Genomic DNA, 130,383 nt, shown 5'->3' with positions numbered 1-130,383 from the left:
GAAGCATTAATAGTTTTAATATTTTAAAATTTTGACAAGGAACTTTCCAGTTTAACGAATAGTTAAAGTTCAAGTTTATGAAACAGGATTATGAAACAGGATTATGCAAATAGAAAGAAAAAACCTGTATGGGTTATAATCCTACGAGCTCATAATTCCTTCCTAGTTATAGACTTCTAGCACTGCTCATGCAAATCTGTCACAGCAGATTTCATGCTTTTAATGAATGAACAGAGCCTCACAACACCTTCTGGTTGTTATGGGTGAGAATTGTTGGAACCAGTAACTAAAACGAACAAGATTAAGAAATTTATTCATGGACATAATGCATATCCAAATTTACATATTATGTTCACATGTTCCCATATGAATTCCTACACTAACAACACAAATCACAGAACATCAGAGAGATAATACATATATAAAAATTAGGTAATGTGCAATTGTGGATGTATTTATAACTTTGGGATGCTGTCCTCATGACCAGAACACTGATTCATTGACCTCTTCACTTCTTGACTCATGACTTACCTAATCAGAACCTTAGCTACACAGGAAATTACTTTTTATCATCATAAGAATTATTTTTATTATTTTTACTTGTCTAAGTTTTTTTTTTTACAAATTCCTACTGATTTTTATTAATTCTAGTTAATTTCTTACAAATTCTTATTAATTCTGTGTTACATCACAAACACAAACATGAAGCTTTCACGCATTTCCACTGGTTTCAGATGGCTTTCTAATTCACTTCTGGTGCATTAAAGCAACATCATTTCTGTCCTTTACCTACTTTATCCCCATGGGATACAGTCCCTCAATTCCTTTAGAAATTTTTCCTATGAATTTACTTATCTTCTTGCAATCCAAATCAATGAGCAAATTTCAGCTAAAAAGAGTTAAGTTGAAGACACTCAGAAAGGTGGGCATTTGACTAAGAGGAAGCAAATGCTTCCAGAACACTTTGAGGGCAACCATAAAGTCCCTCTGAAATTTATTCTATCCAGGCTGATTGATTGTGACACCAAATGCTTATTTACTTCTAACAATGCTACAATGAAACCTAAGTGATTACTTCTGATTTAAATGCTCAAACCCTGAACATCTAGCATTCGATGAAATTAATACAACCCAAAATTACTAACTAGGTACAAGTGAGAAGCCCACATAAACACTTTTGTTGGAAAAATATCCATCAGTAGGGAGTAATAAGGGAATTTATTGTTTGTTTGTGAGCATTCAATGTGTGTATGCCATGGTGCATGGCAAAATGGTGTGTGTGCTGTTCCGAGCTCACCGCTGAACCCACCAGCACAGCTGTTGATGCGGGATGTGACAGGTACCTGAAGGCAGCTCAGGGACAAAGAGGAGTGTTCTCAGGAGGAGATGTGCCCCCAGGAAGCTGGGCTTCCTTTGGTAAGGTTGGAGGACTACAAGGCAGAAACATGTAGGAAATGTGGGGTATAACATGACATAACTACAGAGTGACAGGCAGAAATATGTATTTTCCCATCTATGTAAGAGGGAATCATAGGTGTAATGATTTGCCTCTCTTCTAGTAGTATTTTTTAGGCTTCCTGGACTCTAGAATATATCTGAAAGTATTCTTATGTTTCTTATTTTCACTTCTGGTTCCCTGGTGTATATATAAAAATGTCTTTTAAAATGGATTTGTGGGTAGGCAACCTTCCATTCTAAACACAGATGGTACATCTGCATTTATTATTTAGGCATGCTAAGTGGAACAATTTTACAGACTATTGTAACTATACTTTTTTCTCACTGACTTCATACATTTGGATATGACACAGTGACTCTTTAAGAGTGTTTTTGCTCCATTACCTATTTAATAAAATGAATAAACAAACTTTATACCTTTACTGCAGTTGCTGTTCCTGCAGAGATTTTTACCTACTTAGAACGTTGTGTCATTGTCTGGATACTCAAATATGTGATCAGTCTTGGCTTAAACAATGTGATGCACTGCTGAAAAAAATATCTTCCTTCCTATTTCAGCTATATCATATTTGATTGAGTACTTGTTTCACCATGAGTGCTACTCCACTGGAATTTTTGCTGGCCAGAGGACCTATGATTTTCAGTTTGAATGTGCATTTTTCCATCCTGACTTTCTCTTCTTTGAATTTCATCACAACTACTAAATGTTCATTCAGACTTGACTTTACAAGGCAGATATTTGTATTTTATGGGGGGTTTTTGTGAGTGTTTTGACTCAGGATAAAAATCTATGAGTTTTTTATCAATAGTTTGTGAGTTATTTTGGAGTCAACATCCTTTGAAGTACCTCCTCTCTTTTCATAAGAATCGTCCCATATACTTAGAGCCAAGAAACTTCTTTTGAAAAAATATCTAAAAACATGAGTAGTCCCGTAGATATGAATGGGAGATTACCAAGGATAACCGAATTTGTGAGCATGTTGTGTTATCTCTTTAGAAATGTGTCACCCAGAACAACAGCTAGGTAATGTTATTCAGATGTGATCTTTGTGAGCAGTAGAAAACCTGGTCCCTTTTTTATAGAGAAAAGCTCCATACTTGAACAGGCTGCTTTTTACAGCGCTGGTACTTTATCTGTAGTAGATGGATACACTGATGTGATAGAACATTTCAAGCTCTTAGTATCCTTCTACCTCCTTAAAAAGTTTCTTTGAAACCGCCACAGAAGTATCTTTGCTTTAACTGTAATTGCATTTCAGCAGCTCTAGTACCAGCGAAGTCAGGAAAGATGACCATGGACAGGATGGAAGGCAGCATATCTCAGCATGCCACCTAAAATGCCTACTATCTGGTATTGTAGCTGCTAAATTTTGCCCCCAGAGCCATGATGCTCTGTTAACTTTTCTTCTTGTAAACTTCTCTTCTAGTGTTTGTTTCATAGGCCAAATCTTAATTCATAAATCTTAGCCCACATAACTGTATATTTAAACTAGCAAACACAGGAAGTCTGTGAGGTTTAATAAAACGTTTAGAAGAGAGAAAGTAAAAAAGAGAGAAAGAAAGAAAAACAGAAAGGTAGGGAGTAATTTAAAGGGAGATTGTGATGGAGAAAGAGAGAAAAGGAAAAAAGAAAGAGTCAGAAACAGGAAGATGAAGAAGTGAAAGAGGAAAGGAGCATGAATGAGAAAGAAAGAAAAGGAAAAATATTAAATTCCATATACACTGTCAACTACTGTCAGTGAGGCATATAAGTGGTTTACCACAGTAATTAGCACTCAATGTTATTTAAAAATGAGATATACAGCATTCAACGTTTTGGTTAACTATGCCTTCTGTTAAAAACTGGAAAATTATTCCCAGTTACAGAGACAGGTTTCTACACCAGTCCTTTCAATAGGACTATATCAAACAATCTTGTCATAAAATACCGATTAAATGTCAATAGTGTGCTTGCTATTTTAATCTTGGGAAACAAATACCAGATTTCTTTTTCCTTGGAGCAGTTATAAGAAAAATAGTTTAAATGTTCATCTCAAGCTGAGTGACATACCCCTGTATTTCCTGTGGGTGCTCAATGCACATTATCAGTGGTTTATCTGAAGTGTTTCCATAACTGAAGAACATGTGTATAAAATAATCTCTGGCAGAAATAAAGAGTACTGCCATTGCTCTTTAATATATGAATTGAAACCACATTGGTGTTATCTACTGGGAATAAATTAAGAAATACATTGGAATGGCAAAAAAATTGCTAATCAGATATGTGGTATGCAAGTATACATATTTTCTGTATTGATGGTTTTACTTCCTTATTAAAAGTTATTTATTCAAGGGTTTACATGAATTGTTTATTCAAGGGTTCACATGAAAAACAAGTAAAGGACAGAGGGGTTATTAGGGTTTGGTTTGGTTTGGCTTTTTTTCTTCTTAAGAAAAAGTAATAGTATTGCAAATCTGAACATCTATTTTTCCACAGTATGTGAAAAAAGCTGTTTTGCACCAGAACAAAAAAGAAACTCACAAAATTGTATATTTGAAAATCCCTCGATCAGCTGATTTATTTCATATTTTTGCTTTGTTGTTTACATGGGAAACATCTCTGCACAGAGAGAGAAAAAGGTCATAAATCACTGGGAAGATAATTAATTTCATAGCACCAAAAGTTGGATGACCATCAAACGTTGGCAGGTTGGAAAACATTCTAAGGAAATATCACTGAAAACCTTTTCTGGTTTTATTCTTTTCCCTAGACAACCTTTACTGATTACTGTCAGATAAAATTTCTTCTTTATGTGGACTTGTCCCTCCCCCTAATCTGCAGACTCCTAACCTAAACCCCGGTGTTACTGATCTGGAGAGTTAAGAGATAACAGTGAGTATTAATCTGTATATCACTACTGGAAGACTTCAAAAAACTTCCAGTAATAATACAAAGTCAGAAATAGGGCAGAGCACAACTTTTATTCAGCAGAGAAAAAAACAAACAGCTTTTCCATAGTTGTTTCTATGTTGCTATTGCAAATGTATTTTTTTGCTTTATGTTTATATATATCAATCTGTTTTTATTAATAAGAAAATCTTATTTAATAGTATGATAAAAAAACATTGAAATAGGCCATCATACCAGCTTGCTTAGCAGTAGTGTTCCAAATTCAAACTCTTTTTAATTGGTAAATTTAATTTTTGATATAAAGAATGGGATTGAAACTTCAGCAAAGTTCAGCAAAACTGCAGACAGCTTTAGAATTGTAACATCAGCCCACAGACATCCAAATTCTGCTTCAGTCTTATTTTTGCTGCAGAAATTGGTAGCAAAATCCTCAGCAGTGGTAAGGCGAATATACTCTGACATTGTTTAACGTGCAGTGAAGCCTAATCATCCATGCTCAAATTTCACCTATAACAAAAAAGCTTGGCCAACAGTTTATCACTATGGCAAGTGGGTGTTGGGTACTTTGTAAAAATAGATACCGTAGTGTTGAGGTAAAGAACACTAAAAATAACCTGGAAAAGTGAATGTGCTTTATTGGCATAGCAGATGTAGAGCAATCAAGCTGTTATCAGCATCAATTCATGACCAGAACTGCAATACTCTGGTCAAACCTTAGGGGAGAAGGCTGGGCTGATGAAAGGCTTTTCTTTAAGATATAAAGAAATGACACATCAGAGAAATTTAACAGTTTGCCCTCATCTTCGTTTGAGAGTTCTGATTCTGCTGCTGCATTTCCATTTTCCCTACCTGACTATTTTGCAGTAGCTGCATTACAAAGCTCATATCGCAAACAAGGAGACTTTGATTCAAATAAAGTACCCAAAGATTGTTCTTGAAAAGAAGTCAAGCTGAGATTTCTCCTTTGATAACATCTTTTCTGATGCCATGGCAAGCTTTCTGTCTCTGGGGTTACAAACTATAAACCAGGAAAGATCAGTACTTTATGACCATGAATCCTGAGTTCTTTTTTGTTTGTGTTTTTTCTGAGCTGTTAATAATATGTTCTCATGTCTGAGAGACTGCTAGGAAACTGATGAATCCCTGTGAAGGTTTCTTTCTAAAATATTTAACAGCACCCTAGGTAGAAACTCTCCTCTTTGATATGAAATCCTAGAGAATTTATTCTTGACAGCAAGTTCTGGAAGTCTTCAGTCTCTGGAATTCAAAGAGCTAAGGCTTTTGTCTCTGGATTTTTGAATTGCTGAAGTTATTCCATAGCATACAATCCACAGTCGAAGACCAGTTTGATTTTATTCTTTGGTACTCTAAACTTATTGAAAACACTTCTTAAAATTTATACCGGTCCGAGATATATTAATAGTATTTTTAAAGCAATACCTCATTTTTATTAAACCACTGTATGTTACTTTTTTTATTGTATCTGATCTCTCAGCATCAATTTTGGTAGTGTTTTCTCAGCTTATCTGACAATGATTTTTTTTACAGAAGTATCTTATTGGAAGATAAAGATCCTTTGCTTTTTGCCACCATTTTACCTCCTCTTGGGGTAAAATGTATCCTATAGATAATCTGTTGGAAAATTTTCCCAATTTAAAAGCACACATTTAAGTTGAACAAACCAATGCATGGGCCTGCATTAACATCTCTGCAATGCTTTTGTCAAAATTTTCCTGGAATAATTTTGGTTTGTTTGGATGTTTTTATTGTACATTATATATTTTCTTTAATTTCAAAGTAAAAACTATGTCCTGATTTGAAATCCATCAAAAGTTTATTGCATTTTTGAAATAAAAGCAATTACTGAAAATAAAAAATGCCCTAGGAAATGCAAAAATTTTTTTCCAGTTTGGGATCTAACATGTGAAAAGATCTTTGAAAATCTGTTCTAAATTTTATGGTTTAGCCAGTTAAATGAAAAAATATTCAGCCAGGGATGTTCAGTGGTTTTACTTAAGTACACTCTTGGTTTTTACTGACTTCCAAAAATGCAGGAGGAGGGGTGAATTATCTGTACATATAAAATAAAGCATTAATATATTGTCCAAATGACATATATACACACCTTGCCTCAGGCACTAAAATCATTAATTGATTTAAAAGACAGATAATTCTAAAGACAATGTGATTTGGAGATTTTCTTAGTGGTTAAATATTTTTGGTGGATATTTTCAAGCTTTTCAGAAATAAAGTCTAAACGTACTTAAAAGTACAAACACAAATGTAGATTTCCTTGACCATGGTCAAGCTTTGTACCTTACCTAAATATGCAATGGAATGAAGACTTTCTGAACCAAAAAAACACATCCTCAGAGAAATAACTTTAACTATGACATGTAAATTAAGGGCTTCTAGGGCTGTTGCTTCATATCAAACATATTCAGCTTCTGTTTTTTTTTCCAAAGGCCAGTACCACAACTTAATTCTAGTAGACCGAGGTCACAGAGATGTTCATTTTTTCTTACATTCTTGCACAAAAAAAAAATAAATAAAAGCTATTTTAAAGGGTTTGCAGTTCAAATTAGGCCTTGAGTAATACCAAGTACATTAGAATCTATTTACCATTACTACCAATGATGTTTATTCTTTCCAGACTTTCTTGGAACTGGAGAGACTAATAGCAGAGGAAAAAAAATGTATAAACAAAAAGTTTAGCATTCTCCATCAATATACCTAAACTTTGATTACATACAAGGAACAAAATTCTTTTGAGTTGAGTGAGGGATATTTTGTGTTTCAAAATGCACATAACCGTTGTGCAGCACATCCCATAAAACTTCAAATGGGTATTACTGGAAATTTTAATGTAAATAGTATTTTTTCATGCACATCTCCTTGTAGATAGAACACTTATTTGTGGAAATATCTAAATTTTGATCAGATAAAATTTTAACAGGTATTTCCTACTAATAACAATGTTCTGTATATATTCTTGCTTTTTTTTTTTTTTTTTTTTTTCCTCCTCCCAGATATTAGAAAGAGTAATTTGTGATGGGCTGCATTATCATCTGCTGCCCTTGGGTACCATTCCAGAAATTACTTAAATGACTTTCACACTAGAACTTAAATTTTTTTCTGTTATTCATCTTTACTTAGTTAGCATAGAGCATGTAAGTGAAAAGCAATGACCATATGTCCCATGCAGGAAAACCATAAAGGATTTACACTATTAACTGACTGCAGGGATGAATGCTGGATTACCTGGCCGAGTTTAGCAACCAGGCCTGAACACCTGGGACTCTGGGTGCAGGAAGAATTGTAAATTATGTATGTTTGAATATTATGAACACATGTGAATTATGACGGGTGGAACCAAGCCCAACCAAATCACTCTGGAGCTCGTCTTCATTCTTGGGTTTCCCTGGTGGGGAATCAGCAAGAAGCTTCATGTGAGGTGCCACACTGTCCTGCTTCACTGCACGGGGCTCTACACACTTGACTGCTGTGGTGAATCTGCCCTCTGAGATGAGCAGTTCAGATCTGCAACATTTAGTATGATGACATGCAAAGTCCTTTGGACTGCATCTAGAATAGTAGACTATGAAGTTTCTGAGCCTTTGCTTTCAACTAGACATTAATTCCAGTTGGATCTTGTTATCCACTTCTTCCTGCTCCTCCTTCCAGTTTTCACGCCTTATTTCCCTTTTTCTTTCTGCACGAAGAAGGTGTGGTGATTATCTTGGAAAGCACCACTTGTTCCCAGACTTTGGGCTCTGGCTGAGGTGCCTCAGCAAGTACTGACACCTGTCATGAGCTTTAACTCTGCTTAAACTCTGCCTTTCTCAGCAGTGTCAAATCTTGTGGTCCATACCGCAATCTTTTCTGTTCCTAAGCTTAAGATCAAGTTATAAAAAAAGACAGTAAAGCTTAATCCATCTTGAAATGTAAAACAAAATTTCTTGTCTTAAATTACTCAGGCAGCCTGAGACTTTTTCATCAACTTTGTGTTGAACAATAATTACTGCAAGCACTTACTTATTTTATTTGGCTTATTATCCAGTAGGACTTTACCAGAGTGATCCCTATACCAGATAAACCAAGAAGTAAAAATGTTTATTTTGAGCAAAAATGGTGCTTCATATGAGAGATGCTGGTTTATTTACAAAAGTTTTCTTTAAGGATAATTGTAACTCAATATTGTTCTGTAAAGATTCCTGCCCAAACTGTGAATATCTAGCATTTCTGAACAGCAAGTTACATCTGAAAAACAGATTCGACTGTGGTTAAGGTCAGAAAAGAGAATATAAAAATAGCAGTTTCTATGTGTTTGGTCATGTCTGCTTGTTTTTCCAACCAAAATAAAGTTTTCCAAACTTTTTCACTCATGTAGGCAGTCCAGAGCAAATATATCTTTGGTAAAATGTGCAGTATCTCTTTTCTTTTTAGATAACTTGTACAGAAATGTTATGCTACTTTCCTGATACAGAGCTACACTAATTTGAAAGCCAGGTTATCAGAGAAAGTTTGCAAAGCTGCCAAAAAAAATAGAAAAAAAATATAATCAAAAAACCCAACAACCCAAAAATCCCCGCTCTCAGGTAAGCCCCAAAAACAAAGAAATAGAGAAAGAGATTTATAGGTCAAAAAACATGCCCTCAAATTCAGAAAACATAATACTCTTGCATAAAACCTACTACTTTTGAATATTGTATTTTAATTTTTTTTTACTCTATGTGCAGACTGAAACTGAACATGGAATTTTTTCTGCAGCTTTCCTTCATATTGAATATTCATTTCAAGCTAAAATTTGATTGAAATGAACTGAACTTTTATGCTTCAGTTGTAAAATACATGGGGCAAGAAGACAGAGAAAAAGAATCATACTACACTTTCCAGTATATGATGCGGAACCAAAAAGCATTTTCATTTCACAGATCCAGATGCAAATCTTTGTCTTGACTGCCTACAAATAGAACATCAGAATATAGAATCTGTAGGATCTTTCCCTTGCTAATGCACCTTCTAGCCCTGGCTCTCTAGGCTGTGTGCCCTGGTTTCCTCTGAAGAGAGATATATATGGCCTATATAAAAGGCAGAGGTGTCCTCCAGCAACTCCCCAAAACTGGACAAATGGAGAAATAGGACTATGGAGTTGCACCTGCCCAGCACAACATATGCAGCCAAAGAAGGTTATGACGAGCACGCGAGCTCTCCTACAGAACTGAGACACATCATGAATAATCCACAAGATTATGTATTAATAATAAGAATCTATATAGCAAAATATTTCCTCCATTAAGGAGCACCCTAGTCCTCAAGAGACACAACAGCAATCTTCCTAAAATTTAGGGGGAATCTGAAATACAGGCCAAATATTCCACTCAGGGAAGTCAGTGGTAAAAAAATCTACTTGACTTTAATGGCTCATGATTCTGTGCTCTGCAAAAAAGGTCACTCGGCACATGCATGGACAACAAGTTGAATACATCTGGTTAACAGAATGTGGCTATTTTGGGCTCAGCATGGTGATATGATTATTTTCGTTGTTTTTTGTTTATACTTATGTCTATCTTTGGCAGGGAGAAAAGCAGAAAACAAAACCTGAGGTATCCATGTTCTACTGGTTGCAGTGGACAAAGATTCCACACAAGATTGTTGACCAGTGGAATACATGTTTCTCTGTTTCTCAGATTGTACATCTCCAAGAAATTCCTGAAAATTAACTTATATTCTTGGGAGAAAAACAAGCCCTGCAAAAAAAAAAATCAACTGAAACCCCTAGAAATAATGCTCACTCTGCAATAGAAAGCACTTTTTTCACACAAATGTGTTTTTCCTGTAATGCCAAATGCTCAAAATATTTTCTTAACAGGCTCTCTCTCTCAACTTGCTTTTGTCCCTTATCTTTCCTTTAGGAAGGCAGTAATTCCAAAATAGAAATTTTATCTTTTGCCACTGGGCACCAACTGGGTAAAAAATCCCACTCATATATGCTGGGAATACTTGATTAAAAGTCACTTGTGTATTGGGAAACAACCTGTTTTTTAAGAAAAGCTGTTTCACTCAAAGGTGCTAATCATCAATATGGGCAAAGGAGTCTGGGGTGGGAAGGAGACACATTTTTCTAGCTCACACAGCATGGGGCCACTTGTAGGTCTCTGGTTTATTTGTGGAAAATGGACTGAAACAGTTTCCGCTGTTGTCACACACTCCTGCCGTAGATGGTAGGTGGGTGCATGGGAGAATGGAAGAGTTTAAATTAAAGCAAAACTTTTCCTCGAGTGTTTATTTTCGAACACTTGCATGTCACAGAGGCCGGTCTCATGACTTTAAACAAAACCCAATGTCATTGCTTCCATGAGGTTAAAATGAAGTGCAAGAGAAGAATTACAATGACTTTGCCTGCAACAGAAGGAAGATCAGGCATCACTCTGGACTGAAGCTTGTCTCCATGGAGTGATGCCAGCAGCTGATACTTGACCTTTAAATTCCCCAGAGTTGCCACAATTTTGGGGAAGTGGCATTTGTCAGATGAACAAAGAGGGTGATGGAAAGGCCAGGCTGGTGGCTGGGGGCAGCCATGGGCAGGTGGGAGGAAAGGTGTTTCCTTACAGTGAAATTGTCCATAGGGTGGGAGAATTCCAGTGAAATGTCTATGGATGGAGGTGCTGCTTGGGAATGAGGCCAAGGGGCAAGTGCAGACAGTGGGACGTTGTGAAGAGAAATGTCTGCAGGGAAGGAGAGGTCTGTTCTGGCTGCAGGTGAGATGGCATTGGGGGCTGTGGGGGAACCGTGCAGCAAGAGACACCAGCCGGGGGCAAGAGTTGAGGGACCCGGCCCGGCCCGGCTGCTCCTCACGAGCCTCTGAAGGATGGAGGGAGAGAGGCGGGGGGAAAAGGAGGGAGGGAGCGGGTGATGAGGCGGTGGAAGCCCTCTCCCCGGGCTGGTTGAGGGGCGGGAGGGAGGGGAGGCAGCTCCTGAGGAGGGGAGGAGAAGAAGAGGCAGAGAGGGGATGTTGTTAAACAGTTTCTTACCGTAAGAGGGAGTTGGGACCCAGATCTTTCCAGTTAATCACACAACAAACTTAGATCATCGCAATAAAAAGCTCGGCTCACTCTGCCTCCTCGAGTGACCGGCGGTGCACGGGGTCCTTCCGAGGAGCCATCTCCCCTTCTCCTCCCCGCCAGCCGCCGGGGGGGCCGCCAGCACCATGCGGGCCACCCACCTCCTGCCAGCCTTGCTGCTCCACCAGCTGCTGCTGCTGCCCACCGCCATCCCCGCAGCAGGTCAGTTCTTCTATCACTTCGCTAGCGACCCCCGTCCGCCTCGCAGCCGCAGCACGTCCCCCGTCCCCCGCTCCGCCGCGGCAGGGAGGGTGCTAGGGCGGCGCGCCGGGCGCAGCCCGCAGGTCGCAGCCCGCAGGTCGCAGCCCGCAGGTCGCAGCCCGCAGGTGGGGCTGGCAGGGAGCCCCCGCCGCCTGAATCGCCTCGCTCTGCGCGGCCGGGAGCGGGGGCAGCGCCGGTGCCGCCCCGCGCCTCCCGCGCCCGCGGTGCCGAGCGCAGCGCAGCGCGCGGAGGTCGGGACGAGCCGCGCTCCGGCCGCGCAGCCCCGCGGGAGGCGGGTCCCGTCCCGGGGCTGCGGAGGGGCCGCTGCTCCCCGTGCGTGAGTGGGACACGGGGCTCGCTCGGGACGGGCAGACCTGGAGCCCGGGAGAGAGGGGAAGGAAACCGCATCATTGCCAAGAGGTGCTCCCCGGCGTTATCAGGACACGACCGTGTATCCTTATTTTCCAACGGTAGAATAAATGTTAAATAACAGAAGTTGACAAGGAATACCCAAAGCACGGGATAGTGCTGAACGGCAATGTCCTTGCTGAAGTTCAACAGCATGAACGTGCTAATTCCAGACTGAAATACTTGAAATTTCATTAGATGTTCCCGCTGAAATCCGGGAGGTGGAGGGGGGGCAAGGAACAAACAATAAGTAATCAAGTGCTGGATGCTCTTTAGTTGAATTTCTTTCCTGAAGTGTCCCCCCTGGACTGGATATCTGAAGAGCCAGCTCTGTGCTTTCTATTGGCCCTCTGGGAAGACGTTAAAGGAAAAAAGTTTGTAAAGGTTTCTATAAACCTTTCCTTCCTTCCGGCGACATTGTTAGGGTCAGACCTTTGCACAGACAGAAACAAAGGACAGGCACAATTCAGGGAAAGCATCTGCCAGGAGCGGGCAAAGCAAGCACAGGGAACTGTGGCAGCTGGGTTCTGGGGCAATATCTGAGGGCATCAGGCAGTGAGTGCATGGCAAGGAACGCTGATGGCTTCCAAGATGTAACTATGTTTTCTAGTTAAAAAAAATAAAAATTGAAATGGAATTTCAAAGTGGAATATTTTGTGATCTGAGTGGGCAAGTCAAAAACAGACTGGCAGCATCACGTGCAGTAAAACCTGTTGTTTTCCCCTTGCAAGCAAGAGTGTGGTTCTGTAGGATGCTGAACAATCTCATTACAGCTTCTCTGCTCAGTCTGCTCACTGAGGATATTTTTTTCACAGGCATTCTTTAGCAGGTGACACGGAGATACAGCTACTATAATACTATACTTTTTTGAACTCCTTTTCCATGTACATTGGAATTTCCATTTTTTGGACATGCAGCTTCTCAGAAAAGTGATGAATAGAGCTGGTTAGGAATTTTCTGAGAAAATGTTTTGGGTTTCTTTTACTGGAAAATGCTGATACATCGAAACTTTTCACAAAAATAATTCCTGTTAAAGAGAAACTTTCTTTGGTTTGTTTCCTTCAAATCAAATGACAGAGAAATATGCAGCAGGAGACATTGCCAATATCTTGTGGTAACCTGATGTTGAGAAACCTTCACCTGTGACAGAAACTCATCAACTGATGGGTTAGTTAGAAAAGAAAAACCAAAATAAATACTGCAGACACAGCCACACACACACACTTAATTCCATGGGCCAAAGGTACACAAGTGGTCTATAGCCAAGCTCATAAGAAGCTAGGTCATGCTTTGCTCTCCTGGTAAGTCAGGGTGCTTTTCTTGAATGAGAGAAAGTCCTTGTTGTCCCTGGCTGTAGGGTCTTAGTTCTGGTCTGTAGTTTACCAAGTTCAATGATCTATCTAATATTCCAATGGGAGAGACTGAGAGACACTTTCTCAGCTGCCTTTATCAGTGGGCTGATGAATAAGGTTGTCCCCCAACCAATGGACTTTCCAGTTTAGGAGTGAATGGTTCACCTTGATGAGGAGAAAAATTAGATTTATAAAAGAGTTTTTCAGAGCAGAACTTGTTTTCTGACCAGTTCTCATGGTGACAGTTTCTTGACAACCCTGCCTTTCTTAATTTTCCTCCCCCACCTGCCTTAATAATAATTAATCCTGTTGTTTGCCTTATTGGGAAGAAAGATGACTCTTATCACATGCTGCCATTTTGCTCACCTTGTTTTTAAAAATACATGATCTTCAACAAAAAATGCTAGATATTTACACTGTAAGCAAGGTAAAGTTGTGCTACTTCTTTCTGAAAATGTAAATTTCTGGATCATTTCTGAAAATGATTGCTTTCTAAACATACATGTTATCTTTCTATGGGATGTTGAATTCTTTTTACTGGGATGCTTTTAAGAAAGATTAGGATTTGCCTACATATGATTACTTTTAGATATGAAAAGCAAGCTAAATGATGAAAACAGAATTAAAACATAAGTCTTTTGCTAATGCATGTGCATACTTCTAGAGCTGTTCTATCAAATCTGATTTCAAATGGACCTAATGATGAATATAGTTTTTTCTGTGAATGGACATTCTGGGTTTGTAATCCCATGCCCTAAATTCTTGTGCTAAGACAATGTCCTGTGTAACAGAAATTGCTGACTAATACATTTGGGTTATATTAATGGGTAAAGAAAAAGGAGGGTGAAGAAAACACAAGAATTTTAAATGTCAGCAAGCTGTCTATGCTATCAGTTTCTGAGTTTCTTTTTTAATATATAAAAGATAAGACAGTGATTGATGAAAGATAAATGTGCATGGTTCCTATAGACTGCTTGCCTTGTCATTAGCAATATCCTGTAAGTCTCTGTCACTTGCAAAAAGAAATTAATCTGTAGCTAATAACTTTATCAAGGAGTTTTCTTTCTTGTACAGATATTCTTATTATTCAGTATTCTTGGGAAGTATCTCTTTAGTAATGTTCATCTAGTGAAACTAAAAATGATTTTTTAATCAAAGCAACAAGTAGATTGGCATGTTGCAGAAGAGTGAATGTTAAAGATTTATTTAAATTAAAGATACATTTTTCTATGAGAGGACTGCCAGCCAAGTGTGTTTATTTAAATTTATTTAAAGCACTTTCTGTAGCTTGGATGATCTGAAGAAGTTGCTAATGAAGATGTGGGAGTTGCACTGAGTTCCTATATATAATTATCGCTTAAAGAAAAATAAAATCAAATCCCACAGCCATAATCAATTTATGAATGTTGTGTATTCCAGTGGTGTGCATAGCTAAGTATATTTTAAAAAATTAATGTGATTTATACTTTCCCATCCCAGCTGTAGATAATCATTATACTATATACTGTCAACAAAGCGAAATGATACTGTGCCAGTCGGAAGAGTGTATTCCTTCTGTTTAATGGAATCCTTTTGGTGCTCAGTGCCAGGGGCTGCTTGTTTTGCTCTCACATGTAATACAGCACTTACCCTGCTTAGCAGATTTTCTGTTTCTATTAATGCCATTTTCATAAGCAACATAGCAGGAGAATATAGAGTTGAAAGACATGAGATTAAAATGTTGCGTAAAACTCTGGAAAATTGACCACTGAAGTCAAGGAAAGGAAAGCCTCTTATTGGAGGAGCTCATCTGTCATTATTGTAATACTTCAACTGAGGCCAGGGTTGGAAGGGAAATGTGCAGTCTCCCTTAGAGAGCAAAATATCTCCCTTTTGGATCTTTATGCTGAATATTAGTTTGCCACTTAAGCATTTCAAACTTTTCCAAGGAGGTTTGAAACCAGGATAACTGGGCCTCTTTTTTAGTAAAAGTGTGGTGTGGAGAAAAAAACTTTGCCCTAAATGTTGTACTGGATGAGTGTTGGAATTTCACTTTGTCCTCATCAGCATTGAGGTGGGGTGGAATGGCAGACACTGGAAGGAAGCACAGAGGTGAGAATGGATTGCTCATGGAGGTGAGAAAGGACTGATCTCCATGCTTACTTGGGAAACATGGATAGTAGGACAACAGCCATAATGCAAGCAAAATTTGAACCTTGCAGTGAGGAAAGAATGGTAGCTACGAAGAACTGGGAAGGGGTGAGAATATCTTCACTGTTACCCCATCTTTTCCTGTAGTTTCTTGTTGCAGTGTCCTCACAGGGTTGTAAATCTGTTCCAGAATGTGGCTAGTACCTACACACAAAGCAGCACTGAAGCAAAGCAGAGCTGGGAACGTGTTCCAGATTAGTCAAATGTGTTGGCAAAATCTAGCTGTAGTTTTCAGTGGCTTGTGGGCCTCCACCCATGGGCTGTCTGATGAGCCCAGCCATGCCTGGCAGCCCTCGGTGCTGCTGGACCAGCTGGGGACTGGCTGCTCCCTCTGTCCCTCCTCAGCTCCAGCTTTTCCTATGACTCGCTGCCTTGGCCAGCGGCACTATTTTTATGTATACAACATGCAGCAAGGCTCCCACCACTCCTCACATGGGCTGTTTTGCTGCCCTCAGCCATCTGTCATTCTTTGTTTGGCCCAACTCCCTGCCCTGCCTACTTGTACTTTTCTCCTTAGCCCTTGCTCCATGCCCGGAAATCCAGTTGGCTGGGGCACCATCACGAAGGAAGGGCACAACATGCTGGGTGCCTTGAAGGAGACACCAAGTGCTTGTAAAGATTGTGGAATGTAATGGGAAATGATGGGGATTTAGTACTTGTGCACAATGCATAAGAAGACAAATCTTACAAGGGAAAATCCTCTCAGTAATTTAGCCAGAGGTTAGATACAGTAAGTCAGAGTACAAACTGCAGCCCATTTGTTTCTGCCAGTGGGTCTCGGCATCCTGCTGAGCAGATAACCTTTTCTTGGAAGGAAAAGAGCTGTCCATTTGCAGCTACCATCCAATTTTAGAATATACTATCAGTTGTTAGCATTATCCTTAGCTCCTTGAGCTTTCATGCTGACTATAAGAGTGGGTTCCAAAGGCAGGACTTAGCATAAACATGAAGTTGGGTTCCCAGTTACATGGCAGTCTTTGCAGTTGCTAATAACGGGGTGTGGGAGTGTGTGTGTGAGTGGTAATGTGAAGCCAAAAAGAAATATCTTTTTGCATTTCCTGAATCTGCTCAACAACTAGACTGAGAGCCAATGTAGAAATAAGGAAATCATTATCTATTATATATAGATATTATATGGATAGTTATATATATTTCAAACTACTTTCTAAAAATTGTATGTTTTTTCCCCATGAGGCTCTTGTGCCAAGAAAATAAATTTCAGAAGTTAAAATATTCACATCATCCTCCAGGTACTTCTGCGAAACTGTTTAGTTTTCACAAACTAGAGATTCCTCCTTGGACAGCTGGTTTTATTTTGGTGCCTTGCCATCTACACAGCTGACTGCAGATTTTATGGGTATGGTTGGTAAACTTCTTTTACGCCAAATTATTTTCTTACATAAATAACTGCATTAAACTTAATCTGGCATCTTAAGCCTATCCAGTCTACATAGTTGTTTTCTTGGGCACGACTCAGATTGTTCCAGTTTCTCATTATGTTGGCCTGCCTTTCTTCCTTTTTTTTTTCTTCTTTACTCCCCAAACGAGAAGGCATTTGGAAAAGGTGCTCACTTTTTGCATTCTAGCCAGGATTCTGGACATTTCTGATACTGAAACAGGAAGAAGGAAAAGTCAGAGTAAATGAAAGTAAGTTAAAAGTGTTGAGCATTAACTCTTTTTGTCAGAGTGACTCTGTTATGACTTAAGAGCCAAAATTGCCTTGAATGTACTTTTTGAAAACAGTGCTTTCTAATTGTTCACACAGATACCAACACTGTGATGACACTATTAATGATCTTAGTATCAACATTCATCTTTTACATCCTTTCTTTTATTTCTGTGACCACACTGTTAACTTCAGCACGTTGTATCCAAAAGCATTTAGTAACATCTACTTTCACCATCTGGTGAAGATTGGTTTTGGCTGTTTTTTCTTTTTTCTTGATGAAACCAGTATATTTATGCTATCATACCGAGACACACACTAGAATGCAGTTTACCCCTGATGTTTTATATCCTTTAAAAAGCATTGTCTTGGAAATACATTATTGAATATAATTAAAAGTATCCCTTCTATCATATTTTATGATAAACACCTCACTGTATTTCCATACAAGTTTTCAACCCATATATGACGAGAACTGTTGATTTGTTTCAAACCCTACTTATTGTTTTTTTTCTTGTTACACAAGTTTTGCCAAATGCTATTTTATGCATATAAACATACTTTGTTTTTAATTTTCATATTAAATTGTCAATGTTTATACTGAGATAAGCATTCTGCTTTGATATATCTGACACTGTGGTAATACATTGTTTTGCAGATTCTTGCTTTGCCCATTTTTTTCCTATTCAGATACATACATATGAATATAAGTTACCATGCATTTTTTTGTCAAGTATGGTGTCATTTGTTTAATGATAAAATGTTTTATATGCTTATTGTGTTGAACTGTGCTTTCCTACATTTATTTCAGGTGCGTTTAGGGTTGGGGATTTTTTCATTTTTTTCATTTTTTTTCTTTATTTTCTTTTTTTGCTTCTATTTTTTTTTATTGAAGGTCTTTCATATGATGGTAGATTTCTGATTTCCCACCCCCTGCTCCTAGGTTTTAAATCAGATGTAATTCTTCTCTCATAATTTTTTTTTTTTTCCTAGCTTATTGGGAAAACCCAGTTTACTTTAGCTTACAGTGATGATTGTTTGCAAAATTAAATTAATAGCTAATCTCATTTTAGCTTTCTGACCTGGTTATCAATTATAACACAAATAATTCAATCTCTAATTAGTCCATCTGTTAACTGCTCAAAGTCAAGTGACTTAATTTCATTACAAACATGATACAAAATGCTAAAAGAGATACAAAATGCTAGCTGATACTAAAGAAAGAACATATGTCTGTTTTATATTTCTGAAATAATTGTGACACTATATATGACCATTTTTCTTCATTGGAATTTATTTTGAGTCTTCAGCTTCTCTTTGCTTCCTGCACAGCATGCGGACAATTTCCCGCTTTTACATTTTTCTCCTCGTGCCATATTATTTTGTATTTCATTCTTGATTTGGAAGGACTGCAGTTGATTCCTGCAGTTCTATGGCAGCATCTGCTAGCCTAAGGAATTCAGGTATCTTCATTTTCTTGATTTGTTTTATTTTCCCATAGGTTTAGTTTATCCCTGACATCTGACAAACAAAAAACAGTGATTCTGTTACATGAGTGTTCAAATTCTTTTAAAAACTGGAAGTTATAAAAGGTCTTTTTTCCACCCATGCTATGAAGACCTGTATCCAATCTATTTTTATAAGCAGATGTGATAACAAGAAAAATATAAATTCATTACCCCACACAGTTGAAAGTCTAGCTCAACAAAGCAAATAACTACATAGTAAAATACTCAAGTTCTGAAGTCTAAACAAACAGAAAAGGGACATAAAACTCAATCAAAAACCACCAAGTTTTCATTAAGAATCTAAATTTAAACATAAACATTTAATTTAAATGTATTTATCTTCCCATTTGGAAAACCTGGTGTTTTGTTGGTTTTGCTCTGTATAACAAAGTGGGATGCAAAATTAAAAAGAAACAAAAGGAATAAGCTTTCTTCCATTACCAGGAGACTCCAAGATGTGTTTCTTTAAGAAAGTACTAACTTTTGCATATACTAGGGAGAAATTTGGAAACCATGGAAGCTGACATGCTGAACGCATCACAACTGGTATTTAATAAAAGATTTGTAGAATGTGTAACAAGTCCACAGAAGTAGAGATTCTTCTAGGGGAGGCAGCCAGTATGCTCCAATTGTGCTCCATAAGACCATAACTTTGAAGCCTAAAATATACATCTGTATGAGAAACAGCTGGAGTGATGGAGGAAGGAGAAAGGGATTATCAATGAAGTAGATAAAGTCAGGTAATCTCCTTGTAAATTTTTGCTGTAGATAACACAAGTAATGTTTTGTACTCATTAAAATGGACAAAGGTGATCTTTGGGCCTTATGACTCCCTGTATGCTGTTTTGATTACCACAGCAATGGTATTCTATTTGTTGTATTAGGTTTTTTACTACTAAATAGATAATGCACAACCGAATACATTTTGTGATCAGACTAAGACCTGAGGGTGTGAAATGTGACTTGCTTAGGCGTTTGAACTCTAAATAACCTGAAACTAGATTTGTACTGAATTTCTTGACTCTCATATAGCTCAGTATCAGACCAATTGTATTCTGCGAGGTGTAAATTTTAATTTGAGATATGGAACATAATCAGGTAGTTTCAGAACTGAGTGATGTGGTGGTTTGGGAACCCAAAGCCCTTTTTGGTGTGGGACATAGGCCAGAAGAGAAAAAATAAGCTATTTTGCTGTCATTTTTCTATCAGCCCAGTGGTTAGAGAATATCTGGAGAGAAAGAGAGATCAAAATATAAACACCTTTGCTGATTCAAACCTGTTTTTCTTGTTAATCAAAAAAGTGTCTTTCTGTGATATTGCATGCTGTGGCATCTATTGCTTTCAGTTCTCTGTGTTACTAGTTCTGTTTTGTATAAATATAATTAAAATTAATATTAAGTAGGTTCTAGAATACAGGCACTGCAACTTACGGGTGAGTTTTCTTACGAAAATGCTGCACAATGACAATTTATCTCTGGTTATTGAGATCATTTGACATGGACTGGAACTGCTCCAAGGAAAGGTATTTTTGGAGATCTTTTCCTCCTGGTGCGCTATAGTTTGAGCAGTCTCTGTCAGTGATTCTTATCTGAGAAGATTGTACAGAAACTTCATTTGAAAATGCAGTAAGGGAATGGAAAGGTGAGTTCTTGTAGCTCCAAGGTAAATGTCTTTCCCTGTGAGGTACCTTTGTTCTTAAGTAAATATTTAAAGCCTTTTGTGAAAATGAGGAACTCCAGCAGCCAGACTGGAAATCCCAAATGAGGTTATGGAGCACTTGTCCAATGCTGCATCCTACTAGAGCAAATGTGTCAGTGCCCATTTCCTTGGGCATTGACTGAGCTCTTCTGTTTTCTTTTCAACTTCATATTAAGAAATAGAAAAAGGCACCACCCTCACCTTTTTGAGGATTTTTTTTTTTTTTTAAGTTGACTCGAGGAATATTTTTAGTTAGTGGTTGTTTCTGTTGAAGAAAAAATGTTGGTTCATATTTGACTGGATTCCTTTGTGTTTGAATCAGCTACTATTATTTTCAAATTTAAGTGGAATGTCAGACTTCCTTGGTAATATGATATGAAACTACAGGAAACATCAGAGGACATGGCCCACAAAATGGGCAGAAGTCCTGATTAATCAAAGTTTAAAAAATTGAAATGAATGGCAATCACAAATTAGTTGCATTAATTATAGCATACTGCATGCTAACCTTTAATGTGGAGCACGCCTAAGGCTCTATTTGAGTAAATATTGTATTGATAAAGGCACCTAATTTGACACAAAAAGAATATTATTTTTATATATTTTGTTGTGAGAATTATAAAAGTAGTGCTTTGCATTATTCTGATATTTCTAACAGTCACACCACAGATGCACTTGGCCCTTTGCCTTTTGGATTATAGGCAAGACATAGAATGTTGTTGTTTGAAAGCTAAAGTAAATCAGGCTGTTATGAATTGCTAAATACAAGATCAAACCCATAATCCTCTTTGGACAACTGCTAGGAAAAGAAGGAGAAAAAAAAAACAGAACTCTCTACCATATTTTTCAGGCAGAACAGAATTTCTTAATTTTTAAAATCATATTCTTGCATGCTGGCTGGTGAGTTTCAAAACTGTTATCATTGAGAATTAAGAAGTGACACTTATCAGTAGATGGGAAATGCTAGTATCAGGAACGGAAAGAAAATACTTTGATATTTTTGTCCAGATTCTTATTACCACTTGACATAAAAGTCTTGGCTGAGACAATGTAAAACTAACAAGTATGTCTTGGAAGATAATAGATTGAGAAATACACCACAAAAGCTTTATAGAAGATTTGTTTTCCTGTGGTTGAATTAAGGGGTAAATGCAATCCTTTTTGCAGCCCTTTGGCTCTATCACAGGTACAGCAAAAAATAAAGCAGCTTCAGTGTAGACACAACTGTTTCCAGTAACAGTATGCTGATCCTTAAGATGACAATGTCCTCATAACATCTCCCTTAGCAGTGATTCATTTTGGGTGCATGTGCACTGCACAAATAGAAGGCTGGAAATGAAGAGAGCTGATATGAGTTCATAACACAACACCAAAAGTATTAGCATTTGATTTTTTAATCAAAAGCATCTTCATATAAGAATATTATATTTAAAGGTAAATATTTTTTTTTTCTTTAAATGTTTGTGATTGGGATTAAAATTTTGAGCTGTTAGATGCTGAGGAGTAGCACAGCTTACTTTCGTCAGTTCAAAAGAAAGAGAAGAGGATGGGGGAAGATTGTTTTACAGGGATGTTACAGCAGAGATATTTTACTCCTTTATTTTTCTCTTTTTTTTAAATCTGAAGCTTTATGAGATCTAATTTAAATGTCTCTGTTATATTTCTAGATGTCTTAGGGATAACTCACCACTGAGAGGTGTGGTTTAGCTGAATCCAGTGAAAATGTGAACTCAGTGATCAGGATGGAAGTTCTGCAAAGGGAACACCCCTAAGCCCTCTTTGGGTTTTCAGTATGTGGAGCTGTCAGTAACTCCCCCAGAGCCTCGGTTATTGCAATTTAGTTATTCTGAGCTTCTGCAGAGTGCACCAAGCAAAACTTTACTGGCCTGAGTGCACTCTGCACATGCACAAGGATCTATTCAGATAGATCTAAGCTGAGGTTTTATATATTGGAAAAACTCTGGCAAAATTTAACAAATTGAACCTGAGCATTTGTGTTCTATTATTGTTGCAGAGTCTGTAGAGAAAAAGGAAGGACAGCTGTGAATACAGTTACATGGAAATAAGTTATGGAAAATGCTATTATCTTCTGTGTAAACTAAGGAGGAATTTATTCACCTCACCTTACGTGGATAAGCCATCTAATCCAAAAAGATCATCTGGGATCATAGGAGAAATAGATCCACAGGCAATTTATTCTCCCTGTGTTACTCATCTGACAGAATAGGGACAATTACTCTCCAGATGTACAGTATGCCCTCACAGACGATGGAGTAGCCTTCACTGGCAGACTGGTTTTTGTGGAATGCAAAGTAAAAATATAAATAAATATTGGGAAAATTCTGGAATTTTCTTGCAGATATCAAAGACCTTTCCTCTTGAACTTTAGGCAGACATCTCTAGCCAATCTTCTTCACTCCATTTTATATCTCTTCTTCTGGGCTTTTCAATAGGGAACGGAAACCAGATCAATGTGTTCATTTGAGCAGAAAACTTTGCAGAAAACTGCAGACTGTTTCGGTGCTATGGCCTCTGTTCGACCTCATAATCTTTTCTGTGAGTTAACATTTCTAGTACAGTCACATTTAAACTGGACACAGCACTCACACTGAGACTTTATTGGAGCAGCAAGAGGACAAATGATAATTTTGTGTCACTTCTGGAGTCCACTTCTTTTCACAACTTGCCATGAGTTTATCGTTTTAAAAACGAAGTTTTTTTTGCATTCTGCAAGTGGTACTCTTTTTCACTTGAGTTTTCCATGGAAATATTTACAAGATCTCAGATAATTATCAGGCATATTTTGGAGATTCTGAATAAAATTTACGAAGGGTGAGAAACTTTCCTGTTACCCTTTTATGCAAGTCTATTTGAAACTGGTTTTGCTATAATTCCTACTATTTTGGATTCAAAAATGGAAATCACAATCTAAAATAATCAATTCTTCTGCAGTATATACTTATATCATATTTTTGTGAGATTCTCTAAGCTTTAGATACTGAAGATGATATAATTCCTGTGAAATGTTATCCATATCTAATGCCATCTTTAATCTCTGCACTCTTCTTTAAAATGTTTTATTCTTGTTTGTTTTTTGTTCTTTGCTTCTTTTTTTTTAGAGGGTAAAGGGAAAAAGAGAAATCCTCTTCATGACTTCAAAAAAACAGGAGAGTTGATGCTCATTAAAGTAAACAAAACACTGGAAGTAAAAACTAAGCTGTTAAATACCACAGAGCAATGCGCAAAGAGATGCAGCAGGAACAAGGGCCTTTCATTCCCTTGCAAGTAAGTTATATATCTGTTTTGTTTATTTTTTTCCCTAAGGAAACCTGTATAGCAGCCTTTGACCAAAGGTCTCTCTGTAATTGTCATCAGTGGTAGCTTGTATCGAGAAAAAAATAAAGATTGTGATTTTTGATTTCAGGGATCTTGCTCTACCTGTCCAGAGAGTGTCAGTCTTTTCTGAGGCTTTGTCTGAGTTGTGTGTCTTCTTAGCTTGCCCAGTCTGTAATCTTTTCCATAACATAGCTGAAAAAATGTACTCATGTTAAGATGTGGATGACTTGGGCCACAATGTAACGTTCGGTGAACATTTCTGAGATTTTTATGTCTCTTATAAAATGGTTATTGTCACACATCACAGCTGCAGTATTTCAGCACCACTTCAGACCATATTCTGTCTTCATTCCTTGCACATTACTCCCGCTGAAATCAATGAGAACCTCACACATGGAGCACAGATACATGCCCTGCTGAAGTTCACTGGCAAGTGCTGAGAATCCAATACAACGGAATCAAACCTGGGCTGTGGATAGCTATCCTTCAGCATCTGCTGTCTCTTAGAAACACATCATGCAGCTGATTGCTTGTCTGCCTTGTACATATTCTCTACTATTTTTTGAAACAAATCACTATTATTTTTCTGATGTATGAGACTTATATGATCCCCCTGGCCTCTCTTAGTCTAGACCATTAGAAATCAATGAAAGGCCATGAATGCAGAAGAATCTTGGAGAGAGTGGATGACTTCTGTACTGGTGAGTACTGGGCTAAATGTGAGCCTGAACTTGGAAGATAAAAAAGTTTTGACGGTGCAAATGGACTAGACCAAATGTGACAACAAAAGTTCTTCTTTGGCAGAGAAGGTTCTCAACTGTGATTTAATTCTTCTGTAAGCCTTTAATTCCATTGTTGCAAGATCTCATTCATATCATTCTGTGCTCTGACTATTGATATGTGTAAACAATGAGCAGAGTTAACTTCTTTCAGACAGAAAATATTTTCCAGACACTAATATTTTTCACATGGTACAAAGCCACTCCTTTCCCTGTTGGCAGAACTTCCGTTGATGTCATTGCCAAGAGGATCAGGTTGTATTCAATACAGCAAGACATCCTTGAGTTCTGATGAGCAGCAACAAGGAGTATTGCAAAATTAAGTATCACAGTGTAAAATAAATTCTGAATAATGCCAAGCAAACAACAATTCTGTATTCTGGCATCAGATTAGGAAAACTTTCTAAAGCTATTTGTAGTTGCTCTGGATGCTATCTTTTGTGTTCTGAAAATAAAAAGCAAGTTAATATACGTGTCAAAGCCATTTTATAATAAAATTAATATAGAATCTCTCTGAATTTTTCAAGTGTTCTCATGTTTTGTAGAATTTTTTTTCATTTGTTAAGTGATACAGTGTCTGATGGATATCTTAAGGAGCAAATTCTCCCTTAATGAGTCAATACAACACAGAGGAGCCATGAGGGACTTTGAGAACACAGCATGGAAAAGTCCTGCTTACAGATAACAGAATGACAATCTGTCGTGCAATTACTTTGCACTGAATATGGAAAAGGATTGCAAATCTGATTACTTGCTCTCTGAATTCCTTTTTTCCCTGGCAGTCTTTTAGCATGGATGGTGCTAAAAACCTGTTTTAGCAGTAGAGGTCTAGGTGATCATGTCTTGCTTGTGCTACCACTATGCAGCAGAGCACATGAGATTTTCTTTTCTGGGATCTCAGAACATTCTTGTGGTTTCACTTTTGGCCCCATATGAGTCTTGTTGTAGTGTGAACGGTTCTTTGATGCTACTGTAAACACACATTTTACATGTGTTCCCTTTTAAAGGATCCAGTGATTACTAATGTTTCCCTTTTATTCCTAGGATCCCAGTCTTTAACTTCATACCAGCACATGGTTGGTTCTACAAGGTGAAATTTGTTGCCAACTTAAATGAAAATCAATTAGCTTCCTGCCTGCTGTGGGTGCATTCTAAAATAAGAAGCAACACAAAATGACATTTTAAATGCTTAAAATATGAGACATGAAATTTCCTATGTTTATTGACATTTTCATGGCTTGATCCTCATACTCCATATCCATGCAGCAGTTCTCCATCACTTGGGTCACAGCACCAATGTTTTATTTTCTGGATGCAAACTTTATGTAAGAATTAAAAATGGAATTACTTTGTAACATAATTCTGACAATAGCACTGGGAGCAACATCTGGGTCTGTGCCCTGTGAGGTACACAAGTAGGAGCAGGGTTAGGTTTCTTTTTTGCCAGCAAGTGGTAAAGTAGCAGATTTCAGACACTATAGGCTTGTAAAGGTTCAGGCACTCCTTATTTTCTGGGAGGAAAAAAAATTCAGACAACTTTCTTTATTATAAGTTTCTGTATCACCTGCAAGTAAATTTTGAGTTATTTTACTGTTTAATCATTAATCCTTGCTTTAACTCTGGTTTTAACTCTGACACTTTTTTGTTGAAGCTAATGTATGTCACTTTTCAGAACAGATGTTTCCTCTATTCCCTTGCTGTCATGCTTGCACAGATCTTGTTTATTTCCAGCTGAGTTACAAGATTCTTATCTAGACTTGTTTCTTTTTCATAACATTATTCCTAAAATCCTCCATCAAAAAACTCCTTAAATTCACTTACGCTGTGTTTTTGAATTCATAAATCTTTGTTCATCTTTTTCTGCCTTCTCTATCAGTTTTACCAAGCTGCTGCTGCTGCTAAGCTGTTCTATTCCTTTGTTTCACCACCCTTTCAGTCCATTATTCCCACTGTTTTCCTACAGTCATCCTTGCAGTTTTTCCCACTACAATTCCTATGGATGAGAAAAAGGTAATATAGTTACTATTTTATTGGCTATGCAGGTGACTTTTGCAGGTATGTCCCTTCCTCAGCTGCAAAGTTGTCACTGTCTCATCCTCTGTTATCTGCTCGGTGTCTGTATTTACACAGGAAGGGATTTCAGTATAGACAACAGAATTTCAGTACTTGATAAGAAAATCTACAGACTATCTCAGTAACAAGAGAAACAAAAATATTGTTGTGATCGGCAGTATCAGTAGAAGAAAGTCCAAGGATTTGCTCGAACATGTTGACTTTGGAAGTACAAAAACCCTTCAGATTTGGGTCCAAGAAAAGATTGTTAGAAACTTTTATGTGCAGAAGTGGTTGAAGCCAAACTGGAAAGAAACCAAAAGGCAACTGAAAGGCAAAAACTGAAAGAATTGTTTGTAAACAGTGCATTCTGCATTCCCACTTTAGGAGGGAGGAGCGGAAACGAGAATGTAATTGGAAAGGCAGGAAAGGTCAAGGATATTTTTGTGAAGATGGAGTTAGAGGCACTTGGATATGCTCAAATTTGAGAATCAGCCAGAAGAGAACAGAAGGCTGCACAAGGGTAGAGGGATGAAGGTTAGCAGGTTGGAAACATTCGGAGTCAACAGAGTAGAGAGAGCAGTTGGATGAAAAATCTGTTTGGTGATGGAAACGATAATGAAGATGATGTTTGAAAGAGAAGACTTAGGAGATTGGATAGGATCTTGTAGTATTTTTAACTGAAGCCAGCAAGATCTCACATGGAAAGCTTGTATGGCAAAATAAATGAAGATCAAGGAGCTTTTTGTTGAGGGATGCAGTGCCGAGGAATATGGCACAGCCAAAGTATGGATGAAGTGTAAGAAATCTGTGTCTTTTGGGTATTATCAAGTAGTGTTAAAATGCCTTCTCAGATCAGAATAAAATATCTCAGGAGGCATGGGATGAGTGACAGAAATGTAGATTTTGTGGTAGGCTAGAGGAAATAAGTGATCTGTTATTTGATTCAAATGAAAAAATTAAGGAAAAAACACCTGTGGAGCTTTTTTCTTCTTTTTTTAAAAATTTCCTTGTTGGAGTAACCGTTGCCCCCTTCCAAGGCGGTCAACTGTGTTTTTAAAATCCTTAAACAGATTTTCCCTATACTTAGAAACTATCCTTCCAAAACTATTTTGGTGAAAAAGGTCTGCATTTTTCATTTCAAGTATTGAAAGAAAGTGTTTTTACTCTTTGGATTTCTGTTTGTCTTTCTTGCCCTCCCCCATATCCAGTCAATTCAGTACAATGCATTATACTCACTCCTAGAAAGCAGTTAAAAATAAGAGGAAAAAAAAGAAGACAAAACCAAGCAAGGACAAACTCTAGGTACACTATCACAGTTTAGTTTATTCATAAAAATAAGAATAATCTTGTTTTCAAACAGCTCTGTTTTTCTAGGCAAGAAACAGATTCCTTGTGCTTGAATTTTCCTCAAACTATCAATGTGAGATACTCAACTATTTCAGAGGCATATTGTAAACATAGCAAAGATGTTCTAGTCTTTGTGTTTTTTTCCCAGAAAGCAGCATAACTGAGGACACAAATGCTGTCTCAGTCACATTTATCTAAGTTTTAAAATAAAGATCTTTAATGACAAGGGAACTCTTAGATTAGTGTGAACAACCAAACTGGTATTTAATGTAATGACCACATCAATTTAATTTCTTTTTTTCTTTGCTCTTGTCAGCACAGTTGTGGGTTTAAATAGTAATTTGGACTGTTTCTCTGACTTTCCCAGTAAAAATAAATCTGATGTCATTGCATGCTCCTTGGCAGGCCATGTGTCATTATTACAAACCACACAGAGATTTTTTTCTCATCCAGATTTTCTTTGCAGGGCCTTTGCTTATGACAGAGTTACAAAACGGTGCCATTGGTTATCCTTCAACAGCTTGACAAATGGTGTGAGAAAGAAGCAAGACCATGCGTTTGATCTGTATGAAAAGAAGGGTAACTGATTTATTTACTGATTTTGTTTTTCCAGCTATGGAGGGGAAAAAAAGCCCTGAGGTCAGTCAGTGATTTTTTGGCTGTAGGAGCATCCCAGGCATGGATGCTTTTATGCGTTTTGAAAACTGCATCCTACAGTTTTATTTATACGTATCCTGAGTTTGCTGTCATGCAAATTTACATACTTGGTCAGTTTTCCAATCTACATATTTGCCTACCATCATACATACTAGTTTGAATTTTGTATTTCAGTTTAGTACTGAGCAGCTCAGTTGTACGAGTTACCATTTATTATTTAATATTGCTCCTATTTACCGCATTAATAGTACGATACTTAAGTCCTCAGACATGGAGTTTTGTTCAGTCAGATACACTGGAAACATTTTCAGGATTTTTTGGGGGTCAGATGGTGATCAATATTTGGGGAGAAAAAAAGAAAGACAGTCATGTAGGTCAATAATTAAACCATATTTTGAATAATTAAGGGCTAATAAATGATATTATTTTTATTTGAAAATTAATTATGAGCTTTAATTTTTCATACATTAACCAAATCCATAATTTTCTTCTATTTCAATAGACTATGTCAGAAATTGTATCATTGGAAAAGGAGCAGACTATAAGGGAACAATATCTGTTACCAGAAGTGGTATCCAGTGTCAGGCCTGGAATTCAATGATCCCCCATGAGCACAGGTAAGAGTTCAGGAGCAGAGACAATGGGAATAGTGCCCAGACAGCTTCCATAAAGTATATGAATTTATGGGAAAACTAACCTTAGACAACAACATCTCTTAGGTATATTCTTGCCTTTCTCCAAGAGATGCCATTCTCCAGATCCCAGAAAATCCTTATCTTCTTGGACTTTCTCCAAAGAGGTTTCTCCTAATGCCAGCCTGTGTGTCTGTATCCCTTCCTTTCCTGCGTTGGGGTTTTTTTTAGATGTTTATATCCTTTTGATCTTTTAGCTACTGGCAGAAACAAAACATGTGCATTGTTTCAGCCCAGGGTCTGGAAGTGTATCACTGTTTTCTAATTGACTCCCAAGGAGTGAGCAATTTGGAAAACCACATTATTAGGAAGCAGGAGATATTAGACCACCTATTTGCTTAGTATATAATATCGTTAGCATATTTTGCATAGTTACTGTCATTTCTCTATTATTTGTAGAATATGTTAAACTCTATGGAGCACTTAGGCCAGGCAACAAATCCATGGAAAAACTGAAGTGACTATTGAAATCCTTCCCATCAGATCACACAAGCAATAACTAAAGACTGAGGGAGCATGTACAGGACTTAACTTCTCAAATTAGGACCTGGTACAGTGAGAAACTGAGGCCAAACCTACACCTTGAGGGTAAATCTAGTTGAACTCTATTGGCTAAGGAAAAAGAGAAGAAAGTCTGAAGCTAGTAAGAGTAATGGTAAAAACAGATACATCTCCAACAAACGTTCCCAGAAACTAGTAAAAGGACTATGAAGAACTGGTCTACTCTTTAACCACTTCTCTTTCAATGTTTTTGTACTGGCTTTAGCCATGTAGATAATAAAACCTTAAGACACAAACCCAAAGTGTCCTCTCACCCTAAGCTTGCTATCCACATTGCTGCCTTTTGCTCAGGGCTCCCAGTGTCAGCAATTTGTTTAGGAGGAGCCAAACTGGAGATCTCTAGTGAGGAACTGGGCTGTGCACTGCTCAGTCCTGTTCTGACCAAATCAATCCAGTGTGCAAGAGGATATCTTGGAACAACATTAAAAGGCAAAGGATACTTGAGTTCTGTCCTCTTATGATGTGTTACAAAGCTGAGCCTCAGGCTTGGACTTACTGGACTTGACTCTTACAGTATAGACAGCAGTGTCTGCTTTTCTGTTTGGGACCAAACCTGTTCTTAACTGGGAGCATACCATAAGTGCCACCAGACCCCAAAGCAATGACTTATTGAGACTCAACACCTTGAAGTATATACCTTTGTCTTTCAGAAGTGAAAGAATTCTAATTCATTACAACCTAAGCAAAAATGAGAATTTATTCTACATAATATACATGTGACTTTATTTAATTAGAGAAAGGAAAGTGTCTGGATAGCACACATTATCACTAAATTGCATTTTAATATATAACATACACAGTTTTATCGCACACACAGTTTTATCCAATACATTTGGACAGCCACTCTTCTACAATGAATTTTATGAGAATGACTCTTCTCCTGCCTTGTGCAATAAGTTTAATTTTTAAAAGGTCACCGGATAAATGAGATGGCTGCATGCTAATTTTGTTTTTCAACATCAGAAAATATGATTTCATCATCAGAGACATGAGGGAGATGGGAAGAAGCAGACAGTAGTAGTGTGTTTGGAACTTATTAGTACAAAAAGACTTAGTTTTTCTCAACATCTGATTATCACAAAGTGCCATTGGAAAATAAATCCTTTTCTCATATTTAAGGGAGAAACATATTTTAATGATTTTAAAATCATATTTCTAGAAAGAATTGAAATAACTTAAAACTTTAAACTTCTGCTTCAGTCTAGAAAGTCATATTTTTATTTATTTGTATTCCATTAGAACACTGAGACTCCCAGCAAAACCTGGCTTTCTATTATTGTCATCTACATACTAGTACAGATTTTAAGACTCTCAGAGAGTTTTAAATTGATAAATCCCATGTAAAAAGGGCTCAAAGAGAAATGGTCAAAGAGTAGACCAGTACTTAACAGGCTTTTGGATAATTTCCATGGCTTTTGTGTGGTTGAATCTGTTTTTACCATTACTCTTACTGGCTTCAGTTTTTGGCTTTTTTTTCTTTTTTTCCTTACGTAATGTAGATGAACTAAATCATCAATTTTAGGAGTGGCCCTGTCTTCCATTTCTGGGTAAGTCTTTACTGCAATTCATCTTTTCCTCTCTCAAGAATGTTGCTTCAGTACCTGTTGAAGCCATTTGTATATCTGACCCATCTTGTGTTCCCAGTGCTACTCATTTAGACTTTTTCTTTTTTTAATGTTCTTACAGCATATCTGATGTAATTTGAGATGCCTTTTCACTATATTTTCTAATGAGCAGAAAAGTAAATGAAATATTCTAATATGCACTGACATACAATTTTCACACATCTGCAGGTTGGAATGTCCCATCAGAAATGTTTTCCTGGGGCCCTTTAATTAAAAAAAAGTTTAGGATACTTACATTATAAGACTATAGAGGAAAAACAGAAGCAACAATTTTATAGGCAGCAGGAATGACATAAAAATTAATCTCTTCAAGCACCGAAAATAAAAAAAAACACTTTTATGTAATGCTTCCACATTGCACTGACTAGAACCACAATGTGATTAACAGAGGTATTTTTCACTTCAGTTAGTTCAAGTATTTCATTAATGGGAATAAAACTTGAATAAAATGTTACATGTCAAAATTTTTTCTTGTTTGTCTCAAAACACTCAAAATAAAATATTAGGTATTTTCAGAATAAAAGGTGCATTATTTGTGATATTTCCACCACAGCTTATATATTGTTTCAAAAAAATTGAACAAATAGTATAAATCTCAAAAATGAAATAATTAAGTTCAGTTACAAGTTTTATGTGATCTCCTATGTAGTTAGCCCAGTATTTCAATTAACAAAAAAACCTTCATGGACAGATCTCTGAATCTAAGGTGTTTTGTAACTACAGACATTTAGCTGCTGTTTAATGTAACAGGCAGTGAAATGCCGCTGGATTTGTCTGCAATGTGCAGCCTGAATGTGGTCATGAGCTGTTGAAGTGGCATTGAACAGACCAGCTCTGGGGTTGGGTTCCTTACTACGGGGTTAGCTGTTCCTTATTTTGTGGGGGAAATAAGCTAACATTATTTTTATGTGTAGATATTTATATGTCTCTATATGTTGGTGTGCATGTGATGATTTCTCTAGAGTTAAGCACATACTTTTACTGATACCTGAGAAGACAGCACCTTGACCCTGGACATTTTAAGTCATCTGGAGTGCTGTTAAATGTCTGAACATATACAATGCAATTATGAGGGGGTCTGTAAGTAGCAGACCCTAAGGTGGCAATAGTGGGGCTTCTGGCAGAACATGAAGCAACACAGCTAAAATGGCATCTGGGGAAATTTCTTGTGCTGAAATGCAAAGCAGTCCATGGTTTCAGGCACTGAAAGCCTCTCAGCGAGGTGTAGTACACACTCGGTCACACTCACATGCTCCTGATGATCAGTTCTTGCTGCTGCCTGGCAAAGGATGCAGAGAGGTTTCTCTGCTTGTGGGTTTCACATGGTAGCTGCACTCTGAGCCCAGATGGACCTGTTGTATGTGCCAACATGCACAGGAAAGACAGACCTCACATGGCTACAGATCCAATGAACCCCTATGCATCCAGAGCTCCTGTGGGAGAATACAGTGCAAGCTGGCAGGGAGTGTGTGACTGCCTCTGGCTCTGCCATAGATAGTTGGTTCTGGACAGCTGAGGGATGGGAGTAAAACTCTCTAGAGCACGCTATGGGCTAGACAAATTGTCCCAGATTTAGGCCATTTAGGTTGAGTAATCCCAACTGAAGATGTGTATTTGTGTATGGACAGATATTTGGGCGTGTGCATTTGCTTAGGCAGGGTGGAGGGAGAAGGAAGCAGAAATGTGATTGTTTCTAACTATTTGTAAAAGTAGTATGATTAACCCCAAAGTTTGCATGCTCTTATACTGTAATGATTGTCATTTTAAAACTAGCTTTTTGCCTTCGAGCTATCGGGGAAAAGACCTGAGGGAAAACTACTGTCGAAACCCTCGAGGGGAAGAGGGAGGCCCTTGGTGTTTCACCACCAGTCCAGAGACACGCCATGAAGTCTGTGACATCCCCCTCTGCTCAGAAGGTAACCCAGCACAGCTTCTGCAGGAAGCTGCCTTTGCTCTGCTGACAGCAGCTGCACAGAACTTCCAGTAATCACTTGCTCATGGCCTTTAAAGAAAGAGTAGTTGATTTCTCAGCGAGAGTAACTCATATAGCAAGAAAAGAAGTTGTTAGAGGAAGAGGAGATCTTGTTATGTTCCAGTGCTCTGGAAGGTTTCAGACTCAGCAGCTTTTTTCAGGTTATGGAGGAGCTTGAACAATGAAGTTGTGCTGATCACACAAATGTGACCCTTTGTTTTGTCTTGTCTAGCCTATACTGAATCCATTAACAATTTCAGTATTACTATGTGATAAAATCATCTAGTGCCATTCCATAGTAAAATCAGCTTTTCATTTTCTTTTTGATGAAAATATAGATACTGGATTACAAGACGAAAGCTTAAGATAAGCATGCATTTTGTGTTTTGAATAAATACTGTAAATAAGTATAACCCTTTACAAATCCAACCCCATTTGACTTTCAAGGCACAGAGTTTGAAAGACGCTTTATATGTACCATTGCATTTTTTGACTTTTAAGTTCTGTTAACCTCCAAACTAAGATCTTGTATCTTGCTAATCAGCCAATTCAGTTCCAGTCAACCGACCTATTTAAATCTTCAAGATAGGATGCCTTTAATTTTCCTGCTAATGTGTCACATGCAATAGTTATGCTGCCGTTAGGAAAGGAAGAAGATAGGGAGGGAGGGAGGGAGGCAGGGAGGGAGGCAAGGAGGGAGAGAGGAAAAGAAGGAGGAAGAGAATCATTTAGAAAGAGCTTGAGAATTTGTTAAAACACCTCATTTAAAGATAAATTTATGTGAGTTTCAAATGGGATAAGACCTGGAGCTCATTTCAGGATGAGAACTTCGGTAGCTGAAGTTTAGTGATATTTGTAATTCCATAAAATAATATTTTCTAAATGATCCTTCCTTACAATTACTCTAATTAGAGAGTACTTGAGAAGTTTGTCTACAGTTAATTATGGTGAATTTATTTTATATTTTCAGAGCTCTCATTCTAAATTTTTTTCAACAATGCTTTCAAATTCCTTTGGTAACTTTTGCCTACTCTCCCTCCACGCACCCTACCTACTATCCTAAACCCAGACTGAAAATGTATCTTAGCTTAAGCTGCCAAAAATCATTGTTAGCAAAAAAATACAGTATCATTTGTAGCTGAAAGTGCTGAGTATTAAAACAGACATATTGCACTGCACTAAAATTGGGATTTAGCCATTATTCTGCACTTCAACTTGTCCTGTAGTTATACTGACTTAGTGATTTAAAATAATAAATGGTGCTTAATTACATTACACCACCTTTAAAAAATACTTCTTCCTTAGCTATATGTATCTCTCTTACTAACCATAGGTAAGATTAGTAAAAATCTGATAGGAACATGAATGCCTCTACTAGCTCATCCCTACCTGCTTCAAAACTGTAAGTGTCCTATAAAGTGATATACAATTTAAGCATCTGGATTATCTCTAACAGATACGATCATATTCCAAAGGGCATTACACATACCAACCCAACAGAAAGATACAATTTTTTAATACCTCTTTAGGTTGGTTTCAATATATAAAAGCAGGGACATGTTGGGGTTTTTCGTTGGGGTTTTTTTGTGGTATAAGTTATCAGTGTAATAAATGACTAGTGTCTATTTTTTTTTTCCCTAGTTGAATGCATGACCTGCAATGGAGAGAGTTATAGAGGGCCAATGGATCACACCGAGACGGGCAAGGAGTGTCAGCGCTGGGATCTTCAGAGACCACACAAGCACAAATTTCGTCCAGAGAGGTAACCTCTCCTCCTCCCCAAGCAAGACCATGTGGTCATAATTTGAAAATTATACACATTCTGGAACCAGTTGAGCAAAACTAGCATTAGGTCAACTGAAATTTATGGAGTTCACCAGTTTTAGGTGCTTGGGTTCCTGGCCCATGGTGTAGGCTGGCTACTGCCACGATGGAGGTGCAGGACAGGGAGTAGAGGCTGTTTTGTGCAGTTCTGATTACATCCCATGCCTGATTAGTGTAGTGATGTGCGCCTAATACTTTCATTGACCAAAACTTTCTCTGTAGCTTCATTGACAGTAAGTAAATAACCTCGGAATATTTCTCTATATATAGATATGCAGCTGCAGTCAGCTTAAATACCTTAATCATATAGTAAATAATGATTTAAAGTCATAAATTTTTGTTAGTTTTCTTAACACAGTTAATGAATATAAACTTCCAATATTGTCAAGTAACAATATTCTCCTTTTTGCAATATTGAATAGCTTTAAAGCTGTAGGTGATCTTCCATTATAGTCACATTTAAATATCCAATTTGTTTCACCAAAATGTTTGCCCATACATCTGTTTTTTCACCCTGGGAAAGGATTTAATCATTCTGTTTAACACTTTATGGACATGGATTTCTTTCTTAGACTTTTGTGTTTCTATTCTTTTTTTTTGATTTAGGCACAGATTCACAGTGCCAAAAGTTGAGTCAGAAACAGCAAGCAGATTTCATCCCTGTTAGGGTTTGTCCTAGAGGGCCAAATTCACCCAACTACAAAGGGTCATCCATAATACACACTTCTGAAAGTATTGTGGGAGGGAGGGGGTGTGCAGGGGTTAGGCCACACAGGAGGGGGTCTCTGTTCATCTCAAACCAGACTACAGTTTCATTTTAGTTTTATTCTGGATTTTGGCTTAACTCCATTTATATATTGTTTTGAATAAACTTAAACTGCCAGACGAAGAATGCAAGAATCAACAAAACCAGAATGATTAAGACCTTCCACTGAAGTTATCTTTTTATGTGTTAAAGTGTTTCACTAAATAAAGCATTATTTTTATTCTAAGAAATATGGGTACTGGTAGATTTTAGAAAGCCTGATTATTCAGCAAAATATTGAGGATCTGCAGTTTTGGAGTTTATGTGGTATAGTCTTTTTTTTCCTTGGCTTGGATGATCTACTTCATGAATAATAGCAGGCTATCCCATTGTTCTGCCACAATAAATATTTTGTGTTAGCAGAGTGGGATGGAAGATAATCTGTTTCTGAGTCTTGCCATGCACTTACTGTGCATTCTAGAATAAGGCACAGAAACAGTTTTGTTCCTTGGGAGTGAAACATTTATAGAACTCCTGGGTACAAAGAATAATAATTTTACTGTCAGGAGGAAATGTCTTTTTTTCCATTAATTTCTGATTGTTTGCAAAATAACTTTTCAGACTAACCACAGTCTTACGAACAATCATCTTCCTCTTTGAAATAATTCCTTCAGAGAACATCTTCTTGAGAGTTTTCAGACAGTAATAAAGTGGGATTTTTTTTTAAAAAAAGCAACCCATCCAGATTGAACTGATCTGTATTGGCTTTCAGAATAGTAATGTAGTCCAGTGGATTTCTGATACACTGATGTTAATTAACTCTGTTACTACTAAAGGTAGTAACAATAATACTTTGTTTATACAAGATTTTAAAAATGTTATGGGGTTTGGTTTACCGGTCTGGTTTTTTGGGTTTTTTTTCCCATAGTCATGTAAGCTGAAAATAAGAGGTCTGGGACAAATGACCCATTAAAACACAGCAGTCTCTAGAGACACTTACAGTATACCATCCAGGCGTAATGTAAATAACTTTGAAACCAGGAAGGACTATCTGGATAGAATTAAACCTATTTGCATTTATGGCTTCCTCAGTTGCAATGACAAAGAAAAGGAATAAAGATGGTAATCTTTTCAAATTCTCTAGTCTACCTGCTGCTGGACCGTGCTTTTGGCTTAGGGTAAATACAACTCACTTTTCCTTTTTGTCACCTCAGTGATTTGTTCCGAATTTAGTCCCCTCAGAGGTCAGTTACTGAAGATGTTTACTGTCTGCTTAGATGTGATTGAAGCTAGCAGAAGGAATCCCCTCAAACAGCTCCTGCATGGCTCATTTTTAGCTATTTGTGGATGCAGACATATTCTGAAACGCCACTTCTCTTGTGTACTCCTCACGGGCACAGTTATGCCTCAAGATGGAAGGAAGACCACTGAGGATAATGTGTTGGGCATAGAGCAGCATGTGGGGGGAAATTTTTTCACCTTTTCTGCTCAAACTCAAATATCCTGTGAAAATATTTATTACATGGAGGAAAGTAGGGTTGAAGTGTAGCATAGGAGATGAATAACTGCAGATATCCTTTTATTAGTCCCCTGGTTTATGTCTTTTGTATGAAAATTTACTTTATAGAAAATCAAGTTTCCAGTCCTACATGACTTTTAAAACAAAACAAAGGGGAAAAGAAAACTTGGTGAAGAGTTTTAGATATTAGGTTTCATTTTAGTTCCAGGAGAGCTGGAGATCAGCATCTGCCTTTTTAAAAAGAGTAAATGTTATCTCTTTGGCTGATACTCTCCTTTCTTTTTTCTAGAAACTGAGGTAAAGTCTTGATTTTGACACCAGATATGTATCTTGATGCTTCATTTCATTTTTGGCAGTGAAGTACAGCTACTGATGTTTCAAGGGGGGAAAAAAGGAAATATGTAGAGTTCTGAAAGATCTCTGAAACCTCAGGCTCTTTCTTGGGTCTAAGAAAGGGGTCTGTGCCCAAAAGTACTGGGGAAGGAGGAGTGTGCACAACAAAAGGTCTCAGGGAATTCTGCACAGCGTCACTGTTGAATTGTGTGGAACAGTTTGAAGCCCTGTCGTTTATCTTATTGCTATTATTTGTTTCTTAAAGGTGCTAGTTGGCCTTTTTTATAGGAATTGTTGCTTGCTGGGTATGAAGGAAGGAAGAAGCCTCTGTGAATATTGGGGGAAGAACCATTGACTGGGAAGGCTGGTTTTGCTCTAGAAAAGGACAAATAGATCTAGTAGGTGAAAAGATGACTCACTGGCACTACTTCATCCCCCAAAGACACTCAGAGCTTGATCCTAGAAGAACATCTCTCCCTAGGTTTTAGTTAGTAAGTAACACATTTTTGACATACTGTGAGAACATGCCATGTAACATTAGGAAGGATGGAGCATTCAGTGCCAAGACAGACATTCATAGTCTAGAACATGGCTTCTTTACATCCCTAGCTGTTTTGAATGCTTTTTGTGAGCTATGGCTGCAGATACTTTTTCCATTCCTGGACTCACCATGGTTCTTGGGTGGTGACATGCACTTTCCACGCTATTTGACATGGAACATGTTCCACCAGCATCAAAGCTCATCACTGCACTTACTGGGTGGCCAAAACCATCTTGTTTTCTGCTGTATTATTAGCCCATTAACTATTTCCTTGGGGAATCTTTGGACACAACTTGTTCCTTTACAGTTTGTCTTATACCTAGCAGAAAACAGGGTACTGCTGCTAGATCTAAAATTATCACATTATTGACTGCCATTGAATTCTCAGTTTGGTGAGGTTTCTCCTTGGTGGTTTTGTTGTCATTTTGGCGGAGTTTTTTTTGAATTCTACTTAAATCTTATCCTTGTCCCTTGTATAGTTGAAGGAACCTGACTTCTCCTAAGAAATGGGAGATCAAGGTGCAAATGAGCCAAAATTAGCATGATCAATTCACAGAAAAAGCACCCTAGCAAAATCAGACACTTGTAAATCATATTTTCCTCTGCTTGTGTGAAGCACATCTGCTTGCAGTTGTAAATGGATTCAGGTTCCCAGGTAGTTAACTTTATTGTTCTCTTACATACTTTTCATGTTTCCCTCAGGGGCAAATCTACTTTTTGTTTCTTTTGCAAACATATTTCAATAAAACTGGAAAGCCAAGACAATTTGTATTCACTAGTAAAAAAAAAACCCCGATGCATTTATCTCCTTCAAGTTTACAGATGTTAGTAACATGTACTTATACAAAAACCCCCTACTTATCTTGGATATCTGTCTGATCATCAATGATGGTTGCAGGAATGTGGAAACATTTAAATAGCACAATAGTATCTAGTCTTAATGAGATAAAGTGAAGCGGAAGTTATTTCCTTATTTTTCTCCTTCTTTCCCCCAATGCTCGAAATGAGAGCATGACCAAAAATGAGCTCCATTACAAATCATTAGTATCTATCATTAGTTAGAATAGCTACTCAAAATAGCTTCCAGTTTGAACCGAGGGCTGTTGCACTGGAGAACCTGTTTTCTTAATGAGCCTGGCATGGCAGGCTGTATTTAGATAATCCACATTTAATTGGTCTATTTCAAAAAAATGAGTGGCTTAAGTGTCTGGTCATCAGTTGACAGACACAAGAGCAAGAGTTTAGCAATTAGTGGAGTTACCCTATCCGGTACCCTGTGCATTAGCACAGCAGGGAGTCCCCTCAGTGGAGGTCTGATTCTGCTGCATATTTGGAAAGTGTTGATATGTTATTAACTTTCTAACAGCATTAAGAGTATTCACATCCATCCTACAGGATCAGACCCCAGGTTAATAGGAACCGGTTCTTGTTTGCCTCTGCTGAAATCTGTCCTTTAAGTACCTTGTAAAAGGCAGTACCTTGTGCAGCGTTGCCAGGAAGATTTCCCTGACACGTTTCTCATTGTGGTTTACAGATATCCTGACAAGGGCTTTGATGATAATTACTGCCGCAATCCCGATGGCAAGCTGAGACCATGGTGCTACACTCTTGACCCTAACACCCCCTGGGAGTTCTGTGCAATTAAAACGTGTGGTGAGTTCAAGCAAAATTTATTACTTCCTTTTCCTTTCCAAAATCTGGACACAGATATTTCGAGCAGTGCAGGACCACCCCTAGCTCATTCATTGCCCTTCACTAGCTTTTAAAACATAGCTTTCAAAGAGGGTTTCCTTTAAACACTTTATATTTAATCTGGACAGGAAAGAAGAGTTGTGTGTTACTTAACACTGGAATATGTGTATGTCTTACATACTGTAAATTGCATTAAAATGTAGGAAAATCAAGAACTAAAAAAGCGAGGCAACAAAAATCATGAAGATCTCATGTACAGTGTTAGTTTGGCCATGCTGGACATTTGCATTGTCATTTGAGAGTATCAAATATCATTTGGTGCATACACACCCCATCCCTACTCTGTGTCCTCTGCCAACACCTCTTCACTGCTTTGCAGTTCTAGGCCTTGGGTCCTGCACATTATTCACTCTTGTGCTGAAGACAGAATTATTAATTTCCTCATGGGTCTCTCTGTGTTATTCAGCACTCCATATCAAAGCACTCCACAGGCAATTAATTTCTTTTCATCCATCAGCTACAAGATGGTGGCATTTGTTAACCACACTTTAGAGAACAGGAATTGAATCAAAGTGACATTAAGGTGTACAGTATTGGATGCTCACTTTGAGATGCTTTAGTTTAGCATTTTAGACTTCCTGCAGCATGTTCTGTCTTCAAAGCCCAGACCATCTTAACTTTGGTGATAGCTCTGACAGATCTATTTTAACGATAATTAGATGTCTTAAATGAAAAGTAAAGGGACAATGAGGAAGATAAAACACTTGGACATTCCTTGAAAATTTGTGTAAAGCAATTTTTCTAGACTTTCATGGTAATACTGGGGCTAGGGCAGATGGTAGAATCAGTTTTGTTGAGACATGCTTAAAATATTGGGATGGGTGGCAGGGAAGAGGTAATAGCTCTGACATGAAACTTTGTGAGCAGTTGCTGCCTAAAGGGGGATTCTCCACCTTCACTTAGAATTGTTACCAAAGCAATTATGCCATGCATTTTCAGAATAATTCAGGATTTTCTCTCCTTGGATGTTCATAACTTAGGCCAGTCTAATGTCTTGGAGATCCTGTCCGGTCTAATCAAGTTGCCCATTTTTGAAATCCAAGGGTTGAGTAAGAATATTCTGTACCTCCTGATGCAGAGTAATTGAACTTACTCTATCTTACGTCATTGTAATTCCAGTATAAGGTAGTTAAACTATCAAAATTATTCCACTGTAAAAAAGGCAAAGTTATTTTGATACTTTGGGCAATGTCTAATCAGGTTGTCCAGAGACAGAAGAAATTTACCAGGATGGCTGCCTGTTTTGGGTCGGGCATCCATTAAGTCACAGCCATGCTGAAAGTCTTACCTGTGAACTACAGTACTAACTCATGTCATTGTATCGTGACTTACTGATAGTCTTTGGTAAAGAGGAAAGCTCAGTCCTTCCACTTTGTAAACACAGACTGGCTTAGCTATGCAGCTGAATCATCTTTCAATTTTTTAGTTACTCCATTAAGCAAGGAGCTGTTGCTTTGGATTTTTGGCCTGTGTTGGTTTGGGTTTTGTTTTGGTTTGTGGTTTGTTTTTTTTTAAACTAAACTAAACTGTGCTTCCTACTCTTCTCAAATTATTAGATAACATATGAATCATGTGTAGCATTCTAGAACTGTTCTTTTCCTCTGCTAAATATGTTATTATTATGAAAAAAGTATTCCTAAGTTACAGCTGACTGTTTCACAAATGCAGCTTTTATAAAACTTTATCCTTTGGCATTTCCTGAGCTGATGTGTCAGTGTTATGAGGATTCACATCTGGCTTTGTTGGTCACGTAAGCTTACGCCCCATGCAACTTTCAGTATCTACAGTCTGGCCTCAGCTTTATAAAATAGTTGGGTGGGAGATCTCCTGCAAACTACTGGATTATCAACTTTGTCTACCAAATCATAGTAGAGTCCTGAAGAAAAGGTAAAGATTAAAATGAAATAAAAAACTCGCCAGAACACAGTGTAATGATTTTCATATTGTGATGAAAGCCTTTTGTCTCATTTCTAGGCAAAAGTTCACTGAATGAACTAGAAATTTCTTCCTTCAGTTAGAAAATATATTAAAATCTGTGGAAATTTCACATGTAAAACTGTATTTTCACTGCAGAAAACTGTAGCTCTTTTGAAATTAATAAGGCAATCTATATGAGAAAAAATACAGAAGTGGTGGTCTTGAAAGCTTAATCCAGCAGATATTTTCAAAGGGTGTTTCTGACAGGCATATGACATTGCCCTCTATGTAAGATGCAGCGCTGCTCGATGCTCTCCTTTATAACCCAGTGAGGGAGTTTATTGCTGATGCTACTGTTAAATCACCATCTTGATGGCCAGAATACTAACAGAAAATATCAAAACCCTGTTTTCAGTTTTCTGTCTTTCTTAAGGCTCATAAAAAAACTGTTTTCCCACCTCCTAGCAGGGAGCCCAAAACACTTGGCTATTCTGGGTTTCAGTGGCTGCTCTGTGTTTCTGAAGCTGGGGCTGTTTGCAATCTCAAAACACTAAAAAGAGAACATCATGAGTTATAGGCCTTTATAGCTTTGTGGTTTGGATTCTCACACAGGTTTTTAATTCCTATGCTGAGGACTGTTTATTTAATTTACAAGAAATACTAATTAGGAAAAAAGCTTTGCAAATCCAAGTCCTTGGAGCATATACAAAAATGTAGGTGTCCTCTCTTTGGGGAGTGACCACAAGGCAGCATGCTGCCTGTGGCTTTTGCTACATGTTGTGAGTGCTAGTATGCTCTATAGCCAAAATGCTGACAACAGCTCATATACAAAATTTTCAGCAAAAATGTTGGTGGAAGGAAGCATTTAGAAAATAAATATGGTTTTAAGACTGAAGAGAGAGGGCATTGTAATTTTACTTCCAAGCACAGAATGCAGCATAAAACACTGTGGCTTACAGCCAGGGCTGTGAGAAAGAGATGACAGGAGCAATTAGGAATTAGAGATGGCTCAAGCTGCAAAAACTGGATTTGGATTAAGACTTTGGGGACACCAGGACTGGTTTGAAGTTGCTCACATATGTGTCTGTGGTTTTGGCTTGAGACAACTTTTAGTTAGAAGAGAGGATAAAAGGACAACTAACAGCAATGAAGAAGTGTAGGATGAAATGAAGAAATGGAAGCAGTGCCAGCAAACATGAAAAAGGAAAATTACTGTTATTTTGGCATGAGTGAGGACATTGACTACAGGGAAGACAGGAGCAGGGAACTAATATTGCTTTAAAAAAACCCCAAACAGGTAGTGGCTCCTCTATGGATGAGCTATAGGGCAATCAGAGAGGCGCTGAGGCCCATAAAGGAAGCTACTTATATCAGTCATTTGAGAACTGCCCAGCTTTTTGGAATTATTGTGTTAAGAACAGTGTTTCATCGATGCCTATGTGATATCCTACCAACCCAGATGCCTTTAACATGGATTTAGCCTTTGCCACCAGTAACCACTGACAGTAGCCAGGAGTGACCAGATCTTGAAAAGCCTTGAGAAAATTCAATAAAGGCCTCAGTTTGATGGGAAAGAACAAGTAATGAAACACCAAAATTCAGATTCTAGATCTAAAATGAACTGTTGTAGTGTGCCTACAGCCTTTGGGAAGACAAAACCCCACCAATATTAAATTACTTGTTCTTTAGAAACAGAGATTTCAGCTGCCCGTTTGAATGCACAGTTCTGATTAAAGAGTTATTTGTTGAATCATTGTATGTAAACAAATAAAAGTAACACTCATTTAAGCTTAATATTTGCAAAAGATAAAGGTGTTTATAGAAAGGGGGTAGTGAAAAGAGATATTTAGTAGTTGAGAAAGTATTACCTTCCATCTTGCTTCACAAGGAGACAAAAAATAGGTCCTGTGTTCACTGTTTATGCAAAAGCTTAATCCACATTTCCTCAAAAAGGATCCTTCTCAAATCTTTTTCATCATTTCTATGATAGTTTTGAAAGTGAGATTTAAGAACTTTGAACCTGAGGAAATCAATTTTTTTTTAAATTGATTTAAAATAAAAAGTGTTTGAATTTAAAGTCTTCTTGTAGCCATTGGAAGAGCCTGGCAAGGTCTCTCTGTTCTCAAAGACAAATTAACTGTATGTGTGAAAGTTTTAGGTGACAATGAGTTCTTCAGTACTGTGATTCTTGAGCCTGGCTATAATTCATTTCTTCACTTTCTCATATGTTTTTACTGAAAAAAAGGAAAATGCTTGAAATCAGTGGGGTTTTGTCTTCCATTCATGTACTGTGTCATAGTGCATTGAAGAAAATGTGGAAAGGAAGAAACTGCCACTAAACTACTGCCCAGAACTGTGAATGCCATTGCTCAAGGAAGGGATGCCTGAAGGCAGTGTAACTGAGCATGAGCAGCTTCAAAATGTCACTCGGCTTTCTTACTGATATTTGCAGAATTGTATGGATCACGTTTAGAATCAACTTTTTAAATATTTTTTACAAATCAGGGTACATTTTCCTTCTGTTGACTGACACTGCAGAAAAGATATTTCATTAATATAAGCAAGAACAGGTATTTTCCTCATGATGTAGTTCAGGACTCTTTCTTTCCCAACTGTGTCTTTTTCCAAAAATACATAGGTTGTGTTGTCATGAAAGAACATGAATTCTCCAGCAAAACCTCTAACTTCTTTTAAGTCAGTAGGAGTCTCACCATTGACCTAAAATTTGTGCAGGATTTTCTTCTGGGTCATTTGGATTAGAGTCAGAAATAGTATCTAGCTGGTTACTTCAGCTGTCGAATGACTCAAGGCTCCTGCTGATTCCCTCATGCTGGCGTTGCTGTGAGAACCAGGACTGGGAAGACTATCTGTGGCTTTACACATAAGACTCTGGATAATGTTTCATCTTTTTACTTAAGCATCTATGAATGTATGAGCCGGCCCTTATTAATATAGTTATGTATTTTGAAGTATCGGAGTAGGGAGGGTTTTATGGAAGAAAAAGAATATCTTTGCATTATTGCCCTTTGGTTGGGGACTTTAGAGTGAACATGTGAACATTAGTAGTATTTCTACTAATGGGAAATCCCCTCATGTGTCTGTCTGAATTACATGTTTAATCTTAGTCATCTAGAATTTAAAAAAGAAAACAAAAACCCACAAAGTTCAAAAGCAGCAAAATGCTGCTAACAATTACCAAATTCTTTTCTTCATAATGAACTTTCCTACAGGAGTAAGTAGTGACACTTTATCAATAAATTATAAATAGTGGTCTTTCATAAGATGGTATTTTGTGCGATCTTTCTTTAACAGTACTTTTAATCTCAGTTCAGAACTGTAAAAGTTGAACTGAAGCAAAAAACCCTGGAAAACTCCACTATGAAATATTAGTTTAAAAAGTAAGGATTATGCGTTGACTTTAAATTAATCTAATTAAATTCATAGTGTCTTTCTTATTGGAACAAACCCTTAGATTTGCAGATCTTAAGTTATATTTTAGAGGAATTACTGGGATAAGGATGGGAATTCAGATTTTTGTCTTGATCTTGATTTTGCCTTGTAAGAGAACTGGTGAGTGTGTTCTTAGGGCTCTCTCACCAATGCTCTGCACATCTGATGTTCATGCTCAGAGTTATTAAATTTAGTTAATTTGGTATGTGGGCAATGAAAAATTAGCCTCAACAACAAGACCAATACTGAGTGGAGATGACTCTGTAAGTTGTAGGCTTGGACAGCCTGAGCACTTCTTAGTTTGTCAAGTGCTGTATAGTCTGCAGTGTCTGGTGAGGCAAGCACTGCTTCTCAAGCTCTTGCCTGTTCCTGTGCACATCCAGCCCAACTTTCATTAACAGGAACAGGGAGACTGTTCCCATCATGCCTGTTTGTGGAATCACCAGCTGAATGAAGGATTTCTCAAGGATTGGTAAGTTTTGAGGCTTCTGTGAGACTCGAAAGCCAGAATGGGAATTGGTTCTGAGGGCACAAGCCCTCAGAATTTCAGAATTAAGTTCCAGAAATATTTTGGAACCTCATTTTTCATGTTTTAAAATGAGATATTTGTAGTATATGCAGGTGGTACAGCAAGGAGATTTTGGGGAGGGTTCTGTGGACTTTTTGGAACAATGGAATTGCTTTATCAACTAAAATGAGAATATTTTAGCAATCCTTCTCATTACTAGAATTCTTATTGAGAGCTGCCACAAAGTAGTAGCAGATAATCACGTTGTACATTTTGAAATAATTTCTCTCTTAGTCATTATAGTGCAAATCTTTGCAAAAGTGGCTTGGCTGTGCAAGTATTCATGACAATGTGAAAGTTGAGTATTTCTGGTGCCTTTATGTTGTATGTTTTGACATGGCCAAATTGTAAAATCTGATCTACAGATAGAGGTCATGGTCCAGACATGCAGTGTAAAGTTCAACAATGAGCTGTGTATCTGCAGACGTAAAAAGAAGGAATGCACTTCAAAATTACTATGGCCTTGCTTAAATCAATTAATGAATTACTTATTTCATTTCAGGCATGTGATTTTAAAAAAACTCAATCCCACATAATGATGTATAAACACGATACTGATTATTTCTTCTTTAGCATGACTGAGTCCAGAGTAGGTGCACTGTAGAGTTCATTACAGTTGAAGTAGTAACTTATTGTGTATAGATAAGGTCTTTGCGACAGCCTGTATTAGGTTGATTTTTTTGTGCATTATTAGTATTATTTAAAAAGACTTTTTTGCTAGAGTTATGTAGTTGTAATTTATTAATTTACTTAGGAAACGTTATGAAGCCAGGGTTTCTGCTGAAATTTATTATCTTAGTAAACTCTTCTCCCCGCCCCCTCTAGTTTTTCCCCAAATCTTTTTCATTTTTGTGAAAGCCATGCAAGTATTTTTAAAAAAGACTAATATGTATTTGAATGTGGCACAGTGATGTTCACTCTAATCAGCTTAGAAGCTATTTTAGAATATAACTCCATTTGTTTTCATACATTATTTATGATTGAAAACTGGAATATTGCAAATATTTATTACTATCAGTTGTACAAATTAATATTTTTGTAGTCTAATTATTTAAAAAGTGATGTATAAAGACTAAACATATAGTTACTGGCTGCAAGCCTGTTTGATGAATCCCCTAGAAAGAGTGAATTTGTCAGCCTGCAGAAACCTCCTTGTGATACTTTCAGTGCCATATCCTTTTGACTTTGGAATGAGTTTGGAACTCAAAATCCCATTGAAACAGGACAACATTTGGCTTGGGAAGGAGGGACAGGAAATGAATTTGACCATGAAACACTGATTTTAAAACATCAACCAGATGAAGAGAAAAAGGGATGCATGGATAAATGTATAATTCAACTGCAAAACTTGATGTTATCATCTGACAGGGAAATGATCTTTAACGTCAAAGATCAGTTAGCAAATCAGCCAAAACCATCTGTTATGACATTTGGTTTCCTTAAGATCCATATTTTCTCCAAGTTCATGGAACTGGCTCAAGTTACCAGGAGTGAACTACATTATGAGTAACGCACAAATACTGCTCTACTCACTGGACCATTTGAAGAAAACTAACTAAGGAACTTTAATAACATATTTACTGTGAACAATAGCAATTACCAACAGATACACAGTTACTTTAAAAATATTGTATTGGGAACTTCTGAGGATATTGCAGAAGTGTTGCCCTTACTGTAGTGTATTTAGTTTTGTACTACTTTATATATATCTGATGCAATATCTGTGCCATTAATTTGAAATTATGAAAATTGCATAAGAAATAAAAAGAACCTTTCAAGTTATGTGAATGAGTCATTTAAAAAATACTGGTTTTCTGAATTTAGTTCAAGACAGCCCACACCAGGGTGAGTGCAGAGTATATCAACATCTGTAAGAGATCTTGAGTCTGATGAATTTGTTAGTCTTTAAAACATTTTTCTCTCTGTAGAGAATACTAATATTTGATTTCAAAAGCTGGGCCTTTTTTCTCCTCTTTTAACCATATGAAGCAGAAAAAAAAAACCTTCTAGGAGAATTTAGCACATTAATTTATAATGGATAATATAAAGGATTTATATTCTTTTTTTATTATTTTTTTTTATTTACATCTTTTTTTCCTGTGACCTGATATTCTGGGAATACTTTAGAGGAACCCAATTGTATTTTAATCCTACAAATATGTGTTACCACACCACAGTGCTCATGTGGGTAGTCACTCAGGTTTTTGAAGCTGATGGAATGATATTTGCTGAACTGGAAAAAGTAACCAGGAATATCTTCTGATCTCCAGTGATACAACATAGGCCAGGTGTCTCACACAAGAAAATATTGCAGATTCTTTGCATGCAAGTGGATAAACTAGCATAAAGTCCAGCACTTACTTTGATTTTGTGGATATTGTAAATGTAAAGAGGAAAAAATTACTCTGTAATCACATTGGCAATTTCACCAAAGAACTGCAATTACCATGATTTGAACATCATGTAATCCATTACTCCATCCATAATGTGGAGTTCAAACCTGACATCCTGAGCCATTCTTAAGAGAATGAAACAACACTTCTTGTCTGGGTCTGCAGACGAAAGTGTGGTGAACAGCACAGAGGCGGCAGCTGAGACGACAACGTGCGTTTGGGGACAGGGTGAGGGTTACCGTGGCACCGTCAGCACCATATGGAGTGGGACCCAGTGCCAGAGGTGGGACTCCCAGTTTCCTCACCAGCACAACATCACTCCCGAGAACTTCAAATGCAAGTGAGTAAAGATATGTGGGTGTTATTACTGCAGTGAGAAAAGAGCTGAGTTTTGAAATGTTTACAAAGTCATGCCACTCGAGTAGACCATAGGGCCCCTGTCCCTGCTCTGTGTCCTGCATCTGCTCTACCTGCTGAGGCTCAAAAACCTTTTGAGCTTGGGAAAATCATTCCTTCAGATCTCAAAGCAGTAGTTCTAGATGAACTTGTGTGAAACCCTAGGGATTTTTATGAACTTTTCTTTCAAGAATATATTCACCAGTTTGATTGTGAAGTGTCAGGATGTATTCCAGACTGGGACCTGAATCCCAACAGTGCTGATATATTACCACAGGTTTTTTTTTATGGAACTAAAAACTTCTTCACAGTTTGATTGTTGACTTTAATTCAATATGTCCTAATTATTACATAAATGTAATCTTCTTGGCAATAATTAACATTTAGAATATTTGAAAACACTTCTTTTAGTTTTCATATTTTAAATCCTTTTTCTGCTCATTACTAAATTTAGTTGCATCAATTGGACTGCTTTTACACTGGTCATTGAACCTTTCTGTATGGTTCATGAACTCCCAAGATGCGAATAATCTACTAATTTTAGGCAGTTAGTAATGTTTTTTCAGTCCTTTTTTAAGTAAGCATAGAGGAAACCTCATTGACCAGAATGAAGCCACAGCCCAGTTTGTACTAAATATCTTTATTGATGGGTAAATATCAGTAAGAATTACTGATATTTAGTATTAGGCCCATTCTTTCCACAGTCTGTTATCAGTAAGCGCTGCAGATGGAAAAAATACAGTGAAATATGGAGATGCGCAGAACATGGCAACAACTGTCAGGAGATGGGGAAATAAAACTTACATTTAAGAGGTTTGACTATTTCACACAATCTGCAAAAGACATTTAAAGATGTTCCCTTGTGACTTTTACTTTAAAGGTAACAGCTGTATAGAATTTCAACATACACTTTTTTTATTTTCCATGACTCAGTTTCCTAAATGAGTCAGTGATAGTCTACAGCACTCTGTTTCTCCAAACTCAGCAGAGCCATTCAAAGTAGGGAGTTTTAAGCACTTTGGTAATGTTTGTATTTAAAAGCACTTGTAATGTTTTGCAGGTGTATCCAATGTCAGTTGCATGCAAATTTTGATGGAGGATCCTGAATGAAAATATTGTTAATCTTCAAATGAAATCGTATATCCCATCAAAACACATCTGCTGAAAATGAATTTCCATAAACATATTCTTATTACAGTTAATTTTTTTTCTGGACACTGTGTTCTTACTGGCTCCTTATCTCCTTGCACTTGACACTGATCAGTAACACGGAGACCTGAAGGAGCCTGTATTTTTGTTAATTCATAACAAAAACCAGTGGACCACATTGGTGGGTTTAGGTTTTCCCTGCTGTGAGCTAACATATTTATTTTTATAGGGATTTGAGGGAGAACTACTGCCGAAATCCAGATGGATCTGAATCACCCTGGTGTTTTACCACTGACCCAAACATCCGTATTGGTTATTGCTCCCAGATTCCCAAGTGCGATGTATCAAATGAACAAGGTAACAGAGGAAAGGGTGATAATACGATTTTAAGTGAATGCTATACTGTTCCAAACAGCAAGTGGACAGGCTTGAAAACTGAAGAGTTGTATCTGTGTTATACCTATGTAGTTCTGCTATGGTTTTATTTACATGTTTGGGATTCATTGTGGTGTAAATGAGATTCATTTCTCAGTTTAATTTTTGATTTCAGCAGGGAAAGCTGCAACAAAGATTTGATTGGATCTGATTTTAGAGGTGAATCTATGTATCTACTCTACTGTCTTTACATTTCTTAGTTTGAAGGGTGTTTTTCCACAGCTGAGATGATTTCCTTAGTTCACAGTTTATTTATAATTGCATATGAGGTTACCAAAAGCGATTTTTTTTCCTTTATTTTTTCTTGCATGTACCTCCTTGTCTAGAAGGGGTTGATCCTCTGAGTTCTTACTTGACTCTGCCTGTGAGGTTCATTCTGAGTCTTCATGGAAATGTTTTTCCCATGAGGTCTTGCTATTACTGTAAGGAGTAGTGTTGCATCCTGAATGGATGTCAATCATAGCATAAACTGAGGCTAAGACCTCAGACTTATAACCATACATCAGGCTGAATTAACAGCTCCATCTTTTAAGTTTTAGCCAATTTTTCATTTCAAAGATTTGAAAAAGTTGCAGTTGCAAGACTTATCTCAAAGAAAGGATTAAACTTTTATACTCATTCTGTGTTTCTTGTAAAGTATCAATTATCAAAAAGTAAAAATTCTGATGAATATGAAATTAAGTGCTTTATGCAAAATGTCTTTATAGTACTGAACATTTTAAACAATCCTCTTGAAAAGTCTCAAAAAGGCTTGTGATAAAAGCTTATGAATTAAACATGACTTCTGCTGGAGTGAACAGGCAAGTTTTTGAATTACATTAAAATTAAAGTCATGCTGAATTTTTGATTTTGCTGAAGTAATACTTAAGTCTAGAATTATATACTGTTGCCGGTATCTGGAAGATACACAAAGATAAACCGAGTGCCTGTTTTCCGTGGAAGGAGGAATAGGGGACCATTTTTGTTGGATTCGAATAAACTATCTTCTGACAACTTTTAGAATATTCTCTGTGACCCATCTAAATTAATCTTAAACCAACTATTTATCAAAGAAATTTTCCCATTTCAGCTAAATAAGACAAAAATTAAAATGCTACTGTGTTGAGAATGAAGGTCTCAAACAGAAGATTACGTGTGTAAATCTGGAAACAATTTTCTGTTTTTCTTCTGATTTGATTTATACAGTTGTCTGATTAATAGTGTACAGCATTTACTAAATAGAACACTTGTCTTTAATAATTTGGATTACTGATGGAAAAGAAGAATTTTCTTCTCGATGTTGCACAACCACCCTCCACTTTTTTGTCTCAACATTCTTTTTTCCAGATTGTTATCGTGGCAATGGCAAGAGTTACATGGGGAATCTATCCAAGACAAGATTTGGGCTAACTTGTTCCACATGGGACAAAAATATTGAAGACTTACGTAGGTGTGTACATATTAAAAAGAAAGAGATGGTTCAGTGAGTCCTGAATAAATACTGCCTCCAGATGGCAAATCTTTTTCATCTCCGTGGATTCTAAAGTATCCCTTTATGCCCTGGAGTTTTTAATATCTTTGTTTTCCTAATCTTTATTTTTATATTTTTCTCTTTTTCTTCATGTTTAAATATATTGCACGACATGACTTTGTTCGGGCTAACCACTAATTGCTGGCTTTAGGATGTTTATCAGTGTTCAGTTTACTGGCCTATTTTACCCCATCCTTGTCCTTGAAAGTTTGGTGCAATGAGAGGATAGTAGGAATGAGACAGGAAATGGTCATCTCATCAACCTCATCTCATTGCTCATGCTGCTTCAAGGAGGTGGTTGGACTTGAAGTCACCCAACGTCCCTTGCAGCCTGAAATTGACTCTTGAGTCTACAGTCTAGTGACACTGACATCAAATGCCATTAAAAAGACCTGCAATTTCTGTTGTTTATCATTACTTTGGCTTCGTATTCAAGTAGCAGAAATGGCAGGCTACTTTAATTTATTTGTTGAAGTAAAATGAATTAATAGGACTATATATAAAATAAGGGATTCATAAAAAGTTTTGCTATGTATGAGATATCACACACATTAGTGACTGTGATGGAAATGGTTTCCCCTTCATTTTCCTTTAGTTTATGAAGCTGATGCAAATATGTCAGTATTAGCTTTGGTACTTGTTGTTGAGTCACAGTGCTGAACATTTAAGACATTGTCCTCTGGAAGGACTGTGTAAGTCAGGAAATCAGCCTTTGGGGAAGCTGTATTGCAAAAGGCAGACTTCAGTGGTCCTGTCTGGAATCATCACCTGGACTATATGTGTTTCTTCCCACAGATGGTGAGAGAGAGGATACATATTTCAGTGTGCTGCCTGTGCGAGGGAAAGAGAAGTTTAAGCTCCTGCTTTCTGAGAAGCCTGATAATTCTTAGTTTGGTGTGAATGAGACAATATAAACCTACTGGATACTTGATGCAATTGCATTCATCTAATAGAGCACAGATCAGCTTTTCTTTTCTTACTCCCACACATTTTCCATCTGGGAACTTCTTTGGGGAGTTATCTGTCTCACTGCAACAGTTTCCCTGGTTATGGGTGTGCTAGAGGCAGCATGTGTAGTTGGTTATGGACTAAAGAAGCAGTACAGCTGTAACTAAGGAAGCCCATATTCTTGTATCTGACAAGCCAAAAATAAACATCTTCCTCTACTTCAGAGTTTGACCTCAAAATTTCATGTCTGAACTGCTTCATGTAGGTTTGCAACTTAGGTGACATATCACTGCAGTTTGTCTGAGTCATTCATCTTTCTCCTTGCCTGCTGCTCATCCTTGCTAACTTTCTTAGTTTGCCTTTCTTTTGCCTTTGATTTAGCTTTGTAGATTCAATGCTCCCTTATATTGTTAACCTGCAGGAGAGGTGACCTGTGCTCCCTAGAGAGGCCTGGAGATGTGCTGAGGGCATCACAGACACTCTTCTAATCAGTATAACGATCCCTCTTGAGGGTATCTAGAGATTTTAGCTTGAGTGGGAGATCTAGAAGCCTTCCATCTGTCCAGTGGACACAGTGCTTAAAATACCAACCAGAGGAAAGTTAGACCCAGATCCAGCAAATATTTGGGTCTCATCTTCTCTTTGATTTTAACCAGCCCTAAACCCTGACCTGTAGGCTTCTCAATCAGCTAATAATACAATGTAGAGCAAAGCAACATTTAACCTTTGAAAATTTGGGCTATAGTATAAAGCTTTTCAACACTTTGAATTTTTTTTCCCCTGTAGGCATATACAAATATTCAGAGAACCAGATGTTAGTAAACTGAAGAAAAACTATTGCCGCAATCCAGATGATGATTTTCATGGTCCCTGGTGTTACACAGATGATCCTCTTGTTCCCTGGGATTACTGCCCTATTTCTCGATGTGAGTACTTGGTACGCCTCAGGCATTGTCAGCTGTGCAGTCCCAGGGAAGCCACAGTGTCACAAGCATATGCACACCTTACTACTGTCATTTGTGGCAGCAGAAAATGTTTGATTCTATCAAGAATCAATTGTGTGTGACTGAGAAGGAGCAGACAGAAGCTGCTTGTGCAATATATGAACAAGGGGTTCTTTTCCTTGACCAGCTTGGAGATTTCAAGACTTATTTATGCAGCAGGAGCACAAAAGGGCTATTACAGATGGTCAAACATTTTCCAGCAGATCTAGCTATTGAATGAGGGCTGGACGGAGACAAAGAATTGTCTAGCGGTCAGATTGCTGGCTGTGGCCTCAAGAAACCCAGGCAGAGTTATCTTCTGGGCTACAAGCTTCAGAGTCTCTTTGTGTGATCTGTCTTTGTAATGTTAGGATAACTCACTATATATATGCTGAAGTATATATGTGTTATAAAGATTAGATTCTGCTTTGGATGTTTATGGGATGATTTAACTCCTGGCAAGAATTAGGAAAATCATGCCTCCAAAATTGAATGTTTAAATCTAAATAGCTTAAATAAACAGAATTAAGAATCCTAGGGAATTCAGTAATAAACTGATGACAAGTAGAAAAAGATAGTTTTATGCTGAAAAATGTGCAATTCACATTTATGTTCAAAATCTTTCTCTTCAGTTCTTATTTCTAAGTTACTTTGCTGTATGTCTTCGGAGAACACTTAAATGGCAAATCAGGCTTTTGAATGCATGTCTGTGATCTCTAGAGGTTAAGGATAATGTTACACTCATTCCTAGAGGCAATCTGCTGCATTTCCTCATAGTCTGAGCTCCAGAATCTCTAAGAAGTGGTATTTGAAGTCTCAGGTGATATTTTGGCATCTATGTGAAGAGTAAACAAACTGTGCAAAAGGTTATTTGTGTCAATATAAATGAAGAATAACAGCTGAAGAAATATACTTTTTATTCATTTATTCTGAGTTCATTATTTGGATCTGTGAATTCCTAAGGATATATTCTCAGCAAACATTTGGGGGGTATACAGAATTGGTGAGTAGTACATTTCTGCAGTCAAGCACCAGAGAGGGAATATGCCTGTTTTACAATTGTAACTCATATGGACTAGTATTAAGGTACTTTATATATATCTATATCAATATATCTCTATATATGTATATACCTATAGTGTGTGTGTGTATATATATATATGTATATATATATGTATTTGTATAATGATGGAAATCTAGTTGGATGAGACTATTTAAATTTCCTTGTGCAAATTTTCAGCAGCTACACCTGTACCTCTAGCTCATAATGCTGGGTCACTCTGTACATGTCACTGAAGGCAAAAAATTTTGAACCAAGTTTAAACAAACTTGTAACAGGTTTTTTTTTTACTTTGACTAGATGGAAGAACTGAACCAGATTTTGGGGAACATGTTTTGATAAGAATAAGTTTTTGCTGATAGGAACTTAAAATTATTTTTGAATTTTTTTAAGGAATTGAGAATTTCTTTCAGTCTTATTTGGATTTAATCACATGACTTCTAAAGTTCCTGAAAGCTTATAGGAAAGTCATAACTTCATTTTTCAGCATTTGCTTGTTTGAATGAATCATGTAAATTGAACATGATAGGCAGCCTGATATCTTCAGGATTCAGCCAAGAAGAAAAATGCTCAACATTCCTGTTACAAAATCTTTATTTCTTATTTCATTCTATTGGAATAAAATTCTGCCTTCTTTTTAATCCTTATTAAATACTGCTCTTACAGCATATCGAAGAAATCATTTAAGTTTAAAACTTTTTGAACCATTAAAATTAACAATATGCCATTTGTTGTTGAATTTTACTCTATTCAATTTTTAAATGTATTTTAATTTTGTATTATGGCTATCTTATGTGTCTATCTAGGTGAAGGTGATACAACTCCTACTGCAATCAGTTTGGATGGTAAGTAAGTTTGTATATGAACTGTGCAGTGCATGACTATCCTCTAAGTCTAGGCATTTCTTTCCAATTGGGAAACAAGATAAAGGTCAGTTAAAGTTGTAAAAAACCCACCATACAGACTGAGCAAAATTAATTTTACAAGACAAAAATGGGGAATAGTTTTATTATACTCCTTTATCTATTCTCACTGCCATGTCTTGCCAGTGGTGGGATTTGGTAATGAGTTTCAGTGTTTGCTTTTTAACTATGAAAATCTCAAGAAAACTATTTAAATATATGTATTTTATATTCCTTATGGATATTTAAATAGACCTACTCAGCTTCACTGAAGTAGTTTTGATGGCCTAGAAATATATTGCATTAGCACAAGAAAGTTAATCCATAATAAATACTGACGTTCTTGTGGTCCTTACGTGCAACTGTGCAGGTTTCCTACGACTGTTTTTAGTAAAATGTGATCTCTGGACCTGCTTTCAGATACTGCCATTCCTTGTGCCTCAACAAAACATTTGAGAGTTGTAAATGGAATCCCAACACAAACTAACGAAGGATGGGTGGTTAGTTTGACATACAGGTAAATATCACTTTGATTAGAAGGGCAATACAGCTACTAGGATATTCGTTGTAGAACTGTAGAAAGTGTTGACCATAATAAGAATACTTCTACATTGCAGTTAAATTCTGTAAGAGCAGAGAATCAGCATTCCTCTAATGTCAGGTGATGCCATAGTATTCACTCTGCTAGTGAAATACTTTATATGTTCATTATCATCAACTTATACACACGAACCTGCAAAGCACTCATAGTGTTCTGCTCTTGCAATTAGCTACTGCAGACCTTTTCATAACATTGGCTTAGCATTCAGCATTAAACTGTTTATTTTAGAGACTGTTTGTTAGAAAAAAATCAAATTTCAGATCAATATTTTCACTTTGATGGCAGAGCATTTAGTTCTGAAGTGCAGGATTCAGGATTTGTACCTGTGTCAAATTGAGCTTTCTCCTCATGTCATTGCATGAAATTAAAATTTATTTGGTATTTAAAAAAAAAAAAATAAGTAGGAGCTATAAGGAAATCCTTTTCATTCTGTGAAACAAGACCCTGACACGTACAGCTTGTGTATAACACATGTATTACATTATGGCAAATCTTTGCTGCTGTGGAAAAGCCAGAAAACAGAATGGCTGTTTCCTATGTTCTTTACTCTGGTTCATAACTCATCAGCTGGAAGTGTGAATCATTAATTTATAACAGGATATATATCATCCATTGGCGCTGGATCTTCTATCATGAAAAAAAAAAAAACTATAAAAAACCAGCTTCTTTTGTCTGCTGGGCCAGACTAAAGTAAAACTCAATTCTATTAGTTCATGATTCATCATCTCTTTTAAAACTATGTTGTAAAAGAGGTATTAAATGAAAAAAGGGAGGAAAGGAAAAGATAAAAAATTTATTTTCTACATCACTTGATTGCTATAGAAATTCTGGGGTGGTCCTTCCCATCCTTGGTAATCTTTGCATCTTATGAGATCCATCAGATCTAAACCTTTCTGGGAGTGCATCAGATGGCTCAGAAAGAAATTTCTAGAGGAAGATCACTATATTACTAGACTAAGTAACCAGTTAAGTGGGCTAAATCACTACCTGGTAAAGTTAATCTTTGCACTGTTTTAAAAATAGCCTTGATATTTGATGAACTTTTAGGCAGGTAAGGTGAATTACATCTGGGTGCCTAAAATTTAAATAGCTATTGTTAGGGTATTTGAATTTTATGCTATGCAATAAAATTCCATGAAACAGATGAGTTCTTAAATGATTGCAGATCCTTTTATGAATAAGGGATTCCTGGAAAACTCCAGCAGCAAAATATATCTTCAAGTATTACATGTGGGCATAAAAATGTAGTTTTATTTTGTGTTGTTACCAAGGAAGCAAATAGAATATTGTCTGAAACAAAATTTTAATGAATGCTGAACTTTCTGCAAGAAAACCTAACTGTACAGTTCAAAATGGAATTGCTCTGTCTGAATGGTGAAGGCCCAGTGAAACTTAGAAACTATTTGTATTTGGTAACCAAAATCAACCTCTAAATTTTAAATTGATCAATGAAATTTTCTTATAAATCCAACCCAGATTCTGTAACCAAGTATATTTAAGTGCATTTAAATGGATTTCATCTGTTTCATGGAACCAGCTCTAAATTTGTCCCACACTTAAATTTGGAATTAACATTTTTATGTGTACTAATGAATCTCCTAACTCAGATAATGAAATTGTGTATAATAAGATAATAAGTGGTACAAACACAACATGGATGAACATAGTTATACTCCTGATTGCAATATTTTTATAATAAAACATTCTAGAACCTACATTTTAGAAAGACTCCAGCCTTTTGGACCAGATATTTTTCTCATTAACCAAAATAAGATTAAAAAAACTAAAAAGGCAAAGCTCTGTGTTATCCTGCTGTCTTTGAACTCCATATATAGTCTGGTATCTATCCAGTAGTTCTTTGCAAAGCTTTGAACATTTGTGTGATTTGAATTTATAAATTGTGAGATTTTAAGCTTTTCCCAAATTGCTGACAATTCTGATTCACTTTCCGAAGAACTACAGAAAATAAATGTGATTTTGGAGGCACAAAGAAGGAAACTAATTAATCTACATTCCACAGTATTTCTTTTTTTTAAAGAACTGTCATGCTTAATTGCTTTAATTTTACTTGATATATTATGCTTCAGGTTTTCTATAATCACATGTTGAATGTCATACACTGCAGATTGTTTCCAACTGAAGTACGTGGGGACGCAAATCTCATAGGGCTTGTAATCAAATAGGAACTCTCCACCTTGAGGTCAATGCTTTGAATAATACTTACATGAATAATGACCAAATGTTGTTTACATCTGGTGGCAGTTTGGGGACTTGCTTGAAAGTTTCAGTCCAGTTCCTGTTACAAAGAATTGACCTTTTTTTTTTTTTTAATTTTAAATTAGGTGTCTTATTACAAATTCAGCTTTGAAACCACTAAATGAACAGAGTAACTGAATTTGTCTTTCTTTCTGATTTTTGCACATTGGAGTAAAGCTCTCCAAAGTCATGTTACTCTAAGTGTTGAAACTGTAGAGCAAAGGGACGGAGACAAGTTTCCTCATGTTGTCAGTCTGCTACTTTTCACCAGCCAACATGTGTGGGGAACAAAGCACTCTTTAAAATTTTGACTGTGTAGAAACTAATACTACGTTTTTTCGAGGGGTTTTTTTAAACCTTTTTTTCTTTTCTTTTCCCCCCCTAGGAATAAGCATATCTGTGGTGGTACTTTGATAAAGGAAGAGTGGGTTCTTACAGCAAGACAGTGTTTCCCTTCTCGGTACAGTAGTCTGTAGCTTTGCAATATTAAAATCCATCTATTTTCAGGAACTTATCAGCACAACGCTTCTTCAACTTGAACGCAGCAGTTTTCCCTCCTGTTTGGCTTTAACACTGCTTTTTTGATATAAAAGGCCTGTGGGACCTTGGTATTTTCTGTTATTGTTGCTGTAAATCTAGATAGCCCTGGCTATTTTACATGGAGGCATAAATAGATTTTCCAAGTGTCATGGTTAGACAATTGCCTTTTTATGAGAATAATCTCATGCTTCTGCTTAACTGGACAAAATAAAATAGACAACTTGAGTAAATCTAAAAAAGTTCAGAGGTTCATACTGTCCAAGGATTTTAATATTTGGATACTATTATGAAACAAAAATTAGATTTTAGTAACAGTTAAAATTATGTAATGGCTTCAGGCCAAAACCTTACATCCAAGCATGTTGATTTTGGAATAGCAGTTGGCAGCATGGAGCCATTTCTGCTGAAGAGCATTAGTTAAGATCTTCCAGAATAATCATATTAAGCAGAGTTTTTTTAGTTATTTTATTATATAGTCAGCAAAATCATAACCAACTTTCCCTCATTTAGGTACAAAGATTTGAAAGACTACAAAGCCTGGCTTGGAGTCCATAACATCAAAGGAAAGGGAGAGGAGAAGCGTAGACAAGTGCGGAATATCTCCCAGTTGGTATATGGCCCTGCAGGGTCAGATTTGGTCTTACTGAAACTTAGCAGGTTAGTAGCTGCTATTGTGAATTCTGGGATTTTCTTCTGATGGGTGGGATTCGTCCTAAGAGATTTGCAGGTTCATTGCTCTACTGTCTCCAATACTACAGATGCTGTCTCCATGGAGTAAATTTCCAACTGAAAGAAATTTTGCTTGGTATATGCAGAAGTGCAGGTCCATCTACATTACTCAGAAAACAGATGTCACTCCTGAAAAATCATGCCTACACTTTTTTTCCTGATAACCATGTTTAGGTTTGTTGGGAGATTTAAAGAAAACCCACAAAGTACTCACATGGACTAGTATATGGTTTTAATTTATAGAATAAGCAGCAGATTGTAGCTGAGATCCTTGTGTATATATAAGCTTTCAAACTTTCTCCACATTAACAAACCTATATATTCAAATGAAATGCCATCACTACTTACTTTTAAGATTAAAACACAAGTTAAATAGCATAAAAGTGGTGACAGCATTTCAAGAATTTTTTTGACAGTTAGGAGCTGTAGTACAAAAAATAGGTAGAAGAATCCATCATATTCTTCAAAGACAAAATGAATGGAAAAGTATTGGCACAGTTTTTAATTGCTGCGGTCTATAATAGGCAATGTAATTTTTAAAATGCATTTTAGAAGGTTAAGTAAAATCCTTTTTTTTTTTTTTTTTGTTTTTCCTCTTTTCAGACCTGCTATATTGACAAATTTTGTAGAAATAATCCGATTGCCCATTTCTGGATGTACCATTCCAGAGAAGACCAGCTGCAGTGTTTATGGATGGGGATACACTGGATGTAAGAAACTATTTTTAAAAACTAAATGAATACGTTGACAACTTACTTCCTCTTGTCATTATAGGTGAGGCTGCTGGTATTGCCTGATGCCACAGTTGTCCAACACTTCTTGTTATAAAATAGAATTGGGGTTTTTTTTCTAATTTTGTAGATCTCTGAGCCTGTTATCCAAGTTAATCTAATATGAAATATTTTCCACTGGTGTCTCCTTTTTTTGTTATTTTTTCAGTGACAGGAAAAATGATTCAACATTTCAAGGAATGAATGAATTAGAGAAAAATACTGATCTACATGTTAAAAAAAAAAATAGAAGAATTGCTCTGCAGAGTTTTCACAGGGTTTTTTGACAAACTCTTTTTCATCTACTTGAGCAGTCTCTTTCTGTAACCCAAAGCAGGCCTCTGTGGAAACACTAATACAGAAACATATAATTAAAGAGCTTATTAACATGCGCAATAACTGAACTAGGGATGCACAGACAACCCTAAGTCTGGCATTTCCTAACTTTTGAGAACTTGACTTTGCAACCTTACTAATGTTTACTAAACACAGTTTTGTGTGAAGAAAATACAAATATGTGGGAGAACAGACATTTATTTAGTCTAGTAAATGCTATATCTGGCTAATTATGTGTTGATAAAAAGTTAATAGCTGCCAGTTGACAATAATTACTCCAATATTTACTGTGCTCAAATGTTGTTTTGCCACAGACCCTGAGTAAGCAGCAGCAATATACTCACACTGTCCTGGAAGCAGAGCAGAAACTAGGCTGGAATTCTGAGGCTGTCTTCCTTGTAGCCACTACTCTGCCATTTCTTTGTGGGTGGCAATTAATCTGTACCAGCCCTCTCCCAAATGACTGCCTTTGATGTTCCCAGCATGCCCATATTAGCCATCCTCTGGGGGCATCGGCTGTCTGGGGGACAGGGACATCGGGCTGGAGCACAGTACAGCATCACAGGAAAGCTTAGCTTAGGAGAACTGATAAGGAATTTGCAATGCTGTGGAGTTATGTAATACAGTAAATACATAACATCTGTCATCCAAGGACTTTGTGCTAATATTTTATGCACTACTTATTATAATCCTCACAGAATCTCGGTCAGGGAAGGAAGAAGTGTTACATCCACTTTTTTCAAGAAAACAGGATAATAACTCAGTGGAGGGCAAGCTTGGCATTTCTTTTGATGGCTGTGCAGAGAATGGGCAGGTCCAGACCCTTTATTTATCTTTGCAGCTTGTACAGGCTTGTCTTTCAACATGTAGAACAAGAGTAAGCTCCACAGGGCTCCTGCATCCTGACCTTTACACTGATGAATGGAGATTGCACAAGGCTGTGGCTCTGCCCTTGCAGGCCCAAAGTCATTCAGGGTAGCTGAGCCAGCACAGAATAAGAAAAACTCCACTCTATTACAGTCTTTTTCAAGTCACATGTCCTTCCCTAGGCCATGGCAGACACTGTTACACATTAACTCATCTTTAAGGCAGGGAGAAGAATCCTCCATCCACTGATGGAGTGATAACATTTTCAGGCTCTTTTTCTGATTTCTTTGATGTCTGGGCAAGCTGCTGGTGAGCTGTAGAGTAAGCCCAGTTACCCAACCCTTTATTCCAATACTAAAAACTTGTCCAGATATTCTCAGAGAACTGAATAGACATGAAAACCAAACAAATGTCTGGCAAATCCCATTTGCAGAAAATATAAGAAATCCAAAATACAAAACCATGATAATAGTGGGGATAGACAAAAATGTGAGTATTGGAGAGAAAGTACAATAACTGAAATTACATGAATAAATTTATCTAGACTGTATCTTGAAACACTTTTTTTCCCCCTAAAATAGAATAACTTTTTTGTTCTCTTTTTAATTGTAGTAGTTAACTATGATGGCCTTCTCCGAGTAGCAAACCTGTTTATTTTGGGAAATGAGAAGTGCAACCAATATTTCAAAGGGAAGATCACTGTGAATGAGTCTGAAATCTGTGCTGTGGCTGAAACCATAGGTGCTGGGCCTTGTGAGGTAAATATCGCATTTCCTAATACATTTTTAGGATCCTAGCTATTTCTTTCCCAAAAAATAAATTACTGGAGGTTTTTTATTTATTCTCACTGCACTAAACTTTTGCATTGGAAAATGATTTGTGCTGCAAGCGTTCTATTTTATGTCAGAGTACAGAAATTGCTTCAATTTCACTGTGCTACCACATATTGGAAGATTTATGTGAATCTTAAATATACTCATACAACTAAAACACTTCACTAGACTGAGACAAATTTGTATTCTGTATAATAAGGACTAAGGTGAGCTCTGTGGCAGCAATAGTTGTGTGTTTTGATTGAGTAGAAAGCAAAAGCTGGAGCAAATTCACCTTCATATTTAGATGAGGTATTGCATGCAAAGTACATAACAGTCAGTACTCAACAGAGTTGATAAAGTTAGGAAGGAAGGAGAAAGATCCAAAAATATACTGAGGTTTGTATCAGTCAGAAGGCTGGAGCTTTTTGGTCTCTGTAGTCTAGCCTGAGAAACATATTGGTGACGACAGGAGAACTACTTCACTGATCATATGGTTTGATACAGTTGTTTTGCTTAGCACTAGTTTTGATGATAGAGAAAAGACATCTGAGGCGAAAAACTGTAAATAATTTATTACAGGAAGATATAATCTTTTTTTTTCGGTGGAAAATCTGACTGAGGATATCTAGAAGGAGGGAAGTCATGAACATTATTAAGTATTTATTACCTGGAATAGAATTGTTGATTTCCTAATACCGATATTAACCATGTAGTGAAATTTCCCTACCCAAGGGTACTACCAAACCATGGGGAAGAGAGGTCATCTTCATAAAGCTGAGGCTTCTTCCATTTGTTATTAATATTCCATGGGATCATTTTTTGTTGCAAAGTATTTTCTTCAAAAAAAAAAACTTAATTGTAAATGAGGTCTTAGACTTGTCAAGGCTTATAAATGAAACATCTGCATGTAAATCTGCTGGGGATTCTGCACTTTGTTTTTCCCTGCAAGAAGAAATGGACTGAATTAATATTAGCAATCAGTCTTAATCACTGAGCAGTTTCCTGCTCCCTAAGTTCTCCTTTGAAGCTACTTTCCTCAGCAGAGAACAGGCAGAAGAACAAAATCAGATTGGCAGGTGAAACTCCACTCCTGAAAGTGTTTTATGAGCCTCTCTGATGGTGCTGACATAGTTCATTGTTCATGTGGGAACTAGTCTGCCGTCAGTCAGAAAAAATCCCAAACCAAATAAAGGTCAAGCATTGTTGTTGCTCTGGTGATCCAGAGAGAATGCAATGCTAATTGTGAGCTTTCATTTTTTGAAACAATGACTCACTATCTGATATGAGCATTTGCTGTCTAGTTTTGCAGTGGGTTTGCTGGGTCCAGTCTACCTTTAGCCTGGGTAGAAACTGCAGTACCTATGTCCAAGTCCCAGATCTGTGTGATAGTATCTAATTCTGATCTCAGTGGGTCATACTCCAAATTTTCATAGAATGCATGAACTGGTGTATGGGAGTCTGATTCATTCAGAATTAAAAAAAAAAAAAAAAGTTTTAACAACTTATGTCTCAATGCCTAAAAAATATTACCCTTTATTATGTTTGTTATTCTCCCCTGCCTATTAGTACATCTAGATTCTCATCCTAGGGCCTTGCAAGATGATTGACTGAAAGAAAAATACTAACCTGACTTTTTCAGTAGTCTTTGATGCAAAGCCTGTGATCATAACAAAGATATTTATCAGTCAACTCACATTCTGCTCATCTGGTTTATATTTACATAAACAAATATTAGACTTGCAGGTAGCTTAAAGAGGTGAATAAAATCTGGTAGTCTGAAGTCACTAGAATCACATGTAAAGATGGACCACAGAGCTTAATTTGCATGAAAAGGAACAAAATATCAGAGGCCAACTTTGTCATTGGTTCTCATAAGTTCTGATTATGAAAAAGATATTGAAAATTGGTGTATGTCCTGTGTCAAGAAAAACACTATTGCCTGTGTGCACCCTGTCATCACCAAAAGAAACCATTCAGTAGTAGACAGGTGGGAGCTGTGTCTTGAAGCATTTTGAGAAGTGACATTCATTGTGTTCATTTTTCCTAGCGAGATTATGGTGGTCCCTTGGTTTGTGAACAAAACAGGCTGAAGATAGTAATTGGTGTCATTGTTCCTGGCCGTGGATGTGCCATTCAAAATCGTCCTGGGATTTTTGTTCGAGTCTCATATTATTCCCGGTGGATACACAAGATTATGATGACCTACAGAAAACCCTGAAAAACTCAACAACTTCCACTGAAAGATTTTGGACAGCATGTAACTAATGTGTAATGTAAAGATCAACAATTTTTTAAGTACTTGATAGTCAAGTTTGTTGAGCTTCTTTTAATATTTATGGGTGTTTTTGGTGTTTTTGTCTATCAGTGTTGTTTTATAAATGTTGGAGTGACTTACAATATATGCAAGTATGATGACATATCTCCTGAAGATACTTGAATGGATAAACAATTTTGCAAAGACATTATTACTGGATGAAAAATGGTTTTGTAGAAATAGATCATATGACCTCTTTTATGCTGCTCTTCAGACTATATTAGAAGGAGAAACAAATTATAGTTCTACTTAACACATCTTATTCTTTCTATGAGCCATATATTTCTCTTCATATATGACAAAAGCCCTACTGAGAGATATATGAATCTGTGAAGGACAGCATTTATGATCATATTTCTCTTTCCCCCTTATAAGAGGTCAAAGATTTCAGTATTTTATTAAAAAATAATATCTTTAGTAAGTAACCTTTTCATTTTTGATGGACTTTGACAAGCCTGCCATAAGCAGAGTTCTCATAGAAGTCACTACCACTTTCTTTTACACAGTGCTTACAGACTAGTTCTGCACTTGGTTCCTTCACTGTATATGTGGTCCTGTAATAGATATCTCAAACCCCATTTGGGTTAGCAAAATATTGATCATTTTGACCCAGAAATAACTGTGGATTTACAATGCTAAAGATAGTTTGAAAAAGTAATCCTGGTTAGCTATTGGAAGACTTTAGGCATTAAAAGAAATTTAAATCAAATATGCCCAAATCTTTCTAAACAGAAAAGTATTAAAAATTCTCTGGTTCTAGTTATTTCATGAAACTCTGCATTTACAGCAGGAAAAAGAACAGTTGAACCTGGCACCTGGCTGAGAGACTTAAGACTGGGAAAAGTAAGTTATACATTAATAGTTGAGAACTTCAATAAAACCTTAACTAGATTTGGATAAAATTCTTTCTTTTGTATAATTCCTTTCAGGATAATAAAACAATTGCAGACATTGATATGATCTTTTATTTAATATGGACAACATCACCAATAGTTTTGTTGCTTGTTTCCTGCCTTTGTATAGGACAACCATTTTCCTTTATGCTGACAGGGAAAAAAAAAAAAAAAAAAATCATCATCTGTGAAAAGTGCTTGTTCTCCTGTAGGCACTTAGTTTTATGTCTGGAAGTATTGTACAAATATGTTGTTATAGGTGGCACTGATTACCCTTTAATTTCTGGAAAATTGATACAACATATATCCAATCGCTAGTTTTACTACTGTACATGTAATTGCATAAATAACAGCACTGTTACTTCACTTGTGACTGTGTAAATTGAAAATGTTTCCAGCAGCATTTGGTCTGTGTATCACACCTAACTACATAGCCATGAGGCTGACACCATGGTGTATACGTACAAAAGGACATTTCACACAGAAGATGCAGGGTTGAATTCTGTCCTGTCAGAAGGCAACCACTCCAGGGGAGCTGTCTTGGGAGACAGGCCTCATCTTGACTCACCAAATTTTCTTCAGTAGTGCACTTTGACTTCAACGGGACTCACACATTCTTACATTTCCTGGTGAGCTGGGATGAGTTTCAGCCCATGCTTAAGTGGCTTGGCTTGCTGATATTTGTGTCACATATCCAGTGGATTCTACTGGCACATAGGAAGAAGTCTTTCAGCAAGCAGAGCTTCTGAAATTCCTCCTGATGTAAATAGTCTCTTTGGACAAGATATGACCTCTCTGTACAGCAGATTCAAGGTTGTGGATGCTACGCAGACAGTCTGTCTCGATCTATTCTGGCCACCTCTGAAGGTTTTATGCTCCCTTTGACCTCTCTTAATCACAAGGCCTAAAGAGAGCAGAATTTAGCCTGTTGTATTTACACTTTATTATTGTCATGTAGGTGAAGAGTGTATTCGTACTAAGTATATACTGACCATATCTTATTGAAAGGATTACATTTTTGAGAGAGACTTTTAAAAAACTCCAAGTGAGTTTTGTTCTCAGCCACAACTAGAATGTGGATAAAACATACAATTCCATGTTCACTCTTTGTAATCTAAGAATTGTTATGTGTTCACTGTATTATATTTGCAGGAATTTTGTTATGTCTAGCTAAAAAAATCGAATCCTAAAATATTTTAGTTATAAGCTTCTGCTGTGCAGAAGACTATGATTTTTTTATATATATATCACACACACACATATATATATATATGATAAAAATACTGTTTTTTGTTAGACAATGTGTAAGGATTTTTACCTGTTTGTTCTGGGCAGTGCCTCAGTAAAATAAATTGCGCAGAGTTGATGCTCCAGAACTTAACAAGTTTGTATGCACTTGCTTACTGGGTAATTATGCTCTCCCTATCTCAGAATGGAGGGCACCTGAGATCCTGAAGAGCAAGGGAAGAGAAGAATAATGATATGTGGTAATGAATCTGTACTTCATTTATTCCTGTGAATATTTCTTGTTGGTACCAATGGTACCGTACCAGGCAATTGTTATAACTACAGGACTCTCTTAAGAAAGGAAACTCTATAGATATTTTTTCACTATTCTAATATTTTTTCTCTCTGCTATAACAAGGGAACCTGAACTACATCTAAATTGCTGAAAAGCCTCTTACTAACTTCAGTGGGATCTGAACTTTACTTCGTAAATGTGATTTTAATCAGGTTAGAATAAAGGGTACAGAACTTAAATTCTAATTTAAGGACATTCTTAAACTCTGTTTAATTTCATTCTCATTCTTCTTGCTGTAACTAATCCTTGATCTCTGAAAGGTGTAATGTCTGGATATAAAATCTTGGAATTGAAACCTAAGAGCTGATTTTGTGCAACTGAAGTTAGTTTAACTTAATTACTGTTTTCTTTGGGCATTGGAACTGGCTTCTTCCTTTTATTAAAGAAAACATTTTTCCCTTAAAAAAGTTTTTTCCCTTATCTCTTTTTCTCTCACAAACCTCATGACCCTCAGAGAACAATGTAGCTCTCATTGGGAATGTACTGGTCTAGATTTTTGCTGCTACTGCTGAAATCTTCTTTAGTTTAAGATTAAAATTCTCTGAGGCATTCTGCAATCCCTTGCTGCAGGTAATGCCAATGTACTTGACAGAGCTACTCACTTGAGTTAGAGCTTTTCAAACGAGGGTCCAAATATATTTCTAGGGGTCAAAATCTACTCAGGCAAAATGTCCCTTGAATTCAGTGAATGTGATTGTCAAAAGAGCAGGGCCTAAGAGTTGTTCAGTGCTTTTCCACATGTATCCTTGTACACAGATTCTCAGCTCCAAGGCAACTTCAGCAGGAGTTGAGGCTTTGTCATCATCCTTCTGGAAAGCTGGTTGTAAACCAGCAGACACCCATGGAGACTGGGTGAAGCCTATTGGATTGGTTGCTTACCCTTGTCTCCTTATCAATTATTTTCTTCCTCCCTCATGTGCACTGGTATATTACTGTTTTTGAATGTTGGGGCTGCTGGCAGGAAGTGACACGGCTTTTCACCCTAAAATTTTCCAGTGTTCCTTTTTAAATGTACACTTGGGCATTTATGTATGGTGTTTTGTTGCATGGGATCTAACTTCAGGGAGCTGCCTGTGGAGTTTAGTGTATGATAAAAGTATTTTTTCTTATTTAAGTGAGAAAAAGAATGCTCCCATTAAGTACAACTTGCTGAATGCCTAATGAAAAAGGAACACTGTGGTTATAACTTGTAATACAAATCTTCTGTAATTAACGACATCTTCGTTAGTTAATAAAGTTGGTATTTTTGTAACCTTGTTTACTCTTATTATTCTTAATAAAGTATTTTATAAAAAACAACAACTTAATTAGCATTATGTTTCTTATTGGAAGAAGGTCAGAACCCCACAGCGAGTTTCCCAGTTTCAATTCCAGTGAGGGATTTTAATGTGCAGAGTAAGGAGGGCTAGTGTTTAAAGATCCTCATGTGTCCAATTGCAGAATTGAAAATAAAATGAAAGAAAGAGCCAAATACATGGTGATCTTGTTGAGACTTCCCAAGATCTTTCTGACTGATTTCTGCACTGAGAATGGTCTAAGCATATTATAATGAGAGTGTATTTGCAGTGGAAAGGATGTACTCAAGCTAAACATAAATATTTTCCAAGAGTTTTTAGTTCCTTGCAATTTCAGTATGAGAGGCTTGGAATTTTACTTATTTATATAAATATACTTTGCACTTCTGGAAAGGGGTCCCCTCTCAGTATCACTTAGTACTACTGATGGTACAAAAGATGATGCAAAGAAGAGCATTAACTTGCAACAAACCTTGAGGCTGCTGCTACACTCAATACCACAACCAGCCAGCAGCTACTAGAAAAGGAAACAAGCAACACTCTTACTAGCCCCACCAGATCAGTGCCAAGTATTATTAAACTTGTATAACATCAGAGCATTCTGGTGAGCTCAGAAAAGGGACAGTAAGTTCATTATTTCTTTGTCATTATCCAGCTGAAATTTCAAAATTGTAAGAATTTCTGGTTAACAGTGATTTTGATGATTTAAATATAGATTAGCTCCAGCTACATCAGCAGTGAATAATTTTTCAAACAGACTCATATGCAGAGTGTTTGAAGTTTGATTCTGAGTTTTCCATGGCAAACATCACTTTCTTTTTGTTTGTTTTCCAGAAAAGGGGTTTTGCAATCAATTCATGAAATCAATGGATTTTATGAGAAACTCCTGAAATCAGTGAGAAGCTTGCAATAACTTCAACCATGCAGGAACGCTTCCAAAGTTATAAAAATCCATAAATAGTCTGTATGTCAAAACAATACTTTGCTGTAGTTTTACATTCAGTTTTCAGTATGTTCAGGTGACCTGTCTGTCTTCTGGGAGCCATGAGAAGGAACGTCTTGTACAGCAATCTGCACCACAAAAATCTCCAAAGAGATACTGCCTTCATATTACATTCTGTCATGGCTTTATCTTTTGTAGCTGCAGGAACACTGTAATCTGCAGATGATAAATGATGGAAACCCACATTGATGCTCACTGCTTGCGTTCTGCTCTGTGTTATTTAACAAGCCTCATGTAAACAGAGCAGGCTATTTAGTAGGGCTCGGTTGTGTTTCTATTCTGCCTTCAAAAGCACCGATTTCTGGACAGCTATGTTCCAATAAAACCCACGTGCAATAAATAGGAAAGAAAACAGCTGGGAGGAAAAAGGCAGATCATAAAAAGATTAATAACAAAATAAGCCCTAAAATAAAAAGATTTTTTTTATGTTGTCGCAGTTTTTAGAACATGGGATACGTGGCATTAAAAGCTGCAATATAGTAGCTTAATAGCTAAATCTACTTCACTTTGTTGAGAACACTTGGGAAGATCCAATGACTTCTCCATATGGTCACAGAAGATATAAGACAAGTGTCTGAGGTCCTGATTCTACTTGCATTGAAATTACTGTCAAAACACTGTTTTAAAGCACTGTTTAGCCCAATCTAGGGCTAATGGATATGTCCTAAATCTTCCTTCTGAACCCCTTGGACCTTATCATGAGATTGTTTCAGATCGTGACTTAAGGAAGTTCTCAGTGTGTGTTCCAGATGGTTAATGAGGGGCAGAGTAGAAAGTATGCATTTTATTTCAGAGCTGGGCATCAAAGTTCAGACTATTAAATTTGCTAAGAGTCTGACTGAAGATGAGAATTGGTTCATTTACTTACTATTTAAATATTGTTCAGTATATAACAAAAATGACAATAATTTTATTATCATTATAAATTATTAAGAAGAAGAAGAAGAACAGTTCTAAAATCCATGATTAATGCAGTTGCTAGTAATGTAGCTTTTATATACAAAAGAATAAATTCTTCAGGAAAAAACTCCCCATCAAAGAAAAATGAATGTACCACTTCAGTGTCCAAGAGGTGTTGTTTGCTTGCTATATCTCAAGTTTTGTCTGCTGAAGTTAGTGTTGACCTCAATTGGTCAACACTATATATGTATATTTAATATACTCTACTGGGAGAAAAAAATATACTGAGGACAGTGCAATTCACAACAATTTATCAAAAATAAGGCAAGAAATACAACATTAGAGGTATACACTGGATTAGATGAGGCTAGAGTAAAACACAAATAAGGATATAGTCCTCTTTGACTGAGAGAAGTTTTGCCTTCAGCAATACGTGAGTTTATAGTATTTAATTCAGTTCATATTATACTGACCAAAAAAATTCCAGATGGTTTTCTTTTCTTGAGCATTAATGTCAGCATTATACACACAATGAGCAAATATGCATTTACATCAACATTGCTATTACAAACCATGTCAACCACAGTCTCATGTCTTGGGCGTAAATATGCCATCTGCTGTTCAGCCTTGTGTTTAACAGTGCTCTAACTTCACAGAGCAGTTACAAAACTGCCATCACAGAACTCCTTCTCCTTTTTTTAAATTTACTTTTTGAATATTTTTTTTATTTATGTTTATTAAAAGAAATCTCAGAAAATTTGCTGGTCACAGCAGTGTAAGTTGTGGAAGATTTGCATTAAGCATTCACTTGAAAGCCTCTGCTTCCCATTTCTGTGCATCCTCACAAGGCAGACGAGTCCCAATTATTGCCTGATCCTGTAATTCTTTGAAGTCTGTGTTTCTGTTGGCAAAGTCCCCACATAGCTTCATTTTTTTTCTGTTGTATATATTCAGAAGAAGTCCTCAGAATACCTTTAGCATACCATTTAGAATACCATTGCAGCCCAGCCTTCAGCCATGCACCCTGATGTTCCCATCTTGCCATCAAGTACATTAGCTCATGGAAAGGAATATTCTAGTGGGCTAGATGGCTTCTACACCTCCCACATCAGCAAGGACTGGGGAGGTGCTCCACAGCCATCTATACTAAACCAGCCATATATTGCCACAGGTTTGTTGTGGCTGAGCACTAGAAAAACACAAATTACACATGGACACAAAAACAAGTGCACATCACACTCAGCCAAATGCACATAGAGGCCTTCACAGTAGTATCGAACTGACTAATTAACAAATTCTCAGTCTACACACATGCTTCAGGAAAAGGATTATAACCTGGGTGTTTCCTTGTCCTTGTGCTGTGATAACACATGCTTCAGGAAAAGGATTATAACCTGGGTGTTTCCTTGTCCTTGTGCTGTGATAACTCAAGTGCCTTAGTACAGGACAGTGTGAGAAGAGAGGTTGTCCTACCAGCAGCACTTATCTCACTTCCAAACTAACCAAGAATAACAAGGGGAAACTTAATGGTGACAGCCAGGGGGCATGAATTTTTGATATCCTGATTTGGCACATTTGTGATGACAAACATTTGCGGCATAAGCCTGAGCTGGAATAAAATCTTATGTACCTCTTATCCTGTGGTCATGTTCTGGATTAGCTGGATCCAAGCCAATCCACTCAGTAGTGATTGCATGTTTGCACATGTCTTTGTGTGTGTATGTGCCTGCCAATGTGTGCAGTTATACGTTTATCTATTCTTCCTGGCACAATGTACAAGCTCAGGATTTCTGTTTATTGTCTTGGAAGCAGACAAAGTAGACTTGGCTAGTTTTCATCTGTGTTCTAGTTTGTACACATCTATATAACTATAACCTGCATATGAAAGCCCTAAAAGCTAGAAATTAAAAAGTTCAGCCTGCGCCCTTAAGATGCTCAAACGTTTTAGGGAATCAGTGCTAAACACTTGCATCTACTCTGCTAATGGAAAGAGTGCATGGGCCTTTGGAGATCCTTATAGATGGTTTCTTTTTTCTTTTATTTCACTTTAATTTTTGGTAGGTATCACCAGAGGCTAGCCTTAATTTTTAAGCTGTCTTAAAAGCAAATATTCTTCCTGTAGAAACCTGCTTCCTTAATGAAGCTCTTTCTGGGCTGTTATCCTAATTTGGTTAGGGGTCTCTTCTAAAGCTCTGTTTTCCCAGGCTGACTTCTCACTTTATTTTATTTTTTATTTTAGCAGAGACACCAGGCTGTATTTGCAAGCGCTGTGTTTTTTAATCCCCTCTGATGTCACTTAGTGTTAGCAACTTTTTAGTTCGTATAACTCCCTAACACTAATCCCTGAGCATTAATTCCTTCAGCTTTCTATGTGTGTAAGTTTTTAAAGCCCTACCTTCCTGCCTGATTTATACACAAGCTTGGAAAATTAAAGGAGAAAAAAAAAAAAAAAGGCTTTTCCGTTTTCTTTAACTGGCCTTTGCATTAATGCTGCTAAATTTTCTTATCAGTACTTTTTCCCATCACAACATGCAGATCTTACCAAATCAGTCTGCAGGAACATGTCAGTTTTATTGGTATGTTTGACAGAGACCAGGCTGGTTTCCAACTGAAATCCATTTGTTTTCCCTCCAGCATGCTTGCTTACCTCCCCAGGCTCACACTCTGTGTGGCTTCCTCCAAAGAGGTATTTCCCTGCCTGCTTGGGTATGTATTGTGCATTGCCTTTCAAAATCGGCAGCAGAGTTTCCTATCTTTCCCAATTTGCCCTGAGGAGTGTGGACTTTTCTTCCCATTTCCCTGTCAAATTCTTCAGGAGAGTAAAATACTCCTTTACCTTTAAAGCAATTTCCAACTAAATGCAGGAAGCAATCTGTGAAGCTGATGTGATCTTGGACAGCCAAACTTAGAGGGAAACACCTCACTTGAGCATAAAACAAAACCTCTGGATATGCTTCCCTGTTAAAAATTTAAATATAGTCTTGGCATTCCCATATTCCTCTGAATGGTTATTTCAGAGACTTAAGAAGAGTTTCTGAATTTGTTTCTTGGACCGGACGTGGTGAGAGAGGGGTGTTTGCACAGGCTGTTGCACAGTGATCCAAGGCACTCCTCAGCACTGCTGACAGACAAGGTCTCCAATTCTCTTTCTTCTCTACTGGGTTTTCTTGCTTATTTTCTTGTTTGTCTTGTTTGTTTGTCTGGTACTTTATTATTCTATTTTAATGCTGACAGGAAGAAAATAAACAGGGAAGAGTAGGGCTGGTGGAAGTGTTGTGTTTGAACTGTCTTCTGGGTAAGATTTATGGTCTGCTAAGGACAGCTTTTTAGAAAGTTCTCTTCAATCCTCTCTTGGCCGTTTTTTTGGCCTCCTTTGCTGTCTGAAGACACTTCACTTTCTCTGCTTGGAAAGTGCTTTGCTCATTATCTTCTCTGTAAGGGTGGAAGTGATGAAGTCACTTTGTGTCTCTCCCCCCTTTCCCCCGCCCCACACTGCTATCTGCGTCCCTCGGTGCCGATTCAGCAACAGCACGGAGCACTCACTGCAGGACCCTTTCCTTCTGCAAAATCCTGACTGAGGCGATACTGGAGCAAACTTTATTGGAGAACAAAATACAGCAAAGGCACAGAGTAGAGTGGCATTTCTACACTTGCCTCACTCTTTCCAGAGACCATGTCTGTAAAGACAACTGTGGTGTGTGAGAGTAGACAAAGAAAACTGACTCTGGGAAAGAGAAAAATTGCTAGAAAAGACTATTGCTCATACAGAAGGCTTTTGATAGCTCTTCAAGATGGGCTACACGGGCACATGAATAGTGAATAGATGCCTGGCCTGAAACTGAGACATCCTGCAGAGACAAATGCAAAGGTTAGGGGCTACCCTTGGGGAATTTTAGGTGTGAGACAGCAGCACAATAATTTTAGGCCCCAGCCTACAGGAGTGGCCCCTGAGGAGCATAGGGACCACAGAGCTTCTGACCACAACTCATGAGCCATATTGTTCTCAGGTCTCTTTCTTTGAAAGATAAATCTAAGAGAAGAAATTCAACTTTGAGGGAAAAATTTCAGCAAGCTCTGCTGAAAAAGCTCAGCAGCATGCCACTGACTTCCCTGAGATCAGTCCTTTGCACATGGAGCTGGTTTGGTTTGGTTTGCTTTTTCTGTTTGCTATGGGCAAACGGAAAAAGTGGCCTGAACCAGTTTATGTCTGTATCTGAATTTAGCCATTCTTTTGAATCCAGCTCAGAAGATGAAGATCAAGGGAAGAAAAGTTTTTTAAAAAATGATATCTTTCAGGCCACATACTTCCTATCATTTTCCCAATTTCACACGTTCATTAAAAGAAGAAATGTACTCAAAACAAACCGAGCCCTCCAAGTGAGAACATATAGTGATTTCATTCAAAAATGCTTCTTTTAGGGCACAGAGTCTATAAAAACCACACCAAGAGAATAATGTACTCTGTGGTCATTTGTTAGTAAAGCTGACAGGAAATCAAAACTGAAACGATTATTCTGTAACTGCCAACATGCTGTAATGGAAGCCAGGGGAAATATATTTATCTGTTTACTTGACTAAGAAGAAAGAAACCAAAACATATTTTCCTCCAATAGTAAAAGGAGATTAGACTGTTGCTAGTCACTTGTGTGCTAAACTTCCCTCTGGGCCTTTCCTAATGTTTTGTCTCACATTCAAAACAAATAAAATATGAGCTCTGAGGAAAAGAAAACATTTCACAGATTATAGAAACTAAAAAGATCTTTATGTACCTAACATTTCACCTTATAGCCTAAAGGATATTGCCCAACACTACACATTATTGAGAATCATAATTTTGTAGAATTTTTTTGGAAACAGAGATTTCATGCCTGTCATGTGGTACAATATTGCATTTGCAAAGGAGGACAGGCCATTTAGAATATGACTCACTAGGCTTGCTTTTCCCTCCAAAATTAATTTTTATTGCACTGAAATAAATAACATGGTCTGCCACCTTTCTTAAGACTTGATAATCTTAAAAGTCTTCTTCTCTCAAAACAATTCCTGGCTTCTTGTAATGGATGACAGATCAATTGAATCATAGTATGCGGGCTACTACCATCTGATACTAAATGTGATCTCTATAGTTAGATGTCTGTAAGAAACAGTTTCATGATGATGTGAAGAATAAAAATAACATGAATTATTCCAAGGTCAGGCTCAGCAGTGAATTTTGTCATTGTTACATGGCTCTGATGATACAGAGCTGCCATAAATGTCTTCAATTAATGTATTTACAGAACTTTTCCACTGCCATGTAGCAGTCAAAACCAGATGGCACATTTTATCAAAGATATTTCATTTGATTAATTCTTCTGTCTGGGCAGATGCAGTGCAGTCTGTCAAACCATGAAGATAAATAAAAAATTAAGATGTTTTTCCTAGAGACTGCTAGTTGGGTAAAGCTTGGATAGCTGTAAGAGGGCAAAAATCAAATGGATTTTTTTTCCTAACCATGGATATTTATCCTAACAGGGTATCTTTGATGTGAATTTTAACATAACTCTTTTTAGTGTAGTTGCATGAGGGAAAGCAGTCAGTTTATAGTGTGCAAAATAGTTCCACCAGATAAATAACACATTAGTTTTTGCCCAAGTTTAAAAACCCACAGCAGGAACCATCATATTTGTAGCAAGAGACAAATCTGCACATGTTACCACCACATATCACATCAACATGTTTTGCTGTGGTTTTGTAGGCTTTTCAAATTCTGTCATAATGTTCAAAGTGCTGAGAAAGAATCTCTTGCATAGACATTATTACTAAGCACTGAATATACCTATAGAAAATCAGTGAGAATATGTAGACTGTAACTTATGATTTATTTAGCACCACAATAGGAACGTGAATAGACTATGCTGTAACAAAGCACTTAGGTCCTCATTTGGGATCATAATTAAACATATGTTTAACTTCAAGCATAAACTTAAGACCCATTGACAAGTGCCTGCCTTCGAAGGTGCAAATAATCCAGTGAATTTACAAAGCTTTGTGACTGGCTGATTGTGGGCAAAGACTTGAGTAAAGGGATGGGATTTGTTTATACAGTGCCTAAGACAGGAACACCATAAACATAAAAAAGGCTTCCAAAACTGACATTAAAAATGTTAATGATTGCCTTTAATTCCTCTTCTCTTTTCAAAATAGAACTTAAAATTTCATTCAAAGGCTCAACAATGGCAACTATGGGAGAGAACACATTGAAATTTATTTCTGATTAACCACAGTTTGTGTGACTCCTGTGAAAATAGATACGGTGTCATGGTTTAGTCTTCAGAGTCTTATTAAATGCCTTGTTACATGTCTTTGTGCAGTTGAAAGGTGATGCAGGGAACATTTTAATATGGTTGCATTTTAATGGCATTCCATCCAATTACTTCAGAATCTGTGGGGAGTACCTATAATGGGCCTGTGCTCTGGAGCTGAATTTGGATTTTATATCTCTGCAGCATCTGTATTGCTTGTCTAGACACATCTCTTAGGATTCCGAATTACAAATGACAGATTGTATACCAGGCCTGACATTTATGTGATTGAATACAGAGATATATTTATACATGATGATAACTGTATCTGATACGTGCTTCATCTAAGATCAGAATGAAGCCCAAAACATTCAGGAGTGGCAGGGTCAAAACCCCTTTATGATTACATTAGAGAATACAATACATCTGTGTATGTGTAAAAGCACCACATCTTCGCTTTCCAAACTTTTTTTTCTATAAATTAAACTTCCATCCTCAGAAGGAATTCTGAAGATTAAAGAAGACTCAAAAATATTCTTGGAAAGTGTCCTACAAATAACTAAGTCACGTGAATTATTTGATCAAGCCAACTGAATTATGTTCAAGAAGTTATGCTAAGTCATTTAGCAAAACTCAATTCTGCATTTCTACAAACCAGGCAACTGATTTGAGATTAGCATGGAAGATTTGTGGACTAAAGCAAAATGCTAATGACGAATGAGGATTCACATGGAAGAACTTGAGGACATGCTCCTCTCTAGAGGAAGAAAAAGTTCTGAAATAGTTCTTTGCAATCAATATATGCATCAATTTCATTATCATTAATCTTTTATTCCTTTTAATGAATAAACTAGAATTTATTTGATTTGTGTTCATTTTTTGTCTCTGCCTCTGACTTTTCAAGAGTTACTTTATCTTTGAGTGTCTGTTGAGACCCTGAGTGCACTCAGGGGCCCAAATATCCCTGCCAGTCCCTGGCACTGTCCCCATCCTGCTCATAGCTCAGGACCCCACTCCAGTCCCCGAAACTGTCAGCTCTTGTCCCATGGAGGTTGTAGGATTATTTCTCCACCTGTCCTGGCTCATCCCAGCATCAGCCTATCCTCAATCCCACTGAGGTTCCTGATATCCAGGGCTGGGGCTGCCCCGTCTGTCCCACTGCGTGCTCTGCCCTGCTCTGGCTGCCCTGACAGCCCTGGCCCCTCACCCAGGGAACCACCAGCCCTCCCAGCACCATGATAACATTTATTCTTATTTTTAAATAATTATAACACCTTTTTTTTTCTTTTTCCCATTTTTTTACCAAAGCAAGAAAAAAGCTTCTGATGCTCTTTTCTGCTGTGGTCAAAGTTTTGAAGTCTGTGAAGAGGAGTGTCAACCTGAATTACTTCGTATGGTATGAAAGATCCTCCACATTTTTCCCCCCATTTAGTAACTAAAAAAAAAAAATTCCATTTTTTTCAATTGATAATTTTTAACTTCTAAAGGACAGACTTTGTTTCAAAATGGAAATCAAAGGCTGCTCATTAGAAAGTGTCGGGGAAAAAATGTTGCTTGTAGATAGAATGTTTTATTTTAGAAATGCTCCCCTTTTACAGTTACCGTTAATCTTAATTCAGACACAATTTAAACTAATTCTAATAAAAACACTTCCTTTGTTGGTTTCATGACCCACAGGTAGGGTTTGAGATGTTCCGCATAAATTCTCATCAGGCTGAACAAAGACGCTGGACATGTGGCAGGGAACACTTATATTTTATTATATAGATGTCATAACTCAGGCAACTAGCCCACTATTTAGACTGAAAAGATGTTGGTTAACAAGCCCTTAAATTCTTACAATACACTTCCAGAGGAGTGGAGGCGAACAAGCCCTTAATTAAGAACACTTCAATAAGTTCTCAACTCCCACAATAAACTCCTCAAAAGCTGCTGGCTCACAAGCCACAACACACCAATATTCAAGGGCGCTGGCTAACAAGCCACAACACCCTGCCACAATGTACCCATTCCCATAATAAAGTCCACTGTGGAGTGTGGGGGAGCATGTGGTAGCTGCACTTTGCTCAGGCAAAGCAGGGGAAGAAAACAAAGAATATGACGAGTCCTTAGGTCCCGCACTGGCTGCACCATGTGGATGGTTGGGAGCTGGGGTTGCAAGAACAAAGAAAGAAAAAGAGAGGAAAAAGACAGAGAGAAAGAGAGCCAAAAAAAAGAAAGAGAAAAAACAGAGTGAAGGGGCCCAATCTGCTCCCTTTTATAGTTAACCTGGTGCTGACCTCTTATGTAAGTCAGAATTTTCATGCATTTTGTTCCTGCGTTCACAGCCAGCCCTTCTCCAAGGAGTGAGGTGGGGGGAAGTGGACTCAGCTCCTGTCTACAGGAGCAGTAAGTTGGATCAGAGCAGCACTGCCCCACCTCCACGGGACCCTCTCCTCTGATCACACCCTTCCTGTAGCAATACTCAGTGTTTGAGACAAAACATGCTTAGGTCTAGTCCTGTACAGTTGAACATCAGTATTGAGTTCAATGACACAGTTTTGTTGCATCTTTATTATGATTAATGCTTCAAAATGCTCTACAATAGTCTGTTTCTTTCTGCTGAGTCCTTACAATATAAAAAGGTAACTGGCAGATATTTGCTTTCATTTTACTACTAAAGACAAAGGTGATTCCATGCTTCAGAGATTTGTCAAGTTTTTCCTAGCTACTAGGTAGTTATTCCTAGTGACTTACATCTAAAATTTTGAATAGAACATGAGAAACAAGAGAAAACTGGTGCAGTTTTCAAAGGCAGCAGATGTGAACATAAGAACCCCCAAATCCCTTGCATGTGTAAAAACACAACAAGCTTTGTCTTTGTGTTTCTTTGTATTTCCTGAAGAAATTTTTACAAATTTGGGATTTATTTACTAGGTGTGAATCTTTTGCATTTAACTGTAATAAACTGTATATCACAGTCACTGATATAAACATACATATATATAAAAAAGAAACCTACCTTTCCTCCACCTTAGAAATTATCAGGTATGAAGAAAATAATTTAAAGTATGTTTAAGAGAAAAGCAAATCACTGCTTATTTTATTTTTATTTTCTTCTTTCACTTTGAAAGTGACTACAACCCCATCTATTTGATATTAATTTGATATTGATGTTAAAAATTATGATAGATATTTCCAGATCCTGTAGGATTTTAATTTCATATCAGGCTATTTTTGCACATTGATTTTCATAATATTTTCCTTATTGTCTAAGTAACTAAAAATGATAGTATCTGTATCCACCCCAAGATGAAATACACACATTTTTTGCAGCCATTATGTACAAAACTCTGGTACATGAAGTAATATATCCAAGTTGAATCAAAATCGTAAGGGAAACTTTAAAGAGGTAAAATGCAACCAACATTGAAAGTTGGCAAAGACATTATACAGTTTAACACAAGCTGTTCCTCTCTAATATCATAGTGACAGTTTCATATAAATGACATTTCGTGAGTAATAAAATGACAAATACATCATTAAAATTAGAGACAGATTGCTAAATGGATTAGACTGCAAGTGTCTTGGTTTTTTTCCTTATTCTTCCACATGCATATTTCATCTTGCTGAAAAACTATATGCCAATATTGTCCATATTGCCAGATCTTAAAAAGAGTTTTTAAATTCATTCAGTTCTACCATGAAACAGCTCTTTGAAGAGAGGAAATTCAGCACTGATTTTTTTAGTGTCCTTAAACAAACCACTCCCAAAATCTTGGATGTATGAATTGCCAGGCTCACACACAGGGCCTTGTGCGTGTATCAAGTAATTGCAGGACAATGAAAGGGCCTCTTTTTTTACATTATTTTTCAAAAATAAAATCTAGTTTAGGGCTCAGATTAGAGTATCAAAGGCTGTTGTAAAGCTTGCTCTCAAAGTGTATAAATAATTAATACATTTGGGGTCTAGAAGACGAACCAGTCAAACCATATTCACACAGGCAAATAGTATACACTATAATAGGAAGAAAACCAAATAAAATTGACTCCTTTCATAAAGAGGCTAAGAGGCTGGAAATATATATATATTTTTAAAAAATTAAAGAGCTATCTGGGACATATAACATAAAGAGAGGTAGGCAGAGTTTTATAACAGGCTGTCAGAAACCTATAGTAAAAAATACAATTTTCTTTGGGTTTTGGGCTCATTAAGATTATTTACTGTAATATTCATTACAGAATAACTTAGGAGCAGTTTCCTAGTTTTATTTAAGTCTTTCAGGAGTCAACTGATTTTAGGGTATATTTTCGTATGTCCTTGCATTGTAGACTTGAACTACTTATCAAGTGTGGCTATAGTATGTCTGTAGCCCATGAAATTACAATAAACAAGATGATGTTCTGGTAATAGAGGAAATAAAGTTTGATTTCCTATGGATGTTTCTCCTTTAAATATCTTTCTCTGTCGTAACACCAAATCTGCCTTGCTGAACAATATGGAGCAGTTATGAGAGTGGTCCAGACCTCTGCATCTGTTGAAACAAAATTTTTTGGAGACTCCTACCCTTGATTAGGGTGAGTTTGATCAGAGGATTCAAAAGTTGTTAGAGAAAGACAGACCAGAAGATACCTGAACAGTGTGGGTTGCCCACAAGCCAGCAATGCACCATCACAGCAAAGCACGCCAGCAGCTTCCCATGCTGAAAGGACAAACATGTTTCTTGGAGCATCTGACCTAGGAGGAGAAACTGAGGGAGCTGGGACTGTGCATATGTGATTCTGTATTCCTATCTCGTTAGGCAACTCATCTAAACACGTATATATGAAATCATCAAAATATCTGTGCAGCTGGTTCTTGTTTCTTCATTCTCATTGAAAAAGTAATTTTGCTTATTGAAGGCTACTCACATCCCGAAAACCCCACCACTTGTAGAAAGAGAGAGCATTTGAAAGGAAAAAAACTTGACAGAGAACTCTGGATTTGTTAGAAGTACCATACATTTCTCTCTCAGTGATTTGTTAGCCAAACTCCTCTTTTATGATAACGCTAAAATATCATTTACTGGGCAAACTAGTGGGCAACTTAACAGACAACCTTCTTAACAGTGTTCCAGTGGAAACCAGCAGGGAGTCATTTTAGAATTACTGAACACAAGATAAAGGAAACAAATAATCTATTTTTCTTTTCTACTTTTTCTCCTGCAAAACCTGCAGAATTTATAAATTCTGATGGTAATTGCAGCCTGTAGGAGTAATCTTAACTTTAACTTGGCACTCCTTCATGAATTTGCAAGCTATTAAAAAAGAAGTGTAGATTCCACCAAATTGACCATTAAGAAGTATGTACATCTGATACAAATCAGGGCTATTAGTGGCTTGGTAGTTTCCGCTTTTTGTTAAAGAACTGTGGAAATGAAAAATTGGTAGACTTGGCCAAGGCATATTGTCTATAATAATCTTCAGGATTGCACTGGTCTTGGATCTAGCTGTACGAAACTGTACAAAACTGCCTTCATGCCAAGGCACAAGTGAGAGAAATAGTACTGAAAAATATTAAAGGTCCTGGAAGGTACTGAATTACTCTAGTGAAGGACTAAGGGCCCTTGGCTTCAGCTAAAGCAAAGACCCATACAGAATGAGCACCTCACTCTGTGAAATAATCTTGTGATTAAGCATGTGCTATTGTCTCCTCTCCTGAAATGAGTGTGTGCACATTAACATCTGTAAATGTCAGACAAGTGATGTGCTGTATTGAGCAGTCTCACTTTAAACCTGTCTAATGCATGTCCTGTCTTAGTAAAGATACAGATGCTTTCTGTGGTCCTATAAAAATGTGCATTTTAATGATAAATGGGACAGTTTATAATTCCAATTACTCTTGTCTCCTTTGAAGCAGGAAAACTGGCAATCCCTTATCTAGAGTTTAGCAGGTTGAGATAAACCTCGATAGCAAAAAGTATCTGGATTGTCAGAGCTTTTAGCTACAGTAAACTGCTTAAACTAAAAGCAGCTGTTGGTCAAAAAGGAACAATACCCATTCATTTGTAAGATCTTCTGTGGCTGGGATACTATTAATGAGTTTTTTCTTCAGACAAGAGTCTAAATTACACATGCAGACAGTCAGGCACAAACGTGCGCATACAGTGATATAAAACACGTAGAGTTTGAAGAAATCTTGTTTGGCTAACACACAGTAGTCACTTGGAAGAAATAATCTCTGGAGATCCCTGTGTTCAGAAAACTACGGTTTGGTTCCAACAATACAACAATGAGATTTCACTCACAGTTATGAAAATGTTATTGTTGCCTCTACAGATCTATTATTCCCATTTAATGTCTGGAACAGTAAAATTATCCTCACTGAGAAATCCTATTCTGTCTGCTTCTTATTTGTTCTTAAGTATATTGGAATTACATGGACAGTGTTGTCTTCTATCATGTCTTCTGAATCATTACCAATGTATTTCATCGTATTATATAAGACAATGATTCTGACTCCTTCTGGGTTTTGTACTACATTTCTTCCAAGCTTCTATAAAGTTTTCTGGTGTAAATTTAAATCTGTGTTTTAGTTAATATTGCAAACAGGAAAAGATACTAATTCAACTTGTAGCATATCTTCAGTGTGCTCACTTTTTTTATAAAACACTGTTCAGCAGTCTTAGAAGTCTTCATGGACCTATTCAGTCAAGAATGAAGTCACTTGTAGTTATGAATTATGTCCCCCAGTTCTCTTAAAATGTCTATATTATGCACCTATTTTCCCAAACCAATCTCCTGATAATATGAAATCCCAAATCTACAAAACCAAAGCTATAACTGACAAACAGTGGCAACAGTACAAGAGGTAAAAACTTACATCAGTTAAAAACTTCCCCTCTGTCTGCAAAAGTCTCAGTTCTGCTTGATTTTTCTGTGGTTTCTGTGCTCTTCTAACTTCTACTAACTTCTGCACTCAACTCTCAATCAGCTTTGCTGTGATTACAGCATATTTTCCCTTAAAAACCTGTTTGGACAGTCATGAAACTCATCCCCTGTTCAGACTGTACTTCCAACAGCCTACACTGATACTTGACTTTGCAACGACAGGGACTCCTTTCTGAAATTTATGTATTCGTTCACTATTGGCTGTGAGACAGGGGTAAGCATCTAGTGGGAAAGATTAGGCTGGCAAAGGAGAGAGTTTGGGTTATTGTAGGTAATCTCCATGCATCTTATCCCCACACATCTACCAGTGGGTCATCATAACTATGCAGAAGCACAATTTTCCTTCTGGTTCATTTCTGTGGAGGCATCACTACCCAGATGAAGTTTGAATCCCTGCATTACACTCTGAAATTGAAGCCTAAATAAATAATTTCTTCTGACAGAGAGAGTGGAATTGGCAGCCCATGGAAAGTTGAGGATTAGCCTTACCCTTTTCTTCATATTTTTGCATGAATTCAGACTTAGTTGATTCCCATTTTCATATGCATATACGTATGACATTGACATGACATGGCTTACGCTGGGACTTGGCAGGTTGATCCACAGTTGTGAACTTCCCTCCCAGACCTTGAACCTCTCCTGCAAACCAAAGACCCGAGCTCCTTCTGTCAGGATTTCTTGTGTAATACTATAAAATAGTGGGATCTAGTCTATTCAGTTTAGGCCCTGGTACCTTGCCAGTTTGAAAAGTCTGGTCCCAGAAAAGGGAAGAAAGATTATTTGAGCTTCTCTAAGGTAACTGGCTGCATTCCTTTAACAGTTTTGAAGAGAAGAAAACACTTCTGAGACCTGCAGATGGAATTTCAGGCTACTGAAATCAAATGTCTGCTCTGTGACCTGTAACTTAGGTACCACAAGAGAATAATCCTAAATCTAAGGTACATGCTTATCTTTTTTACTTTGAGAATACAGTAAAATAACAGTAATGTTCATCCTCTCCAATCACTTGGGATGCACTCTACTGCTTTCCTCTGAGCAGAAATTGAATCTCCAAATCTGAAAAATGAGTAAGATTTCATATGTGTAGGACTCCAGGATCTGCTCAGGATGTAACCATATAGCCCAACAGAGTGCTTTCCTCCCTGAGACCATGGTCTGCTGACCTGAGTCACTGTGCAGGCACTGACCTGGACCGGTCAATGAGAATAGGAAAGGTACCCAATCTACATGCAGGTACCCATCCTCTATCAAAATTTGCTTCAATTATGACAACATAAAACTTTCTGGGTTTCTCCAGAACTTTTAGACAGAGGTGTGGTATGGTTGGTCATAAACTGGATGCTAAAGAAAAGTTTTAGGCAGTATTTAAAAGGCTGCCATCTCATCAGAAGAAGTACTTGTGATCAATCTGAGAACTGCTTCTTCTATCCTTTCTCCTCAGAATTTCGTTATTGGTAGATACAGCAATTATTTTTAATTAGGTGCAATTGATGAGTAGAGGTGCATCAAACCACGTTACTGAGATTTCTGGATTTTATACTTTCCCTAACTCAATGAAATTATTTATTTCACCCTGTTCCATAGTTCTCTGTTTGCCAATGAAGTAAGACATCCTTGTGTATCAAGATTGCCAAGGGACTGAACCCAAATTTTTAAAATATGGGTAAAAAGTGTAAGGGGTAGAAAAAGACAGAAAAGTCAGATAGACTTCTAATATAAATATGGATTACAATACTGTGTTATAAAACTTTATTTTCGGTGTTTGTATTACTATAATGCCAGATATTTTGATCCTGCCAGAGCCAATCAGATTTGATAAGAACATTAACTTGGCTTGGAGCCAGGAAATAGGTGTAAACATCAGACCTCATTAGATTTTCCTGAACTGTATTGAAATTGAGGTTTATTTCATGCCATGCGTAATTAGACAGTTATTGTAATTATTCCAATTTGTTTCACATCAAGACTTTTGCACTGCACCCTTTTAAGATGAGAACTGAAATCTTCTATGCCCCAAGGCAGATCAAAAAAAATTTGTCATGTCCTATACATCTACAGGACAATCAACATTTGTGTCTGTCCTCCAATAACAGCCAACTCCTGATGCCTTTAAGAATGGTAGAATTTCATCACAACAGAGAGTGCCTGTAGATGATGTGTGTATGAGAAAGGAAGATTCTGCATTTTTTAAAGGGTCATTTAAACCCACAATAATGAATTAATTTCTAAACTACTTTGTAGACTGAGTCCATCTTGAAGTGTCTTATGAAAAATGATTCTGCAGAACTGAGTGACTGACTGGATTGAATGATTTGGGCGTAAATTATTTCATTACAGTTGAAAGCTTTTTCCATCTGCTGTCCTTGCATGCACAGCCTGTTTCTAGAAGCATTTTTGACAGATTTAAGCTGACTGGGTTTATGTATTTAATTCATTTGTACACAGCAGGGTACAGCATCTACAGGCAGCTTCAGAACTCTGAGGCCAGTGGATCAAAAAGTAATATATTTTTTTTCCCGAATAAAACCAGATAAGCTGAGGAAAGGCATATATGTTGGAAAAGAGGATGTAATTTTTTTCATTTGTGCTGCTTTTTAGTACAAATTCTTATGTTTCCAGTTTATCTTGTGCTCTTTAGGGAATTCTAGACAAAAATCTGCTTTTTACCAGGTTTTGACTACTATGATCTGTCTGCACAAAACTTTTCACCTTAGTCTCATAAGACCCTTTACCCCTTCAGTCATTCAAAACATTTAACCCTGCAATTGTTGGAGAAACATTTTATCTTTTGGGGTCATCAGATATTTTATTTCCTGTTGCCTTTGTTGGAAATATCCTGAAGAGTTTTTTTCCAACAGCTATGTTGTTCTAACATTTGAAATAATTTTCAATTTAAGTATGTGGTTTCTTAAAAAAGTTGTCATAGATCTGCACAAGATTTTCATTTTATTGTCATATTCTATACACCTTACACTGTATGGAAATTCATTGAATAGTAAAGGACAAGTAGTGCCTCTGGAACTTAGTGCAAGGGAATACAATTTTCCTGAAAATTATAAAATGGGATATTACATGATTACCTCCTCTCAATTAATGATGAGCACACTATATAATTCTCTTTGAGCCTGTACTATTTACTAATTTTTACTTAATTTAATAGCAAAACTGATTGTACTATAAATATTCTGTATGCCTTGCTGGTACATATTTGTCTATTTGGGGAGAGGGTACTGGTCTTTTCACAGTAGTATATTAAGATTATCCACAAAATAGTGTAGAATAGTTTCAGACTAAGAGGAACACAAGATTTTTGAGAAGGGATTAGAGGAAAAAAAACAAGCGTAAAGGTAGCAATGCTTGACCAGATTTATGTAGTTGCTTCTTATGGCCATTCGTTATAATAATGTGATACTTATTTTCATTAGAGGAACTCATCAGCAGTCTTGAGGTTTTAGAAGCTGCATACCAGCAAGTATACTTTCTAAGATTAACCTGTTGAATGAGATTCTAGGACCGCATTTTAATTCTTAAAGTCTTAAAGAGATTTTAAACTCATACGCAAAGTCAGGCTTCATGGTCTATTTTTAATAAAATTGTTCTGTTGAAGCATTCTATCAAAATACTCTAAATGGTTGCTCTGGCTGGGAGATACTTTCTCTGAATTAATATCCTTCTGAAATCAGAGCAGTACTAGCATGATCGGAAAGAGCAGAAGATGAGATTACAGAACTATTTCCGCACAGCTCCAATCCTGAGAATACACACAGCTCCATGGAAATTTAGACACCATGAGACTTCAGTGGTTCAGGGAAATGTTTTCTGGTGCAGAAGTAACAGTGGGTGCAACTGCAGCTAAACATTGTTCCATGCTTGGTATTGTCATAGGAAAATGTGTAAAAGCAGGGCTAGATCAAAAGCGAGTATGCTACAAGTAGAAAGAGAAGTGCACATATCACATAGCGCTGCTACGAGGCTTTTGGATTGTGGTACAGGCTACACTGACAAGCCAAAACATCCTCTCTATTTCCCGTAGAGTAGGACACCTGTTAACATCCTGATAGCACACTGGGGCCACATGTGCTCCCTAGAATATTGTTTCCTCTGCTGTGCTCACTCTGTCCACCAATGAAACAAAGATAAGCTCATTCGTACCTTATCACTGGGTCCTGTCATTTTCTCAACTTTCTCTTTTTGCATTTGATAATGAGGCACAACCTGCCTCCAAATCACCTTTTGCTCATGCAAACTTTATTGCCAATACATCTCACAGCCTTCACCACCAGTTTTGATACCCAAACAACACCATGAGGCAGAGAAAAGAAATTTGGAAAACGGATAAAACAAAAGCACAAGTCACAGTTAATCACAAATTTCATGAGCATGAGATCTGTAGAAGTGTGAAGTATCAGGCTAAGAGGAATCACAGAAGCTCCACGTTCAGGGGAGAATACATCACTTCAAATGATATTATTCTGTGAGAATGAGAGGAGCATATGAACCAATAGGTTTTGTTCTGATAATTCATGATGTCTTCAGTTCATAACAAGACTTGAGGACAATAATGGCAGTAGTCTTTCATTACAGCTCTGTTGATTATACAAAAAAATAAAAAGCCGAAAGCATTGTCCTTTTCATGATACGTTTGTCTAGTACTTTTGTCTTTGATTAAGTATAGTTAGAAGGAAAACTGTATTGAATTGGGTGGCCAACATGTCTTCAGAAATTAGAAACAAAGTCATGCAAACCAGAATTGGAAAGTCACCACAGCAGATTATCCCTTGCAAAAATAAACTATTACTGCTTTGTCCCAGTGTTCCTCCCTGAGTATCAGAACATGATATGAACTTTCTTCAGTGAAGATCCACCATGTCTCCAGGAGAAAAATGAATAAACTGATGATCCATTTGTCACTAACTCTAGATAACAAAGACACAAGAGCTGATTTGAAAGGAAAAGTCTGATTCCACAGTCTTTATTTTAAATCCATTCTATTGGGGGGTTTGGGGGTGGGTTTGTTTGGGTTTTTTGATTGTTGTTTGTTTGGGGTTTTTTTGCTTTCTATTTTTTGGTTTTTGTTTTGTTGTTTTTTTTTTTTTGTGAAATGTCTTATAATGTGGACTTAAAAAACTGCAGGCAAAGGAATTTTTGTATATTTTCATTTCTCCTCTTTTTTTTTGACACTGTAAGTCTTCTCACAGAGCTGCTACAAAGGGTAGTAACAAGACACTCAGTGGCAACCAAAGTAAAAAGCACATCTGCCCCAAAATATGTACTTTCTATCCACAAATCTGTCCATTTTTTCAGTCAGTACTAATGTGACATTGTCAATTCCATTAAAAAAGCTTGCTTTTGCCATGCAAATAATGATTAGACTTTCATTACATTTAAAACATGTTTTCACACGTTTCTTCAGCCTTCAGGGCAAAACACCCTCACCTACTTCTTGGCTTACTCTTCATTCATTTTGTGAAAACTAAACTAGCTCGAGTAAAAATTGGAAGACAAGAAAAAATCTGTCTCCCTTTTTGCCCTCTCTTCAAAGGGGTTACTACTTAGCACATTACTAGTTCTTAGTCATAGTAATTGTGTGGGAAGTCAGCCCAGGCTGTATCACATGACAGTGAAATAAATAGCTAATTGTTCCATAATCCAACTATCAAATAGCAAAAAGGTTGCGTTGAAGAAGGGCAGAACTGTGTCCCTGCACTTCCATGAGAGTTTGTGTATACTTTGAAACTGATGGCCAACAGATGTCAGAGGCTGGAAAACTCCCATTGTGTGAGTCCAAAAGGAGCAAAATATGAGATAGCCACCAAGCTAATATATGATATTTTACTCAAATTGGGCACATGCCTTAGAGCAGAATTCTAAAGACTTCAGAAGGAAAATTCAGAAACTGAAATATTTTTAGGAGCCACGGTGGGGATCTCAGAAAGTGTCTAGTTTAGACTAGACCCGTACATTTAAGCTGGTTAAAACTGAGATGAACTCAAACCACTAACAATTTTAAGTGGGAGTTGAACTTACATGCTAGTCTGTTCTGTGAGTCAGGCCAAAGTGCCTGTTATGACTAAGGAAGTTATTTGAGACTTTCTAGGGGCTAGATCACTGGAGACTTACTCAAACGGCTGAGTCCTCACATTCTCATCTAGCTGATGTCAAAGACACTCCTGAGAAAGGTCAAAAACTTGACTGACTCTTTTGAGTTTATCAGTTCCATACCACTTTCAAATTATCATTGTAGTACAAGAGGAGGATTCCTCATTAGTTAAACTGGCTGTCTTGGATTAAAGCTTAGTTGTGGAAGGGAGGTCCATCATCAGCTAATTTGTTTGTCTGCCTGGCAGGCTATTATTTTGCTGTGGAAAAACCTTAAGCCCACAGTATAATGGCATTACTGTCTGGTATTCGTAATTCTAGCCACACAGTGCTCCTTCTTCAAAATTCATCTGCTCATTATTTGCTGAAGCCAACTTTATTTTTCTGCAAGATGCAACAATAAGTAAACAACATATGTTGTTGATTCAAAGAATTAACAAAAGAGTGGGTTTTTTCCTGCTTGAAAATCCTGTCTGTTGAGTGTGTGTAGTATACTTGCTGCTTTTACTAATTTCTCCTTCTTCTAGATGTTTGCATTCAGAAGCTGAAAAGGACTTAGATGTTAATTGCACATGTGCTTTGAGTCATGAATTTATCCTTCTAAATATATCTTATATACACTTAGAAAAATTCCTCTTTTTTTCTTATTCTATTAGCCACTGTACAAACATATAAGTACAAACATTTGTCTTGATCTTTAGGAAACTATTGTGCATGGCTGAGTGAGTTGAAGTTCCTATTTTTCTGCAGTGAAGAATGATTTCATCCCTGGGTTAGTGACACTATGTTTAGTGTACATGACTTGCATCTGCTCTAACAGCAGCCAGCATCTAAAGCCTGCTCTTACTGATATTGTTTTCAGTTGTGCCAAACTGTTACTCAAAAGTTGCCACTTTTACCTGCAAGAAGGAGCCCAGGCATATTATAAATGTGATAGTGGAAACAAAATTCTGTGTTATTCCCAAACCCATATGGAAAATCATACTATTAAAATCAATAAAGAACATTTAGCTGAAAGATATTGGTGGGTTTGATGGCCCTTTACAGTCAGTGATAGTAGAGTAAAGGTGTAACTTTATTGTAAGTTCGGTCCTTCCCAGTAACCTTACTCACCCACCCATTTTGCAGGAAATCCTCTGACTCACATTTTTGCTTAAATTCTCTGCCTCTTACTTTTTCTAAGTTGTTCTTTGGCTTTGAAGACCTTGTATGTGAGTGTAGAGCTTGTGCATGTGTTTGTCTAAATCTCAATCACGGCAGGATTTACACAGGAAATTAAGTAACAACAAATATAATTTGTAAAATAGTAGTCTAGATGGTAGATGGAGCCATGTGAGACTTAGCTGGCCAATCAAAAAGCATGATGTGCAGTGAGTCACATCAATATGCACAATGTGGAGCTGGCAAATGATCAGAGTCTGAGAAGTCACTGAATAAAAAATAGCAAAGAACTAAAAATTGAAGAATCATACCAGTATCTCATTTTGCAAAATTAGCCTATGCCCTGGCTTTTCACAATCATTTTTCTAAAATCTCTCAGTTATTTGAACTTAAAACTTCTTTTTCCAATGCTCCCTGCTGTGCTAATTACAGGTAAAATATTGTCATGGTTTTATAGAGAGTGTTTTTTTTCTTCTGCTAGCACTAGAAATGCTTCTATTGCAAAGCATCTCCTTCCAGATACAGCTGAGAACAATTTTACACAAGTTATAGTGCATAAATTCAAACCTGTATAATACAACGCATAACTCACTATATTCAGTTGTCTGTGCCTATGTGAATCAGGTAAGAGGAGGTGATATATGTTTAGCATTTATTCTTCAGAGTACTGATGGAGACACATTTTATCCAGTACTCCTAAACTTATTAAAATAGAAAAAAAAATACATTTCCTTTTTATGCAGGTTCTGTTTTCTTTATCAGGTGTTAAAATGCATTCTACATAGGACTTATGAAATAAAACCAAAGATATATGTCAGTATTGAGTGAAAGGTTTCACTAAGTTGTAGTAAAATTTAGAGAACAAAACAGAAAAATGAGATAATAAACATCACAGTAAATTTATTTTTTGCTTATACTGTGATTTTAATTGATATTCACTGGTAGGTACATTTTAAAATGCAGCTTCATTTTAGGATAACTATAAACATGTAATATTTAAAAGCATACATAAAGTCTATGTATTAATAACAAATGCTTAAATCTAATGGTGCTAACACAAAGAAAGGGAATGAGAATATTATTATCTCATATGTCCAATTTAATCAACGATTTCACATTTCACAATATGTTTACATATGATGTACACACTAGCTATTATTAATTTAAATAAGGTAGAAATTAATTATTCTTTTAACATATATTCTCTGTAGACATTGCACTTAAGCTATGCATACCTACCTACTGGCATAGAGTTCTGTCTATTGTTTGTACAATAATGTATTTCATTGTCTCCATCCACTCAATTATTTCTAATCTTTTCTGACGTCTTGTCCGTGAAGACCTGTCTGAAATCAGGCATCTGCTTCTGATTAGAATCAGTTGTGATTTACACATATCAACTTCTAATCTTGCTTTAGTCACTGGACCTTCGTGTGGTCACTAGTCCCTACTGGCTGAATGATTTCTAATTTGATTATCCTGCATTAGTCACCATCTAGCAGATGTAGACATGAAAAATTTCCCAGTAGGTTTATAAAGTCATTTATGACAGGAAGCAATTTTTCAGTGCATTCATCACTTCTGTCTCCATCACACCATTTCTTTCAACAAAGGGTTTTTGAAATATAATACCAAAAAAGGTGAAACCATACAGCTCCATCTACAAGTTTAATGACTATGCCTCCAACTTTTCCATATAGCCTAAGCTCAGCTAGGTTGTTCATTGAAAAGTCTTTTCTAGATAATTTATGCTAACTTCTGTATACTTCTGGTTTTACTATCATTACTATCATTACCAGTAATTGTATCTGTGAATATATTAAAGCTCAGCGGTCACTCTCAAAGCCATTAATTATTTACTTTTAGTGGTATGTGATTGGTTGCCAGCCATACTCTGCTAACCACATTTTATTAGCACTATATTAGCTGCTAGTCTCATTACATGTCTTTTTTTATAATTGAGCTAAAAATAAATGATAGACTAATGAATAACAAAAGTCAGATTCTTTTAATTAGTGAATTCATGTCCTCACTGAGACAGACAGCTTCCTGTAAGGGAACGCCTTTTATTAGAGCGGCTGAGATAGTTTGAATAAACAGGATATTCAGCACAGAAGATTTTCTTCAGGTATGAAATGGTGCAATCCTCAAAATCAGAGAGAGATTGCTCCAAGGTCTAGTAAACCTGTTATGAATTAGACCTATGGGGAGAAAATGTAGTTTGGAACTGTGAAACAAAGAGGAGGGAGGAGGTATTTGCATAACTACTAAGTTGGCTAAATTATATGGGAGAGAATAAAGAGATGTAGGTGACTTGTTGTCTGTGGGACAAGGAAAAGAAATAAATGTTACGGTAGGATATTCATGTGAAATATTCATTTTTCAAACAGTTATGAGAGGTAAACCCAAATATAACATAAAAACCCCACAAAAATACAGGAAATTATGGGATGCAATGAAAGTTGAAATACGTGGAAGAAAATATGTTCTTTATGTTCACTCTTCAGCAGGTTTTAGTCAGCATATCATTTAAAGACTTCTGGAACATTATTGCCCTTAGAATATAAGTAATTTTTTAGTTTTTATTTTTTAGTGTGGGCTATACCCACACATTATAAGAATAAAACGTGTATTTTTTTGTTTGGGAGTCAGCTTTTTTTGAGGGAACAGTAATGTTCAAGGAGAAAAATTACTCCGGACAGAGGAGCCATCACATGGTCTACTTGTGGTTCAGAAAGTTCTACAATTTATTTTGAAGTTGATCTCTGTGTGGGAATAAATGCATTATAATAATCTGTGGTTTATTATTGCTCATGACTTTAACATCTTGATTTCCAATTTTATATTTAAATTTACTCTGGCTCTTATATGCCTCAGGTCATGATGCAAAAAGGATCAGTGATTGCATGTGTGTGCCTTTAAAATGCAATAAACTCAATGTTTCAAAAATTAAGTAAACATTTAAGTTTAAACCAAAGATATCTAGATAGAAGTGCTGGCAAATGTATTTTTTGCAGTAAAAAAATTCAAAATAGTAAAACTGTTATTAAATGGGTCTCTTAAAGAAATTTAAAGGTGACATCAAAATAAAAATTGTCACTTTCACCATTATCAAACTATTCACAGGCGTAGCCTTGCAGCTAGGATAGTGAGTATTGAAGCACCACCATATATCCACTAAATATACGAGTCATTTTGCCTTTTCTGACTTTTTTTAAACTCAATTTTACTAGAAATTATTTTATTATTTTATTTTTTAGTTTTACTATGTCCATGCAATGATTTTTTTTTCTTGTTTTTGTCCTTTTTCTAAAGAAGACCACAAATAGAATTGCTGCTACTTCTGTCGCTATATTGTGCTTGCTTTAACTGGAATGGAAACACTACATATGGAATAAAGTCCCTTCAGCATCCCATTCTTATTTCTTTGTAATGGAGTGTTTGGGTAATGATGGTCCCATTCATGGAAGAACTACCTATAATCTGTTTGACCACTTCAGCTGAGAAAAGAACATTTGATGACCTAGTAAGTCCTGCATAATTTACTCATGACTAGGGCTTGAACTCAATGAAATGAATATTTTAGAAAAATATTAGTCTTGACTTTTCATCCAAGAAGGACAAGATGTACCCTAGAGCCAGGACATTTCAAATATCAGGCCTGAAACCCTATCAGCCATTTAAACCTTTTTTTTCTCATGTCAGGAAAGTTGGTTCACCTGTTTTTTCTGGAATACTTTATTCTCCAGTGTGTATCTAAGGAATTACACCAAAGCACGCTGACTTGAAAGCAATCATTGTGTAGATTTAATTGAATGTGAGTCAAGACAAAATCAAGTTTTATGAAATTGAGAATGGAGTCTGATTAAGGGGGGAAGAAAGATAGGAGAGGTAGAAGCAGTTACAGCAATCAGGCTCTCAGCTTTCCTTCTGGTAGATACAAAATTTTGCCCAAAGAAAATCTGTTAATATACACATTTTGGAAAATCCTTTCCTTTTGTTGAAACAATGAAGTACTAGGGAAAAAATCTATCAAAAAATTCCTAAGGACTTCAGTATTGCTTTTTGTGGGGATAGAGTCAATTTGAGGGGGCTAAACTGAAAACTAAGCATGTAGCTTCTCTCCACATTGTGCCTAATTAAAGAATGGAGAAAGCTAATCACTTGTAACGGGTTTTTTTCTATTACTTTTTCTCCCCTATTTCCAGTTTTTCCTTTACTCCCCAAACTTATTTTTTATTACTTTTTTATTGGATAAGTAGGTGTCCTCAGACATCTGTTATCTATGGCAAAGGAAATACATTATATTTTGCTGGACCTTGTAGTAAGCTTCAGTTCCTCAGGTTTTTTATACACGTTGATAGGGAATACCCTAAGCAGCATTAGGTCCAGCATTCACTGGGGATGTTTGGCCTTGAATTCCACAGCTTATTTTGATATAAGATTATCAAGCATTGCCTAAGGCAAGGAGTTGTGTGCATCTCTTTTGTTTAGGGGTGCACAGGTGAAAGCATGGGATGGCCTGCTCTTGGAGGGCTTTTCTGCTCATTCTCATAGTCAGCGCTAGCTCATATTTCTGTTTGTTTCTCCACAGGCCACTTTGAGTACAGCAGATACGTATTGACTCCATGATCTACAGCTCCGGCATATTTCCTTAGTTGGGAGCCGGCTGAACCTGAGCTGAAAGCTGACATGTGGTTTATTTTAATGGGAAATTTCTTCTGTTTCATCATGGTATTTGTCATCCCGAAGTAACTGCAAGTTGTAGTCATATATATCTTTCTCCCTTGAGTGGGATTTCCCATATGATGGGAAAAAAATAGCAGAGTGTCATGAAATTTGAGTACTGAAAGGGAACACCTTTTCTCAATCTCCAACTGCTTGAAACACAAAGTAATAGCATCCCAGCAACAAGACAGGCAAGCTACTATCAAAGCATACTTTTTTTTCAATTTGACATAGAAGAGGCAGAATATCTCTCACAGAATCTCCCCGACAAAAAAAAGAAAATAAAAGTGTGCTAACAGTTTAACATTTTCAAACATAGATAATTTGAATCTGTTTAGAAGCACCTAAGGAATCTTCCCCACCTTGGACTTAGATTTCTACCTAGGCTTTTTATACAGGGATTTATGATAATCAGGGAACTTTTCTGTAGATAAATGTTTTTCACCACAGTTTGAAATTAGAGCCATTAAGTAATTGCAGGTATTACCTAGTTTATGGGTGACAGATTTTGGGACCTGGCTTCAGCAGCCTAAAAGAGACTCCTGTAGGCCCAGAAACCTAGACAAATGTAAATTGTGAATATTCAGAGTCTGTAAGAGTGACTTAATAACTTGGTGAGCTGTTTTGAATGATGCTGGAATTGCCTATGAAGCAAGTACAAAAGCACATTCTACAAAAGCTGATGCCTCTCTTGCATTCGTTCACAGCAATAACATAAGTATAGGTCTCTTAGTGAAGAAAGTTAACATTTTCTAAAGCACTGATCAGTCATTCACCAGTTCTCTGATGAATTGGAGTTTAAATTAGAAGAATTCTCCTGAAAATACTACCAATAAGCTAAAGGGTGTTATGATGCAGGAAATCTCTTTTTGACTGAAAAATCCATACATGGAGAAAATCATATTCTTTTCTGAGCTCTTGTACAAGAGGAGGTCAGTGGTGTGCCTGGACCGAAAAGGAAAATTTGGGCTGATCACATACCAAAATGATTAGTTTGTTGGCTCTTGTCTACAAAATATGAAAAAAGAAACATAAAACAAAAAGAACTTTATTGTGCTTTCAGTTAAGTTCCTTATAAACTGCGACTTTTTTTGCCCACTCAATGGCATTCTTCTGCAGTGCAGTGACAAGGAAAGGGGTTAATAAATAAATAATAATTTTCAGTGTTTTATTTGTAGTATTGAAACATAGGAGGCAGGGAAAAGTGAGTTAAATATAACATTAAGGACAGCAATTTTCATGCATGGAAATATGTTACATATTTTAGAAGTGCTACATCTTGATATGGTCAACCAGTTGAAGTTTCAATAAAAAAAATATTTTGACTTCTTGTATAACTTAGTGTCCATAGTTTCTAGACACCTTCTCATCTTTCTTCTTGCCCCTTTCTTTTTTTCCCTTTTTTTTTCCTATTTTTTGTTTTTCTTTCCTTTTTTTTTTTTATTTTAATAAAGCCAAGGAAATCTAAAACTACTCCGCCATCCAGATCTATCTATCTGTTATGAGGGAACTAAGATGCCGAACTTAAAAACTTAAGTGATCAAGGGAAAGGAACATGGACTTCAAGAGGGAGAAATGTGGTCCTGGTTGGACTGATTTGACATAAAATTAATGTTGGTTTCTCTTCATGGGTATAGTCCAAGCATCAAAGACGAATGAAGGCATGCATGTGCAAAACATGGGCCCAAATAAACTGTCAGATGGAAACAGTCACTAAAGACAGAACACAGGGGAAATATACCTCAGGAATTTTACTCAGGGTGAGGGGAACTCACTAGAAACTGTGACAAAAGTTAAGCACATAAAACCATATGGTTTTAGTCATATTTAAAACTCATCTGTGCCAATAGCATGTTGTTGATAGTGGTCAGCAAATGCTTTGGTAACTGCACAAATGTGCAGCTTCCAGCCATCCCTTCCTGGGGCTTTCTCAAACTGAAGATTACACCACATCATCAGGTTTATTAGTTTTTGATGGATCTTCCAGTGCTTATTTTTTTTAATGTGTTTTTGAATCCATTTACACTTTTGGCATGGGAAATTATCTGTGGCAGTGAGTTCCACACTATAATGAGGTATTGTGTGAAAAAGTACTCTAGTTACTTCCTTCAAACCTACTGCCTGATAATTCTACCTAGTTCTTTCTCATCCACGTGTTATAAAATACAGAGAATGATTATTCCCCAGTGACCTTCTCAACCTATTCATGATTTTACAGCCTCTCAAATCATTCTTGCTTCCGTCTTTTCCTGAGAAGCGTTCTAGACTATTTAAAAACTTTTCAAATGGATAGCATTCCTCTCCTCTCATCATCCTTGTCACAGCTCTCTATATCTTTACAAGTTGTAATTTATTTATTTGGAGATGAGAGTGGTTTCAGCAGCATAGCAGGTGTGTTTGATTTTTACAGTGGTACAAGGTTTCCTATTGTGTCTTTAACAGCATTCTATTGTCATCTGATTGTTGATGATCATTGAACTGGTGATTCTACAGAAAAAAACAATGATCCAAAGATCCCTTTCCTTATTGAGAGAAGTTTATTTAAAGTCCATAATGACATATGAGTAACTAGACTTTAACTATCATATTTATCAACATTTAATTTTCATTTGACTTTTTAACCATCCAGTATCATCTAACATATTCAACTCTCCAAAATCAGTTTCTGGCATTACTGTCTTGAAAAGATGTATTTCAACAGTTTTTGTTTTCCCTTTCACCCCAAGCCATTTATTATTTAGCCATATGCTTTGAAGTGCAGGTCTTCATGGATTAAAATAGTAACATTTCAGATTATTTGTTCCCATTATTTGTTTCCCAGCTTTTAACTGACCATTAGTCTGTGAGGAAACCTTCCCTGTTAGAGTAAGGAGTTTGATGAGGAACTTTGAAAGTTCTTTGAAAATCCAGATGTATTATATGAAGGAGCTCATATGTGATTCTTTTTTTTTGTCCCAGTTCACAGTGAAGCCCATTTTCCCCCAGCTAAACTCATACTGAATGTTCTTCATTAAATAGTATTTATTCATGTGGTTCATTATACGATTCGGTTCAAGAAAGAAAAGACTTACTAATGTGTATTTTCCTGTATATCTTCCATCAGACTCTTTGAAAACCCACCATTTAACTCAGCATCTTCAGTCTTCCAGCATCCAAGATGACTCAAGAATTCTGACCATCTCAAATATAATCTGATTTTGAGTTTTCGAGGGAGAATTATTTTGCTTTCTTAGTCTTATCAATGATAAAAAAAGTTATCAGAATTCTCGATCTATTCTTAGTAAACTTCAGTTTATTTCCTTGGATTTGTCTGCCATAAGGAAAGGCTCAGTGTCAGAGCTTACCTGCATTACTCTATAGTGAACACCAATGCAAATAATTCATTTAGTATTTCTGCTAAGACTGCATCTTCTTGGAGAAATTATCTTTTTTTAATCTTTTATATCAACTATCAACCCTGAAGACAAACTGGCATGCTTCCTGTTTTTGGTATGCTTAAAAAAATTTTATTCACAGTTTTTAACCATCTTGCAATTTTTTAAGAAAATGATTTTTGGCCTATCTTATTCTAGGCTTGCCAGAGTTTATGCTTAAATCCACCTCTTTTGCTTGAAAGCATTTTCTGTTTCTTGAAGAAAGCCCTTCTGGTTCTAATACCCTGTGTTATTCTTCCGTGATGACTTTCTGGGGATCTGTTAAGGTCTCTTTGGGTAGGTGGTACAAGCTTACTCTAGGTCTTTGTTACAGTGTTTTAAAACAATTTCCTTGCCACCTGTGAGCAGCTTGCAGAATGTGCAGGAGGCAGACATCTGTTAATAGCATATTTGAGGGAAAAAGAGATTTTGTGTTACAGATGCTCATGTGTTTGATGGTATTTGAGATTAGGATTCACAGCTTGAGAAACTCTTTAAGCTATGCCTTTCAAAATGAATTCAGGTGAACATTCATGGTTGGATTCTATGACCTTAAAGTTCTTTTCCAACCTAAATAATTCTATGATTCTATGACTAGTCATTAACAAAAAATACTTGAGGTATTTTTTCATGTAATATGCAATGTTAGTTTGGTGGTTTTTGTATTATTACAAGGGTTAACATTCTATTTATCAGGAAAATCTTCAATAATTTATTGAATTTGAAGAAAAGAATATAATTTTCCATTCTGAACATCAGCAAGGTTTACAGATTTCACTTTCTTCTCCAGGGTTTGTGCTTATTATACAAGGAAGAATCATGTAAAACACAGAAATAATACTGGGAATAGATATTCTTCTCAGGTGAACAGCGTGGAAGAAGAACAGGTGGAGAGAAGGAAGTTGTGGTCCAACACCAGACAGAGGATATTCATAATCTTCATAAAGAAGAGCATAAAAGAGTTTGGTAGTTGAGGCCGTCTTCCTGAAAGAGGAAATGTGTAGTAGAGGTCCCTTTTAAGAAGCTTTGAAAGGAAGTTTCTTGACTCTGAATACGTGCTCTGGCACAAGGACAGACATCAAGAAAAGAACATAACTCTTTCTTCTCTGACAGATGTCCTTCTGAATGAATGCCCATGGCATTTGTGAAGTCAGGCATTTGAGAAATCAGCAGCTCTAAGTAGAATTACTGTTTCTCTGAGCCCAAGAAATGGCACTTTCAAGATACAAGCTTTTACAACTTTTATGAGAAATGTTTGACATAATGTCTTTTATATCATTTGGCACTTAAAGGTGTGAATCAAGAACATATAATGAATGTTTGACACATAGGATGCAGGACAGCTCTTTTTGTTAGGATACTTCCAGTGTAATGGGGAACATAACCTGGTTCTGAGTATCACATCTTACTTTTGTTAAATAAAATGAAACATACTTTTATCATAAAGATGACTGCTACAAACCACTTCTGCCGTGACTTCAGACTAACTGTTCTTAGTATATTACTCATTTTCCCTAAATATCTTCTTCAGGAGAAACCTAAAAAGGTCAAATCCTGTTTATGCAAAGCTGCTTTTGTCTCAGTGGTATTGTTGAAATAGAAAAGTGAACAGTATTTAGACACATGGTAGACAGGAAATATATTTCTTCTTTGTCAAGAAATGACATATTTTTCTCGTAATAATCCTTTTGCATTTTATTAGGGGAAAACATTAACCATAAGAAACACAGTTGAGGGGGAGTTGCTTTGTAATTAAAACAGGATGATTTCACCTACTTAACTGTCATGATCGATCCAAAAACATAAGCATGTCTCAATTACTGTTTTGTATGGCACATCATCATTTCAGTACAAATTGGCTTCAAAAGTCTGAAGCAGTAAAGTCCTAAAACTAGAATGGATAGATGGAATGGAAAAATATTAACTTTAATAATATCTTACTCCCTATGTGGGCCTATCCTTCAGGAAGAACAGTGAGTTATACAAATTTCAATTAAATTTATGATTTACTCCTCCTCTTCTTAATATATTTTCCATTCTACTTTGCAAATAGGAATTTAGATCTTCCTGTAAAAAAAGTGTTAAAATGATAACTAACAGAAAAAGTATATTTATTAAGATGTGTAGAGTTTCTGAAGTCCAATGCTCAACAAGTCAATTTTTTTTTCTTTGATATGCTGGGATTTCAGGTAAGACCTAGGGGTGGTTCAGCTTAGCACGGCAGTGCCTGGAACTTGGGTGCCATAAGCGTGGGGATTAGATCTCTGCTCTGTATCTTGGGTACTCAGATGGAGAGAGGCTCTGAAAACTGGCTCAGGAGCACTAAGGCAGCTGATAGAAGGTGTCACAGCAGGAGTTTTAATTGAGATTCTTTCACAAGAATGTTTTGGTACACCTCAAGGCTGCAGTTAAGAAAGTCTATGAAACTACAGTTTAGTTCTTGAAACTCTTCAAGGCTTAGGTGCAAAGTTTTGTTTTGGTTTTTTTTTTCCTAAACATAATCGTTAGTGGAGCAATTTTTTCCATTTCACATATTAGTCTCTGAGTCAGGACATTCTCATCAGTTTTTCTATGCCCAACCTGTTTTCACTAAAAGACAGTATTGTGATGAAAGTGTAGAGGGGATTCCATGTTCTGGTAATCTCCTATTCAGCAGGAGGAATTATACTCTGTTTTCCAGGAGAAGAATGACTGAAGTCTTACTGGAACAAACTGTTTAGAAGGAACTGCCCCATCTGTTCCTAGGATTTCTTAGAAAGTTCCTAAGTTCCTGGCTGTAGAGGAAGACCTAGGATGTGGATCTCATCAAGCAGAGGAATTTAAAAGTCCTGTGACTACATGATCTTTGCTCAGTACACAAGTGTTCAGAATTATTTTTCAGAGGCATCTGGCCCCATTTGCTGGCTATTTCTATTAAGTGTGGATCAACCTACTCAGTGGACAATGCAGGTTAATTAGATTAGATGCAGGTTAATTAGATTAAGTGAGATCCCGATCTCACTTTTCTATCTCACTTAGGATTGCTACTGGAGCGCAGCCCCTGATCCAGAGGACTTCTTCTTTTTTGAGTGGAAAGGTGAAAAAAGTTAAGAAAGAACATATTTTGCACAAGTTGCCAGGGGCTCTGCAATTCACCACTTCTACATCTGGAGAAGTCTCTGGAAAGGTCTCTCAATGCCTCTTTGGCAAAAATCAAGAACTGATGTGCAGAACTCAGTTGTCTTCATTCTCTAGTGACATTTCCAGTGTGATGGGGATCCTGCTAAATCCATGGCTTCTTTCGCGGGGGAATGTCAGTTCCATAAGTTCAGTGGCATCGCATTTTCTATGGTGCTATGAGGTGCTGGCATAAATCCCATTGAATAGTTCTTCATGATGATTGCTGATTTCCTGCCAGTAATGCCACATGACATATCTGGAAGTAGAACTTGTTCCATATTTGATAGATACAGATATTACTTTACTGAAAAATTGTTTTTATGCTCAGATCCCTGAGGTTTTATTTCACTGATTGTAAAAGAAAGACAAATTTTAGTCCCTTTGCTCTGTGTTCCCTCATGGTCAAAGTAATTCTAGAAAACCAGCAATGGCACAACGCTAAAAATGTCACTTCAGGCTATGAACTAGCAAAAAGCATTTGCTGCTGTTATGATGCATGGAAGCTGCTCACAAACTAACCTGGATTCACACTTTGAGAGGCACCCACTGATCTTTTTCCATTTGAGCTCCTGTCACGTATTTCATGTCATATGTTGGGCAGGACTGCCAACTTTCCATTGTTGTGCACTGCTATTTGCATCACAGAAAGAGATTGCTGAAGAAATAGTTAAAAGTGTAAATGTCTTTCTTATGCCGGAGTTAATACATTAAGCTGGTGATTTATGCTTTGAATGCTGAATGTTTATGTTACAATGTGTTTGAAGTTACTGTGCTCTTTTTTTTTTTTTGCTTTTACTCTTAATCTTCTGTTTTCTGAGCCTGTTATATAATCAAAGATTTAATTTACCAGTTGTACTGCCCAGCCTTAAAGATTTACCACACAAGAAAAGAAACACTGTGAAGAGTCAGAGTACTGATATAAAACAATTTTCCCTGAAATCCCCTGCACATAGAACATGATTAATTTCACAGCTGTGAATCAGACCTGGCCTTGCTTAGTATACACACTCTATAAACAATGCATGTACATATTTGTACATAATGAAACAAAGAAGAGAGTCTACTTGGCCAAGAAAAAGCATTGCATCAGTCTAATATCTGAAAATCTCCAGAGACAGGATGAATCTCACAGCTTTGTAATCTGATAATTTGATGCTCTAGTAGTTTTTTTTATATTGATGTTATAATAAATACTAGGCAGATGTTTAATTCACATGTAGTCCATAGTACTGAAATCATGTGTCTTTGTAATATAACTATGACCAGGATACAATAGAACACTGTTTTTTAATTAGGAAGTCTTGGTTTCAAACAGTGTGCTACTTCACAAAATAACATATAGAATAAGAACAAAAGTTATTTAAAGTTATCTCAATCCATTCTCTTTATTTTACTGAGAGAGGGATAAGAATGGGAGTACACTTGCAACATACACTTTTATAAAAATTCAAAACTGAAGAAGAAGGGCTGTGGAAAATTGTATTTCAGGAGAAGTTTTCATAAAGAATTCTGAATAAAAAGAAATCTTAGATATCTAAAATGATGGAAAATGTCTATGACCTGAAGTATGTAAACTGTGAAATTTTGACTCCTGTTCCCACTTTAGTTACTTTAAACTCTATTTAAATTGGTAAAAGGACCTAATGAGAGAATAATTATCATTGGTTGATGAGCGAATTAAGTTCAGACTTGAAAAATTAGTTTGATACCAAGGTGAGGTCCTAGGTAAAATTTTCAGACAGAATTTTAATTCTATAAACCAAAACTCTATTGCTTTTTAACTGATGATTGTCACAAGCTTCATATTTTGATTTTCAGGCTTCAAATGCTGCAGGTGCCACATGTTTCACTGCTGTGTTTCACAGGCCTGCCTCAGTGCCCCTGCAGAGAAACCTGACACCTGTCCTGTGTTTAAATTCTACTGGGTTTTGGAAAGACCAACAATAAAACAACATCCATTTCATCTACTGATTCTTAGGGTATGGGTATTTTAACGTATTGAGTGAAACCTATCTTGTATAATGTTTCTCTGCCATCAGTTGTAAAGGGCATAAGTGGCACAGGTAGAAGTGGCTAGTCCATATTGATCCAACAGCAAGTGACAGAGCCAGGAGAGCACCTAAGTGTCTGGAATACCCAGTGAGTCCTGTTAGCTGCACTAAGTCACCTTGCAAGGACTTCATTTACTTCATGTGTCTTCAATTTCTGTGCTACATAAGGTAATTCTGTAAATTACAGAGTTTATGTTCAGCATGAAATTTTGCATTTTTGTTTGCAAAAGATATATAATATGTTCCCTTTATTTTTTCCCATTCCATTAATTGATGCACTGTCTTGGTGTATTAGTATTTGCTTAATACAGAAATGTGTGGATTTAATGAAAGCCATAACTATTATTTGTTTGGATTATCACAGAAAAAAAAGATGAAACTAGAAATTACTGTTTGTCCCCTTGGTATACTTTCGTTATCAGTTCAGAAGATCTTGAGTTCATGGTAAGTCTGAACTTTTGTTCAGAGAGAAAAAAAAGTGATTCACTGACTGAGTCAGAGCTCCCTTTCCTTTCTTCTTTTTCCTCTTTCCCTCCCCATCACTCTCCTTCTCTCAAGCACCCCTGGCCCTCCTAAATTATTTCTTTTCTTTTGAAAGTTTAAAATAAATGATAGCAGCAAGCTACTTGGCTGCTATGCTTTGGTCCTCTTTTCTTGGTAACAGAATTAATCCTGTTTTTAGTTGTTCCGAGGAAGTCTGAGACATGCATGTGTTGGTGAGTGCTGTCTGGACCAGCCACTCTGCACTTGTGAGTTATAGTCTGGAAAAGCACAGCCAGCCTGAGGCTAAGTTGTTTCTCTCTGGCGAAGAAAGTGCAACACCAGCCCTGGCACTCTCTAGCCATGGAATACCTGCCTGCAATCATTAATATGATATTAATGCAAGTGAGGTTTTTTGATGACAATGTCATACGTAAAAATGAGTAGTAATCTGCTGACCTCATTTGAGAGTGTGCCTGATAGCTTTTCAGCAAGGCCTGAAGGGAAAATTCCCACCTCTAGGCAAGTATTTAAAGCTTTATTCACATTGTATTACACCTTGCTTTTTGAATGGCTTCGGTGGTTTTACGGTTATCTAACATGAACAAAGGAGAGAATTTGATCCTAAGCAAATGTGTACATGTGCAAGAGAGAGGAAAGACAGAGGCTGGAATATTTTTTCCTGAAACTGGAACCTTAAATGATTATGTTTCAAGCATTCCTTTCTACAGTGGAAATCCTTTCCCCATAGTCAATCCAAAGCCTATTCAAGTCAATGGCTTTTGGATCTCTGTCATTTGCAGCTATGGCAGACAAACAAAACAAACTGCTATCGACTGTAATATGACCTAAGTGTTTGCAGCCCCTTAGCAAAAAAAAAGTCTGGCTTTGGGTAATTTCAAGGAGCTTACTGAAGTGTTTGTTTCAAGTGTGTTCTGTTTCTAAGCAATTTCATATAAAGGAAGCAGGAGAAAATATAAGTTTTGATTGAGTTGTTCTGACCCCTTATGCAGAAAAAGGTTTGAATATAGTTTTGAAACTTTTTTTTCCTGTTCTCCTGATAATAATAGGATCATTTAGCTGTGCTTTGAAGGCAGAAAAGCACTATCTGTCCAAACAAAAAATGTAAATTATGCTTAAAAAACATCCAAAGGAAATAGTACATGTTGAGCTGGCCCAAGCAGTTTTGTTTCCTTGAAATACTGCTAAGGACCTGGCCGAATGTGTTTCATTTTGTCCAAGTGCTTTAGATCTGTGGCAAAAAGGCCCTGAATACATCACTGATCTTGTTTACGAAAGTGTAGATATTCCAAGAATGAATAAAAATATCTTGTCTTGGAGACATCAGCACACCAGCTTCAGTTTGTTCTGTTTCTGCTGCAAATTCCTGGTGTATGTCTTCACTTTTACTGACAGGGGCTAGGTAGTCATTCACTTTTGGAATTTAACTTCTTTTAGCTGAAATAGAGGAAAAAATAGAGGACATGAACATCAGAACTTTGTCCCTCATTGTCATAAAGTGCCTAATGAATTTGCTAGGATATACAAAATGAGTCTTCATTAATTTTCTGATTGTAATAGCAGAAAGAACAGCTCTGCATAAATCGAATAGGAAATATACTTTCTCATATGTCGTCCTGTCATTGGAACATGTCGGTGAAAATTGCAATCAGGACTGATGTCTTATGTACTAAGAGAGACTATAGAAAAAGTGGAACATTAAAAAGGTATTAACAATAAGTAGATTTAGAAGAGTCACTAAGAAGAACAGGACCAAAACCTTCGGTAAATCTAGCTGTGGTGGCTGGAGGCAGTTTTTCCCTTACCACTTTGCTGGACAACCTGAAAAGGGATGACAAAGCGTGTTTGCACCTCTGAGACTGGAAGGGGCAGAATTGCACCAGTCACTCTCTACTGACGCTTAATAATATTCACTTCTATTACCCATGTCCCACTGTATAACTTCTGGAAGAAAAAACAAGCAGAAAGATGAGGGTTTTAGACCTTAAACAGATACAGCTGTTTGGTCTGGCATGTGGGAGTCAGTGTCTAAGTAAGGTGTTCAGCAAAGAGACTCAAGTAATTCTATAGGGAAGAACTTCTAACAGTGAAGATCAGTTCACTTGTTATGTTGCAAAGATGTCATTTATTTCCTCTGCCTTTAGAAAGGTGCTCACTCGCTCCAGTCTCTGTTTATCTTGTCTTCTAAGGTTACTGGTGAACTTGTATCTATCACTAACTCAGTGAATCTTGGTAAGATCAAACCTGTTGCCTCAGAACTAAGCCAAACTCATGATCTTATTGTTGTTGGCAGTAAAAAAACCTTACCAAGCTGTTGGAAACCTGCAAGAATTTATCACTGACTTGAGTGAGTTCCCAATTCTCTTTCTACTCAATCATTTAAGCACATTTCTGATTAGCATTTCACTGGACAAAGACATATTTGAAATCAGTGTTCATTCCATGGAGGTAGCTTCCAAAATAGTTTCTTTTACAAAAGACATTCCACAAGCATGATCAAATAGAATATGTTCCTATTCCACCACAATGTACTTCAATAAAAGAAACTCTTTTATATATTTAAACAGAATTGACAACAGAAGTAGACAAAAGTCCTTTTGATGAGCCATATTTCTATAAACCCTTTAGTTCAAGAATTTTCACTTTCTTAAAACATGTGGTTCCAAGATAGGTTAAAATGACACTTTATAACTAAAAACTGATCCAGAATAACCTGTGGTAGACTACGTCATTAATGCTTAATCCAAAATAACAGCATGTAACTCTTTCACCAAGAGAAAAGGTAAAGCTTACCTTCCATTTGTGCTCCAAGTGTCTTCCTTTCATACAGTGGTCTTATGCTTTATTCTGTTTAATTACATTCCACAGAAATTGCATTTGTAAATATGAACTTTCAAAATGTAAGGCATGCATGGGAAATCCTTGAAAATATTATTTTAAAGGAAAGTCATGTTTCATATCTTGAAGAAAGCACACAAATTATCGAAGTGTGTTTATGCTTTTTTTCAGGTGCTAGTGTCATTACAAATAACAACATATTAACTTCTGAAACTGGATTAAAAAGATATGAACGAATGACTTGAAAGAACTATTCCTCCATGGGGAAAGAAAACAATTCATAATAAATATTTTCTAGTTTGCTGAAAACCCCAGATATAACTGATTCTAAATTTATTGAAGGAGCATGTGACCAGTGATGCTTTTTCTCCCAAACCCTTTTCTCTGTAACTGGTGAAATATGAATGACAAGAGTTTTTGGGACAAAAAAAAAACCTGCCTGCCTTTTGTCAGAGACATATATCATGTCCTTTCACGAAATGATCAAGGGAGTCTCTTAGGACAGGGCTCTGACAATGTTCCTAGCTTGTCATGCTTTAAGTCAGTCACAGGACAATATTGTATTAAAATTTAAAAGCAAGCACAGCTGGTTTCCCTTGGCATACAAACACTGGCCAGGAGAGTGCTACTGAAGATGAGACAGGAACAGAAGTGAAAATCTGGTCATTAGCTTTGACTCAGGGCCAATTCTGCAATATCTATAATTCTAATGAAGTATTAACACACAATTAAAGTGTTAAAATATCCCACTCATTTGCTGCTACCACATCTCAAACATAACCCAGGGAGATATTTTCCCTTCACAGGAAAAACTTCAGACTCCATGGGCAGCCAGATTTTGACTTGGTTTTGAGAATGCTCAGAAAACCTTGTCAGTTAGTGGTCATTGTAATGAAGCACATCCTCATCCACTCACATCAGAATTGGAAGATATCACTTAGAAACTGAGAATAATTATTTTTCTGCATTACTTTTTTGTTTTAAAGTAGCCTCAGATAGTTTGTTATTGTATAGATTGAGTTTATTTTTATAATAGTCCACGTATAACTGGAAAACTGTATCAATACCTCGCTACTGTTATCATGGATAGAGGTCAGGACAGAATGTGATAAATGAAAATCAGTTAAAACTAAATTGCATGGAAAAGAAGATTTTTGCTCATTCTTTTTAAGGTTTAGATAAGGGCATATTTGGATTGGCTTAAAATGAAAACTTTTTTTTCATGAAATTAAAAATACAGTGAGATAGATTAGCATTAATCAAAATTCACCAGCAACTAAGGTTATAATTAAAGTTGTTATGTTAAAAACAGACAGGAAAACCTTAAAGTTAGGCCTGGGCCAGTTTTAAAAATCTGTCCAGGTCAACTTTGAAAGGATTTCCAACGCAAAAGATTAAAATAAGTACCAGAATATTGAAAAATACTTTCCTCTTGGACCAAACTTCTGAAACATTTTTCAAAACACAGCTTTAGAGGAACTAGAAACAAGAGACAGATACAAATGTTTCTGCACTGCTCATATTTCACTGTAGTACCTATGAACAATATTTGAAAAACAAGCCAAAATAAACCAGGTTTTAGTTTTGGTTTGTAGCCAAAAGAGATATTAATGAGAATTATCCAGTTTTTACTCAATCTAAAGGCTTTTCAGTACCACTGATGATATTGAAAATGGTGACAGATAAATGACGCAGGGAGTAATTTATCTCTTTGTTTTACATTATGTCTGAAAGAGAATTGCTGTATGCAATTAATTTTCCACTCTTTTTGAAGCATTATGGAAATAGAGAGCAAATAGAAATTTACAGTAAGAGTGGAAAACCAGAAGCACAAACACAATATCCTCAGAATGACACAGAATTAGAGAATGGTTGAGTTTGGAAGAGACCTCTGAAGGTCATTTTGTCCAGCCTCCCTGTTCAAGCAGGACCTCCTAGGACTGGTTGCCCAGGGCCAAGTCCAGGAGGCTTTTGAATATCTCTAAGAAGGTTGCCCTGGGCAACCTCTGCCAGGGTTCAGACATCCACCCAGTAAAAAAGTGATTGCTGAAGTTCAGGCAACACATCCTACATTCCTGTTTGTACCCATCATGCCTACTCATGTCACTTAGAATAGATTTACTCTTCTAGGGAATTTATTCTTCCTTCTTGAATGGCTTGAATTCTGAACTGTAATTTTTGATAATGGTAACTAAGAAGTGCAAAGTGTGCAGAATAGAGATTATTTAATGTTCAAACCCACCTCATCCTACGTGGTAAAATTCAGTTATCTAGCTGGAAAAATTAAGTAAATAAAGCTTTGGGGACACTGTTCCTTTCTATTCCATGAATGTAACTGAAAATAAATCAGCTGGAATGAGTCTAACAAGATTAAAAGAAAGAAAGAGAGAGAGAGAGAGATGGAAATTGTATTATCACCTCTTCATTTTCTCTTCCACAGTGTTTTACTTGGATGCTAGTAAGTCCAATATTTTCCATTCCTATGTATAAATGACCAGATTTTTGTTTCTACAGAAAAAATTTTAGATTCATAAGGTTAAAGTTCATTTAGCATTTAAGAGACAAATGAGGTCAGCATAGCACTGCAAACGTTTTTCATTATAGAAATTTAGTCACAGGCTGGTTCAGAAGTTGAAAATACCATAAGGAGAGCACAAGACACTAATCTCCTTCGTGACAGTGACAATTCCCAGAGCTTTTTAATACCAGTAAATGCTCTCACATATTTGAAAAAGACCAGCATTTCATATGGATAGAATCCAAAATATCATGGTTCTTGAAATTTTAAAAGCATATTTTTGGGTTTGTTCTTTTAACTCTATTGGGAATCTTATATTTTGTATCCAAAATAGATTTCAGGTTGATTTTGGCAGGTGTTTATTGTTGCAGAAAATCAGCAGAATTGGAACAATATGAGGAGGACCTCTGGCTGAGGAACCACCCTAGAAAGTTGCTGAAATGCCATCTCCTCTGAAGAAAAATTAAATTTATCTCCTTTATTCATCATGATTTTTTGAAGCCCAGATGTCTTTCACTGTTTCTAAAGCTGTGTTATAAGCTGCTGTTCATACTATATGTTTTCAATCCAGCTATTCACGCTTCTTACGTCACTTCTCGCATGTTCATTTAGGTCTTGAAATCTTCTGCCAGCTCAGATCTTATTTTACTACAGTGTTTTTGTATCTTCAAAATAAATGAGATTTTTATCCCAGATTCTGTAGCATTTTAGCTTTTAGATCTACAGTCTTAAACCTTTGGCTCAATATTTTCTTGATTTTGGATCAAGGATAAAATTATTATTTTTCAGCACATTCTTAGTTTTAAGTGTGGATTTCTTCAGTTCTGAGGATTATTTACTCCTTTAATAAAATAAATTTCAGTTAAGGACTTCAGTAACAAAATAAATTTGGTACTGAAGGGAGAATTCATACTACTGTTTTCATCTGCTCACCTGTTTTTGCACTTGATTGCTACCCAGGTTCACAGGTTTCACCAAAGGGAACATTGGCAATAATAATGTGAATAAGTTTGGGGTTTATGCTGACAAATATTTCAAAAAATACATTAATGGAAGATAGCCTCCGGCTATTCCCACCACAAAATACTCCCTAACTAGAACCTTTGACGAATATTCAGCTTTGATCCTGGAAATGATGTAAAACAGCTACACTGACTACAGACTACCTAAAAGTTTCTCCACTCTGAAAGAGCCTTGGTTGTTGTGCTGGGTTGTGCAATGCAAGGACCTGCTATATTCATTATCAATGCTTGAAATTTCTCTTTCCATATAAACATTATTGATAAATTTTATTTTCAGTCTCAGCAGTTCTGATGGATTTAACTAGACTACTGCTAAAAACTTATTCTTTGATTTCTGTATTTAATATCTCTTTGCAAGCAACATTCTGAAATGTATTTTTTCCATAAGGTTTTCTAAACCAATAGTACTATTTGATTTTTAAAATAAGTAATGAATAAATAATGATAGCTTTTCTTTGATAAATATCTGAAACAGTTAGAATTGTTGTCATGATAGTAGCAATCAGTGCTGGGCTTCAATAAAATCTTGCTCATTTTCCTTTCTTAAAAAATGAGCAAAAGACAAAACAAACAGGCAAACCAAAAGACACCCAAAAATACCCAGCCATGTTTCTTTAGCCTGTTTGACAGTCTTGAGAAGCCCAAAGTCAACCCCATGCCTCTAAAATTGAGAGAGGATTGAAATATCTCTATTGCCTTTTACAAACTAATGATATTTCTGAATAATGTGAATGTAAACCAAGTTTTTCTATGCAAGCAGGCAAGTTAGCATTGAACTTCAAAGTACATTTGGTAGAACAAAAGTGTGACAAAATTAGAAGTGTCTGTACAAGGACGATCAAATTTATAAAATATAACCTTTCATAAACCTTGTGTTGCCTATGTTATGGACAGTAAAGCTGAAATGACACAATCAATAGTGGATATGGCAAGCAAAGACAGATCCTACAGCATTTTTTATGGCAGATAAAGAAACAATGCAAGCTAATGTTACTGTGCCTCCTCTGTTTCATCACGACTGTTCAGCCAATGCCTTGAGAAAAATTAGGTCTAGTCAAATAAATTTGCAGTAGCTTGAATCTGTTTAGGTGGAGTGCAAAGGAACTGAGGATCTGGAAATCACCCCTGCCAAGACGAGAGTCAGAGCACATGCCTTTTGCATAACCCCTCACTTCACAGCTGCTTTTCAAAACACGGCCTGGCTCCCTCTCCTGCAGGCTGTGCTAAGAGCCAGGGGTACTGGATATGTTTGAACAAGTGCCCTGGACGCTCTTTTTAGGTATTAAGCCAACCTTCTGTAGCAGCCAATGTAGATTTGGCTTGGAGAATATTTCTAGGGTGCAAAAAACAAGTATGCTATGCAAAGCCCTCCTATAGGCACTTTCTGTTTTACTTGCACAATTCACATTGGCATTTGGTAAATGTGGTATTTTTCATGAACGCTTTCAGCTAACTCTTTCACTGCTGTGAATGCAGGGTATCTGGCTAGGTGGGCAGAGGCTTTATTTAATAACGTGAAATGAATGAACACCTTATATTAAGTAGCACTTCACCCAGTGGACCAGAACAAGGGTAAAAGACAGTCTTAGCTATAGAGTACAGGGTAGGACAAGAAAAAAGGCTCCTGACACATGGTAAATCATGGGGAAAAACTATAAAAATGTTGTTCAGCATGATAGTCAGTAGGAAAATTTCTATAGCAATTGTTATCTAACGGATAATTGTGAAAAAAAGAGGAATAGGATGAGCCTTCAGAGTGAATTCACTTTTATCTAACACAAAGGGGGTATAGAAAGAACCATTTCCTAATTTAGAGTAGACAACTGGAAGGTCCATTCTAGCTCCTCATTATTGTTCTGTTCTTGACTTTGTGTTCTGAGAGATGTTAAGGTGATATAATTCCAGTGAAAGGCTTCAGGAATGAATACAAATCAGTACAACACCAGCTTTTGACCTCAGACTCTTAAGTGGCTCTTGATACATACGTTAAAAAACATATGGCCTTTGTCAGACAATGATATGTAACTATACTTGGGTGTTTATTAATTTTTCTGCTTGGAGTTAATTAAGTTCAATATCCTTTTAAAAAAAAGTTAATTTCATTGAAATCAACTAATGTTATGTTTTGTCTAAGAACTATAGATAGTCAGTGCTTACAACTTTACTGTAATGCATACTCATATGTAAATAAAATCAGACATTTTGAAAAATTAGGTAAACTTTATTCAGTCCAAGTTATTTGTCTTATTTTTATTTTATGGCCTAGACACATCAGTATTAATTCCTGAAATGTGTACTATTTCAGTAGCTGTCTGTACGGTTCTTGCAAGAGATCCATATCCCGAAGAAACTCTTGAAATAAATTATAAAACCTGCTGGAATAAATGTCCTACATAATCCCCAGAGATGCACTGTTTTTTATGATTTCTCATTGAAAATGCCTGGGAAAATTGCTAAACTGATGTGATATGAACCTTCTCTAGAAGGGACTTCTGGATATCTGGCACATTATGTAGCCTAGGAAAGGAATAGGAATTACATTTTCCCACCCTTTTCCCTGAGGAAAGCCAAAAATAAACAGAAACCTGTCTAAATCCTTGAGGAAAACAGAGAGGAGGGTATCCCTGGAAAGGTGATGCAGCTGTTTTGATCTGTCAAACTTAACTTGAGATCCACTGATAGAAGCCTCATTTGAGCAGATGGATTATTGAAGAGGAATGTCATTTAAATGTAAGTATTAGGGCATCCACTCAGCATGGAACACAATAACACGCATATGTTTCAAGAGATAAAGTGTGCTTTGAGAATGGATTTTTGGCTAATTATATATGTGGATGAATTAAAATGTCATTTTTTTAACTATTATTTTGAAAAATAAGCATTTTTCATTTATTTGTTTTTTTTATTTTTTTCTTCTGTTAAGATACTGCAATTGCAACAATTTATGTTTGATTGCAACTCTTGGACATCAGTAGGACTTCTGTAGGCACATGAAACTGTCCTATGGAAGTCACTGTACAATCAACACCTGGGAAATTCTGCTCACATTCCTAGCTGGTATCAGTGTTCTCATAGCGTCAAAACAGGAAAATAACCCAGGAGAGTTTTCTTTTTGTTGTTGTATGTCCCTATCTTTCTCCCCTTGACCTAGTCCATCAGGGCTGAGTTGCAAAGCTCACAGTGAAATTGCTTTGGCTCACAGCAGGAAGATGGTTGATATGTCTAAGTCTAAAGATATGTTCTTGAAATGTTATTGAAAGAAATCTCAAGTAACCACGTTGGATTTTTTCCTATGAAATCCCATAAGAAAAGAGACTGTAAAATGAAGAGACTTGCATTCTCTTGTACGTTTCACTGCCTTCACAGATTAGTTTGTCTTCCCTACATTAGCCTGACCAGATACCTAAGAGACTTTTGATGTTATTTGGCATCTTCCTTGTCCATGGACCTAAATTTTCAGCATGTAAAAAGATCACATATATTTATAGATGGAGCTCAGAGATTGCAGAAGCATGTTGATTGTGTATAAAGCTCTAAATCTCCAGTTTTGTCAAAGTCTACATAAATTACACACATTTTCTTCCAAATTATACATATTTTTTTTAATTTATTAGGATAAAAATAAACCTTTTAAATAATTTAGTCCTTTTTTGGCTTTTTTGTACTAATGCAAAAAGTACATTTACTGTGTTTCTGTGCAGTATTTAAAAAGCAGCAAGCTCCTTTGCATTCGACATATAGGATGCTGAGAATTTTTTGATTAATGTTTTTATTTTTTTGAGATGAGAAATCCTTGATGAATGCATAGGAGTTTCCTTTGGAAAAGTTACTTAGGTGCACAATAGAATTTTGGTCTGAACCAAAGAAAGGAATTTACACCGTAAGACAAATTGTGCCCAGACTAGGAACTCACTGGGAATTAAGGTGATATAAATTTATGTTAAATTTGGAACATTTCATCCTCAACCTTTGTGTCTTACAATGAATTACAGGCACAAACAGAAACAGAATGAAGTATATGGCCCATGTATTTTGTAATAACATTCCTCTTCTTGTGAGCCAAGAACTTTATTTATCATTATATAGTTCAAGTAACATAACACACCAGATCTGCCCAACTGAGCCTGACCATTCATACCTAAGCAAGGACACTTTCATATATTTTTGTGTTATCACATTTGTATAAGGGCAGATTTTCTTCAGCTAGCATGTAATTCCAAACAGTAGAGCATACAAATAGGAAACAGATTTTGTGCTGTATTCATAAATCCTAAGACTACAGGGTTGTAAAGCAAACTGATTTATAGTTCTGAGAATTATCAAAAATAAATGTTACATTATAAAAATGGTTTGGATGTATAAAAATGAAAATTTAACAGGATTCACAGTCCATCTGAAGTTTGGAACTAGATCACTAGATAGGCCTTTGTTTACGTGATCTCTCCTCATATGATTAATATTAGTTCACAGTATGTTATTTTTAAAAGTACTTTTTCAAAAGGCATAAGAAAAAAAATCATGTTGCTCATTTAACTATTTTGTTTTTAATTTTTCTCTTCTGCATTCTTTAGCTAAAACAACTACATTCTTTTTAGTGGATCCAGACAGTGAATGATTAATAAAACCTCTGAACCAGCTTTGAGTTATGAAACTGACCCTAAAGTAAGACTACAAAATGATCTGTAAACAATGTTTATTCCAAAAAGATGATCTCTTTGCTAAACTCTTCCTATTACTTTCTATTGATTTTAAAAATTAATTTTGCTTTAAGGTATGTTGAGCAATAAAAGTCCTGGGCAGAGGGGGAGAGGATTAGACAACAGGAGTGGCAAGTCTTCAGAAAGAATTTACTCCTACAATTTCCACAGCTTCTTCTTATATATGAAATTTAGTTTGCAAGCTAAGCTGTTAAGAAGTAGAAGAATTTGATATTTATAGAAGCATGTTCTCAGTCCAAAACGATACACTAACATGCATTTTCACTACAAACTCCTTAAAACTAAAACTGAAAAGAGATTTTTTTGGAAAAATCACAGCTTAGAATAACAAATTTAAAATAAAGTTCCACTACACATACTTGGGAGACATTCAGTTGATTTCATTGGGATTCAAACTGAGCCATAAACATTTAATGCCACCTTTAACTGGATTCTGTCAAAAACCTGAAGTACCAGAATGATTACTTATTGTCTATCAGAAGCTCCTCACTGTGGCAAGTACAAAACAACCCAAATTATCATGGGGAATGCAACACAAACATGGAGAAGAAAACATCTGCTGGGAAACATTTAACTGAATTTATGATGATAAGGTATTTAGTTTTGAGCAAAATAAGCTTTATTGATATTCAGTGGAGTTAAATATACAGCTGTAAGGTGTATAACCTATTTATTACATGAATCTCATTTTTGGGGGGCCTAATTCTTTTTATTAGCTGTAAAGGGAGCCTTTTTTACCAGATAATATGTACCAATCTTCATGGAAGCATGCATGTCAGCATATGCATGTCACACAAGTGTGTCTTGTCATGTGTTCCCTGAGGCAAAGCTGAGGATGCTTTACCTCGTGGATCTCACTAGGCACAGGAAGGGAATGAAAGAATGGTTTACAGCTGCTCAGAGGAGAGGGGGAAAGGAGAGGGAGGAAGTGTAAATAATTTCAGGAAAACTATATAAATTATCATATGGCTTTGCTATTCTGACTTGCATGGGTTCTTATGGGTTCAACATTAATTAATCTGGTAGCTGTGCACATTTCCGTCATGGCTTAACTAACACAACTAAAATGTTCAACGCTGGTTTTTTTTTCCATTTCTATCTGGAGAAACCAGCCTATACAGGGAAATTCTTTAGACATACATGTTCCCTGAGAGCTTGTAAAGGAAAATGGGCATCTGAGAAGGGTTTAGAGTTTTTCCTGACTGAGACCTGAGTATTTGCTTTTCCAGTTGCATATTTTGCTATTCCCCTCTTGAAAGCAATCTGTAACTTTCAAGTTATCACAGCAGGACCCATTTATGGACAATGTCAGTGCTGGTCTGTATGCACAGACTCCTGAGTGCACAGGTCTCTTAGTCATACCACACTTTGATAATGGAGTAGAAAAACTGAGCAGGAACATATATTGTAGAGCCAAAACCCTGGAAAGATCACACCCAACTGTTCCATCTGTGAGTTACAGTGGAGGAAAAAGAAAGATCATTAAACAAACATTCCTGCAGATCTCCAGTTAAAGGTGTTCTCTGTTCTGTCCGATGTTTCCTGGGAACTCTGCAAATACATCCATCTATCCATCAGCAATGTGTCACTTACACAGTCTGTGCCCTTTTAGCCTCCAAGCTTCCACTTGTATGAACTGTTTCCTCTGCTCCCCCAGCCACTTCTGTAAAGTCTCCATCCCTCAGCTTTTTATGCTGTTGGTTCAGCCAGTTCACCTTTAGGAATTTCCTATGGAACTGACTGTAAATACAAGTCAATTACTTAAATCCAGTCTCCTCTGTCATTGCCTTTTGTGCCTTCAAAACTCTTTCAGCCAAAGGACTGGCTATCCTAAGATGAGATTCCAAAGTCTGTGCCTGAGGGAACTTCTCCCTTGCGGCAGGAAGACTCTGGACTCAAACACCATCTTTTGTAACCAAGTTTTATCAAGTTCATTGTCATTTTCAATTGTATGACACTGACAAGAATGTCAAATTCATAGAAAATTGCACAGTTCGAGGCATGAGGTTGCTTTGGTAATCCTGCATTTTGATTTTTCTTGATTAAAATTTCTTTGCAATTCCCAATTTGCTTACAAAAATGAAAGAATGTATTTCAGACTGAACTGCATGCATCCCTTGAGCTTCCTGTTAAGAGGCCTATTCTTTAATCAATCGAAGCACTCTTTCATACACAGAAGCGTTCACAGATTTATATACTAGTTTCATGGTGACGGCCAATTACAAAAACAAAAAGCAATTGACAGTTGAAAAGGGCAACTTTTATTCAAAAGCATAGCCCAGATTGCAGAAAGTTTGAAGAAGGAGTTATTGTTTCTGCATATAAATCCTATTTCTTTTACGCACTTTTAGCATTTCCAGATGGTAAGTTGCTGCGACAGACACAAAAAAATTAAACAAAAAAATACACATATAAAATTCTTATATCATGCATTGGCACAATCACAACATGAATCAAAGCAATAAATAATGAAGTTACTTTTTTTTTTTTTTAAATGCAGGTAAGTTCTTCCTGCATCATCTTTTGGAATTATTTCACTGAAACACATTTAACTACACAGTAAATGGCCAATGGAGTAGTGTCACTGTCATGATTACACTGGAAAAGTTTATTTCTTCTTCTTCTCCTAATTGGTGTTGTAATAAATACAAAACTTTAGTGCTTTTTAATGATTATTATTACTTTTTCTAATACCAAAAAGCACAGTTTCCCTTATAAGTCATGTACAAATAAATATAATTTAATCACCATTCCTTTTGTAATGAGCACAGTATGAAAAGCTGATGTATAGGCTATCTATAGTACATAACAACATCATTTTAGATAAATCCAAATGATTTTAAATTTTAACTTGTTTTGTCCCTTTCTTTCACACACAGATTTTAAAGGAAGGTATACTAAACATGGGAAAGAATGAGAAATATCTGAGATAAAACAGAGGAGAAATATGTGAAGATATTAGAAAAGTGACAAAGAATGAAAAAAAGAAGAAAGAAACAGAACGAAAAAAGAAAAGAGAGAAGAGCAGAAAAACAAGTAAGGTGATTAGGAGGCTGAGATGGAGGCACACATTTAACATTTCCAGAATATTGTCATGTATCTGTAGGAATATATCTTGATTATTTTCATTATGGAACATAATCCCATGGTGGCTGGACTTCCACGCTTGGGTTCCAGTCTTCATATTTTTTGGCACTTTTTGGATCTTCCTTTCTATAATGCTAGTCTCCAAGAAGTCATTATGTGTTTTGCTGAGCTGAAGTTTTTTTCATATTTATCCAGCTTCCATTTAGAATTCGTTAGGCTCAAAATTATTTGGTTATCTTATAATACAATTTAATTTTATAGGAAAAAAAAATAACTCTTGCATAAATTCTGGCTAAGACAAAAGGATGTAGGAACAGTCCCAAAGCATATGGGTTAAATTAACGCCTGCTGAGTTGCAGTGCCAGCATTTGTCTGATTTAATGACATGATTTTAAATAATTGGAGGGGGGTCTTGAGCATCCTCCCTGTGATTTTCTGATGGATTAATTTTAAACAGAGGCGCGGGGAACATTTGGGACCACTAGTGTGAATGTTTTCTGTTGCTTAACAGTGAATAATTGGCCTAGTTTCTTGTCCCATTTCTTCAGAAAAAACATAATTAATTCAAATGTGCTGGCCGGTGATATGCATAGCAGAGCTACAAGCCGTGCTAATAAGGCCAATCTCAGGAGTGAATAAAGCAGGTCAGATGGTCAGGAGTGGGACAAGCAACAACAGCGAATCAGTAGGAAACAGGTCGGTCAAGTTCAACCTATCACTACATAGGCCAAGAATATTTAAAAATATAAAGATTTATTTACAATTAAACACTAATACAAAAGTAAAAGAATATTAAAGGTGACATTTTAAGTCCTGATCATAGTTCCAGAGTTTAGGAGTGAAAATAAAATGAGAAAGTCTGGTTTTCATAGTGCCTGAGGAGTTCCTCCTAATAGACAGATGAAACATAATCTCAGTGTTATTTCAATGACTGCTTCAAAAACACTCTTTTCAACATATGATTTTGCCTTCAATAACCATCTTTTTTGCTTCATGGTGTAAGATGTTATCTGTTTTTAAAGGGGTGATTTTCAATCTGTTAAAACTAATAAAAACTGGAATTATTTTATTTTCTCTTCTGATTAACTTAGGCAAACATGTGGATGCAGATCTAAATCTGAAGTTTCACTTATGTAACAGATTAAAATCCCACACAAAAACTGTTTTATAAAAATGCTGTAAAGAATGTATATGTATACATTCAACATGGAGAGCAATTTCAGAAGAAAAAGTGAATTATCCAATGAGAATTAATATATTGTGCTGTAATTTGGTAAATACTGTCACTTACAACACACAAACAGAAGAGTGGATCTGAAGTACATAATGCTATACTTATACCAATTTATTTTTAAGATATGGAAAACCTGGACTAGGAAAATGAACACATTCGCTGCAAATCCAAAACTGACTATGTAATGTGACCTGAAATTTAATCACCGTGGCTGTAGCTTTTTCTTGGTAGATAACTCACTATAAAGACCTTATTTCCTATATTTCTTCAAGCTAAATGCAACAGCTCCATACTTGGATTTAGCCAGCCTGGTATTCCTTCAAGTTTTGGAACAATTTTTCTAATTTAGCTAAGCAAGAAGTATCCAGTCTTCAAAAAGTAGCCAGTTTTCAAAAAAAAAAAAAAAAAAAAAAACAACCAACCAGACTTTTTCTAATATAAATCTACCCTCTTAGCAGTCTTTGAAGTCAAGGTGTCTCCTGCAACACTGTGCATCTGCTGCTCTAAATGAAAGAAGAATCGAGAATTAAGAACTAGATGGGCAGAAGAGTGGATGGTGACTCAATGAAACATTTAGCTCATGAGCTGAGAAAAGTTTGGACCTTGAGTAGAACAGCTGGAATTTATAATTTCTGCTTTGCAAAAATTTTGTGTTTCCTGAAAAATATTAGGTTTTCTAACTGAAAAGTCTGCATGGTTAATTCAGCAAAGACTCTCAGCTTTTTGCTGTTGGATAAATTTACAGACTGTGAGAAACTTTACATTTCTAAGATTATTTTCCCTGTACTTGTGTCTGCCTAATCAAGTGAAGAAATCCAAGAAACCAAAAAAAAAAAAAATTCAAATTTTCCATTTTCCAAGTGAAGTCAATTTATTTCAGAAATGTTTTTTTCACAAAATACTTTCAGAAAAGTGAAGAGTTTTCAGTACAAAGAGAACAACCTTCCCTCATTCAAAAGGGTTTTGACAAAATAATTCTGACCAGTTGTATGCAATAATAATGACCTCAGGATGACCCCTCACATCAATATAATTTACATGAACCTGGAAAATGTAAATCAGTCTATCAAGTCAAAATGCTGTATTTATTTAAACTTCCACCTTGAAAAACGTCAATTGAGTCTTTGTGTTTAAAAAAAAAATAAAACCAAAACCAAACAACCTGTTAGTAACAATTGTAGAAGCTTTAAAACCAGAGCAGACTTCCTCAGTCAGCCAGTCCGAGCTTTTCTTTACCACAGTGCAAACCAGGGAGGTAGGAAACTGATAGCAGCCCAGACTCTGACCTCAGCCATCTGACCCGATTTTTAGAAGAGCTGAACATGCTGAGTTTAAGCTGAAGCCAGCAGGCCTTGCAGCTGTGTGGTTTTCTTGCCAATCAGCCTTTTGGCCCAAAAATAAGAAAATAGCTTTAAATTGGCTAAGGACTGGGGAAGATGATCATTGGTTATCAACAGTAATAAAGGGGTATTACTTTTATAGTAGCTTGACTTACTTTATTTTAAGAAAGAATATGTAATACAACTTACTTATTTTGGAATACACCATCATGAAGCTTAAGTCTCATTTTATTTAAGATGGTAGTATTCATTATACTATACATGGGATAATGTTATAGACACTTAAAAGGAAAACATTGTCCAATCTCTGAGTCACAGGGGTGACAGAGTCAAAACATGCCTTTTCATTTTACTAAGCTGTTTCATATGATAGATATTTCCAAGAGCCTGAAAGTTTATTATCTATAAACTGTGTTATCAAATCAATTATTTAAGTACTGTTTAATATTCTTAGAATATTAGAACTGGTGAAATAATAAAAAAATATATTCCCAAAGGAAGGATTCAAATCTATTTCTTTCAGAATCAAAATCTGCACATTTAAAAATATCTGCTTTCACAGTACAGTGACAGTGCACATATGACCATCTAAGTTAACTTGGATGGTGCCTAAAAGCCCATCATAAATTCATGAAATTGTTAGACTCCTAATAAACTTAATGGAGAAATAAATTATTCCTTAGTCAGTGAGTTATCTCTATTGACTTTAGTACGCACTGGCTGAGACGTGCTCTACCACCCCCACCACTTAAAACTTCTGAAGGAAGGATTTGAAAAAATTATGAGAAATTACTGGAGTCAATTTCTTTTTCTTCAAAATATGTGCATTTAGACAAAAAGATTAAATATAAAATTCAACTAGGATTATGATGCTTTTCAATGTTTTCTTGTTCTCTGTTCTCTTCTGGTCCTCAACGAGCACAATGATGTGAGCTCAATATAGCTGCCCATGTGCAGAACAGCCCTTCACTAACTCCTTATTAAAGGAAGAAATGAAATTGTTTCCAGCAATGTCAGCCACGAGCTTGTCCCTCACTTTTTCTCTACTCTCAGTTGGGAAGTTTTCTGGAAGTGCTGGGCCATGTGAAGGTGGAGGTGAAGCCATGCTATGCCTAAGCTTCCTCTGATGTCAGTTTTCTTCCAGAGTCTAAAGGACAGTTTGCATGGATCCTTCACATTCCTAATTAGTCCCAGGACCAGATCTCATATGTATTTTCTTATCTTCTTTTCTATTTCCAGAAATGCATCTTGACAAATTTAATAATGGCAAAATAGGTGTCTTCCCATTTCAGTTGCTCCTTGAGTCTAGTGTTCTGTTTTATTTTTTAGCTCTGTACAAGATACCTCACATAAACTTTTCATAATGTCCTTTCTGGTTTATCTACTTATTTATTTATTTATTCCAAATACCTTTCACTGAGGTACCATTAGTTCACAGTGTCCTTGAACTATGATGGCCTTGCTGCTCCTCACCAGAGAGCTTCAGCAGTCTGAGGCAGTGAGAGTCACAGAATGTATCTTCCCACTGCAAAAGTATCTGTTATTTCAAAGGATGTCAACAATAATCTTCCCCTTCTTTTTCAGAAATGTCCTATGTTGTGTCACCCCAAAACCAGTTGAAATGTCAGGTAAATATGATCATTGCATTTTGCATTAAGTATTTTTGTGAACATTGAAAAAACATCAAGAAAACCCCATGGTTTTTCTGCATTAAACAGAGAGATTTTATTTGCTTGCAACTCACTGCAAATCAATCACAGCAGATGGAACCCATAATTCACTTGATCTGGGGTTTCCAGTAACTTGAAGTTACAGTCTTAAGCCAAATCTTCATATTTCTTTAATTGTCTAGTTACTGTCACTGGCAAAGCAACCCACAGCAGAGATTTTTGCTTCTGAGCCCTGCTGCCTGCTCCTCCAGGCCATCACCATTGCTCAGTAAGGGTAGGTCCAGATTCCAGATTCAACATGCAAAACCTGTTGTTATCCATCTGGTTCTTACTCAGTCCTCCTCAGTCCTAATACCTGTTATAAGCCTTGGGTGTAAAGCATTTCTGGAAAGGGCTACATTTCCAGAGTTCCTTGATCATGTGGGGTTTTTTTTCGTTCTCTTTTTTTTTCCATTTTAGTTTGTTTGGCGTTTTATTTTAGATTACTTTTTGTTATGACGCTCCCAATATTATAAGCAAGTTCCCATCATTATTTTCTACTGTAGGAATATGTTTATTATTTTTCCTTGGGGATTTTTTTTGTTTTGGTTTGGGGTTTTTTTGTTCTGTTTTTGGAGTTTTTTGGTGTTTTGTTTTCTTTTGTTTGTTTTGTTTAGAGTTTTTTGGTTTGTTTTTTGTTTCTTTTTTGTTTTTTGTGTCTTTTTTGTTTGTTTTTTGGTTTTTTGTTTGTTTTTCTGATAATAACAGTGACACTTGTATGTTTGGGCTCTATGTTCTTCAGAAACTGAATTTATTTACAGAAATTCATTCTCAGTGCAAGCAGATAATTTCCTTCCATCTTAGGAGAACTGCTAATACCATATTAATATTATTATTTTCTGTGTAGAAAGTGTAAAAGCTGGATTAGTGTGCATATGTTTACAGGACTGACAAATCTTATGCTGTTGATAGCTTTTGGAATGTCTTATTTAATCTTTTATTGTGGACCTTCCCTACACAGTTTGCCTCAGACAACTCCTGGTTACTTTCTTAAGCATCTGTAGAGATAGAACAGACTACGGTAACCTTCTCACCAAAGATTTAATTCTTTTTGAGTTTTATGATTAAAAAGTTGTTCTGACTTCTAATGAAATTAAAATGTTTCAGTCATACTTCCTGATTTGTGATGACACTTTCACATAAATAAATAAAGGCTGTACTGCTTATCTTTCAGTTGTGAGAACAACTTGTGATCCACTTGGGATGCAATTCAAGGTGATGAGAGAAGTGATGGAAATACTCCATACACTGAAAAAGATTTGTCTGGATGGAGAATGGGCATGCTGAGCTCTTTTAACCTCTTCAATAATCTCATGATTCCTCTTGGGAATGAGCAAGCACTTTGCTTTCAATGGATTCCTGGGCAGTGACTGTGCATATATCCATCTTGACTTTGACCTCCAAAGATCACAGCAGTCAATTAAGCAGCGTATCTGTGAACTGTTCTACTTTAAATAATTCTGTCATAATGTCACACTTTGATTTTCTTGAAACTCTGCCTAACTAATAATGCATTTTGGATATATCCTGGCATTAATAGCTGAGGAAATTTATTCTGTTTTTTGAACCTCCCATGTTAATTGATTTTTCTTATCTATAATTAAGTTCAAACCAAACTGGTATCTTAAAATGGTCCTAGACCCCCATGTACCAACCAGCATGGTGAGTACATGCCAAACTGGAAACACCTCGGACCAGTGTGTCTCTGCAAAGTATTTTAAGGATATGTCCATACTGGCAAATAAAACAGGCTCATATACTTGCCATCTATAAAAAAGGCACACAAAATGGTTCTTCTCTGGCTCTAAAGCCAAATGTCTCGTCATAGTATACATCAGAGATATGACTAAACTTATTCTTCAAAACCTGCACAGCTACATCCAAACTACCTTAACCTGTGGCACCAATGTGCTTCTGATAATTGGGAAAGCCCCCACTGAGATGGGAAAAACCCATTCCAGGGTTGTACATTAAACAGTACATCAGGAATCAACGATCTACCCTGTGCCCTGGATTACAGCAGTGCAAGTGGCTCCAACCACTTTGTTTCCTGAGAAGAACTCAGACAACCAACTCTGGTAGTCACAACCCAAGTTTAGCAGGTAACTTTCAGTCACGGTGAGAACTCATGATTCCCTTGTTCTGCCTTTTGCATGTTTTCTCCCAATTGGTTAATGTTTTCCCCTCCCTGCTTTATGCATGAAGTTAGGTATATTCATTTTCCTTCTTTAATATGTATTAGTTCTAGAAAGTTCTTTGTTCTTCGATGCCCCATTGGCTCCTTCCCTGAGTCCCTCCTATGTGTTGTCCCCATTGGTTCCCTTGCTGTGAACCCCGCCTACTTGCCCCTATCCCGTTAGCTGAGATCCCTTTCCCCACCTATTCTGTACCCTGTATAAGATCCCTGGACCCTCCTACCACTTGGGCTCTTTGTCCCTGTCTTTTCACGGGAATAGACGTGGTGGAAGACATATGGAGACTCCTCTCTACTTCTTTGCCTCTGCTACTGTGCACCTACTCGGCCAGCTTAGAGGGAAGCTCCCTCGGGTGAGGAGTTCAACTCCGTCAGCCAGCTTTACTTGTGAGTGTGTGGCTGCTGTAGTGTGGATGGGACTGTGGCTAGACCTCCAGGCCCCTTTTTAGCTAGCACGCAGCACACCCTCACTGGATGCATTTTATTTGCCTATATATTGATGGAGCCTAATTATGTGCAAGGTGTTAAATTGAAGTGTGATGCTATTTTGAACGTGTGGGAGGAACGTAAAAACCAGGCAATGTTCTTTAACCTCTTTCTCATGGGTAGGAAACAGGAAAATAATCTGATTCCAATTATGTTCATAAGAAACAAAACTTTTCTTGCAGGCAGGAAATTCACAGCCCATTTCCAAATTAAAGCAAAATGTCATGGGCAACATATAAGCTGCTTAAAAATGGCTTTATGTAATGAAAGTGCTGACAGACCTTTAATTATATCTGTGAGTGTGACTATATAGCTGAATAATTTTCAATTTTTCTTTGATTCTTGAGGTCTGAAGCACTTTTAATCCACTGTGAAGTGACATCTACCAGATACCAGTGTGAGGCAGTTTATTTTAATATTAAACATACGGAATTACAAACTGGTCATTTTCTAAGTGTCCACAACTTTTGCGCTGACCACAAATTAGTAAATTAAAAGTATTATCATTATTAAAAAATATGTTTCTGTAACTGTTGAAGAGGGGGAATTAGAATATTAGTGTCATGGATCTTTGATAACCTATTCTACCTACTAATTATCGTTATGGCAGCAGGAAAATTCCTTTAACATTGGCTAATGCTTGAAAGTATGGAACTTTTGTCATCCTATCATAATTCTGCCAGACTTGAACAGTTTGCTGTAACTTGCCCCTGCCAAGCATTTGCCTAAGTCTGAAGTATTTTCCCTTCTTTGCTTTCTGTCTCTTTTTATATTTTAAGTGCTACAAGCAACTCATTTAAAGTAAGTGGAACTTTATAAAGCTGTGATGAATTAGAGACTTATGTATATGGTTAAGCCACAGCCCAGCAAAGAATTATATGTTTATCTAAAGTTATCCTGTGTGGATAATCCAGATGATTCTAATGATGCACATTTAAGCCATGCAAAATAAAGTATGTCTATATCTTTCTTCATAGAAATAAGGACCTTACAGTGTGTATTAGTGGTGAAAGCATTTCAGTTTCATAGAATAGAAGTATAGGAATAAGATCATTCATATAGAATCATGGCTGATAAAACAAATGCAAGAAGGAGAGTACTCTGTATGTTTTTCAAATATTTATTAGTATTTAGCCCAGCTCAAAGCCCAGCACAGATCCTATTCACAATAATCTGCTAGGTCTAGGTGCCTGAAAAAAATGAGTATGATTAAATTATTGCTATAGATCTAGACTGAAGATTCAGTTCTGACACTTTCGTGGGGATGCAGTTTTAGCACACACTGATGACCTGTGTATCTGATGGAAGGATCCTGTTACAAACAAATGAGTAATGTTCAAGCCTTGGAAATAATTAGAAAATATAAATTCTCCCACCTTGCAGATGAAATATATGTATAGGCAAAGCGCAAATGGTCATGCAAAGTTTTCCAATTGTGAAAAAATATCACTCATTATGAAAAAAAAAAACAAACAACAAAACCCACTCATCTTCCCCCTCAAAAAAAACTTTGGTATTTCATACCAGATCCTCTTGTTTGACTTGACTAAACCTACTTTTCTCTAAGGCATGTCGGTAAAGTAGAAAATTCAATTTCCCTGATACAGACACATTTCTATGTGCCGTCTACTCACAGATGAGCTGCCCCTGCTGATTTCAATACAAGGCTTTTAAATAGTAAAAATGTCTTTAACTCCACTTACTTCAAAGAGGAAAACTAAGTTTGCATGTTGGCTGGAATTTCAAACACTGCTGAAGCCGAGCAGGTGGATTCCAGTAATGTTGGTGGAAATAGGTTCATTGATTGTACCTTTATGTGAAATTAAGCAGTGTCAGTCTTTGACTTACAACTCCAGAAACTCTAAAGGCCTTTTGTGTTGATGGGGAAGCAAGATGAAAGGATAACTCACAAATTAAGCATAGTATTCTTGTGTGTCATCTATAAAAACATTAAATTTATCCTATCGCCTTCTTTAAATTAATTTCCTTTGAGTCAAGTCATTAACTCATTTGGTTTAGGTTCTTCCTACAGGTATTTGTCTAATAGTAACATGCTATGCTCCCATCTTCTTCACAGCTGTACGTTATGTATAAGGGCATTATTCCCCTCCCACATGCACACACTTCCCCAAGCCATAGCAGACAATTCCCGACAATTGAGGCAAGTACTGTAAACAGCAAAACAAAAGGCAAATACCAGGGATCAATAAAATTATTTATGTATTTTTACAGTACCATTTGCTAGTGATAATGTAAATTGCTGATATATTTTTGCAGATTATTAATACTGGGAATAAACTTTCATATTTTGTAAGGAACAAAGCGTCCATTAGTTAGTTCAATGTGGCATATTTCTATGTGGGGATTGCTTTGATTTAAACTAGCTAAATGGATCTGGACACAGGGCAATTGTTAGAGAATTTAGGGTATTTTGGGGTCTTTTTTTGATGAGGAGTGCAGGCTGAGAGGTTACAGTGTCAAGGTTGAGCTGCCAAAACTCTGACAACATTAGTCTCATTCGAATAGTGTGTCACGGAGAGCTCTGTGTTCAGCCCCGGGCTGAGGCTGAGCAGGCTCCACAGCTGTCCTGCAGAATCTCTCCCTGGGGAGCCCCACAGGCTCCTGCTGCCTGCGGAGGTGCTGCTTACCACTGTCAGGGCAGGAGATGTGATGTGTTCAGAGAAATGCATAAAAGTACACCTAGGAGCAAAACAGGCAGGAGATAAACAACTGTTCTCCTTTCAGGACTGATGAGAAGGTGCAAAGGCAATTTTAAAAGTTATTATTGTCATTATTATTTTTATTATTATTATTATTATTATTTCTTTATTTGCCCATCTATCAATTTTTGTTAGATTTCTTCCCTGTTTTGCATTGTCCTGTCTTCGAATATGTATAATCTTGTCATAAATTGGCTTGATTTTCCACAGGTACTGACATAGTTATTTGAAAGAGACTTATGTTAATGAACAGGCTACCAGTGTTTACATGTACTTTTGACAATAGCTTCACAGACTCCCTGTTTGGGACACTCATATTTGGATATTAAAAGTGGCCAGCTTTTGTAAGCTGAACTACTACTGGTAGCAATTTAGAAAACTCTTAAATTTTATAGAGAGCCAGCTATACAGACAACATCTATTCTTAAAAATCTGTACAGCATCATTTGACAGTGTAAACTGATTACCTAATTATAATAAGTGTTGGTTTATAAATGTGTGAAAGTAAGTTTATTCAAAGTTGCACATTATAGTTATTTTAAATGTTAAATTAGCTCTTTTTAAAAATCCTGCTATATAATTAAAATCAGTAAAAAATACACAGTTGCTTACACTGCCAGGTATATATAAATAATAATTACAGTGAAAACCAAAACTGAATCTCAGTATTCTCTCACAGCTAGAGTGGTAGATTGGAGTATTTTTAGTAAATTTGATTCCATCAGACACAAGGCTGTCTTTGCTGTCAACACAATCAACCTTCTTGATTTCAACTAATAGGTGGATGATAATAATAATTATAATAATAATTCTGAATCTTTTACAGAAGTAGACTTAGTATAATGCAACATTGCAGTTAGACATGGTGAGTCTAACTTCTGTGGTTTTCTAAGGAACAGAAACAAATTTTTAGCTATAGAACAACATAATAGGGTGAGACACTGATTTTTTTCTCACATATAAAAGTCCATTATATGCCATTGAATACTTAATTTTACAATTGCAAAATTCTGCAAACCATTATTGTTTTGTTCGAATGCAGAACTGTGTGTGTGAAAACCACAGTTGCAGTAATATGATATTATACCATAGACTGAAAAAATACTGTGGACGATACTTAAGTATCTTCCAGTTTCTGAGCATGCAGAGGTGATAATTTCATATCTGTGCCTGTGGACACATGCAGACCCATATTAGTGAGAAGCAAGTAGCACATGTATACATATTAAGGATAGATTTACAGGTGTACCCTGACTATAAAATGAACTAAAAATTAATTTTCACAGTAAAATAGAATTCAGTGTTCTAATGATTAATTCTAATTATTATGCTAATAAATAATTCTAATGAATGCTCTAACACACACA

The 130,383-nt window shown here is 36.6% G+C and overlaps 1 protein-coding gene across 3 annotated transcripts; it reads left to right on the top strand.

Annotated features, from left to right (window-relative positions):
- Positions 1 to 11,387: 11,387 nt before the first annotated feature.
- On the top strand, positions 11,388 to 68,895 carry HGF (hepatocyte growth factor). Of its 3 annotated transcripts, none has more exons than XM_032106960.1 (18): positions 11,391 to 11,634; positions 23,615 to 23,780; positions 28,479 to 28,591; positions 29,172 to 29,286; positions 33,336 to 33,463; positions 35,161 to 35,281; positions 40,016 to 40,134; positions 48,727 to 48,901; positions 50,336 to 50,463; positions 51,868 to 51,970; positions 53,786 to 53,925; positions 55,849 to 55,887; positions 56,365 to 56,461; positions 59,187 to 59,261; positions 59,852 to 59,998; positions 60,674 to 60,780; positions 62,656 to 62,801; positions 64,906 to 68,895. In XM_032106960.1, the coding sequence occupies exons 1-18, from the start codon at positions 11,559 to 11,561 to the stop codon at positions 65,074 to 65,076; spliced, it is 2,166 nt and encodes a 721-aa protein (XP_031962851.1). In that variant the 5' UTR covers positions 11,391 to 11,558; the 3' UTR covers positions 65,077 to 68,895. The 3 variants fall into 3 exon arrangements, with proteins under 3 accessions (XP_031962852.1, XP_031962851.1, XP_031962850.1); XM_032106959.1 differs by having other exon boundaries at positions 11,392 to 11,634; positions 33,321 to 33,463; XM_032106961.1 differs by lacking the exon at positions 64,906 to 68,895 and having other exon boundaries at positions 11,388 to 11,634; positions 33,321 to 33,463; positions 60,674 to 60,844; positions 62,656 to 62,736.
- Positions 68,896 to 130,383: the final 61,488 nt, after the last annotated feature.

The sequence above is a fragment of the Corvus moneduloides genome, chromosome 4 (genome assembly GCF_009650955.1).
Source record: "Corvus moneduloides isolate bCorMon1 chromosome 4, bCorMon1.pri, whole genome shotgun sequence".
Taxonomy (NCBI): domain Eukaryota; kingdom Metazoa; phylum Chordata; class Aves; order Passeriformes; family Corvidae; genus Corvus; species Corvus moneduloides.
Note: the sequence above shows the minus strand (reverse complement) of the source record. Positions and strands in the feature narration are given on the sequence as shown.

Bases quoted from the DNA above. Each gene is read 5' to 3' on its own strand.
- HGF (XM_032106959.1), top strand. From the start codon at position 11,559: ATGCGGGCCACCCACCTCCTGCCAGCCTTGCTGCTCCACCAGCTGCTG. The intron at 53,926-55,848 runs GTGAGTACTTGG...GTGTCTATCTAG, and splicing joins TTACTGCCCTATTTCTCGAT to GTGAAGGTGATACAACTCCT. The intron at 55,888-56,364 runs GTAAGTAAGTTT...ACCTGCTTTCAG, and splicing joins TACTGCAATCAGTTTGGATG to ATACTGCCATTCCTTGTGCC.